This window comes from Antennarius striatus, chromosome 15 (genome assembly GCF_040054535.1).
Source record: "Antennarius striatus isolate MH-2024 chromosome 15, ASM4005453v1, whole genome shotgun sequence".
NCBI lineage: Eukaryota > Metazoa > Chordata > Actinopteri > Lophiiformes > Antennariidae > Antennarius > Antennarius striatus.
This window is the reverse complement of record NC_090790.1, coordinates 11,182,351-11,326,529: the sequence shown is the minus strand read 5'-3', so window position 1 is coordinate 11,326,529 and position 144,179 is coordinate 11,182,351. Positions and strand designations below refer to the sequence as shown.

The 144,179-nt window shown below is 39.4% G+C and overlaps 8 protein-coding genes across 10 annotated transcripts in view; 4 read left to right on the top strand and 4 right to left on the bottom strand.

Moving 5' to 3' along the window:
• Positions 1–5,073, top strand: part of slc5a1 (solute carrier family 5 member 1) — an 8,118-nt gene extending 3,045 nt beyond the window's left edge. The window contains exons 8-15 of the mRNA XM_068334335.1: positions 1–92; positions 493–628; positions 1,419–1,526; positions 1,613–1,763; positions 1,849–2,017; positions 3,712–3,927; positions 4,041–4,149; positions 4,263–5,073. The exon at positions 1–92 is cut by the window's left edge and continues 117 nt beyond it. Coding sequence (XP_068190436.1) covers positions 1–92; positions 493–628; positions 1,419–1,526; positions 1,613–1,763; positions 1,849–2,017; positions 3,712–3,927; positions 4,041–4,149; positions 4,263–4,477 — 1,196 coding nt within the window. The 3' untranslated portion in view covers positions 4,478–5,073. The remainder of the gene's footprint in view (positions 93–492; positions 629–1,418; positions 1,527–1,612; positions 1,764–1,848; positions 2,018–3,711; positions 3,928–4,040; positions 4,150–4,262) is intronic.
• Positions 5,074–7,934: 2,861 nt separating this feature from the next.
• On the top strand, positions 7,935–15,744 carry rnf208 (ring finger protein 208). The gene is made up of 3 exons (XM_068334973.1): positions 7,935–8,071; positions 8,417–8,591; positions 13,797–15,744. The coding sequence occupies exon 3, from the start codon at positions 14,806–14,808 to the stop codon at positions 15,580–15,582; it is 777 nt and encodes a 258-aa protein (XP_068191074.1). The 5' UTR covers positions 7,935–8,071; positions 8,417–8,591; positions 13,797–14,805; the 3' UTR covers positions 15,583–15,744.
• Positions 15,745–16,293: 549 nt separating this feature from the next.
• On the bottom strand, positions 16,294–23,744 carry si:dkey-106l3.7 (uncharacterized). 2 transcript variants are annotated; one of them, XM_068335217.1, is made up of 6 exons: positions 21,420–23,744; positions 19,516–19,677; positions 19,216–19,375; positions 18,652–18,734; positions 17,589–17,683; positions 16,294–17,397 (listed from the first exon to the last, which is right to left on the bottom strand). In XM_068335217.1, exons 1-6 carry the CDS (start codon positions 23,604–23,606, stop codon positions 17,307–17,309), a joined length of 2,778 nt encoding a protein of 925 aa, XP_068191318.1. In that variant the 5' UTR covers positions 23,607–23,744; the 3' UTR covers positions 16,294–17,306. The 2 variants fall into 2 exon arrangements, with proteins under 2 accessions (XP_068191318.1, XP_068191319.1); XM_068335218.1 differs by having other exon boundaries at positions 19,525–19,677.
• Positions 23,745–25,820: 2,076 nt separating this feature from the next.
• Positions 25,821–34,059, bottom strand: LOC137608850 (AP-4 complex accessory subunit RUSC2). The gene is made up of 9 exons (XM_068335440.1): positions 32,749–34,059; positions 32,003–32,060; positions 30,187–31,044; positions 29,069–29,145; positions 28,752–28,926; positions 28,527–28,632; positions 28,390–28,436; positions 27,415–28,072; positions 25,821–27,323 (listed from the first exon to the last, which is right to left on the bottom strand). The coding sequence occupies exons 1-9, from the start codon at positions 34,057–34,059 to the stop codon at positions 27,227–27,229; spliced, it is 3,387 nt and encodes a 1,128-aa protein (XP_068191541.1). The 3' UTR covers positions 25,821–27,226.
• A 4,301-nt stretch (positions 34,060–38,360) lies between these two features.
• On the bottom strand, positions 38,361–39,778 carry LOC137608778 (liver-expressed antimicrobial peptide 2-like). The gene is made up of 3 exons (XM_068335351.1): positions 39,399–39,778; positions 39,178–39,317; positions 38,361–38,866 (listed from the first exon to the last, which is right to left on the bottom strand). The coding sequence occupies exons 1-3, from the start codon at positions 39,462–39,464 to the stop codon at positions 38,839–38,841; spliced, it is 234 nt and encodes a 77-aa protein (XP_068191452.1). The 5' UTR covers positions 39,465–39,778; the 3' UTR covers positions 38,361–38,838.
• A 498-nt stretch (positions 39,779–40,276) lies between these two features.
• On the bottom strand, positions 40,277–49,314 carry scarb2c (scavenger receptor class B, member 2c). Its single transcript, XM_068334385.1, has 12 exons — positions 49,115–49,314; positions 48,594–48,751; positions 47,468–47,612; positions 46,531–46,722; positions 46,147–46,238; positions 45,551–45,670; positions 44,341–44,519; positions 44,123–44,241; positions 43,074–43,147; positions 42,749–42,800; positions 41,980–42,132; positions 40,277–41,633 (listed from the first exon to the last, which is right to left on the bottom strand). Exons 1-12 carry the CDS (start codon positions 49,235–49,237, stop codon positions 41,595–41,597), a joined length of 1,446 nt encoding a protein of 481 aa, XP_068190486.1. The 5' UTR covers positions 49,238–49,314; the 3' UTR covers positions 40,277–41,594.
• A 1,779-nt stretch (positions 49,315–51,093) lies between these two features.
• Positions 51,094–86,595, top strand: rai14 (retinoic acid induced 14). 2 transcript variants are annotated; one of them, XM_068334554.1, is made up of 21 exons: positions 51,094–51,419; positions 52,782–52,855; positions 70,332–70,462; positions 71,504–71,592; positions 71,804–71,868; positions 72,442–72,499; positions 72,953–73,023; positions 76,144–76,250; positions 76,383–76,564; positions 78,078–78,103; positions 78,467–78,553; positions 78,968–79,057; positions 80,176–80,313; positions 80,902–81,003; positions 81,779–82,513; positions 82,925–83,406; positions 83,646–83,814; positions 83,940–84,107; positions 84,243–84,401; positions 84,490–84,555; positions 84,670–86,595. In XM_068334554.1, exons 2-21 carry the CDS (start codon positions 52,820–52,822, stop codon positions 84,754–84,756), a joined length of 3,048 nt encoding a protein of 1,015 aa, XP_068190655.1. In that variant the 5' UTR covers positions 51,094–51,419; positions 52,782–52,819; the 3' UTR covers positions 84,757–86,595. The 2 variants fall into 2 exon arrangements, with proteins under 2 accessions (XP_068190655.1, XP_068190656.1); XM_068334555.1 differs by lacking the exon at positions 78,467–78,553.
• A 36,787-nt stretch (positions 86,596–123,382) lies between these two features.
• Positions 123,383–141,750, top strand: fgf10a (fibroblast growth factor 10a). Its single transcript, XM_068334762.1, has 3 exons — positions 123,383–124,117; positions 138,419–138,522; positions 140,904–141,750. Exons 1-3 carry the CDS (start codon positions 123,685–123,687, stop codon positions 141,102–141,104), a joined length of 738 nt encoding a protein of 245 aa, XP_068190863.1. The 5' UTR covers positions 123,383–123,684; the 3' UTR covers positions 141,105–141,750.
• The last annotated feature ends 2,429 nt before the right edge of the window (positions 141,751–144,179 follow it).

Sequence of the window (144,179 nt, the reverse complement as noted above, 5' to 3'; positions counted from 1 at the left end):
TTTTTAGGAATGCAATCACAGGAGATCTGCCTTGGCCTGGCCTCGTGTTTGGACTCACTATTCAGGCCACCTGGTACTGGTGCACTGATCAGGTCAGATATGAAATGGACACAACTGTTGGATGTGATCACTTGAACACTTTGCTTAATGTAACCTGTAAGGAGAGATGAGCAAATAACACATGCATTAAAAATGGATTCCCTCACATCTGTACACACATTAACACACCTTTATCTTTCCTGTTTTTTCCAGAATCAGTAAAGCGATCTAGTGGACTGTCAAGCTTTTAGTCAGGCTTTAATGTACTGAGAAACCCTGAGATAAGACTAAAAGGCAGAGTAATGCTGATATCAGTGCAGGATTAGATGTCAATTCAAACGTTAACTCTCGTAAACACACGGTCCCTCAATTTCTTTCATGTTTAGTTAAAAATGAAAGTTACAGAACATATATCCAAAGACATGTTTTCTCTCTTTTAATTTTTTTCTGAAGGTGATTGTCCAGCGTTGCCTATCAGGCAAAAATTTATCACATGTTAAGGCAGGGTGCATCTTATGTGGTTACCTGAAGCTGCTGCCCATGTTCCTAATGGTTTTCCCTGGGATGATCAGCCGGATCCTCTACACCAGTGAGCCTGTATTTGTTATACAACATTTTGGTATTATAAATCAAGCGCACCAAACATAGTCAAAAATCAACGTGATGACGTAATAACTTTGTGGTGGCAAATCATTGATTGCGCTGGGCGGACATTGCGAAGCCGTAGATGAATGTTAGCAGGCTAACTGGAGAAAGCAAACTAACTAATGGTGAGATTGGGAAAGGAGCTAACGTTAAAGGAAAAGGCACCTGTCAAAATAACAAATGGAAAATAAATTTTAGAGAAGTGATAGTTCTGTTAGCTGACTACATGAACGGAACTGTACTTAGTAACTTAAAGACCATTTTTTTCAGATGCCAGAGGAGCATTTTAGATACTACGTCGATTGTCCCATTCCAAACAGAATGGGCTGGACAGACTGTTCGTGTCAGCCAGATAGTTTCACTCAGAAATCGTTTCCGTTTTCTGTGTCGTTCCTGCTGTTTGGACTCAAACATGAAAATTGTTTTAACAGTTATGACACTCTAAAATTATGTTAACTGGGAAGTCCATGTATAATTATTGCTTCTCCTAACACAGCCAATGCCTTAGGCGCCGTGATTGGTTGGGGGCTTGATTGACAGGTAGTGGGTGGAGTTAGTGACAGCGTGAGACTTTCAAGTGAGCTTATTCAAATATATAGGTGGGGATATATATGAAATTATTATTATGATTATGATTATTATAATTATTATTGATAAATATATATACTGCTTACATGCAGAGGTGGGTTTGAATGTTTCTTAATCCCCTGCTGAACATATTCCATTTATTCCAGATGAGGTGGCGTGCGTGGAACCAGCAGAATGTGAAAAATATTGTGACACCAGTGTGGGCTGCACCAACATCGCTTATCCCAAACTTGTGGTGGCTCTCATGCCCAATGGTGAGTGACTAAAGATGACTGGTTTGAATGAGAATGCAAACAGCTTTTTCTTCCCCTGAGTGAATCTGTTCAACATTTTATTTCAGGTCTCAGAGGACTTATGTTGTCGGTGATGCTGGCGTCTCTGATGAGTTCACTTACCTCTATCTTTAACAGCGCTAGCACTCTCTTCACAATGGACATCTACACTAAGATCCACCGCTCAGCCAGTGAGAGGGAGCTCATGATTGCTGGCAGGTAAATTCCAGGTTCAGTTTGATGATGAGTATTTCTGACGATGGTTCTAATGTGCTTCACCCTGCTTGTGTCTGAATATGTACAGAGTGTTTATCTTGGTCTTGATTGCTGTGAGCATAGCATGGATCCCCGTGGTGCAGAATGCCCAAAGTGGTCAGCTGTTTGACTACATCCAGTCCATCACCAGTTACCTCACGCCTCCCATTGCAGCTGTCTTTATGCTCGCCATCTTCTGTAAACGTGTCAACGAGAGTGTGAGTTTCTATTACGTTTATTTCTTTATGAACACATGTAAATTCTGTGCAATCTACTATACATGCCAAAGTTATTATCTGACATACTGCCTATGGCCTAATAAATATCCAAAAGGGTAAGCTATCACAGCAGACTGGAGTCTACGTAGACTGGAGTTTGTGTCTCCTTTGTGACAACTGACTACATAATTCTTACAGCTGAGTACCTCTGAAGGAAAGTGTGATTCAATCTCTTTCTTCCACTCAATTTTTTCTCTGATATTGTTTGAACAATAAAATAGGGTTTGAGGGTTATTGTTTGTGGTTAAATCTTTGGGCAAAGATTTAGATTGTTATCATAAAAGAAAAACTGTTTTCACAGTTTTTCTCTCACTTCTTGCGTAATTGGATGTCCTCTTATCTCCAGTCTTATGAAGTGGTTGAATAACATGTAGACCCCATGGTTATAACTCTTGACCTTATTGTCACACTATCTTGGAAAGAATATCCATGAAATCCTACTCTCCTTCTGTTTTGCAATCTGTATTTTGCTTTTTTCCTGTTAATTTGTGACCATTAATGCTGGTTGCTGAATACTTGGGTGAAGGGTAATGTGGCTTCACAGAATTCATTACATGGTGTTTGGATGCAGAGAATTAAACACAACCTTCTTTTCATACTTTTCAAGAACGGATACAATCACCTTTTTATTTTTGGTACCAATGTAGAAGTATGGCCCAACACTAGTCCATAGTCAACTATTTCAACAAATATCAGAAGGACTGCCATCTAGGTCAGTATTTTATCCCTTGAGTGAGAGGTGGACTGATGCTGGGGACTTTTCAGCTTGTGCTGCAGCAGCAGAACACCAACAGATTTGTGGGTTTAATATGAATATTCAAATGATTGTTGAGGAGGACATAAGGGATTTATTTAAGGGAGGAGGATACTGGAGAATAGTGGGTATTGGAAGACAATTGGCTGTGGTAAATCCCTAATGGGAAAATGCCAAAAGGACCAACAAAATTTGAATGGTTATTGAATACTGTAGTTTGTCATCAAATTTGGTGATCCCTCAGCCTTTCATCTACAGCACATAGATAGATAGATAGATAGATAGATAGATAGATAGATAGATAGATAGATAGATAGATAGATAGATAGATAGATAGATAGATAGATAGATAGATAGATAGATAGATAGATAGATAGATAGATAGATAGATAGATAGATAGATAGATAGATAGATAGATAGATAGATAGATAGATAGATAGATAGATAGATAGATAGATAGATAGATAGATTATGCTGATGTGGCCCTTCGTGAAAAGGAGTTTAAGAAACCTCTGTTTTACGGCGTTCAACTCATTGTGTTTTGTACTGTATATGGAAAACTCCTGTCATTCTCATCGGCCTCAGGCCTGCATGAAAATAAACTCCAAGTAGTCTGAATCTACTCCTAATCTACACGTACAAACAGATGCAAGAGAATGCATTTTTGGCACAACATAATTTTTTTGTTGTCATTGTCAATAGGAGCATGACTTCATGCTAGTATTACAATTTTAAGCAATGTTCAGTGTGAACATACAGATGAATCATTGGACCCAACAGCAGCACAGCTCCAATCATCTGGTGCCGAAATGGACCATTAGTCTCGATACAAATGTGATTTCAAACTAAACCAACAATTTGTCTTTTTTCATCCATCAGGGCGCATTCTACGGCCTCATTATTGGTCTGGCTATCGGTCTGTCCAGGATGATTGCTGAGTTTGCTTATGGGACTGGAAGCTGTGTTACCCCCAGTAAATGTCCCACCATCATATGTGGAGTCCACTACCTTTACTTCTCTATCATTCTGTTTGTTGTGTCCTGTATCATCATCCTGGGAGTCTCTCTCATGACCAAACCCATTGCTGACAAGCATGTGAGTAACGTGACTGGAAAGATCATTGCGTTCATAAATGTGGCCGTTCATGGGGAGACACTGCAATAAATAACTCCATAAAAAGTTAGTCTCACAGGTTGTTTCTCTTCTAGTTGTACCGACTGTGTTGGAGCCTGAGGAATCGCACAGAGGAGAGGGAGGACCTTGAACTGGAAGATTGGGTTAATAACCAACAAGATTCTAACCAAATGGACCAACATGGTAATTACCAGAAATACACCATACACAAAAATATACAGGATATTTTTTTTCACATTAATGCAATATACCTATTCACACATAAACAAATCTTTTTAATCATTTTTATTTCACAGAACCCGAGGAGGAGCCAGGATTGTGCAAGAAAGCAGTGATGTGCTTCTGCGGCCTGGAGCAGAATAGAGTCGTGGAGCTGAGTAAAGAGGAGCAGGCAAAGCTGCAGGAGAAGCTTACGGACACCACAGAGGTGCCGCTATGGAGGAACATTGTCAACGCCAACGCCCTCATACTCCTGTGTGTCGCTGTTTTCTGCCATGGTTTTTTTGCTTGAAGAAACCCAGCTGAACCCAAATGCTCTCAGATACCATGATCTGTATTTAAGTGGATTAAGGGAAATTGATTGGTTATGAATTTCTGTTATCATTCTCAACATTCCAAAACAAGTCTGTGTAATGCTTTCCACAAATTCTTTGTACAAATACATACTACTAAACTCATCCAGGGCATAAATTATGTTTATTCAGTGAACCTGAATAAATTGAGGTGCATGGTTTTTCATTTCAAATAGCTTTGTCATTTAGCAGCAGAGGTAAACCATTATATCATCATTTTGTATCCAATTTATATCATAAGTACATTAATAAAAGCATCAAATTTGCAAACCTCATTAATGGAGGCTGCAGGCTGACTCATGCTTGTCTTTCTGTGGAGAGCACCCTCACAATGCACGCAGTAGCAAAACTGAATATTCAGTTTGTGACAACAGCCACAGGTCCATGATTGTGCAAAACTCAGATGCCCTTGATAATTTGATTGCATGTTAACTCTGTGCCTTTTGCTTGATAAGACAGATGATTTTACTATTTTTGTATTTGCTACCTCATTGATTTTGTAATTGTTTGTTTTCATTAGCACTGTCACATCTTAAGTCTGTGACCTTTAGTAGGCTTTATATGATAAATGAAAATGCCTCAGAAAAGGATGTGGTCTGAATTACTCAGAACACTATCTACTTTGCTTCCCTCTGTTGCTTCAAAGTTCAAAGTCAGCTTAATTGTCGGCTCTACATACACATACCAAGGACGGAAATAGCATTTCTCTCAAATCTTAAAACTGTCATGGGGTGCAGGGTTAGGACTCATGCAAATCATTAGTGGAGATGCTTTCAGTCATAGTTTATTAATCAGCCAAAAATTGAGAAAACACAAGAAAACTCAAGAAGACCAACAAAATAGAGACACGAGCAATTGTAGAAAACAATCTGGTACAAAACCAAAGGAGAACCTGGCTTAAGAAGCCAAGAAGAAACCGTGACCAAACCTTCCTGGTGGAAGTAGCTGTCGGCTGGTCGTGGTCCTCAGACTGAATCAGTTATTGTCTCGTCTTCCGCTGCTTATCTGAGTCCAGGTTGCGGGTTTATGCTGGGGCCTATCCCAGCTGACTATGGGTGGAGGCTGGGTGCACCCTGGATAAGATGCCATTTTATTGCTGCTCCACATAGAAAGACAAACACCCATTCACCCTCACAGGCATACCCTATGATAAATTTACCATTCACCTAAGTTCTATGTTTTTGGTAGCGGGAGGAGGTCAAAGAACCCAGGGAGAAACTTCAAACTCTGCACAGAAAAATCCCCTTGGGCAATCGAACCAGTGGGGCAACAGCCCTACCCATTACACCACCATGCTGCCCTACTGGTTGAAATGCATTGAGCCGGAACCTGTCCTTGCACCATGGTGCCTTGGACACTTAGTTGGTTGCTTGGTTGGGTGGTTGGTTGGTTGTTTAGTCAAGAAAAACCCTGCCAACCTTCTAACCTACCACCAGAGGACGCTTGAACACAGAAAACCTTGTCAAACATCTAACTCTGCTCTTAAATTTGAAATTAAATATGGTAATCTGTAATCTGTAATTTTTAAACTGGTAAAATGTCAGATCAGGTGTCAGGTGACATATTTTTAGTTGTTTATTTCTTCTTCTTTTTTTTTAACATTTTGTCCGATTGATTAACCAGTTTCACTGTTAACTATCTTTATGATCCATAACCATCAGGACTTTTTTGCGATATCAAATGTCTCCTAGGATTCTTCTTTCTCTGTAAAATCACAAGGAACAGATGTCGCAGCAGCTCTGCATATCTTCAGCAATACTGGCATAATCACTTTAGCATAAACTGTTGCTAACATGTAAGTACAGTACTTATGAAATTTGGCCAATATGACACCTTTTCAGAAGCACTTGTTTTTTTTCAGAAGCCGCTTCTCCAGTTAATAATTACATCCAACTTCAAACCATTGATGTATTGTAATTGTCATTTGTTCGTGTGTTCGTCTGTTTGTTAGTCCACCAAATATCTTCCCAACCGTTTCAGATAGAAAGATGAAACAAAAAGCAAGTTACTCAGGTGGCAAAGGGGAGGAAAATGAGATGATGACCTTGACCTAGAGAAAACTAGGTCAAGGTCAAATTTCAACCGAGGAGGAGCCAGGATTGTGCAAGAAAGCAGTGATGTGCTTCTGCGGCCTGGAGCAGAATAGAGTCGTGGAGCTGAGTAAAGAGGAGCAGGCAAAGCTGCAGGAGAAGCCAGTTTGTGGAACTTATTAGCCAGTTTGTGGAACTTATTAGCCATTTTGTGGAACTTATTTTGCCTCAGTCATGTGCTAAATACATATACAGTACATACGGTGAATCTTCCTCAAAAGGTGTGACTTCTGAGATAAGTTGGTACACCCCAGCGTGGAAACTTCTTTAACCTCAGGTGTCCTGTTAAACTCTCACTGCTGTTTCATCTCATCACATTATGCATTTCATGCCCATTATTATGTAAGCGTAACCCTCTTACATTGACTGAAAAATCACTTCATGCCCCCCCCCCCACACACACACACTTTGATCCAAGGATTATTTATTGGTCAGCATGCTGAGGCTTTCGCAGATACAGAACTTATTAAAATCCTTGTTATGCAACATGACTCTGCAGCTCAGTGATGGGAGCTTAGGATGATGATTCTGAACATTGGGTGAATTTTATGAAAACTCTGCAAGTTATTCTTTTTAAAAGATCCAAAATTATATTTTTTGATCTTTTAAAAAAGAACAAAGTCCAGCATGCTACTGATTGACTTTTGATGGACCTTTTTTCCCCCAAGGTTTCTAATATGCACCCTTAAGATAGATAGTTTATGTATGACTAAATTTATGCCTTTTTTTGTTCCACAGATACACTGCCCAGATTAGATCTTTCTTGCAACAACTTCCTGTTTTCTGTCTGCCTGGCTGGTGTAAATATGATATGCATTAACCTTGCATTTAAAGTATAATTCATGGCTTTCGGTGGAAAATGTGCATATCTCTGAGATGTGTATGCATATTTCTGTATAAATCGATATTTGTGTCGATGTGTGTATGGTTGTGTAAGCGACTTTATATGGTGGTTGGGAAAAAGTGGGCAATGTTGTTCACGTTCTTCATTGGCTCCTCAAATTCTCTGACAGCTAGAGAACGTGATCCTGCCTGCAGAGGGACTGCAGTGTGTGCTGCAGCAAGAGAGAGCAATGAGAGAGAAAGAGAGGGAGTGTGTGTGAGTGTGTGTGTGTGTGTGTGTGTGTGTGTGTGTGTGTGTGTGTGTGTGTGTGTGTGTGTGTGTGTGTGTGTGTGTGTGTGTGTGTGTGTGTGTGTGTATGTGTGTGTGCACGTGTGTGCGTATGTATGTGGAAGAGAGAGAGAGAGAAAGCGAGAGAGATGGGGGTGGTCAGGCAAAATAAGCCACATGCATAAGGAGAGAGCCAGAGTGAGAGAGCATGTGTGTGTGAAAACTGCGCATGTGTGACTGTGAGGTGCACTGAATGGAGCAGACAGAGAAGGATAAAGAGGAGTAATGAACGGCAGCTGAGACAAGAGGAAGAGATAACAGCAGAGGAGAGGGTGAGAAGGAGAAGTGAGGTTTTTTTTACCTGAACGCCAGACGAAAAGAAAGGAAGGAAAGAGAAAGGGAGGCCCAGCAACGGAAGCTCAGATCAAGAAGGAGCCCAGTGGTATGACAGGAAAAGGTAGAGGGATGGAGAAAGAGAGAGTAGAGGGTGACACTTAGGCACAGCTTAGAGCAGAGAGAGAGAGAGAGCAGAGGTGGAGGAGTGAAGGACAAAAGCACCAGACAGAAGACGAAGACTGGAAAGAGGGATGCAGCGCTTGACAAAAACAACCTGAGACGTGACGCATCCACGCCTCCATCTTACATCTCCTACATATTTCCCTTGTTCATTTTGCTAGAATCAGACAGACAGGAGGGAGCATCCTCCCCTGTGACATCCGCTTGAACAACACGACCGAGATGATCCATTTCAACCTCACACAACCGCATCAGCAGCTTTTGACGGCAAACAACTAGAAACCAACGTGACGAGGCGAGAAAGGACTGGAATGAGAGAAGTGCGTAGGCAGACAGGTGAGGATGAGAGAAAGGTTTTTGTTTGCGTCAAAGAAAAGGTGTTGTGTGTGTGTGTGTGTGCGTGTGTGTGTGTGTGTGTGTGTGTGTGTGTGTGTGTGTGTGTGTTTTTCTGTTGGTTAATCTGAATAGTTTGGAGGTGGTCTCTGCCTTTTTTTGCTTTGTTATGTTAAAATGGGATTTACGTGGATGTTGCATCACGGTCATCCATTTTACGGACGCGCACACAAAATTCATGATGCATGAATGAAGACACACACACACACACACACACACACACACACACACACACACACACACACACACAAACACACAGAAAAAAACCCACACTGATAGGAGTGAATTCTTTAGGATCTGTGATTAAGACAGTGATGATGTTTGAGATTTGGTGAGATGGTGCTATGTCTTTACAGGATATGACATTTAACAGACCTTTGCACAGACAGACTGTGCAGAGGGGGGCAGGAAGAAGGCAGCGTTGGGGGGGGGAGCAATGGGGACAGGGCAGTAACAGCCTGTTCTGTAGCCGTCAGCAGCAATAAGGCATCTCCATATTGGCCGTACATCCGTGCTGCAGTGAGAGAGCTGAGTACAACATGCTGCAATTGCATAACCGCCCCTGATCGCACACCCCTCCCACATGACAAAGCCACATCAAATATTTGGCCACCTTGCCTCCTATGTCAGACCCTCCTCATGATCTGCTCGAGCATCATCAACAAAGCCGACCGCCTTAAGCTCTGCTCTGAGGAGCCTCCTTGAAAGACAAATCAATTGCGCGAATCGATGAAGCGTCTGTTGTTACTCAACATTTCCCTTTAGCACTTCAATGAGGTCTGAATCAGGAACAGCCATGACAATGTTTGCTTTATTATTCCACCTGTGTGCAGCTCTGCCATGTTGATGTTGCAGCTACACACACACAAGAACAAAGAGCACTTCATTGAAATGAATTGCAAAAGCAAAATGGCCGATGTCTGCACGGATGACAGCGGGCTGAATTATTAAAATAACACATCGCCTCATATTCGCCCTGTTTCTGCTCATGCAAAAACACTGACATGTGACTGCCACCATGCTGCAGTGTGTGGAAGGTTTTTGTGTGCTTGATGGAGTGACTGCTCTTGAAGGAATGAGAGCCAAACATCATCTGGATGTGAATCATGGTGACAAAACTAAATCTGTTAGTTACATCTTGGCATTTAAAATATGTTGGCTTTTCATTAAATCGCTGCATGTGTAAATCAGTTCCTCTGATTGTAAGCAATGGCATGCAGTTTAAAGACAATAATGACATAAATCTTGACGTTTTATACATTATACATGTAACACTATGAATAGAAAAATAACGCACCATAAATACATTTATATTTAGATCATCAACAATATTTCCCTGAATCCCTGCAAGCAACATGACGTCTGTTGAGAATCTGTCACCAGAAAGCAAACTGTAAATGTGTGGATTTGTCCACAGATCATGCTAGAGTTACAACATGTCACGCTTTGAAAAAATAACATAATATCCCACCCAGGTTTGAGGAGATATGTGCACTTTTCCCAGTCGAGGCATGAATGTGAATGCACATCTCAACATAGCTGAAATACCTGACATACTACTGGCATGTAGTGCGGGGCACAAAGACCTGGACTGTCCAGGTCCAATGGACAGATGGATGGATGGCGAGAGGGAGAGTTTGCTAGATCGACAGATTTCCATTGAGAGAAGAGGGAGGCAGGGAGACAAGCGAATGCAGGGTCTCTATGACTCATCCAGAACATGCTGCCCTTCTCCTGCTGCTGCCCGATCCACACAGGTCAGACTTGTACTGAGAGATAACATTTTGGGAGTGTGAGAGGATAGGAATGTTCTGGGCGTGTGGAGATCTGTGTGCGTTTCTCTCTCTGAAGTTGTGTTTGTTAAGGTTTAATGATTTCGAGATAAATTTAATAAGACATGCGCATCTCAAAAAATTCCTCTCAGCGACTACGGCTTGTCTGCTTGTTTGTGTGTCGACTGGAATGTAAAGGGTAGTGCCCTGTGCAAGTCAACTGATGGGGAGATTGTTCTTGGATAAGTGTGTGTGTGTGTGTGTGTGTGTGTGTGTGTGTGTGTGTGTGTGTGTGTGTGTGTGTGTGTGTGTGTGTGTGTGTGTGTGTGTGTGTGTGTGTGTGTGTGTGTGTGTGTATTCAGGTCTGTGTGTGTTTAGTGGTCTGAGGAATTTGCTGCTGAGACAGACTCCTCTAATATCTCTGTGGTCGGCTTTCCTCTTCCTCCTCTTACTTGTGATAAGAAGGTCAAATGCCTGCCATGATTTCATTAGTGTTATAATTTCTCTACAGGGAGAACTATGTATGCTTACAGATAAACACACACACACACACACACACACACTCACACACGCACACACACAGCAAATGTCAAGACTGGGACAGAGCTGCGATACTGGGTTAATATGGTGGCCGTTTGGAGATGAACTTCTTACATAACCAGAAAGGTTTTCCTCAATTAGGAGGAGGCTGCGCCAAGACGGCCCATCATCAGGTAGTCTGACTTATTTATCAGCCCATTTCAGAGTGCTCTCACCAAATTAGAGGGTAGTTTCAGATGCTTCATGTCCCCAAGGGTCAAAAGCTCCTAGCTCAATCAGCTTGGATGCTTTATAAAGTCGAGCCTTGCCACCACTAGGCAGACGAATAATCTCTGTTAAAATGTTTAAATCCACAAAACACGTCCAGGTCTCTGAAAAGTGAAGCTGATTGTCATAATTTTGAATAATAGGTTAAATAACCAAAATATTTCTACTGAGATTTTACAGTAATTCTGTATTTATGTGGAGAATAAGATATCTATTCGATAATTTCAATCTATTTTTATATAATGAAAACATCATTTCTATGAGTATTTATCATACTATATTGCTGTTCGTTGTTATTTGTTGATCGATAAATGCACTAATACACGCATGCATATGGAACTGGTTTGATAGAACAACATTAGTTCAAACTATAATTTGCTATAGTGTATTTTGAAAGTAAAACTAACTTTCAGATAGCCATAAATAGAACTGGGAAACAATATAATAATAACCTGTGACTCGTGATGTAGGGCAGGTGCTTCTGAAGTGGGGGTTAGAAACACCAGTGATGGGGGTCAAACATGAAGTCTAATTGATTTTTTTTTAAAAACCATCCAGAATTGTTTAAAAAAAATAGGTAGTTTAATTTAAAATAAAAGCCATGCAACTTGTGTTTGAATGAGCGTGCTTGTGCCAGTCTTTAGTGTCACATCTGATCATATCGTCTTCATGGATTTTCGGTCAAATTCATAAGTTCAGGGAAGTAATAATAGTATTAAAAAATTGTTCTTAAATGGTTTGTTTAAATTTTGAGAAGTTTCTAATATAGTGAAACTCAGTTGACCTGCACACTCTTGCATGGTGTTTAAACTGATTTCCATAATTGTGACTCTCATAAATATTGTGATCATGACTGTGTTTCATTTAGCTCTCAGCATTATATTTGTGAATCATGTTGCCCCAGGAAGGACATAATGTTCCCATTCAGAGTGTTTTTTCTTTAGAAATATCTTCTAAAAGCACAAAGCATCATCACCTTATTTATATTATTTTTATTCTGTGAATAAATGGATTCTGTATTAGAGATGCACTTTCAGAGCTGAAAGGACACATTTTGAAGTATTACGAGTAATTTTGTCCAATATTTTGTATTTGTTGGAAGTAAAGCGCGAAATATATGCAGCTCCAGTCAGAAGGATAAAGGGGAAGAAACAATTTTCTGCCTGCTTGCCCATTGTGGCTTGCTGCATCACATGAAAGTAATGGGCTGAAACACTTCAGCCTGTTCAGTGCATTTCTCTCATTCAGTGTAAATCTTCAACAGGGGTTGGGAGCAGGAAACCACTCAGAGGTAAATAGATAAACCAGAAATAGAAACAAGATTGCTCTCCCTCTCTCTCTCTCTCTCTCTCTCTCTCTCTCTCTCCCTTCCTCTCTTTCTCCATGTAGGTCACCTCCTATGCTGTGTTTTTTTTTCTCCCTCTAATGAATCATCACAGTTGACAGCTGTGCAGACAATGAGAGATGTGTCATCCTCCCTCCTCTGCTGTTCGCCAGCTATTATTCTGTTCAAATTAGAACTTTTCATACATGCATATATTTGCTTTCATAAACCCACACACAGCTGAAACCGGTTCCCACATATGCTTCAGTCTTGGTGACGCAACTCACAAGATGCTGATAGAGAACAGGAAGTGTGTCAATAGCTGGACGACAAGGTGTCACAATCACCTGCCGGGACCAGTGTGGCAGGTTATATTTACACTTTATGTACACAGTTTACAACACAGTTCTACCTTCTGGGGCTGCTTCACTAACACAGCTTTTATAAGATTTGTCATAAATGTGAAGGTTTTTCTGTGTTACATTTTTACATCACATAAAGATCCCTTCAAGCATTTTTTTTTTTAGCTTACAGGAGGGGGTAATAATTGGTGTGGAGGGACTTTGAATCATAATCTCAGTATTTCTAAAATGCTACTTAAAGCAAAAAGAGTTTAGTTATTAGAGCAAACGACCAGCACTGCAAAACACTTCCAGCATGTGTTTAAAAGCTCAGTTTAAAAGTTTTTTTGTTGTTGTTGTATTTTAAAATACATTAATGTACTTTTTTAAATACCTGAGATCACAGTAAAGTGGGGATAGATTACTAGAAGCACCTCTGAATACACAGTAATCTAACAAAATGCACCTCCTGTGACTTTGAAAGTGAACTGATTTACACTCACCACAGATGTTACTCATCTGACATGTTGTGGTAAATGTCTTCTTTGAAATGTCATTACATGTCAACATAATTATCCAGCACATTGTGATTAGTCAAAAACAAACTACAATTTCTTGTGCTGTGCCAAGTTTACAACAGGTTTTCTTTACCTCATGGGTTTTCTTGGTAGCTTCAGTCTTCAGTTCAATACCAACAAAAAAGAGACCTTTACAGGGCACAGAATTAAAATTTTTAGTATTGAAGAATCATTTAATTTGGAATTAAACAATCATTTTCACTCAGTCTGTTGCTTTTCAACTTCTGATTGCATATCAAATGTAAAACTTTTCTCATTTTGTTTATGAATGTGCGCAGCAGACCAGAAATGTGTGTATTTTACAAATCTTTTTCTTGTTTTTACAGGCAGACGGACAAAAGGAAGCAAAGAAAAGACAAGTAACAAACCCGAGATACTGAAAAGTGACACAAGCACAGAGGCATCCGTCTGACTGTTATCATATCATCTCCTCATTTGGGAGGATTGTCTTTAAAATAAAAACTCTTCACTCCAAACTCGGGGGAATTTAGGAGTCTTGGAGTTTCAAAGACTAATTTCAGTAAACGAATGTTGGAGACCTCCTCCTACATTCTTAACACCAATCCAACTCAAGGGTCGTCTGACCTGGATCAAGAACGGAGACAAAGACTCAAAGTTTTTTCCTTTCTGCTCATACGCTTAAGTTGATGCGTAACACACCGCTAGGCTGAAACAGGAAGTTACATTTAAGCAAGAAACACATGCAAGGGCTAGTTTGAGAAGACAAGTTTCCTTGGCAGGCCACAGGATCTACTCAAAAACAAACACTCTTGGACCTTTCTAGACTGCCTGAACTTATTTCCCCCACCTGCTCCCTCGCCCTCTCCATCCTCTATGAATGCAGATATTCACCAACCTTTACTATATGTGTGTATGTGAGCATAAATATTATTTATTGGTGTTATCGCTGTGTGAAACGTTTCTGTGCTGAATTGTCCTTGTATATCAGTCTTGTGCAAATAGCTCTCAGAGGCAGGGACATCAGCGTAAGTGAAGGTTAAACAACAGAATAACTGTCGTATGTAGTCAACACCAGTCTGTAAACTGGACTGTTAAGTCATCTATACATATCAGAAGAATAACTGCTGAGGGTTGTGGTGCTCTGGCTGAACCCTTCTTTCCGTTGATCCCTCATAAAGACTCAGGCTGAAAAAAACACACAGGAGGGGTCGGCTCTGAGGAAACATGGAGGCAACTATCCGTCCCCACGTACCATCGAATGGCTGATTTCTGAGAAACAGTCCGATTATTTCCCCCCCAGCCCAGAAGCAGGCGGACGTGTCTTGCGCTGATAAGAGTCACAGTCCCTGTCGCTTCCACTTTCAAAAAGTGCGAATGTCCTGCCTCAGGCGTCAGCCCATCACCATCCCCATGGACACAGTCAAGATCATTCAGTCGGAGAAGTTCCCCCGAGAGTGCCCTGTGCCTGTCACTCAACCACGCTATGCTCCGCCCCCCAGAGTGGCGTGGGATGGTGGAGGCGAGGGCGAGATCATCGTCAACCAGGCTTGCAGCGACCTCACCCTGGACATGGCAGGTTCCCCCCGACCGATGGTCCCCCCTGTGGCTCCTGTGATTCGCAGGGAGCATAGCTTCTTGTCGCAGCGCAAAACCAGTGCCAACGAAATCTGTTACCACCAGTTCCAATACAAGATGGAAGACGTGATAGTCAACCAGTATGTGCTGCGCTCCTCCTCCACCTCTTCTTCCACTTCCTCCTCATCCTCATCGGGACCCGTCATGCCCTGCGAGCCGCTGGACTGCCCCACTTGTGGTCACACCTACAACTTTGCCGGCAAGCGTCCACGTATCCTCTCCTGCCTGCACTCGGTGTGTGAGGAGTGCCTGCAGATCCTCTATGAATCCTGTCCCAAGTATAAGTTCATCTCCTGCCCTACATGCAGGCGCGAAACGGTGCTGTTCACTGACTACGGCCTTGCTGCTTTGGCCATCAACACCAGCATCTTGAGCCGCTTGCCCTCTGACCCCAACGGGCCCGTGCAATGGGGCGGGGAAGCCGACCGCAGCTGCTACCAGACGGTGCGCCAGTACTGCCAGTCTGCCTGCACCTGTCAGATTGCCAACCCTTTGTCCTCCTGTGGCATCATGTAGATAGGGGGGGGGGGGCAATGCAGGCATGACTCAACGCTGCCCCCAACACTACCACCACCACTCTTATCGTCTATAAGCTATACCCTTCTCTGCCAAGTCTCTCTGTTGCTCACACACATCCAGTAAATAAATAAATCCCTCCACAGATGTTATCTATATATATATTTAATAGCACAGATGGATGCTGTGTGGGTCTAATGGATGCTGATGGTTCGAGATACTTAAAAAAAAAAATGTATGTATGTATGTATGGAGATATATATATATATATATATATATATATATATATATATATATATATATATATATATAAATGTATTTTATGTATGAAGTGCAATCCTATTCACCTTCTTGTTTGGATGTGTTTGTCATTGACATCTCTTTACATGGGAATGCCATGGGAGGTATACCCCCCAACCTAGGTGAATAAAACTGAAATGAAAGTAACTGTGTGTGTTCTGCACTTGTTATGTGTCAAGCAGCAAAGAGATGGCTTTCATTTAAACATTTATAAAATAGTGGGTTAAAATAGTAAGTTATTCTTTTTAAAGTTGAAAGAAGCTTAAATAATTTCCTAAAAGAGTAAAGCTTTATTATGGCTTTTGTTTTTGGAACTTTTCTTGAAATGATTTAAATAATCAGGTACAATGCTATTCATTCATTTTAGGGTGTTTTTATTCCATAGTACCAAATTGTTTGACTTTTGTCAAGCAAGCATATAAAATATTCTGTGGATTTAATGTCTCAAAGTTGAGGATCTGCTATTCTAATCTCTTTATACAGTAATTATACTCAAGAATTGATATATAGAATAATTTATAAAAGATCACAGGATTGATTTGAAATCAATAACATAATCATGTTTGCCTTCTAAGTTCATATTTAAGAGGACAGTCAGCATATGCAGAGTGGTTGTCTATCATTTCAGCTTGTATTACAGGGAGAAGAGATCAAGAAGGTAGAGGATTTTTAGTACTTAGGGTCAACAGCTCAGAGCAATCGAGAGTGTGGAAAAGAGGTGAAGAAGTGTTTACAGGCAGGATGGAATGGGTAAAGAAAAGTGTCAGGTGTGATGTGTGATAGAAGAGTTTCAGCTAGAATGAAATGAAAGGTGTACAAAACTGTGGTGAGACCAGCGATGTTGTTTGGTCTAGAGACAGTGTCACTGAAGAAAAGACAGGAGACAGAGCTGGAGGTAGCAGAGATGAAGATGCTGAGGTTCTCTCTGGGAGTGACCAGGAAGGATAGGATCAGGAATGAGTACATCAGAGGGATAGCACATGTTAGAGGTTTTGGAGATGAAGTCAGAGAGGCCAGACTGGGATGGTTTGGACATGTCCAGAGGAGAGATAGTGAATATATTGGTAGAAGGATGCTGAGTTTTGAACTGCCAGGCAGGAGGCCTAGAGGAAGACCAAAGAGGAGGTTTATGGATGTAGTGAAAGAGGACATGAAGGTAGTTGGTGTGAGAGAAGAGGATGCAGAAGACAGGGTTAGATGGAGACAACTGATTTGCTGTGGCGAGCCCTGAAAGGAAAAGCTGAAAGGAGAAGAAGAAGATTTCAAATGTGCCCACGCAGCAATATTTACTGTTAGAGAAGCAGATGTGGGTGATTGCTGCATCACTCAGACTGAAGGGGAAGTCTGCTTGAAAGCAGCGACGGCGCTCAGACATTTAAATGGAAGTTTTCTCTTGAGAAATGAAACCAAAATGTCCATCATCATTATTCCGACATAGTCTTCCTCCTGCTCCTTTTGAACAGCATGCTCAGCCGTTGGCGGGTAGAGGTTTTCTCAAATGACTGCATCTGTTGGCTGCATAGATAAAAAATTTATGAAACAGAGCTGAAGCAAGTCATTGCAAAGCTGTAAGATATTAAAAAGAGGACAAGATGTTAGAGGAACAGAAGCACAGACTGGAATAGAACATGCCACAATGGCGAAGTGAACATATTTCCTTATTTGAGATTAAGAATACTGGTTAACAGATTAACAGAATAACTCACCTTTTATCTCTGAGAACAGATTCATCTCTTTTCAAGGGCCTTATTCTAAATGTCCAGTTCTTGGCAACTTTGCTCCTCTCCTTTACTTCAGAATCCTGAAAAGATAAAATAAAAATTGACATTTTTTATTTCTATTTCCTCATACAAGCTCACTGGACATTGTATAAAAATGTAGATTTTATAATTTTATACAGCATGCAGGGATTTGCTTAACTCCACATGAAACTGATGACAGCAGGAAAACAACATTTCAAATAATGAAGCAGAAAAGTTTTGGAGTTTTTTAAAATGATGTGCTGACTTAGAAACTGATTAAAGCAATATGCTTCATAGAAATGTGTACTGGGTCAGAATGACCTGCACACTGCACATTCTGCGTACAGCATAACTGAGGAGACTAGTTGTCCTTTTGAAAGTACAAGATTTGTACATTCTTGTCTAATGAAGGATTTCAGCTGTCTTGTTTAGTTTTGCATCTCTTTTGATGTATTTTAGGTTCTAAAATATTCATAAAAGTTTTCCTGTAAATGACTGTCTACATGTCAGCCTATGTTGCTCCAAAACCATTACAATATATACTATTCACCATTAATGGTCTCAGAAATTAGGATGTTACCCACTCACTAATGCACCTCCATACCGCCGTGGGTGCTGGTGTTTTGAACTATGTGCTGATAACAAGCAGGACAGTCCTCCTCCTCTTTAAATTGGAAGACACAGCATTTATGACTTCCAAAAAAATCATTGCAATTTTATTTTGACAAACATCATTCTTAAATTGTTAAACTTTTTGTCAGTACACTCTTTGACAAAGTGATAAACCCCTCCCCATCCTCAATAGGTCATAATATAAAACATTTTCCTCTATATTATCCCACAGTATTAACAGCCTGATGTGTCCTGTATAGTAATTTGCAGGTGTTCTTTATGACCATCGGTGTCCCGGTGCTGATGGTGTGTGTGTGTGTGTGTGTGTGCGTGTGTGTCTGTGTGTGTCTGTGTGTCTGTGTGTGTGTCTGTGTGTCTGTGTGTGTGTGGTAGTGGTGTGGGAGGGGCGCTCTACCTTCTTTGCATGGTCTTCCTCTTCCTTTTCCAGCAGGTCATCCGTACTCCGATACTGCCCTCTGTGGTTTGCATTCAGCTCTCCTGTGCCGATCAGATACCAGACATACAGTCTCAGAACACTTCTCATAAAAGAATGTGCTGAATATACATTTAAAGGGGTAAAAAACATGCTACAAAATAAAAATCTATGAAGCTTTTAGAGAAATAATTTTTTTTCAGCTAATAAACCAATGTCACATTTTATGATAATAAAAATGCAATTTTGTGCCTGCACATTAATTACTTATAATGTAAAAAAAAATGCAGTTGTGTCACTTCATGGTGCTCACAGTTTAACATGTTTGGAGTTTCTTTTTGTCTTTTTTTGCTTTTGTATTAAATGAAGATAATTTTGAAATGATGATCTTGATATGCAAGACATGTAATTAAGGAACAAAACACAGGTTAACAATTTCACTTGTCTTAAACCATTGAAGCAAATTTGCAAGTAATCAAAATTTAGTGGATACCTTTAGTGTACAAGTCACATAAATACAAAAAGAAGCCTTAAAGGCTGACTCACTTAAAGGAAGAGTCGTTATTGCTGGATTTGAAGCTGATCTCTGACGAAAATGTCTCTGATATTCTTTCCGACTTGGAGGTGAGCTTGAATTGTGCTCTGCACGTTCTTTATTTTCAAGACTTTGATAAGACAAAATCTCATACGCAGCTTCTGAGTCAGTCTGTCAGCGAGAAAGAGCCTTTAGTCATTTAAAAGACAATGTGCTTTCATTCAGATTCATCATGAAGCGAATGGGATGTGGAAACCAACACCCTAATACTGTAATTGCTTTTCAAAGTGGTGACGCATGAATGTCATCACCTGATCTACCTCCATCTCATGATGCCTCTGCAGGGTGTCCATCTCCATTCTTAATGCTCGGTTGTGCTTTTTTTGTCTGGCAATTTCTTCCAACATTTGGCACACTTGCTCCAAGTAGTTGAGCCCAGGACTTAGTCCTTCCCCTCTCTCTTCACTGGCATCCTGAATAGATCATTGGACAAGAAAAGCATTAGCTATTTCATTCAAACAGTGGGTTCTTTTGAGGTGCCCATGAAAAATGTTGCGGATTCAACAAATCAAAGCTGACATCCTGCGACACTTTAGAGCTAGTTGATGAGTTTTTAGGTCACTGTTTTTTTCCAAATGTAAGTATCTTGACATTTTCAGGATGGGCTTGATTTATAGTTTAACATTAATGATACCCAGATAGCCTTCCCCCACCCAAGGTACTGTTTGACAGCTACTTGATGGATTGACATGAAAATTATTAGCAATCAATCAACTCCCCGTATAAGTGAATTTTAGGCCAATATAGAGCATTTAATGATCCTACAAGAGCCAGGCCAAAATTCTAATATTTCTAAATATCAGCTTTACCTCTATTGTATTTTTCAATGCAAATACAACAGAGTGAACACCACACCACGTCAGCCGTGACATCAGCATTTAGGTCACTGTTCCTAAATCCAGCTTCAGTTCACTGCTGGCTTAGCGCAAGTACTCCCTCTGTACTCTAATTTACACCGTAGTGTTTTGATAAATAAATTTAGGTCTGTAAAACAAAAAACAAAATTCATACTTTTACGTAATTATTATTCAAACAGCACAGAAAGGCATTGGAGGTAATTAAAGACATGTCTAAAAATGTGACACAATATGATTAAATATGACCATGAAATATATCAAAAATGTAAAATAGATACAGGACATAGATAGATAGATAGATAGATAGATAGATAGATAGATAGATAGATAGATAGATAGATAGATAGATAGATAGATAGATAGATAGATAGATAGATAGATAGATAGATAGATAGATAGATAGATAGATAGATAGATAGATAGATAGATAGATAGATAGATAGATAGATAGATAGATAGATAGATAGATAGATAGATAGAAAGATAGATAGGTAAATAGTCTTGTTTGACTGGTTGATCAGTCATTGTTTTCTTTTCATGTAGAGCTGAAAACGTTTTTTGATTGCGATGATGAAAGCTTGATAATATATAATTATGGAAAGTGTGTAATTGAGTACAGTACCTATTCCAATTTGGCAATCTGTGCGTTTATCAAAGGAAAGGTCATGATATAATCGATGAAGCATGTGTACACACCCAAACACTAACCAGTTCAATGAATACAACCGGTTTCAGGATTCTAGTTGTTTTCATTGTCACCTGATTGTACTCAGTTTTGACAGATTTATAGATGAAAATCCCTCATTGTCTGTCACTTGCTGAATAAAAATAAATTTAAAATGAACTCTATATATTCAGCCATCTGTTTAAAATTTTGCCTTTCATGTTTTTTAAAACATGAAAGGCAGACTGTTTATCCTCTTCCTTTGTGACTATACCCATTCAGGCCTGTGGCAGAAAAATCACCTGGGCAGACTGGTTTATGACTCCTCACAGCAGAGACAGACTTGGGAAAGGTTACAAGAACGAAATAAGTCCTGTCTGCATGTTGACATACATGTCTGTCTTTAATTTGGAAAGCAAAATGTTGTGCTGCAACTCGTTAAAGTATAGGCCTTTTACACCGCATGCACTTTCTTTCATAATTTCTTCTCTAATATATACAAGCCGGTGGTACGATACGTATGCTACTTATGTTCAGGACGCACAGCCAGAAATATTTGTATCTCTTTGCTGTTTTCAAATATTTTCCTGGATATCTGAACAGAATCTGTTCTCTAACATACACAGGGTCTCACCTCTGATCCTGCATGAACTGAATGTTTATCCAATCTCATGTATGGTGGTTGTCTGTCCGTCTGCCTCATGGGCACCCAGGAGTCAGCCAACCATTCTTCTCCGGGCTGTTCAGATCTCATTAGTCCCAGCGGATGCTGTTTGAGTAAAAAAGATGCATGAGGTTGTTGCATGAACACCTCGTTCATACTGAGGGGCTCTGGAAGAGCTGGAGACTGTCTGCTGAATGTCTCCACTGTGTGGGGCTCCAAAAAGGATGGCAAATGTCTGCTGGAGATCTGCACCATGTGAGGCTCTAGAGATGTTGAAGACTGTCTGCTGAATGTCTCTCCTGGGTGGGGCTCCAGAGATGTTGAAGACTGTCTGCTGAATGTCTCTCCTGTGTGGGGCTCCAGAGATGTTGAAGACTGTCTGCTGAATGTCTCTCCTGGGTGGGGCTCCAGAGATGTTGAAGACTGTCTGCTGAATGTCTCTCCTGTGTGGGGCTCCAGAGATGTTGAAGACTGTCTGCTGAATGTCTCTCCTGGGTGGGGCTCCAGAGATGTTGAAGACTGTCTGCTGAATGTCTCTCCTGTGTGGGGCTCCAGAGATGCTAAAGACTGTCTGCTGAATGTCTCTCCTGGGTGGGGCTCCAGAGATGCTAAAGACTGTCTGCTGAATGTCTCTCCTGTGTGGGGCTCCAGAGATGTTGAAGACTGTCTGCTGAATGTCTCTCCTGTGTGGGGCTCCAGAGATGCTAAAGACTGTCTGCTGAATGTCTGTCCTGTGTGGGGCTCCAAAGGTGCTAGAGACTGTCCACTGAATGTCTGTCCTGTGTGGGGCTCCAAAGGTGCTAGAGACTGTCCACTGAATGTCTGTCCTGTGTGGGGCTCCAAAGGTGCTAGAGACTGTCCACTGAATATCTCTCCTGTGTGGGGCTCCAAAGGTCCTGGAGACTGTCCACTGAATGTCTCTCCTGTGTTTGACTCCAAAGGTGCTGGAGACTGTCCTCCGAATGTCTGTCCTGTGTTGGGCTCCAAAGGTGCTGCAGACTGTCCACCGAATGTGTCTCCAGTGTTGGGCTCCAAAGGTGCTGGAGACTGTCCTCCGAATGTCTCTGCTGTGTGGGGCTCCAAAAGTGCTGGAGACTGTCCTCCAAATGACTCTCCTGTATTAGGCTCCAAAGGTGCTGGAGAGAGGCTGTTGAGTGTTTCCACAGTGAGGAGTTCTGAACATGCTAGAGGTTGTCCACAGTGTGTCTCCAATGTGAGGTGCTCTGAAGATGCTGGAGGCTGTCTGCTGAGTGTCTCCTCGACTGTGAGGTGTTTTGAAGATGCTGTATGTTGTCGACTTACCACATCTTCTACTGTGAGGTGCCCAGAAGATGATTGAGGATGTCTCTTGAGTATCTCATCCACTACATGTCGTTCTGAATGGATACGAGAGATTTTCCCGACTCCCTTACTCTCTCTAAGGGGCTCCAAACATGTTCGAGATTTGTTGTTGAGCAGCTCATCCAACATAAGTTGCTCTTTTGAGACTCGAGACTGTTTGTTGAGCGGTATATTTACTGCAAGGTTCTCTGAAAAGGGTTTAGATTGTTGCCTAAGCTGCCCACCCTCTACAGAGTCCTCTAAAGATGCTTGAGACTGCTGCTTGAGCACATTATCCAATGGCAGACAGTCTGAAGATGCTCGGTCTCGTTGCCTGAGCAGCCTATCCCCTGTATGAGCCTTTGAAGACAGTTGAACAAATGGCTTGTACGACCTTTTTACCATGAAAGGCCGTGGAGCATACTTTATTTTTTCAGAATGAGTCCTTTGCAATGCTTGCTCCACTTTTTGATGCAGGTCCTTCTGAGGTTTGGTGGACCAGGAGGAAGACGACATACGTGATAGCGAAGGACAGGAAATAACAGAAGACTGCAGCTTCGAGGCTTGAATGAGTCCATTGTCCTTTCTTTCTGGGGAATATGTGTCGATTTCTATGTTGTCGGTTGAGACAGAGCAGGACGTAGCAGGAAAGGACATGTCAGAGCTGGCTGTCTCCACTCCAGAGTCCACAAATTCTGATTGCAGATTTGTCTCCATGTTAGAAGAAGCTGTAAGAAAGTTGTCACCATATTCTCCCAGGCATTCCGAGTATAAACACTGACCTTTGTCATTTACCCATGCCTCCATTAGGTTTCCAAAACTCCTGTATAGATTCATCACCAAGGGTTTCCCCTTTGTCCTTCAAATCTTTTCAGCACTGAACTGCAACAGGGAAACAGACAGCAGTTTTACAGCCCGCACAGTTCTTCGCTCAGGTGTTGTAGAATTTAAAACATGCCTTCTGATCCACCTCCACTCTTTCACCACACCCTTTCCTGTATCTGGCCTATCACAGCGCAGAGCTTCATGTTCATACCTGCTCATTCTTGTCAATGAGTCCTGGGAAAAGAGTGACTCTCTTACAAAGTTATTTAAAATATTGAATTTGTTTTCTCATCTGTGAGTAATTAAGTCATAGCATGAACAAGCCACGGATGTGACGTGACAACATAGATTGAAAGTTCAGATTCCTCAGTGGAAGCCCAGTGGTGTTACAGTGTGTGTTTGTGAATGTAAACATATAGTCTGTAACAATAAAAGTCTCTTATGTCATGTCAGTGAGATTTATCTGCGAGGAATGTGAAGAAAGGACATGCCTGTGTGTTGATTGGATCTACATTCCATGGGTGAATAGCAACTGTATGTCAAACACTCAGACTCATTCAAGTCCTGGCAAGGAAAAAGAAGTTATTTTGAGTCAGCATGCAGTCAGCTGACAGTTCCTTGTGTTCTTGATGAATGTTGAATGTAATTTAACTGTAGTGAATTTAATTATGGCCAGCGCTGTTGTCACACAGCAAGAAGGTCCTTGGTTCGATTCTACCTAGGTACTTTCTGTGTGGGATCTCTCAGGATTGTCCAGCTTCTTCCCACCACCAAAACACGCAACAGGTTAATTGGTCATTCTAAATTGTCCATGGGCATGACTCAAGTGTTATCATTATATAAGTTAGCCTCTGTACAATGGCCTCTTAGTACATTTTAGGAGGGATTTCCTGATTACCTTCAAATGCTCAAGCTATTTTTGTAACCCCTTGGTGAAAATTATTACCTGGACATATTTATTATTTGCCATTTTAAAAGTAACAATAACAGGAACACCAACAACACCAACAAATACACCAACAACAACAAGAACCATATAGAAAATTTATTCAATTGTATTTTTATCTGTATCTATCTGTCTCACTTTACCATGATTTTAATCTGGACTTCAGTAGGGCTGCCCTTTATCACCGGCTCTGTTCATAATCTTTATGGATAGAATTCCAAGGCTCAGCCAGGATCCGGAGGGAGTCTGGTTTGAGGTTCAAAGCATTTCGTTTCTGCTTTTTGCAGATAATGTTGTCCAGGTGGTCTTATCAAACCTGGACATTTAGCGTCCACTGGGGCGGTTTCCAGCTGAGTGTGATGGGAGTTGGATGAAGATTAGCACCTCCAAATCCAAGGCCATGGTTTTCAACCAGAAAAAGACAGTCTACCCTCTCTGGGTCAGTGGGGAGTCTTTGCCCCAAACGGAGGAGCTTAAGTATCTTGGGGTCTTGTTCACGCGTGAGGGATGGACAGAACATGAGACTGACAGAGGGATCAGTGCAGTGGCTGCAGTGATGTAGTTGTTACATGTCTGTCGGGGTGAAGAAGGAGCTCAGTTGAAAGAAAAAAACCTCACTGCTCATCTGTTTCGGATGCCTCCCAGATGATTTCTTGGAGAGGTGATCTGGGCATGTCGTACCGGGAGGAAGTCCCAGGGAAGACCTAGCACATGCTGGAGGGCCTATGTCTCTCGACTGGCCAGGGAATGCCTGGAAGAGCTAGATGAAGTACTTGGGAGAGGGAAGTAGGCAACCCATCAGGGCAACCCTGATGTGATTGTTGCGGTTGAACATGGATGGATGGATAATATTACTATTACTACTAATAATAATCCATTGCTGAATTATTATTCTTATGAATTATAGCAGGGGTCACTGCTGAGTATATATCAAAATTCTAAAATTTGTAATAATTGTGTTTTTATTGAAGTTATTTATTGAAAACCTTTACAGGTAACAGGTCAGTATTAGTGGAAATAGCAACCCGTGGCATTCTGTTGAAAGGTGTGAGCAAATACTGGTAATAGAATTATTAGTGAATTAATTCATGTGAGAATGTCAGAGGCATTTATTAAACACCATGTGAATATTATTGAGCTTGACCCTTTTCAATTACAAGCAGAAGACGTAAATATGTCAAGACTTTATTGACAGACTTGATTGTCATCCGGCATTACAGAAAGCATTCAGTGGTTCAGGTAATTATTATGGGTTACATAATTTCAAAGAGTCATCTTTATTGAATTTCATCAAAAATTTAAAAAAAAAAATTCAATTCTTTTATCTTTTTCTCTAATGAAGCTTTCAAACTTCACCTGACACACATTTAAGTACCTGAAACCACCACCAGATGGCTCATATCAGCACAATTCAACAACAAACGACATTGGAAGACATGCTAGTGTACATTAGCAGATATTGTCCAAATATTCAAAATCTAATCATACGAAACCACTCTTAAAAACTTCAACAGCAACTCAGGAGACAGACCACATACTAAAACACTGAACTGAGTGTCATGAGTCATGCAGTCAGTAAATGCATGCTGGGAATTTACTCATAAAAATGAAGTTAGTGAAAATAAAGCACCATCGTCAATCCACAGTGCACATATGTAGAATATTTTTCACTAATATTGCTTGTTTTTTTCCCTTCCCTATGCAATGGAAGACAGTGACCTAAAAGAAACATACAACTTTGCAGTACGAAAATGTCCACCATTTTATTGCAGTTGCATTTTGTGACTGATATTCGCTTAACAGAAATGGAAAAAAAGAGAAACAAGTAAGAGGTGTCATTATTCGGAATAATGCCAAAGTAAAGCTGCATTGAGAAGAGTAAGAAGTAACAACTCAGGGCATTTTTAAGGAGTTGGCTGCATCAGTGTTCAAAAGTTCAAACTTGGATCAACTATGTTGAAAGCTAAGTGGATAGTTATGCATCACCAAAATGAAAACGTATTGCACTGCACAAATGTGTTGACAGCATTTACTTGTTACTCCATATTCGCTTAATTATATTGCAGAAATATAAGACTAGTCACCTCAAAAAATAAATGACTAGATAATCATCACATTTTAAGCTTCATTCAACCATGTAAAAACTAACAACTTAAAAGACATTTTTTAGATGTATGTGCACATAAACCAGACACCCATGGCCAGATCCCCTCTGTTTATTGCTCTGTCAGCGCTGGAGGGACATCTTGCTGTTATTATTCTAGCATAATATATATGGATTTAATTATGCTACAGGTTGTGATGTAACTTCCATGTGAAAATTAATGTTTCCTTACACATTACATGTATCGTCATCCTCATTCTGTCTTGCATTTCCTGTTTCTCTCCATTTGGCACAATCACTAGTCAAGGGAAGTGCAACACAAAATCTAATCTTTAAAAGACCTCCCTGAAACTGTAATTTCACTATATTTAATTTTACGTGGGCTAGGAATATATTTAGTGCAACAGAAAGCTTATTGCATTTGGCTAATTGCCAAAGAAGTTAACCCTGTATGTTGTGTTCTGTCTGATCAGATCAATAATGATCCAGTAACGCTCATATCATACACACTACACTTTTTGCAATTGTTGTAAACAACTTCCACTCTGTCCTTCCCTGGAGGGTTTATTCTTCAGGCATCTGTCAGTGAACTCCCCTTAGCTTCATTGACTTGATTGACTGAGCCAACACTCCAAGCTGTGAGCTGTTCAAATGCAGCCAATGTGACGGCGGTTTGTATCTGTCGGAGTAATGGTGAAAAAATATTGATTATGAGTGGAAAGTTGGGAAAGTCATTCAATGATTCTGAAAATCAAACTGCTGGATACTACCTCCGGGTTTGTTCTTCGGTGTGACTCTGAGAAACTCTTTTTGTCCCGGTGAAAGTGTTGCCTGCTCCAAACAGTTTGGCCCAACGAGGCCAACCCTGCCGTGGACTCCCATCCTCCTGAACAAAAGTTGACGCATTTGGCCTCATGTATTTCTCTTCCTTCCTCTCTTCTTGCCTGCTGTGCATGCTTATTTGAGACAAAGTACTTGTGCTGCTCTGGCTGTGATCCTCCCTTTTAAGGTCATCTATAACATCAGATTCCATAGGCCGCCACTCTGGAATAGGAGCTAATAGAGGGCTCCCGCTAACCTGCACAGCATTGCAATCCTCCTTAATGCATTTGTCTTGGTGATGCCGAATTGGCTGGTTTGAAGTCTTAGTTTGCCGACTGCTGTAGTTGCTAGCTAGCTTTTTGTCAGCTTGCAGTAAAGGCCAACTGGTCACTAGGTGAGCTGAGCATGGTGAAGGTGAAAAAGCACTTTCCTCCTCTGAACACAGCTGCTTATTTTCCAGCAATCGTGGCTCCAGAAGCAAGTTGAGGTCAAAGGGCATGACGGAGAGAGGCTGCAACAGAAGTAGCAGCTCCTGAAACATGGACTGGCACTGATCGTGTGACATCCACAGGAACCCCCAAGAATGGTAGCATGCTGACACCACATCTGTGGAAACAGTAATGAGTGTGAATACACGTTTGCAATCAAGGTTAAACTACCATTTTAAAAGGAGTGCTCTGAGGCTCTAGGAAAGTTAAAATCTAACACTTTTACGTAAACCACGCCTGCTGATGCGGCTCATTGCACGATACTGGTTAGAACTGTACTAATAACAAGAAAGCTGCAACCAGCAATAAAGGCAACTGAGATACTTATTTGTATGCCTAATCACTGAACTGTCCAATCTGTGCTGATATTATGATTCCTCATAAAATACAGTGTGGCCACAAAGAAAAAGTTAAGTCCATTGACTGTATGCTCACCTCTTTGACTCTGGAGATGACTGAGCCAGAATTCCAAAGCTCTCAAGCTGAAAGGAAACAAATAACCAACAAAAGATGAATCCTAATTTGTGCTGTAATTTTCTGATACTTTAAATCTAAGTAGTTTCAGAGCTCACTTTAGCAGGCCCATAATGAAGGCTCTCAATCTCATGCAGGGACTGCTGAGCTGGGGAAATAGTGTTATTTTTGAGACCAGGCTATGAAGAACCCTGGTGGATGGACCTGCAGCAAAAAGATTTAATCAACCAACACAAAATTATCTAGTACTGGAAAAACAGGTCAAGCAGCGCATTTACTAAATCAATTGCACTATGATTGATTGGTGAGAGTTATATATTTACCGATCTTAGTTGACACTTCCACCACACTCCAGCAGTGGTTACGTTGCTGCCCAACAATGAGATCCAGTTTGTGATCCTTAAGACCATCTTCAAGAATCTTCTGGATCGCTGGACACAAATGTTCCAGGACCAGACCAGCGATTGTTGGACTGCGAGAACTGTTGCCCAGACGCATCTGTAGCACAATGAGCGACATTTGACAAAATATATTCAAGCTGACTTTGTCTGACACCAACTGTAGAATATGAGTAGTGTCAATTTGTTTATTTTCCAGTTGTGACCTAACTGTCCTTTTGCTTATCTCTGCAACTTCATACCTTTTCTTCAGGGTCCCTGCTGCTGCCAAAATGAGCAGTGATCAAATCCACTGCCCGGCTCACGGACCTCAGTAAACCTTGGAATGAGAAGACAGGTTGGTTAGGGTTCAGTTCTCTTTAATACTTCTGACACTGCATATTTTATTTGGGCAGACAGAAAACACTGAGATCTTAATGTTGTCTGCACATACTATAGTGAGTCAACACCACCTACATTCTCAGTCTAGCTGATTGGTGAATTTCAGCTTGTACTGTGTGGTGGGAGGTGACTTTAACCAACTAGCGCCTTGAATTTTCAATCTACTGCAGTGATGTCTCTCTCATCTGTCTTATTTGAAGATATCAATTCACATGTATTTCAAGAAAAACGTTAAAAAGTGTGATCTGTTTAAGAAAGTGGTTAAAATCAAGTCACTGCACATTAGATTTATTTATATGATCTATTTATTAGATCATTATACATACTTCTTTATATATGTTTTTTATTGAAGGAATCCAAGTATAAATTGGAGCTCAAGATGAAAGAATTCTTTTTTCCTTTCTAACATCAATCCCTGTCTTAAGTTGCTCTGCCTTTCTTCTTTCATAGCATTCTGATTTTGCAAATTTAATCCTAAATTCATTACTCACATTGATGCCGCCTGCAAACGCGCATCACATTTCAAATGTCTCTGTTGTTGATTATCTTTCTCCAAAGGCTAACAGTTGTATAATGCAACTACCACCAAATGATTGGTATGAAAGCATAAAACCAAAAATGTTTAGGTGTAGCATAAATCATTAATGCCCTTCCTACTGCATCATTCTCCCTCCCATCCTCTGCTGGAGCTTGCAGTCACACACACATAGGCTATGGAGCAGGAGGCTTGGCCAATCCTGTGCAGGGAGAGTTAAAAATAGGTCATGTTTGAGAGGAAGCCCCTTCAGGGTATGGAAGGCACTGCTGCAGCGCACTGAGTTTTTAATGCTGCTCCCAACAGCTCATGACAGAACAGACAATCCAATTTAGGAGCGACACAAGCATCACTGCTGCTGGGTCAATATTTGTTCCATTCAGATGTTAATGTTTATGATATACTGCATTTGTTTCCCCACAAACAGTAACACATTGACCTCACCTCTCCTCTGGAGATGGCTGATAGACATAGACTCATAAGATGTATCGGGGGAGAGGCAGAACTCTGTGGGAGGCTTGTCACTCAGGATCAGAGATTCACTGTGTTGGCTCACACTCGCCTTCCCACTGAGTCCAGCAAAGTCCTGTAGATGCTGCGAGCGCAGCCCAGAAGCAGCAGAAGATAACAGAGAACTCAAGGTGGAGAGAGGAGCTACTGAGAAAAGAGCAGCTGTAAAGCTGTTGTGGAAAAAAACCGAGTCAGCCTGGTCCTGGGAGGACTTCTTCTCTGATTGTGTGCTTGTGGGAGGAGGAGACAAAGATGCCTTTAGGTTTGGGAGATGGGTGTCAGTTGTTAGAGTTAAAGTAGGAAGTGTGGGAGAAAATGCAGAATAATGTGAGGTGTCAGTCTCATTTCTGTGCTCGATGTGACTCTGTTCAGGGGTGAGGTCAACAATGTCCTGACAGGTGTTGTTTAAAAAGGTTTTAGCCTGATTTTTGGCTGAGTTTAGGCTCATAGTATCTTGAACCAGTATGGGATTTGGGCTGGTATAAGTTGTAGCCAGGCAACTTTTTGATATCCGTGGACTAGAGTGTGCCTGGCTTCTGTTGCACTGACTCCATGTGTGCCTCCGACTAAAGCACTCTGGACTCGGCGTGCAGGTGGAGCAGGTATCTGAACTTGAAGGAGCTTCAAGAAAGACGGGGTAATGGCTGCCCATTGGTGACACCTGAAGGTTAGAGAAGCACTGACTCCTCTTCCCTTTGAACTTGAAGCCTGGTTGGGAGCTAGCAGCCTTGCTGCTCTTCTGATTCATGTATTGTTCTAGAAGACAACCCAAGTGCTGAGCTTGCGGTTTGCCTGCAGGGACCAGAACAAAGGGCTGGATGGGGAGCGAGGTCGGCCTTTGGGCCTTACTGTAACGTACCACTACATTTTCCAATGAACAGGCTCCTGAGATGGAGACAGAGAATTAGAAATTAGCATAGTCGCAGTAAATGTTTCATAACACATTATGCATGTTTTAATCTCTCACTTATGAACCCAATCCTTAAAATAAATCTTCGATCTTACCTTCATCAGCAGCATCCATATCAACAAGTTCATGGGCCACAACCACTGATGGCTGTATGGCAGTGCCTCTGCCTTTAGTGCTATAGGGGCTGCACTGACCCGGGTATAGTGGAGAGGGGGTGTGGGAGATATTTTGGATGCTGTGTGCAGGTTTTAGACTGCAGCAAGTTTTCTCATCAGAAGAAGTGGCAACTCTTTGGTTAAAGCTGGCAGTGCATTGTGAAGAGAAGCTCTTTTCCAACTTTTTCTCCTGATGAAGATAGAAATGGCTTTTCATTACCAAATTACACATATTCTGAACAGGATTTCAGTGCCGCCATTTTCTTAAGAACCCCTCAACATGGGTGTTAGTCTTTAAGTTGTAACTGATGCTTTATAGATCTACTGTAAACCATGTTATCAATCAATTATAAATTCTGTCTTCAGTAGCAGAAAAGACTGTGAATCAAGGTTTTTGGACAATAATCTATCAATCAGCAAGAAACGTATATAAATTTCCAATAAATCAATTTTGATATATTGGAAATTCTGTGATCCGTTTAATTAATGAAGCTTAAACAGGAAAGCAAGGTTCCTGCTACTGACAAACAGCAGCCAACATAGCTGATTACAGTCATTTCTTCATGAAATGGCCCAAGATGGAAGTATCAATATGGATTCAAACAATTACAGTGCGCACATCAACACTCGCGACTTCGCCTCATCGCGGATTTTTGGTGGGCAGTCGCGCATTCTTTTGTCTGACAGCATCCGGAAGTGTGCTGTGTTCCGTGAGTCTCAGACTTTCGTGAGACACAAAACTGCTTTAAAACAATCGATAAGAATGTGGGAAAAGTTAATACAGATAGAAGGTGGTTTAATATCAGTATGGGGAGGGTAATAAACGTTTAAATTACCGTAAATAATAAGATAAATAGTTAGTCGCTCTATTGCGGAATTCGTTAATCACTCGTGGTTCCTAGAATGCACTAACCGTGAGGAATGAGGGCGAACTGTATTTCTAAATAACACCTAAACAGTGGTAATTGTTATTTTTCATATTTTTTGAATAAACTATGGAACAATATATTTGATGTGCTGATCTGGATTTTATTTTGAAAGACTACTGTTATTTTTTGTCTCTTATATTAGGAGAATTTCTCATTTTAAATCCATGTACTTCATGTATTTCATTTCTGACAACACATTTCCCTGATGAACTAATGCATGTATTATTTCAAACATAGCTCAAAATGTTGAACATAACCCTACATGACCTTCTATTAAAAATATAAATAATTTAGCTTTCACATATCTAATTTTTCCACTGGAAAATTAGAACCTCCATCAATCCATTTTCTTCAAAGAACAACTTATTTATTTGAATTGTTAGGAATTATTTTTGGCCTTTTCCTATATACAGAATGTAGCTGAACAAAAACAAAGATACTACAGTACATTGATACTATCTAACTGAGAAGTAAGACAAGACCTGTCTTACTCCAAATTTACCTTTATGACATCGTTTTGTTGTCCCGTCTTAGCATCAACCAAGAGTTGCTCGGAGTTAGGGAAGGGACTACTTCTGTTCTGACCATCCAAACAGCCGGTGACACTGGAGTGGGCAGGACTTGGCGACTGGGATGAAAGGTCACATGTCACAAGTTTGTAGTACTTCTGATTGGTTCCTATGGCCAAGGTGGCCTGGCTTTGAAGACAAGCAGTCAGGTCTGACACCTCCAGTGAGGACAGACCTGCAGGTAATGGCTCCAGGGAATAGAGATTGCAGTTAGAATCAAGACCATGGGGAGACCAGCAGGAAGCCGAGGGCATGGGGTCAGCTTCCTGCTTTGGGGGAGAGTAAAAAGTCACGCCATCGTGTTGGACGTCTTCAGCTGGAGTTTTGGAAAAAGGTTGGAGGTTGAGATAAACAGATCCCTCCGATGACTGTGAGGGGCGAACTGCTGGACTGCTGAGGTCATGAGGTGTGGCAGGGTTGTTGCTTCTGTTATATATAGTACAGAAGTTCACCAAGACACCATCAGAGCTGTTACAGGAAGAGTCGCTGACATACTCTGTGTGCCTGTTGGAGAACAGCTCCGGGGAATTGTGTTGGCTTTGGATGCAACAAGAAATATTTTCTTTTAGTCCGACCGAGTTTTGTTCGCCGTAGGCTTCGATGCCAGTTCTGCTCCCATTACAGCACAGGCATTCAGATTTCAGGTCCAGGTGGGACCATTCTCCGTCAGCAGCCAACATGGTCCCTTCATTGCCCCAGTCACTCCCCACATCCCCACTGGGCAATGCGTACAATTTGCTATCATTATTTAGAGGCCAATTTGAATTTCCATGCAGCACAAAAGACGAATCCTCATGATACCTGTGTAGATTACCTCCATCACTATCTTCGTCCTCCTCATCCTCATCTAGCTCTGTGTTGGGAAGGAATGAATTGCGTGAGCACAGATTGCCCCCGCTTCCACGGGTCCTCTCCTTGAGATGGGAACTCATTTCCTCCGGTGATGAGGTGGAGTCATACCTCCCGCTGCTGTCGCTGCCTCCTTCCTCCTCCACCCGATCCTCATTCAGACTACTGTAGCTACTGGAGAAATGTCTTCGTCCTCCTACGAAGGGGTGCTCTCGGTTCAGTGAGTCTTTTTCCGGAAGCGACACGGCTCGGGTCAAGCCGGCCGAACATAGCCGGCTGGGCCTCTTTGACGAGCTACACAGGGCTCGGACAGGAAGTTGCCAGGTGGGAAGCTGAACGACAGGAAAGTGGCATGCTATAAGTGTGTCCCCTGAGAGAGTGGATGCTCCTATCATGCTGCTGGATGAGACCGGATGATGGAAGTTGCCTCCATTTCCCTAAAATATAATCATGATAGAGAAGAATAATAGTCAGGGGCAGTGGTATGGAGACATATTCAGTTATTCAAGGGCTGGTAGGGTGTAGGCCTATACATGAGTGCCTCTTCTACTCAGTGTGAACACAGCTTCAAGAATGATAAAATATATATGGAACCTACTCCCTATGTATATACTAAAACGAATGGAAGTAATGCAGCTAAGTCCCAAGTATTATAGCTTTCATGGCCTGTTAGACCATATGTATGGTGAAAATTAAGGCCATAATCTGACTATTTTCTCACACTTATGCAATGTCTGTGAATGTCATCTGCATAAACAGTCATTTGTGTTTGCACAAGAAGTGTTGATGTTGACCTCCCTGTGGAGACTGCATTACACATTACAGTTCCAGCTGCATTGCTGTGACATGCCTAAAACCCCACAGTCCTAATTACAGAGTTTAGGTTAAAAAAAATCTGTTTTGAACATCGCCACAAAAAAGGATGACTCAAAATAAGCACAACTGCAAGCAAAGAGACTCACTCCTGACTTCACACCACGAATAACCAAGTCCTCCTCTGTTGTGTGCTTCTGGCTCTCAGCCAGACCAGCCTACCCATCATACTTCAGTCGACTGTGACAAAACTCCTCCTCGCTCTGCCTGAGCCGTCCACCATTTCTCACGGTTACTCAGCTGCTCTGTATCTAGGGCAGCAGCACTGCAGAGACACTCTACTGCCACAGCCAAGAGTAAATACATTTTCACATCACTTTAGTTAACTCAGGTCCATTGTAGCTTCATTTCACTCCAGGTTAGTCCTGTTAGGGTTCACCACAGCGTTTCATCCTTTTCCACGTCAGCCTACCTTCTGCATCCTCCTCTCTAACACCAACTGCCCTCATGTCTTCCCTCACTACATCCATCCGGCTTCTCTGTGGTCTTCCTCTGGCCCTCTTGCCTAGTAGCTCCATCCTCAACACACTTGAACCAATATGCTAACGAATGAAGTCTGCTCTCTACCTTTGTCTCCAAAACATCTCACCTTGGCTGTTGATGAAGTCTTTTCTAATCCTATCCAACCTGGTCACTCCTAGAAGAGAACCTCAACATCTTCATTTCTTCATCACCACTATTTTCCTTTCACAACATGTTCATTAAAATCTGCACCAATGCATGAATATCCTCATGCTTTAGTCCTCATTTTACTGAAATAATGCTTGAAACAGCGAAACCAATGTTAAAAGTGAATTTAAAATCACTCCCTGTGTTTATTATGCGGCACAAAGAGCCAGTACGTCAATGGTTCATGGTATAAAAATTAGAAACACACAAATAGGTGTTTAATAAAACATGATGTCTTAGCTTCTTCTTGTTGAAAAGGTCTTTACACTGACACAATCTGAAGTGGATGAGGGCAAAGCTCCAGAAGGAATTTATAAAACTACAGCAACTGTGAATAAAAAAATCAAACAATAAACACTCATTTAAATATAACAGTACTAAAAATATAAGCTTTAAGTTACAGCACCCAGAGACACTTTTCATTTGGTTAAACACTCCAAACGGACCACTTCACTGAAATTTTGCTGGCGTACAATTCACCCTGTTCCTGAGACACATTAGATTTTGAGAATAATTCTGATGTTTGTGCAAATTTTCGTAAGGTTTTAAGGATCCTATCTATCAAAAAAGCTATAAAGAAAAAGAATGCATGAATAAATGAATCAGATTATCTATTAGCCTCTGATTGTTTATCAGTCTTCATGTCCATCTCCTTCACCTTCAACAATCATACACAAGCTTTCTGAAAAATTTTAATCAATACGTTGTCCTTTGATTATTGAGATTAAAATCTCTGACGCAACGTGATAAGGAATATGAAGGATGTGTTTTGTTCCTGCTTATATTCATTTCAGTACCACAGGAAAGTAGGCCAGTCTGACAGACGAGTCGTCTGCAAAGAACTGTCAATGTTGCCACAAAGCTACGATTGAAGTCACTTCGCTTAGAGCACCAAAATCTATATTGATAATCTCTGTCATCTGGGCACTGGAGCACAAGGACACGGTTGTGATTAAGTGAAATGTTTCACGGGAAATGTCTGTCAGTTCACATTCGGCCATCCTGCATGATGGATGGAATTGAGGAGATTCTGTGAAGTCGACGAGTCCAAGGTTGTAAACAGATAATGATGCTGCTTGATATCAGTGATAAGACGCTGCCAGACATATTTCTTTAAGGAAAATGTCATGAAGAACTGAATCACAGCGTTTAATAGGATTTTATCGGATATTGTGTTGAGATTTATCTGAGTTACACAGAGGAAAGTCATATAGGTGTTAAAAGGGACTTACAGACGTGTCATTCTATTTTTACCCAATGTAAGTAAACCTTTATGTTTATATATACAGTATAAACACACATAAACACACACACAAATATATATATATATATATATATATATATATATACACACACACACACATATATATATATATATACACACACACACATATATATATATATATACACACACACACACACACATATATATATATATATATATATATATATATATATATATATATATATATATATATATATATATATATATGCCAGGTTTTATGATAATTCTCGTAGCTGGTCACTAAATACTGATATTACAAAATATTCCATAGCGCCTTAGAAATGTTTGAATGCATCTAATGTACAGTTCTGATGTTTTATTTCCTAAGAAAATTTATTTTGCCTTTTCATCAATTGAAGATAATAATTAAGGAATAAGAACTGGGTTTCACGTGACACAAAATCCCCTCAGAGATTTCCACATAAATAAAGGGGTGCGCTTAAAAAATTCAAAGTGCCTGAAGCAGGATCTCACGTTAGACGAGGAGACGGTAAACATAAACAATAACACAAACTAAACCGATAATTATACATAACAAAAGATTAGAATCATGATAAATGGAATAGCTGATTTTAAGGTAAAGTAAATTGAGCATGTACAGATCTGGAACCATGACCAGCAGCTCTTCATCAACACCTACTTGTAAGTAGTCGTCTGTCCAAGCTGATGTCCGTCCTTTTCTCCGGGTGATTTAAATAAAGTTCGGTCCAAAATCATGAAACCAAGTATTTTTTTTTTAAATTCTCATGCACGTTTCTGACGTCAAAGGATGTATTAAGAAATGAGACTTAAATCGTGTCTCATATCTGCGATTCTAATGACGGGGGTGGTGCATTTCACAGGTTAAAATAAAACCGGTCCAACGCTAGAGGTCCGGACGGACTGTCGAACCTGCACGTTGACGCTTCAGCAACGCACAGTTTGGAAGACATATGACGTCACGACGTTTTTAACCAATGAGGAGGGAGAAGTGGGTTTAACAAATCCAAGACACACGGTAGGAAAAGTTCATTGTGGATGATAAAAATAGCCTAAACATTAGGAGCAGGTTCACTACTTACGGTATTTAAAAGATGCCCACAAGACTTCTGGGTGCAAGATAAAAATAAAATGAATTAGGATATCCGTACTTTTATGTTCTTAAATTTTCAGAGTCAAATATTAACAAATTCGGTCATCAATAGCAAATTATGCTGTCAAATTTATAGAAGTATTCAGTGGGATTTGGTTTGTGTCGTCACGATAGAGAAATACTGGATAAAATGAAGATACGTTTTCAAAATAATTTCAGACCCTATTTCAGATTTTTCCAATGATTTTCACACAATTTCCACGGGTTTGTGACAGATGCGGCTGTAGTGTGCTCTTTAAATCAGCGCGCCCTCTAGTGGTGGACAATGAGCAGTCAATGTTCAGGCTTGGTTGCATTTTCAATGGCGGCGGTCGAACAAAATGTAATTGCCCTCTTTGCGCGTACAGTATAACTATTATATCTAAAATATAATAATCTCACGGGATTTCAGTTCAAAATTAGTACTGAGTGTTGTATCTTAAGGATCAAATAAGAAAGGTAGCTAATTTAATTTCAGCAATATGGCGTGAAACAAATCTAATATTACATTTAAATTATGATATAATAAAACATAAACTGACAACTACATACATTTTTAAAGAGAATGACAGTTATACAACCCCCAAATGGCAATTTAGTCTTTAAAAATAATAATACACAGAGCAGAATGCATGCACTTGTCAAGTTAAATAAAATAAAAAAATACAGTTCAGTGGTTCGTTTTTTATTCTTTGTCAACCATTCCACTCGTTTATATTGCACACAAAGTAACTTTAGAAGTTTTCAGACAAAAAAGGGTCAAAAACAGCCCATAATGCAACATTGATAAAACCAGGGGAGGATGTTTTCCACTTTATTGAAAGAGCAGAAGGAAAAACCTTTTGACCTTTTCAGCGAAAAAGACATGAACAGCACAACGTTTAATAAAATAGTATTTATAGTATTTATTGTATACATATTTCACTATATATCTACTGTAAATATATTTAATAATGACATGAACCATTGAAAATATCACAGACTAAAACATGTTCTGATTCTTGTGACCTGTTTGATGTGTTTTAGAAAAACAAAACCTTAAAAAATCCTTATCACTCTACAACCGAAGCATGTCACTGTTTATGTGAACAATGTTTATGGCTTTGTTTTTCTTGACAGGTTACAGATTACATTAACTGAACACGTGGAGTCTGACAAAGTCCTGTCAGAGATCTTCAACAGATTTGATTTTTTTGACAGTTTCCCAGACTGGTGCTGTTTCTGTTTGTCCCTCCCTCAGTTGTGGAAAGAACAGAGATTTTTCCTGAAAACACAGAACAAATTTATAGGTCTGTCATTAAATCTGCCATGCAAAAAGCACAAAGAATTAATGTTGCACCCTGCACTGATGCAGTACAAATATATCAGAACATTCATTCTGTGGAAACTAACAGGAAAATTGTTTTTTTAACACACAAGGAGAGATGTATCTTCATATTCACAACAAATCATCCTATAAATACAGACATTAGGGTTAAACAGGTGAATGAATTTAATTTGAAAAGATTTCACCTGTTTGTTGTGAATGCAAATTAATGTTTGAGTTTTTTGACAGTGTAAAACATCTGTCTCTACCTGCAGTATTTTGTGCCACACTCTGAGTGCTCCCTGCAGCTGGCACCCACCGGCTTCATGCTGTTCCAGCGCCACAGCAGTGACCGTTTGGTCCGCTGCAGCAGAAGCTTCCAGTCCTCGGGGAAAGGCAGTGAACTGACCTATGGAGGCAGATGTAAGATCATTTGAGAACATCCAGGCATTCCATCAGCATGATAATAATAGTAAGTATTTGGACTCACCTGAACGGCACAGATCAGTGAGAGCATGACAGTGATGAGGATGACTCTTTGCTGAAATGTCCTCATGATGTTTGCACAAGAGAGAAGCTGTTCCGTGTGGTTGAAGTTTTGGCTTGCACCACTTGTGTTAAAGGCATGAATTGGAATGGGGAGGAGTCAGACTGACATGTCACTGAATTATTCCGATATGTGACTTTGAAGACCTGGGTTAGCATTTGGCATAATTTGACTTGAAGCCAAGAACAATGAAGCAAGCATATTTGCTCAGCGGTACTTGTCAGTTTTGTAATGACACGTTTATCTGCACGAAACCAAAGTACACATTAACTGGGTAATTAAGGGCAATGCCATATCAGAGACAGCCCAGAGCTGCAGCTATAGACCACTTTAGTCACCTGCAGTTACAGGAAATCTTCACCTGGAATGGCTTAGACTCCCCAGCTACATAAAATGAATTAATGTTAACCCAAAAATGACAAAAGCAACACTTTCAAAATACCAAACAGAAGCATTTTAAAACATTTACCAAAAATTATCTTAATTTTTAAAATCTATCTATAAGAATAACAAAGATAAAAAGCTGTTAATTTAAAGTAGTAACTCTCCATCTGACCTTGTAATTTTGTTGTACCATCTGTATAATGACAAATAAAGATGTCTAATCTTAATCGGCATGGGAATTATGTTTAATTTCATGAAAATTAATCTAGCAGTATTCTACTCAGAAAACATTCAACAGACTTTAAACTACTGGTAATTACCAGTAATTGGTTAGATCTAATAACTTTAGTGTCATCATCTGGTTCCACTCTTGAACTACATGCAAATATACAGACTGAATGATTTTGCAATATCCAATGGGCGACACACCAACACACTTTTAGGGACTGATGTGGTTTTATTGATGCTGTAGTAAATGACAATGTGCAAACGGTTCGATATGTCATCCAAGCCTACAGTATATAAATGTAAACAGTGATTACATATTGACTTTGTATGAGTAATGGGGTAAACAATATTCTCTTTTTCATGCAAAACAACAAAATGAACACACGGCAAACTGTCAGTGCTTTTCTAAACAGCAGGAAATTTACACATTATAATAACATTCTGTTCAATTGATAAAATACTGTAGCCGTTCTATTTTGAGATCTGGTGACCTGATGCAGCCAATACAAACAAACTGAAGCCACAATAAGATAATAAATTGTTGTGCATGGAATTTGATCCTAAAAACAACTTCCAGTGTTTAAATAAAAAAAATTGCAATTTTATACTTGGTAAAATATTTTCATGAGTGCCTGAATGTTCATTTTCTTACATGGAATTTTAGAAAATACAAATTAAACTAAATATCTGATATAAGATTTCTGGCAAAATATGGGAAACAAAATATCCTTCAACATGACATGAAATAACATTATTCTCATACTTAGTGTGAATGAAATACTGACATTAGGATATCAATAACAAGGTATTTATACATATTGTGGTCGTCTGGTTTTTGTTGGAGAGAGTACTTAGTTTTGAATAAAGATTCAGAGCAACAACTCAACAGGCAAAAGTCATGTATGAGCAAAAAACACCAAATATAATATAATCAAAACAACCAACCAATTTTGACAAACTTTTTCTGGGACCTATACAAATAACAATCACTAGTCAAAATTATAATCATGATACCAGTTTCCAACGCTTGCTTTTTTTCATAAATTGTCTGTGACAGTACAGGAATGTGAAATGTCTGTATAATCATCCTAGTGGTTGACACTTCAATGATTTATTTGAAAATGCTGAAACTGAGTATGGGAACATAAAACCACATTACTGTAGTGAATCTGAAGGCATTTGTTTTTCGTTTACACACATACACACACTTTTAATTTATAGATTAAATTTTAATTTTAATCTTCAGTTTAAAGATCATGACATTTGGCTGTGTCAATCCAGTTTCCCTTGCTCAGGCGTAGAAACATAAATGAATTTAAAAGATGAAAAGTTAGAACTGGCTTTAAAGTCACCTTTGCTGTCTTTCCCGAAATATCTGAAATCTTCTATTTTAATTAGAAAATAGATTAAAAAGTGAATTCTGGATGTTAATCATCAATAGTTAAGTGTTACTTTGAGTTCAATGAGATAAACCAGGGATCACGCTGGAAACATGTCAATCCTCCTCATATCCCATCCTCTTCAGGGCTATGATGTGAGCAGCGGCTGGCGTTCTGCAGCAGTGCTCTGAAACAAACCACACACAATAATTATACCACAAGGACACTTCTTCAAATCAAATATTTGTACAAAAATATTTTGATATTTCATCAGAACAAAAAAGATTATCTCAAAATAATTGAAAACTTTATTCAAGAAAAATGAATAAGAGAAAAATAAACCATACTAAAATGTGGCAAAATATTTTCCGTGTTTTTTCTTTTGTTAAAACATAAAAATGGTTTTATGACAGGCAGGTTTCACCATTTTTTGTTTCATAGGCTACAATAAACGAAAACGTAATACAATAGTGTAATGAGATTACTGTAATATTAACAAAACTAGATCTCTAGCAAACCCATTATTGTCTCACCTCAGGGACCTTTTGTCGACATATCAGGATCATGAAGATTGCTCCCAAAATGATACCCAGACCAATCAGAATGAAAGGAATGTTCACCATGACTTCCTGCTCTATAACAACTGTCCGCAACTTCAGGACTGAAGTGTCATCAATCACGACACTCTAAGATGACAGGAAGTGAGGCATTAGAGGTGAAGAAAATTAAAGCAGCTTCAACAATATGTATTTTGCAAGCAACTGAATACTTAGAGCAGCTGTCCCTGCTGGACACTTGATGATGAAATTGTAAATTTCACCAAATTTCTAGATTTTTATTAATATTTCCTGTAGAGTATTTCCTTTCCAAATCAGTTGTGTGAATGTACTGTATATGGTCTGATTTTGCCCATTTGAAAGTTAATGTTTAATAGTTTCACAAATTTAGATTAAAGTTGAGTAAAAATCTGTTATATATCTGAAGAATTAACAAAATTCATACAAAGTTCAAGCTGAGAATGCAAAGAATAAATCTAGAATATCTGGACATCAGTCCATTTGCAACATCATTCTGTCCAACCAGAGTAAGTTCTGGCAGTCACATGACCAGAAAAGTCAAGAATAGTAGAATTCAAACCTCCTATCTCTGTATAGATGCCAATTAAAGCAATATGATTTTTTCCATGATAAGAATGAATAAGGTCAATGAATCACCTTATCATCTGAATGCATCCTAAACATGTTGAGAAATTTATGGCTATGTCAAAACTCTGAGTGTGTGTGTCTGTGTGTGTGTTTGTACCTCATTGAGATAAACCACAGGAAAGACCACAGTCCTCACGTTTCCTGTTTGACTAAAGAAAAAAAAAACATGACTCTGTGGGTCATTGACCTCATCGAAACATGAATATTAGCCTGCAGGAAACATCTCCTTCATTCAGTTAGGGAACATGAAAACTTTTGGTTCATCTATGAAGTGAATGACAAGTGAGCCATGAAACCCGGAAATCCATTCATAATAAAGATGGTGGAATAACTAGTTTATAGAAAACCTTGAAAGAATTTCTTATGGCAAACAGGTTTAGTAACTCAGGCAAAGACACTGATGAAGGAAGTAAAGCAGTTACTTGAATCTGGAAAGTTTCTCAACGTAGACGTTGATCTGGAGCCTCTTTGCTGCCTGTAGGATGATTCCTGTTAGCTGAAAAAGACAATTAAACTGTGTTACAGAACAAAAAACTGGATTACACATACACAATTCAACAGAGACATATTGGTGTGCATCTTTATTTTAGATTTCACCTACTCATGACGCTGTATGGGAAATAGCGAGTCACTGTTTAAGACAGAAGCTGCTGTCTGGAATCAGTTTTGTGGCACAGATTACAGAAGGGGAAGGAGGGAAAACAGATAAAACAATATCGTACTTACTGATTTCAAACACGATTAAGCATGAAATTAATGTTGTGAAATTGGTGTCATATACATGACCAGACAAAAGGTTAATCATTATTTGTATTTCATTACCTTTATGTGCACACCTTAATAAAACTAACTCTGAACGTAATTAGGTACAGATTGTGAAGAAATACTTTTCACACTAATGTACACAAAGTTCCTCTACAAATAACCTTATCTTCAACTCTTCCCCAGTTTAAAATAAATTAGTTCTGCATGTAAGGATGATCAGATTAATCCCAGTTTATCACCGCCTCAGATAAGTCAATAGACTTTTACACAAGCTGAGAGCCAGACACCTCTGATGTAATTTTTAACCACACTTTTTGTGGGGAAGTGCTGGTTGGTTTTCAGAGAGCTTAAACGGTTCACCATCTAGTGGTGGAAACCATCATGCTTAGCCATTTCATTGAAGAAATGTCTGCGCAGGGGGAATAAATGATGGAAACCATGACGGCAGAAAATGAGAAAATAAGGTATTGCTGTTTTATTTTCACAGTGACATCAAGTCTTTTGTAGTTTTGATATTTCCACAAATTTCCACAAATTTCCCCACTGTGGGACAATAAAGGTTTATTATTATTATTATTATTATTTATTATTATTATTATGAAAAACATGAGAATACTCATAGATTATGGATTTTTCCGTTAGGAAGTAGAAGAATTCTTAACCAGTTAATGTCCCTTTTTTTTTCTTTGAAAGCTGAAATTCCTACCGGATGGATGTCTATAATTGTCTGGTGCTGCTCCTTTTTAGGCTTCATGCCAAATACATCCTGAGGAAACTTCTCATCTGCCTGGTAGAAGTGTGGTGAGGACATAATGATGGGAGCTCCTAAATAAACAATAAATCCAGTTAAAATAAGATGATTGCACCTCTCCTCTCCAAACACTGGCTGATGTGACACAATAAAATGTTGAAGACACTTCCCACCTTGTTTACATGAGCTGACGTTCAACAAGCCAGAGGCCATGCAGTTTCCAGCAGGGACACAGAAACCTGCATTGGCTGGATTCACAGACATGTTGGCAAAGACCTTGGAGGGCGGAATGAAGCGATACCCAGGGATCCCCTTCACAGTCACATCATACTCATATAGTCCGTAAATAGACCTTGGAAACAGAGTCAATTATTAGTTAATCTTTGGTAGTTAATCCTTTATCAAAAGATGGAATGTGAGCTCTTTTGGCATCTACAGAAAACCCCAGCAGAACAAATAGGCTGTGCTGGTCTTTGACACATTCCAGCCTCATAAACCCTCTCACAGTCTCCTCAGCTTTAAGTCGACCTCCATAGCCGCACTTTCATTTCTGATGTAAGAACAGTTGGAGGGGGGGTGTTTTAAACACTAAACAAGCCAACGTTGACCTCAATCAGGACTGGCAACTAGCCATGCTAAATTGTTAGTCAATATCCAGACAGGATAAATGTAGATCTTTGTGACAAATGATGGGAGAAACACAAGCAAAGTAAAGAAGATCAGATAACCAGAAAAACTCTGAAAAATAGGACCAATACATCTTAAATTACATTCCATAAAGAATCTCACACTTTAAGCTCCAATGTGCTCAAATGACAACCAAGCAAAATTAATAAAAAAATTCATTTAAGTGTATTTAACTGCTTCCAATTTAAGCAACATCAAACCTTAATTCAACCCTCTAGCCACCATTAGCTTCTTCAGTGTCTTCTATGTCTTGGTTCCATTATGAGAAACAAGAAATAAAAATCAAATGTAAGAAAGTAAGAAAGAATCATGGATCCACTCCTTGACAGAAATGTTCTCCTAATTAATTTCTTCCTTCTGTCACATATGTTTTAGTCTTCCACAAAAGTTCATGAAAATATGTCAAATAGTTTACATGGAATAGATAAAAGTTTTTTGTTTTGTTTTTTTTGCTAATTTTGCTTAATTTTTTTTCCATACAGCATGCCCAACCCTTCTATAAAGTTTCATCAAAACTTGTCATATGGTAAAAAAAAAAAAAAATCAACCCAAGAGATTTTGTACTGGTAGTCCTACTCACAGAAAATCAAACAAGCCAACAAACAAATCTATTATACATAAATATGTACAATATGTTGGTGATCTGTTACAGCTATGACATTTTCAGACTTGTGACGGTGCGGTCCTGTCACTCACCTGCACAGGTCAGAAGAGAATATGTAGAGCACATCAGTCTTTGTGATTACAGGATGGAAAGCCGCACCGTTGGTTCCATTGATCATGTTGCACTCGTCAGATGACCACCAATTCAGCGAGCTACAGACAAGCACAAACACAAAAATATCATTATTATTTTTGTTTCTTGTAAGGCTGTCATTTTTCTATTTAAAACACCCAAGGTTTCAGTTCGAAGACACATCATTTTCTCTGATTTCTTTCTTTCTTTATGTAATTTTCAATCTATTGTTTGTATGATAAGGGAGTGTTATTGACGTACTCATCAAAACCTCAGGCTTAAAAAGGAGACAATGATTAAAGAAGAGCATCATAGTGGTCTTTTGACTTTTAACAAGTAGCTGTGGTGAATTTAAAGATATGTCAACAACAGGATGGAATGAGCCTTGATCATTCTTATCCATTACTGATGCAGTCACGCTCGCTATCTAACTTTTGAAGTTAAGTATTTTAAGGTAATCATTGAGTTTCACTAACAGAAGAGAACAAACTTTATTGAGCATATTGTTTCTGTCATTGCTGTTTTGTACTGGAGGTGAGTGGAAAACTCCAGTTACCTTTTTCCGTTCCATGTATCCACTCTGGCAAAGTCTTTGTAATTTTGTTGGCCTGTGAAAAATACATATTCACCATCATTGGAAGCGTTGCTCTGTGGGAAAAAAAGGAAAGAACAAATAAAAATTTGTGTACAGGAGAGCTGAAGAAGACATATCTGGTCTAAAGAGAGTTTGGATACAGTCTTTCCAATGCATCACATGCTCTTCATTCTATGTGACTTAAAGAAAGTCCTTGTGAATTCATCTAATATCTCATATTAGATGGGGCAGCAGTAGCTCAGTCCGCTAAGTCTTGGACTAGCGGCTCGAAATTACCGGTTCAAGACACACTCCCAAGCTGCACAAAGCATGCAATAACCGAATTATAGGCTGTATATAACAAACCTTATAGAAGAGTCCAAAAACATTGTCTAGGTCAGGCATCATAATTTGGACAAATGTCAGCAATGTGTCTTCATATCCCCACAGGAGCTCTCCAACTGTACGGGTGGTGAAGAGGCCTAGATCGGTGCCGCTCATGTAAGAGGAGATCAGATTGGCCAGAAGAGAATCATCCTTGACTCTCTCCATCACTGTCTACCAAGATAAATAGGGAATGGAATCTTGTAAAACACTCCCTGAAATTGCACAAGCTCCATAAAGACAACTATATAAGAAAAAAATATTTACTTAGCATGCAACAAACTCAAAAAGAGAGAATATGCTAAGAGTGTCGGAACAGCAATGCATTAATTTATAATATAATCTTGTAAAACAATGAATTAAAATATCTTCTGAAAACTTTGCAAAACTGAAAACTTTCATTTCTTTTGAGTTAGGAGCTCTTTATGTAAAAATAATTCTTCATGGTACAGCAGTCCAGCACACTGAGTCTTGGGCTGGGGACCAGAGAGCAACCATGGACCAAAATTTAGAGTATGAGCTCGTAGTTGGAGAGGTGCCAGTTCACCAACTGAGTACTGATGTCGTGCTCTTGTGCAAGGCACCATCCCCAAAAGAAGCTGCTCATTGGGGCGCACCCTAATGAGCAGCTTGGGGTGCTCCCGTCGTCTCCTCTATTTCCTCCTCTATTCCGTGTGTGTGTGTGTGTGTGTGTGCGTGTGTGTGCTAGGGCCTGGATATCCATGTGTGTAAAATATTTATTCAAAAAAGAGTGGAACAGTACCTTCCCTACGGGAATTATGAAAGTATAATTCTTCTTCTTCTTTCTTTATACTAAAACATGTTTTTAAATGGTGCCTGTGTTTGTCCGTTGCTGTCCAGTAAATAAACACACTTGGAAGTGACCTTCAATAATCTACTACAGATTTCTGTGACTCACCATTGCAGGGATGTTGATTGTCCTGATGAGGTCACTTTCTGGACCTCGAGACATGTTGCGCACAAATATGTAGGTCTTAGTGTTGACAGCTGATACTTTAGTGCCATTATCCTGGAAGTTCACCTGCTCCATCGGCCGATACTCTCTGTGGAGAAAATACATGTTAACTTCAATTTATTGGTACACAATTTGTGTAAGTATGATTAAAATTTGTCATTATGTACATGTACAGTATATGAATCTGAGTGTGAATAAAAACCTCTGGTAATGTAACTAAGTATTGGGAATCACATAATTCGCTATAGCATAAAACAGGAAGCAGTTTCACTTTAAAGTTTTTGCTGACTCAACATCACATCATGTGCCACAAGAAAAAAAAAGAAATATATTTGCAGTTGTTGAGCAATGGCAACAGCTAGTGCGATGCCCTCACTGACAATCAGAAATAATAAACTCCTCTCCAAAAAAGCTAGTTTACATACATGATTATAATTAACAATAAATTTCAGACACTTGTGAAATTATAAAATGTGGAATTATACAAAAGAGAAATTCAATATCACATAACACATTAAAATGTCACTGCTTATCATCCTGTGAGTTCGTATTAGTTACTAAAGACAGAACAGCTTTTGAAGTAATAAAAAAACATTACTCATTATTTACAGTTAGTACTACTGTGATTTGGAAAAAATGCAAAAAAAAAATCTACCTAACAGATGTTGGATCTACCCAACATCTGAGTGAAACTCTGGACAAAAATATTTACAAAATAAACAATCATATGTATTTTACTTCAACCCTGTCAGCGCCTGCCAGCCTCCGTTGTTTTGTTGTTTTTTTGTCTGAATCTTGGGGCTTTTCCCACCAAGATACTAAATAATAACATCACTTACAACTCCATGTTATGTTAGCTTAAAATCATTATTATTATATTTATAACCCTTCAGCTTCACCTTCAGCTAATGGTAATTATTTAAATTCACCCCTAAAATTGTAGAATTGGATTCAAGTGACTTCTTTAGTTTATTTTATGTATGTAAAGCCCTACCAGTTTTTGCACTTCTGATTTTTATAAGACATAAAAATACAGACGAGCAAAATCTTCCTTGAGATCATTGCTTACCTGTATGTGTAGGGTCCAATCTCCACCACAGCAGGCTTCTCCCCATCCAGAATCTCCAGGGGATTGGTCACATTAAAAAAGTAAAACTGCATGTAAATTGGGGCTGGTGGCTTCTCCCAGGCTTCAAAAGCCTCTGTGCCATTCTTCAATACTACTTCCTATGGGAGACAAAGCAGGGTGTTGTTGTGCATATCTAAAAATGTGTGTCACTGTGCATGAACGACACGCTATTGACTTAATTCTACTTGCATCGTTTGGATTACCATTTCTATGTCATTCATTCCAGATTACTGTATGTCGATAACATCGATAGCACAACACAGGGAGAGCCGTGTATACATAACAATGCCAGTATTCGATTAGTTAACAGCTGTCAAGCAAACATTTACACAATAAGTCAGTGGGTGAGATTGTCAAGGTCGAAGCTGGCAAACTGTCACTAAAATATCTTATGATAACCATGCTACAGTTATCCAAGGGCGACGCCTTTTACGAAATGTTAGCTTCACTAACATGCTTACCTTTGTAACGAACGACTGCAGAACATGTGGAAACACATGTAACAAGACCAAAGCAATACCCAGAATCAGAAACAGTACAGAAAATACTCCTGTGCTGTAAATGCAACACGACTTCAGCGGCATGATGAGGAGCCTGAACTGGAGTGGCCCTCAGGAACACTAGCGTCTGAGTCTCAGGGCTGCGTTTGTTTTGGTTGACCAGGAACTTGCACAAAGGAGAGAAGTCAACATCCGGAATGAAATACATCCCTCCAGCCACTTCCGCTTTATTCGGCGGTAGTGAAGTTCGTGGAGCAGACAGTCGTGATGGTGAAACTATGGTCATCAATTTAGAAGTTAAAAAAAAATCATAAAATATATATTGAAATATATTCCATTCCATAATACTCTTAACTTAATTGTGTTGCAGACAGAAGTCCGATTTGTCCACATTAGCACGATTGCATGGAAAATATCTCTCTTGTTCAAACACACTCTTTGTTTTTGAACAGTTACGTCATTCTGTCGTTCCGCTCTTTTGGATATACAGTACTGTATACAGTACAATATGTAGTGTAGATATGAATGAAATAATTAGCTTTATTGGATTTCGTTTTTATAACCCTACTACAAAAAATAACCCTACAACGTTAAAGAAGGAAAATGTAACAAAAATAATTGGAGTGTTTGCACTAGTAAAGGAAAATCAGTTTTTACAATGGAGCCGCTGTGAAGATCGTGTGGCTGTGGCTACCCCTGAAGGGAAAAGCCGAAAGGAAAAGAAGAAGAAGAATTTATTTAGCAAATGACAAAATACCCTGTGCTTGTCATTCAGATCATCCCATCACAGTGCAGGAAGGATTGACTCGAGAAAGTATAGCCACATATCCAAGTTATATTTCCGCACGCATACACCTGTCTATGTTATTCTGATCTCTATGTAACTGTGTGGACACATATTTTCGTTTGTTTTCCAAAAAATGTTAGTTTTCATTTCAGTCTACATTTCAGTAGCTTATTTTACCCACTAGATGGTAGTGTCTTGACCTTTAGCAATCCGACGCCAGAGTCTGCGTTCTTCTATTGGCCAAAAACTTTTGAGCGACTGCGCTTGTGGCGTTCAAAAGAAATAAAATGGGACACACCTTGGACAAACAGTCAAAGCGATGACAAGAGGTCTGTGTCTGAGTAAGGACCCACCCCCAAACCCACACACACGAGCTTTACATTAAAAAAAAAAAAATTATTGGTGACAAACAGACACGATGAGGCATCCTGGTTCTGATCTCATCTTTAGCTTCATTATTACATCCTTCCACGCAGACACGTTCTTACCTGTGAAAATAAGTTTCACTGCAGCAGCTGTTGCGACATACACCCATAACATCAACTTGACTCGTCCAACATTGACTCAAAGATCAGCCTTATAGAGAGTAACCGATGATTTTAATATGAAAACTTGTATGTTCGCAGGGCAGAGCACATGTGATGTCATCATGACGACGTCACCACACCAATTTGCACAAAGAAATAGGTCTGATACAGCTTAATTACAAGAAACTACCTTTAGTAATTAGTAACAACATTATCTCAGGTTTGATTATGGATTATCAACAAAATGCGATTTTCCATTATTGTGTCCAAATGTGATGATTTAACTGTCTTTTTTAACTTCTTAGTTTATAAATGTATAAATGAATCACTTTCAGGAACTCTGATCCTAATCTGGAACCAGTTGGTGAGACATGATTTGTCTGTGCTTGCACATTTTTTATTTTCATTCCAGGTATTCATTTGGATGAACATTCTTCTTTTTATCCACTCCTACATAAGATTTAATCAATCCCCGTTGACAACTTTTAGAGATAGCTGGGGAACAAACATTGCACGGGGAGAATTTTTGTTTGTGCAATTTAAAATGACAACAAAACCCGCTGCCAACATATAAGCGTTTCTTCCGTGTTTTAATGCATCTGCCTGAGCGCGTCGTTGTGAGGAATAACTTCTATCCAGAATTTGAATGAGGGACAATGGAGAACAGAAGGAGGCTCGCGGTCACGAGAGCAACAGGGGAGTGACGTCACTCCCCTAAACCGGGCAGCACTCGAGTTGAGTCCTGAGCGAGAGGCAGCAGGCAGGACTCCGTGAACAACTTTTAATTTATTCAGGCCGAGGCGAGCCAGGCTGTTGTTTTCTCCTCCTTGAAGCGTCGCCGGAGCTGAACGGCGGCTCGTTGTTTCTCTCCGCCGCTGGTCTGGGTTCGGTTCTGTGTCAGCTTCTCGTATTGTGTCCAAGCCCCTCCGGCGACTCCGAACACAGAACCGGGGTAAGTGTGTCCGGTAATTTCATATTTTTTTCACTTTACTAGTGTAGTTATTGGTCCAAGTGATGGCTGGTCATTTTAACAAGGAGCTATGAACGGGTTTTTAATTATCCATGGTAAATGGAAGAGGTCGTGAAACAAGGTAGGGCGCAGCTACAAAGCGACCAATCTGATTTTAATGGCTTTTATTGACAAGGATTCACGTCTCGTGCGGAACGGTTTGCAGCTCGAGCCCTGTTTGTACTGCATTCTTTAAAAGCTCGCATTGTTTGAGGAGCGATATGCAAACATGCACAATGCTCTCAACTCTTTGTTGGCAGCAGCTGACGATCTGCTCTAACAGACTGAAGTGAAGTTGACCGTCTGGTAGCGAGAGTACAATTTAATATACGCCTATTAATTATCTTCCGATGTATACAGAGATTTATGTTGTCTGCTGTTGTTAGTATTTTATCTAATGAGGGGTCCATAGAAAACTATTCTTACAGCAAATACAGATGCGTTTTGACTCTTTCTTTGGCCAGAGGAGTCTAGACATGGCTGTCCTTGAGGCACCTACCTAAAGCACACCTCCTCCAACATAATAGCTATCAGAATCAAATGTATAAGACTTTTTCTTTTTTTTTTACATCTTAATGGATGCATGCATTTTTACCTGCATACATAAATACATTTTGTTTATCTATCTGGATCAATAATGGCAGAACCCATAGGATTAAGGCTGACATTACCTACATAGTGATCTTTCTATAAATATATGCAGACACAGGGTGTAGTAATAATGATATGGAGGAAATGGAAGTTCTGTCGCATACATTTGACAGGAATGTTCACAAGGATTTTTAAAAAATGTTTTTTATTTTTTTGGTGGCAAATTAGTTTATACCAAGCCAGAAAACTCCAAAGTTGCACAAGGCAGCCAAGGTACAAAAATTAAATCTGTGGTGATTTAAAACATGCTTTTTGGAATCAGCCCCGAGTCAAATACCATCTAAAGCAACAGGGTCAAATTAGAACTGCATGAGAGTTGAAATCCATTCCCAAAATTACCCAATTACTGTACTTGTAGACATGTTGTCACAGTTATTGCAGAAAGTGTTCAATCTCAGAATTGAAACATTTTCCATTTTTATTGCAATAGCAGTGATTATATATAAATCATGTTTTAATAGGCATCATATTTTAATATCTAAATCGAAAATGTCGACATGATGGTATGGACTATTGCCTCTGTTAATTCATTCTGCTGCACCTCATACTGGTACTAACTCAAACTCACTCTAAATATTGTAGTCTTTTTTTTGAGTTCCTCGTATTTGAGGTAGAAACAAAGATTAAAATTAAGCAACTGTTTTATTTTCACAGCCGTGATTCAGAAAGTGACTGCATGGACCAGACTGAACATGAAGAGCCTTAAAGCCAAGTTTAGAAAAACTGATGTAAGTACTGTAGCATATGCTCCAGACTTTAATGTGTGTGTGAGTGTGTGCGTGTGCGTTTGTGTTTGTGTGTGTGTGTGTGTGTATGCGTGCGTGTGTATAAAACCTCTGGAGTACATGTGTGTGTCTGCAAAGTTGATCCTGTGTGCTTGGCTGCAGCAGTCGCAGATCATTAATGGCAGATTTTCTTGACGTTATAATGCCAGCAGTCCCTCACATGTTATGGATATTTTACTATATGACACAAAAAATGTTTGGAAAATATAATAACTATACTTGACTCATGATATCAGTGTAATCAATTTAAGACTTCCTCCAGACCCTTGGAAACCATTTAAAGGATGTTACGCCCGTTTTCACATGACATCTTGTCTGCTATAATCAAGAGTTTCATGAAATTAGACCAAGAAATGAGGTCATAAGGATGCAAAACCATGATTCAAGAAGTTATTGTTATGACACGGACTTTTACTCAGATGTTTTAAGTTTCTTTAGGTAACCTTTTAATGTGATGTGAAATTGGATTAATCCTATAAAATCACAAATTTCTGAAGTGGGGGATTTGATCCGACTATGAATCAGTCTTTAGGGAAGAATTTCAACATGTTTATTCAGTCATTCATTTTGTCTGTAATACTCCATATTTGCAGGAAGTGAGGCGTCTCCACGGCGACTGACTCATTTGTTGTCACAGTGACCGTAATGACACAGAGCCCTAAGCCAGACAGGAAAAGTCTGGAGGGTTTCTGGATGAATGCGTTTAAGATTTAATGGGTTGAGGGAGTGTCTAAAATACATAAGTTTTCAAATATGGGGAGGAAAGATGACAAAAGGAGACATTAGCATGCTCTGTTGAGAGAGAGACACTGTTCCACAGAGGAAGAATTGGAGAATATATCCCTGATTGTTGCTGAGTAGCATTACATACACAGTATGCTTCAATAAATACTGGCTAGTGGAGATCATAAAGAATCGATTAAATTAAATCAATTAATTAAATCGTACATTTTTGTTCATAAGGAACGAAGAAAACAAAAAAAACACGAAGACAAGTGATTTCCTCGTACCCGATCTTTGACAGTCTGTAATTTCACATCAGCCCACAGCTTAATATAGGAAAATTATTGAAAATGCAGTCAGCTATGTAAGAGAGTATAATGGTGCCCATTGTTCTAGAAAATGTGAGTCCAGTTTTGGGCTAAAAGGTCACTATTCCTTTTCAGTCTGTAAAAGGGATAGAGCTGTTTCACCTTCACTTGGGGTTTTCTTCTAAAAACGTGTTGTTGTAATAAAAGTTGTTTTAGACGGATGCTTCTGAGAATGCTGGTCTACACTGAAATAGTCTGTCGTAGGTGGCATGAATAGCAGAAGAGCGGCTGATGTGAATGTTGCTTAGAAACATAGATGAAGCTGTTTGAAGTCATGCATGCCTCTGCAGACCTCCCACCCACCCACACAGATAGCTTTGGTGTTTGACAATTTTATTTTATTTTTTATAAAATAACAAATAATAACTGTGTAATGGTGTGACGCTGTTTGGAAAGTGGAACAAAAATCTGGACAGCATTTTTGGTTGTCTTTCACACAATGAAATTATCTGCTATTGTTTAGTCATAGAGAATCAGATTTTGTTATGCAAAAGCTGCTCTGTCCTTCAAAATCTTGCTTAATTCTGTACATTTCTTATCTTATGCACACCCTGCTCATCATCCAGGCTACTTGTACCTCCTCAGTGTATGTTATTCTTGTTCATAATAATCGGTATGTTTCCATCACTATTTCTATGTTGCTTTCCCTCATTTGGTGCTTTAGTAGCATTGCTGACATCATCTTCACTCAGAATTATATTTCATTATAGCAATACTACGTAATTGTCTCCTGAGGGGCTTCACTTTTTGATGAGCATCTATAGATCTGAATATCATGGATTTAAGCCGATCACCGTTGCACTCCCATCGCAACACTTGCAGTATTTAAGTCATAATGAAGAAAGGTGAATTTGCATCAAAAAGGAACCAACTAACATAAAAAAGGCAATAATTAATCTATCATCCCACCCAATGAAATTAACTTGAATTAATAGTCAGAGCTGCAGGTCCAAGCAGGCAAATAGGTTTTATTAAAGCTTTCAAATGAGAGTCTGAAAAGATATGTGCCAATTTATTTGTATGAATTGATGATCAGCTATTTCATGGTCTTGGGAGCCCCTGTAGGCAGGTTCATTTTTATACCGTGGACTGGGAAAAAATACTATCAAGTTAGTGAACACATGGTGATTACAATTAATGGACATGATTATGATTTGAAAAGCATGTTTATCCTCTGGGCCAACAGCCAATCCTTTTTTGCTTTGTTTGGTCTGTTTTTTATAGAAATCTGGAAGAGCCTTAATATAAAGAAAATAACTCCTTGTTCTATATTGGGCTCTTTGTCAGTAAGAGATTACCCAGGAATGCTTCCCCCAAACCACCCCCTTTATTTTTTTGAATAAATGTCCCTGTAAATAGCTTTTTGATTAAGTGCAACTATTTCCAGATATTGTGTGTTGAAATCTGTGTTTTAGTGTAAAATCTTAGTGGATACATCACTGTGAGGGTCCTCCTCCAGCCCAACTGGAAGCATCAGGCAGCCAAACTCTTACTCAGACGCCTTCTCAACATGAGGCCTAAATAAGGTAGAAGTATTATTGGAGGGGATAAAATGTATTATTTTTACTGTAATACTATACTGGCAGCATTGAGACAGAATGTCAAGCTGGATGATACAGCCTGAAAGTAAATCCCTGGTTGTGTATTTTTGAATTGTCCAACACTCAACATTAGTTTGTTCCACAATCTTTAGCTGTATGATGAAAACCAATCTCACATAATAATTCCCTATGGAAGTTTAAAAATAAGCTCATGAATGGATATCACATACAGAGATACAGAGAGCCTTGCTTGACGCATTATTTCTTTGTCTTTTTTTTTTTTTTTCAAACATTGTAATTTACAGGAAAAGCATGAGTACTGCCACTAAAATGAATGATTTTATATGCAGTAGTAAAATCATTAGAACACATAATGCCATTAATTGCTTCTGTGACGTTCCTGTTTGGACTTTTTGTTTTCCATGAGACATTCTGAAACTAAAGACTTATATATTTTAATTATACTGTACATGTAGTTATTTCCTCTTAATTATCATGTGGATGTGCAGCGTGTAGTTCAAAAGACTGGAATGAAAATTGAAATGCTTAAATGCTGAAACTTATTTCAATGTCATTAATTTGCACAGCACAAATTATGTCCTGGATATTAAGCTGATTTTATAGTCGTGAAGCTAGGTAAAAGCAGGAGATAAAGAACATCTACAACACCAGATTGTCCTTCACACTATTAGCTCATGAAAGACTCCTTTGATAAACATAAAGACATGCATTGTACTTTGCACTTTGCATCACTTATGAAGCTTAATCCCTAATCTTTTCATTCAGATGATTTGTTTTTCCTCCCGTTTGGGGGGGGGTGTCTTTTTTCTCTTCAGCACTGCACTTTGAGAACTGCTCGAATTTTCTTTTTACATTTAAGAGTAATAGTTGTAGTATGACATGTTTGAGTTCTATTGTTTTTTTGGCTTATTTCACATGGCATGTCCTGCTACATGACTGTCATATTGTGTGCTTGTGTTTTTACACTCCATGATGGTATCTTAATTCCTGGTTGCTTCCTGATAGTTAAATATTTTTTTTTTAATCTATCTTTATATTGACTGGAAGTTAGAGAATATTTAAGCCTTGATGGCGAGTTTATTACCTTGTCTTTGTTACACTTGAGGTGTTGTTATATTGATTTGGCCTTTGTGCCAGACTGTGTGAGCTGCAGAACTGATATTATGGAGGGGAAGGTGGACTTGATTGTCAGTATGGATTTGAGAATGCACACAAAATCTTACAGAAAGACAAAGGTGTGGAGTGGAAAGTTTGTCATCAGTGTGCCATGAAATAAAACAAGCAGTTTGTCGATGCAGCTTTTAAATCTGCTGCATCTCCTCCTTTTAAATATGACAAAATTCTATCTTTTCACATAATATGTAGAGTATAATTGTTGTGTAAAAATATACATGGCTGTAGAAATAACATGCAGACTAGCTTAAAACTGCACAGGTAGGCTCAGCAGAATTTATCATTGGGTTAAGTAGATCGGCTTTCTCAAGCAATGCACGGTCAATGCTCTGTCGGACTAAGCAGTGTGAAAATACTCACTACTTTTAAGGTGCTTTGTCAGACTGTGAGCAGGTGTGTAGCAAGGTGATGATGAATAAGAGGAATTCACATTTGTGAGCGTGTCCTGAAAGTTTTGGACTGTGTCATTCTGTGACTGTCTGATGGGTCTTAGAAAATATCATTGGCATTTTGGGATTCTTTGTGAATCATTTGAGTTCAGCATGCTTAGCCAAAAAGTCAATTTAATGAGGCGGGTTGTGTGTGAGTATTGTTTAAGACAAGCAGACAGTGTAATCTAGATTCTGGGAATTGGGTTGGCGAATAGCCACTGTGAGACTTACAGATCTTCTGCTTCAACCATATCTGAACAATTAGCTGTCAGATATGGTTTGGAGTTGACCTGAACTGATAATGCCAAGAAGAATGTCTTTCTTCATTTTGTTGGATCTGGGTCGTGTTCATTGAAACATCAGTTCAGACTATTCAATCAGTTTCACTTCATTTTGATGCGACTGAAACGTGCACTCAAACTTCACAAAGATGATCAAGGTCCCAAATGACACTGATGGTCTATCAGTGTGTCACCAGTTCTTCCCCTGTTCTACGCTTCAGTAGAATATACATTCAATTATTGTTTGCTGTGTTAACAAAATACCTACTGTATGTATGTTTTTATAAATGATGTAGGATATTATACAAGAATGTTTATCAGAAAAAAATCAGGTTTAAATTGACAAAACATTGACTTGTAGAAGCTGTCCAATCAAAGATTAAACTAAGACGACTACAACAGCAAGTTTTGCTGGTTGCCTCAGCGAGAAACTTGTAGATTCAAATGCTGCATGACATTTACATTAAGCTTTTATACAGAGAATTATCTAGGTATAAAAGCAATACAATCCCAAATTAAACTTTCTACAGGGGCTTATGAATGGCCCTGTGATGAACTGGTGATCTGTCTCAGGTGTCACCAGAGGTAGGCTACTCCCCACCCACGATCCTACAAAGGATTAGCATTTGTAGAAAAAGCAGTCAGGAAAAAGAAATAAAATTAATTCCACAAAGATCGCCATCTATACATCAGGTTCATCGATTTGAAGGCTGCCTTTTACACCATTTGCCATGCCTCGCTCTGGAGTATCCTACAGACCCTTGGAGCACCACTAAAGATCGTTGCCCTGCTCAAGCTGCTCTACAGCAACCCACAGAGCTGTGTCCGTGTCAACGGCAGATACTCTGAGTGGTTTCCTATCTCCAGTGGTGTTTGCCAGGGTTGCATGGCTGCTCCTGACCTTTTTAACTGCATCACTGACCATCTGATCACCAGTTCTGTTCATAATTTTTATTGACACAATGTCGAGGTGCAGCCAGAATCTAGAGGGAGTCCAGTTTGGGGACCACAGGATTTCATCTCTGCTTTTTGCAGACGATGTTGTCCTGTTGACCTCATCAAACCTGGACTTTCAGCGTGTACTGGGATGGTTTGCAACTGAGTGTGACGCGAGTGGGATGAGGATCAGCACCTCTAAATCCGAGGCCATGGTTCTCAACTGGGCGCACCCTTAGAGATAGGGTGAGGAGCTCAGTCACCAGGGAGGAGCTCAGAATAGAGCCGCTGCCCCTCCGCCTCGAGCGGAGCCAGCTGATTTGGCTCGGGCATCTGTTCCGGATGCATCCTGGACGCCTCCCTGGGGAGGTGTGCCAGGCATGTCCTACCGGGAGGAGACCTCGAGGAAGACCTAGAACATGCTGGAGAGACTATGTCTCTCGGCTGGCTTGGGAATGCCTTGGGCTCCCCGCGGAGGAGCTGGAGGAGGTGTCTGGGGAGAGGGAAGTATGGGCATCCCTGCTGAGACTGTTAGCCCCATGACCTGGCCCCAGATAAGCGGTTGAAGATGGATGGATGACCATCTGATGTCCAGGGTCTGTGAGGTGTCCCTCTGCAACTACCACCTGGCTGACCTGGAGTATGCTGATGACACCATCCTGCTCAGCACATCCTACAGCCAGCTGAGAGATGCCTCAGGCAGATACAGAGAATAGGCAGAGAAGCTTGACCTTCAAGTGATCTGGACTAAAACCAAATTCATGCATGTCGGTGACGAACAATGGGGACCTCAAATCAGAGATTCTCTGCAGAAGAGCTCTGGCAGCATCAGCTCTGCAGTCTCTCTGGAAGCCACTTTGGCGGCATCAGACCATCTCATGCAAGACGAAGCTCCGAATTTACAACTCTGCCGTACTCTCCATCCTGCTCTACGGCTCGGAAACGTGGCCCTTAAACAAGACCTTGAATTCCAGTATAGATGGCTTTGATAGCAGGGCTCTCAGAACCATCGAAAACATCAGGTGGCCCCAGTGGGTTTCCAACAAAGTGCTTAGAGCCCGCACGTGCCAGCCCAAAACATGTTGCCAGGATGCACAGCATCGCACCTGCTGGTTTGGTCATGTCCTCCGCCTTACCCCTGATCACCCAACAAGAACCATTCTCCAGTTTGACCCCAAGGCCGCAGGCTGGAGACGACCCCGGGGCAAGTCCCGCACCCGATAGCTGGACGCCATTGCACGCAACAACCGACAACAAGGAGTCGCAGTGGAGGATGCAGAGCAGCTGGCAGTGCTGGAAAATACTGGTTCATCTGGTTGGCTCAAGGCACAGAGACAAGACACCTTCCCCTCACAAAAGCCCTACTGACTGACTGACATATTTTCCCAATACATGAAAAGACCTCCTTTGTAATTAGTCCTAGAAACCTTCATTAAGTGTTATAGTCTGGCAGCCCTTTGAGACCCTGTTTACGACTGCGTCCCTGCTGTTTGAGCTGAGTCTCCATAAATTAGTTCATTTGCTGAAACTGTTGTCTTGCTCTCAGGCCTTACTACCACCCTCAAGCATATTACTGAGAGACTGTTGCTTTGCACACAAGCTCACACAAATATAGTCTCTTAATGGTTGTTTTTAGCTTGTTGGTTTTTATTGTTTGCAGGATTATTGTTGTGGTATTTGGTGTGGATTTAGATAATTTCTTCACCACTTTCTTTAACATTGCAATATTCTGCAAATACTATACAGCACAGTATCAATTTCCACAGAGGTTTGTAGAGGGTTGTTACGTGGTCCAGACTCGTGGGATTGTTCAGCCTTGGTGGGGGTGTGCATCATACTGAGTGCCCTTCCAGTAATGTGTGTATTCATGGTTCTGGTATTAAACACTAGCCCCAGCCTTCCTACTGTCACACTTGGTAACCCTGCTCCCCTTGCTGCTAGGCTAAGCAGGATTACTCAAGGCTTTCTCTCACACACTCACACACACACACACACACACACACACACACACACACACACACACACACACACACACACACACACACACACACACACACACACACACACACACACACACACACACACACACACACACACACACACACTCCCCCTTAATCATTACAGTGTCTCTGTGTCTAATTCATATGTGGATTATCCTGTCTCCTGTGCCTCCACACAGCTACACAGCTGTTTCATAGCTTCAGCTCGACCGACCTGCTCGACACTGGAAACCAAATGCCACATCTACTGTTTGCCGCATTTATTAAAATACATACAATCTGAATTTAGCTGTGTAAATATGGAAAAAATGGAGTCTGTCGTATCTGTGGTTATGGAATGTGTTTGCTGTGATAACTGTACCGTAATGCATTATGCCTTGTGTGTGACTTGTAAACATGGCACCATAAAATTCTCACCTTTGACTACTTTAAGGACAATATAGCCTTCACACCGCAGAAATCAAAAGTAATGGCATGGTAACTCAGTATTGTTGCTGTCATTTAGTTAGGAAAGCTAAAAAACAGAAAATAAAATCGAAAAAACAGTTAAGTTCTCCCGTGTGAGGATTTGCTGTTTCTCTATTTTTTGCATTACATAACATTATAAACTGAACATATATCGCTTGGTAGGAATTGCTGGCTTGAGAAAACAAGAACCAAGAAACCCCGTTTGGCATGAGGGAACTATATTGAGCCATTTCTTTAGTCTTTGAACGTACTTAGTAGTGTTGTCATTCATGAAACTCGACTGATCTGGAGAAGGTGCAACCATTCCTGGGCATCAGTCGGTAATCATTTTGATGGTTGTTTGGTGGTGGTTGATGGTGGTTTCTGTTTGAAAATAAATTTCTGGTTCTGATGCTATTCTGCATCTCTTCTCTGTGGCCCATTCAGAGTCATTAGAGCTATCCAGGTCATGGGTACCATTTGCCTAATGTTATTTTAGCCTCCTGTGTGTAGCTGTCTCTTTTCCCTGTGTTTATACTTTTTTTGCTTGTAGTGTGCAGACGATGCTGTTCATGTATGCTGCTTCATTAGTCGTCGTGGTTAATTGGCTGTTACTGCCACTGTGTCCAATATTTTGAAGGTTCACTAATGATTTTGACCACAAGGACTTTACAATGTTTAAAATCACAGACTTGAACTAATTATGGAACGGAAAGGCAGAGAAACAGACTTGTTTAGAAGTGGATCCAATTAAAGCAGGAACTGCCCAGGGGATCTCTTTATCCCTTATCGTCTGTGTCCATGAACTACAGGCCAGAAAAACTGCTCGTCAGCGAGTGCATGAAGCGCTGTGCCTGGTAAAAGCAGCAGGGTGTGATCTCCTTTGTGTCACTGCATGCGTTTACACGCTCATTGGTGTGTGGGTGAGTGTTTGTGCAATGCCCATGGCCGTGTTTGTTGTTGTCTGGTGTGGGTGTGAGTACTTTTCTTCAGTTGCAGTGCTTTTCTCTTGCTTCACGCATGTTCTTATGTTTGTGTTTATGACACTATTGAATATACATTTGTCTTTTAGAAAAGTGTGGCTGTGCAGCTGGTGAATGAAGAGATGCTCCTTTAATACGTCTGTGTACATGGTTTGCATGATTGCATGTAGATAATTGAACTGTCAGACATGAATAATCACTGATAATGATGGCAACGCTGGAGAGATAGAAAAAAGCTGAAATATTTGATAAGGGGAGATCAGCTGAAAGGTTACAAAAAGTGCTGTAAAGAATAATGAGAGATGATACAAAGATGAAAGAATAATGACAAATGGGCCAGATAAAGAACAAAAGACTGGAGATTATGGCGTACGGCTAACAGAAAAAAAACCTTGGGAAGAGGAACATTCGGGCTCCCCCACCCGCAGTTTGGAGCAGATGGGTTGTTTTGTTTGGCCTCTGTTGAACAACTGGAGCAATATTCATACTAGGAGATAGATGGAGGGAAGGTTAGACTCAGTTCACCTGAAAAATCTTTGAGAACATTCCTTCATCAGAGACGTTTGACATTGACCTGATTGATTTTCGGAGTTCACAAACGTCTGCTGGATGTTCTAACTTCTTTCTCGTGATTTGGAGTTTTTGGGGATCAATGGTTTCATGTGTGTTACTAGACAAGTTTCTTGTTTGATGTTTGCTGTCCAAATGGTTTTGTATTCAGCAGAAATGTCAGACTCTGTTTTAGTCCTTGTGCATTGACTCATGTCTCTGTGTTAATTTGTATTAACCACCCTCCTCTAACTAAAGTTAGGCATTCATTTTTGCTGTGCTCCACTGAATTTACAAGCACCAGTCCTCCATGAAGAGACTGGTTGCTTTCCAAGTCCTGCAGTGTTTATTTATAGGACAGGAAAAGCTATTTGTGTCATAAGGAAGTGTCATGCTAGAGTTTTTTTTTCTCTTCTTGCACCCATACACAACCTATAACGGACTGAAATACTGTAAATGTACATTCTATGAAAGTAATGGTGTCATTACTTGTGTGTCAATCGTCTTGGAAGGTGGCAATCTATGGAAGAAAACACAGTTTACATTATATATGTCGGCATAGGTTCTCAGTTATCCAGGTCATGGTTATCCAAAGCTGTTTAAATCAGTCCACTGGACTTTAAGAAAGTTTCAAGAACTTTCTTAAAGTCCAGTGGGTTGATTTAAAAAGATTTTGATTTACATTATTTACTGGATTTATATTAAATACTGTCACTCATTTTCTATTTTTTTCTTGTGTGTAGTTAGACATTTGTAAAATCTGTCAGTGAGCTTGTGGGTAGAGTTTTATTCAGTTTGGAGAGTCGTGGTGGCCTTGTGTTCCTGTAATTAGAAGAGTTTTTTATGAGAGTACTTGAAAAGTTAATTAGAGAATTATGGAGGTCACAGAAATGTTGACTGTAATAGGTCTTTTAAGATCTGTCAAGTAAACTGAAAAATGGGAAGGGAAGGTGAGGCGGATCAATGCACTGAAGATAAGTTTGATTTAGGCTGGAGCCACAAAGGGCATGTGCTGTGTGGCTGTGTTGTCATCATTTTCAGAGAAATTGTGTTTTTGTTGTTTGCTCTGAGAAGCGGAAGTGGTGTTTTCAAAAGATAACATTTTTTGGCTCTTTTTTTTTTATTTTACATTTTTGGGACCCTGAAATGCTGTTGTTGTGTAAAGGAACTGCCAAAAATGGTTTTACTGAACTTCTGTAGCCCATGGCTCATCTACATTTGTAGGCAGTAACTCAATGCTAGTTTAGCCACTGCTACTATAATGCAACCACAGTCTGACAGATCCATTGTGAATGAGTGACATTGTGGGTCATATTTTTGAGGACAAAGATTGTGCATTGAAAACATCTCTCTGCTGCATTGAATTTGACCATTTAGTAAATTTTTGTGGAGTAAAATGAATGTTGTAGGAGCGTCATAGGAGTTTATTCTATAGCATGATAAACTGCTCTTTTACGTGCACCATTGGTTGATGTTAATACATGTAAATCGATCCTATCTGAGTTCATTTACTCCAAGGAGTTAAAGTCCTACTGGGAGGAGGGTGGTGCTAGCAACATTGCAGTTACCATATTATAAAGTTTCCAACAGAGAAAAAGGCTCTTATAATGAGAATTGCTCTCATTATCTAAACATGTGGTCCAGATTTGGCAGTACTGTATTGTGAAATACATGGCAGCACCTGTCATTAGAGTAACCATCTGGTATTTGTTTACCAGCTCTGTCCACCAACTCTTAGTCTGGGTTGAGTTTCGGGGTCTAGGGACCATTTTTGGTGTGTGTGTGTGTGTGTGTGCGTGCGTGCGTGCGTGCGTGTGTGCAAGCGTGCGCGCACACTTCAAAGTAAGCAGTTTCAGCTGTGGTTCAACAGAAAGATGTATTATTGAGGATATTGGAGCATCTGCTTTGTCAGATAAGGTATTAGATGTTAGTAGCCACTAGTGATCAAAGTGCACAGATATTGTTGCCAGTCTGTCTTTCCTTTTAGTCCATTCTTTTCCTTTCTGTATTGCCCTCTTCTGTCAATCCTCTCTCCAGCAGAGTGATCTATCTGTCTGTATGTGTCTGTCTGCTTGCCTGCCTGTTTGTCTGATTGTCTGTTTGTCTAAGCAGACTCTCAATCAAAATGAATCCTAAAGCTGACTCAATACAGCAATTCAAAATGAATAGTATAACATGCCTCTAAATAAGCCAACTAAATAGCAAGAGGCCAACAGGCCTTTCCTTTAAAAGAGTAAGCTAACGTTCAACTCTGTGTCCTTGACATGTCTTGCATTTAAATGATACGTTAGGCTGGAACTGCTTCGGATATGGCCTTCGGATGTGATATGAAAATTCTCCTTTACAAAAGGTACAAATAATAATAATAATAATAATAAAAATGGTTTAGATTCATATAGCGCTTTTCTCGACACTCAAAGACACTTTCCATCGGATCAATTATTCATTCACTCCTCATTCATACTTGGTGATGGTAAGCTACGTGTGTAGCCACAGCTGCCCTGGGGCAGACTGACGGAGACGTCTACAGCGCAGATTGGCAGCGCAGAATCACTTCGCTTTTGTTGATAGTCCCGTCTTTGTTCTATTTATAAATAAACTTTCCTCCCAAAGGTCCAAGTGGGCTTGCCTCGCTCTCCTGTGTCGCGTCCATCTCTGTTGTCAGTCACTCTGCTTTTGACTAGTGGCGCAGGTAGGAAGTTACTTCACTGCAGCCTACAGGTCTCTCAATGGGCCAAATTTAAAATGCTTGCGCATTGACTTGCCACCCATGATTAATTGCGTTAATTTTTATAGCGCGTTAATTTGCAGCGTAATTAATCAATCTAATTAATACGTTAAAGTGACAGTTTTTTTTTTTTGTTTGTTTGTTTTTTGTTCCTGGGAATGGATTTGTTTAAAAAGTGTCTCCATTTGTTTCGTTTAGAGTCCAGGGGGTCATAAATGCACTTAGTGGTCACGGAAGCCAAAAAACATTAACTGCTATAAATTGTATTTTAAGATTTTGCAGTGTTATGTTTTGAGTTAAAACTTTGGTATTATAATATACCTTATAGTGCGTACAAACATGAATGCAGTATGTGTACTTCAGGCGAAGGCAGATGGCACCCACTCAGAAAGTTCAAGTACAACAAACATTGTTTTATCACATCAACATCTTAAATGTTATTTTAAAAGGGAGTACTCAAGCTGTCCTGAAGTATTTTTTTTTACTCCACTTGTCCTTACTGGTGGAACTCTAAACACAAAATGTGATGGAGGACTTACTGCAACCGATCCTAGTTTGTTTTTCTTGCAGAGAACTGAAGAAGTTCAGACAAGAAGAAAACAGAACTCTCTGAGCAAAAACTACTAGGTTAATAAACAGATCCAAACATTTGATGAGTGTTGGTTTTCTTTTTACTTAAATAAAACAGTAAATTTGAAATAGAAATTAACACGTGGGACATATAAGGAGGGACATAGAAGAAAAGACAGAATTCAGAAGTATAGAGCAACACAGAATCTGAATGAATAACTAAAAGGTTCATATTAAAGCTAGTTCAATATCTCTTTATCTCCTTCTTTCTTTCAGCATGTCCCTACCGATTAATTAATTCCTTTCTCTATTCCTTACCCTTTTGCTCATTCTTGTTCTATTACCCTTGTCCTTGGCAGCCATCTTAAGACCTGGACAAACAGGAAACACTTAGTGTTATCAGCACACTCTTTGTGTGTCTTAATGAATGTCAGGCAAAAGACAGACGGAACAAACAGTACTGTCCACACCCTGATCCCACTGTAAACACACTTAACAGCCGCAGAAGAAACAAGGAGAGGGAAGACCTGAAAGAGCAGCAGATGGATGAACAGATCCTGAGAGGAACGGCAGGACTAAAGGAAACTGAACTGAAAGCAAGAAGGGAAATAAGATGCCTTTCACTTCCTGATGGCAAACACAATACCATGCCGGTCTCACTGGCTTACAAACTCAGAATTAGCAACCCATGACTTTTTGCAAGCGCAGACAAATGTAGGCTAAATGCATGCTTTCCAGTTTGACCCAGTGTTGGTTAATCCTATTTAGGACTCTCAGATACTGTACGGTCTGAAGCCATGTGGCCTTTATATCTGATGGGAACCTTCAGCTGTCTTTGTGGAGTATTCTACATGCACTCTACTCGTAGGGCTGTAACTAATACATTTCACTTAAGCTGCAAAATAATGATTGTTCATAAATATAGCTGCTGATTGATTTCATACTAAACAACTGTGTCAGCTCTGATTTGAAGGTTTGATGCCATTGGCCATGCTGCCTTGTTTTTGCACAGATATTTTCTTAATATTACAAAATAATGTATTTGTTAAATAAATATCCTCAACCTCTGCTGATGCAATCCTTCCTTCCCCTTGAATTACTGGCTTGGCCCACCTCGTGGTTTCTCACGGTAATTGGTACTGTACTAGAATATTGAAAGTCGTTTGAAGACTGTATCAAAAAAATCCCGCCTTGATCTGTCAGAATGCAGAAATTACAGAGCAATCTGAGAATTACAGTTTATTACAAACCTCCTTGAGAGACTGTACGGTCCCTTGAAGTGTTGAGACTAAACATTTATGAAAATATTTAGGTTTTACGCAGCATCACATGATATGGCGCATATCGGAGAATATACTATTAACTACTAATCACCCTGCAATGTTATGCTATTCCAGAGGAATGGAAATTCCTCCTGCATGAAGTCCCGTTATGGTTTTTAAGATGCATTTTTTAAATCTCTTTTGTTGGTGCTGTGGTCATTGCGACTGCATGTGATTATTTCTTTGGCCTCGCTGCAAGACACATTTGTATGTGGCCAAAACTGGAGCAGTGCATTCCGCTCCACTTAAACCTGTCCAATACAATGTAGTGCAACGCTATCAGTGTCATGCTGCTTGCTGGAGATGGCCTTTCATTATTTGTTTGGTCTATGTGAAACAAGGGCCATTAGGCAGGATCATTTGCCAGAGTATATCTGACATTGGATATAATAGCAGATGCAATTTTTAATCAAAATCTACCTGTCATTTCTATAACTAATGGTAGTATAATATCCAGCTGAAAATTGTTTAAAAAACTTTTTGAAAGATACATTGTGCATCTGACAAAGAGTTCCTTGAGTTCATTTCACTTGTTTGTGGAGAGCATCTTACAAAAAAGGCTGCAAACCAAAGATTTCTTGTTATTAGTACGAGTACAATGATCATATGCAATTTAAATGGTAGTTAAGTCCTATTAAGCAAAAACTCTTCAACATGGGGCTGCTCCTGTTATTAAATATGTCACACATAGGTCTAGGTTTGTTTTGCGGCTATTTCCGGATCACAAAGGGTTTCAATTACTGCATGAGTCCCACCCTTCCTTATGTCCACAAAGCATGATAAGAAGAGGCCTGTGCATGCACAAACCACTCGTGTAAAAACTAGCTCAACAGAAACTTAGCATATGTGCATCTGCATGTGTATTTTTCTGCAAAGTTCTTTCAGCTGTGACTGTTATGTACATTCATCCTTTTCTTTTCAGTTCCTTTTCGTTCTCCTGAGAATAACCACTGATGGTTTTGATTGCTTCAGTGTCCTGCATGCTCACTGAACAACACGTGGCTGTATGAAGTCATGAGTCTTTTCATACCGGCATACCAGGAGGTATATCTATTCTTGTGAAAAACCTTGTGAAAACACGTCTTTCCCACTACACCATATGGGATATGCCATTTATAGCCTCAGTTACTGTATCTCCTGCTGTGTTACGTTTCATTGCACACCAGTCATAATGATGAATAGATGCACGTACTTCTCGGTTCTACTTTCGTTTGCCTTCTGTAACCACCAGTCATCACTGGGCCTTTCTAAATGTTTTGACCCAGACACCAGGAAATTGTTTAGCAGAGGTGGTAATGTCCCAGGTCCTGTTTCGTCTCATCTAAAGATCAGCTCTGTTGAGTGAAAGAGCTTCTGAAGTGTGTTTCATGAAATATTTTTGTAAAGATGTGTAGAGAGTTGCCCAACAATGCTGCAAGAACTAAAATTCATTCCTCTGATGGAAATAAAAATCAAACAGCAGTGAACTATTGATAGATTTTGACATTTATGTTGTTTTCTACAAGTTTGTGTGTCTTCATGTGTGTGTTATGGAACATACACATTTTGTGTTTACTGTAATTGGAGTTTCACAAATGTGTTCTCTTCCACACAGAGCGTCTGGAAAACCAATTATTTTAAATCCATATTTTTGTTTTTAGTTTATATTAATTTTTGTAGTTGTCTTTAGTTGGTGTCTGACAGGTAGTTGTCTGACTTAGTTTGCTGAGTTAGAAACTGTACACTTGTTATGGAGGAGGGTTTTGCCTCGAGCTCAGTACCTTTTTATATGTTATCAGTTATTTCTAGTCTGTCAGATCTTTCTCATATTACACCACCTCTTAAATAGTATCTCACCTCCTGCTTCAATGCTTTGAACCCTGAATCACAATGAGTGTGTGTGGGTATCCTTTTACAACAGTTTTCCAAAGCTCCTTGCATGAAAACCAAAAATATTTCCTCAGTCAAGGTCACCATTGACTTCATTTCCAGCTCTCAAAACAGTTTAATAAATTTAATGTCCTCACTGGTCCACATTAATGAGTTTGTGTGTTTGGCTGCAGAGCTCCGTGGTCATCCTGTTCCAGCGACAGAAGGTTTTTTATAGCCTTGCATTTTTCCACCAGCTGTGCAAAATGCATTGGAGTGATTGCATCTGGGTGTTTGCCACAGAGGCTATGTCTACCATGTAACACCATGCCTGGCTGATAACTTTCTTAAAATAGGATACAGTTTGCCACCACAGGTATTCATGGGGTCAAAGAGGTCAGCTCTTTATCATGTAGGTTAGTAGGCTATCAGGTCAAATCTAATACAGTGCTGCATATTCAAATGCTTTGTGTATGTGCTTATTGTAATGCTACCTCTAACATTTCTGTAGATATAGTTATTAAAGTTAGGGTTTTAATATTATTTTATACGAGCTTGTTTTCTTGCAAATGTAAATGCTCTAGAAAACAGCTCTTCAATCCTTCCTTTCTGTATTTATAGACTTCGTTTTAACAGTTTCTGCATGAGATCATGCACCAAAACTTTCCAATAGCCAGCCTCTCTTTATCTGAGCAACTTGTCAGTGATAAAAGTGTGTGGCTCTTTGATTTGTGTGTGCGTGTCAGTGAGCATGCCCATTGTGTGTGTGCGTGTGTGCGTGTGTGTGTGTGTGTGTGTGTGTGTGTGTGTGTGTGTGTCTTAGAACTATTCCAGAGACCCAAGAAACATTCTCTCCCACTGAGAAACATTATTCACATTAATGGCATCTCAGTCATTTCGGCTGAGGTGTAACATTTAGTGATGTGTGTGCGCCAATATCTAATAATGTACACAGTTTTACCTCCACCAACAAGGTCTTGTTTTATCCATTTATCGTTTTGTCAGCAGGAATACACAAAAACTGCACAAGAACTGATCACAGTGAAACTTGGTGGAGGATGGATCTCTAGCCAGAACAGACCTCATCACATTTCAAGAGGTTTTGGATGAGGCTTCATTGAATTAAAGGGGACTATTGAACACTTGTGGAGTCATGCTAGCTTGGATTGTAACATTTTCATGGATTGTAAATCTTAAAATTAAAACCAGTTGGGCATACATACTTGCATTCATCCCAATTATAACAAAATTAATAACTGAGAAAGATTTATATTGTTTTGTCATAAACCTTGAAAGCATGGTCTTAAATGGTTAGTACTGTCATTTCACATAGTGAAGGTTTGAATGCATAGGGAGAGTTTTTTTGTGGTGTTTGTAATGGATGGATGGATGGGTGGATGGATGGATTGCATCTGCCTCCTGGTTTTGTACTGATTGCATTTCAAATTAATGTTCTCTGTCTTATTCACTGTCTGCCTGAATTTCATTCCTCCTTTAGGTCAACGAGTGGAACAAAAACAATGAGCGCCTTCTTGCAGCAGTCGAGCATGGCGAGGCGGAGAAGGTGGCAGTGCTTCTTGCCAAGAAAGGTGCCAGTGCTGTAAAACTTGACAACGAGGGAAAATCAGCGTAAGCATTCTATTATCTACAAAATAAAAGCTTTATAACCAGTTCAACCAATAACCAATCAAGGAAATTATTATCATCACTAAACTCAGTTTTTACAAAGAGTAATGGGAGATTTTTATTGTGATAAAATCTAATCGGGTGCATTTAATGTCTGGCAAACTGTATCCAGTCTTAATTTTATTTTCCCCTTTCATATCTCTGAAGCATACTCTCAGATTTCTGAGTTCTTGAAACTACTTCAGCACATTGTTAAAAATGAATGACCAGTCTAAAAATACAGCTGTTTCTTTTCGTTTGCGTGGGCCGACATTTACAACCATCCCTCCAGCCTCCAGACATTCAGTGTTTCTAAAGCCAGTTCAGGCAGCGGAGCCTCTTGCCTCATTGATTCAGATGTCTGATAACATGGTATTAGTATATGACTGCTCTCCTTTTCTGAAACACACACTTGCTGACCTCAATACCAAAACACAGGCATACGCACTTGTGCAAGTTCTCATTTGCTGAAACAAACACACAAGGTTTTTTGTTTCAGCAGTATTCCACATCCTTGACCTTTCCTCTGTATGTTACTGGGACACAGAAACACATACGGATGTGCAGCCTTTTCAAATCATGATGAATGTGGTGGGCTGGGACTCAATGCTTCAGTCCATTCAGGACCCACAAAGGAGGAGTCTACAGTATCTCTATGGTGATAAAACCTGTTAGAAAGGCATGTGAGTGTGTGGGAGTGTATGTTAGTGTGTGCCCTACACACGTTGGGGATGTTGTGCATATGGACTGGTTTTTTTTCTACTCTGCTTGCTTAGGTGGAAAGTAGTTATGTTGATTGGTGGCTCAGGTAAACACTACGACTTGTGGTTTATGTTCTGTGCTATTTCTTGACCAGGTGCAGCCAGCGAGAAACAACACTTGGTCAAGCAGATAAAAAGAGAACAAAAAAGGAAAACGAAACAAAATAAAAGTCCTTCACTGGAGGTTCTTGACTTTTGAATAAGGCTAGGTTAATTCCTTGATCAATTGTGTGTTTGTATGCAGACTTCATGTGGCAGCTGCACGTGGTCAGACGGACTGTCTATCTGTCATCCTGGCTCATGGACCTGACCTGTCAGTCGCTGATTCTGCGGGTTTGTACTGAGTCATATAGTACTGTATGTAGCAGTCATAAAACATGTGGAAATTGTTTCAGGTCTGCAAGAATTACAGTTTTTTCCTTTTAATAATACTGAAAATCTAAAAGCATTCAAGTACTTTGGAGTTTCCTTTTCATGTAGATCTTTTCTTAGTTCTTTAAATTAATGAAGCTCCCAATTAAAACCTTTCTTGATTTATGTTCAGGTTTCAATCCCTTACACCTGGCTGCCAAAAATAATCACACTGAGTGCTGCAAGAAGCTGATTCAGGTAAAGAGAAGCAACTATCTCTAAAATTATGTGTTGTGTGTAATGTGCTGAAATGACTAATCACAATCAAGCCTTTGAAGCCCTGAGCTTTAGGGAGATAAATGAGAATGAGGACAGTACGTGGTGTTTTAGATTCAGTGAAATGTTTTCAAAATTTGTTTAACATCAAAAAGTAAAATGAATATGAAAGAAATGGTGAATTTAAATGACAGATCATCCAGTCATCCTGCAGGATTTCTTTGTGGATGCTACTTTGTGCTTGGAGAGAAGGAATGTCCAAAAGCAGAATCCTGAACCATGTTAAAGAGACATTCTGAATAATCCCACTTCTGTTAACCACACAGTTTTTTAATTTATTGTTTATTCATAAACAATAATTTTAATTTTCAAAAAATTTTACGAACATAAAAGTAACTTCACAGTACATGTGTAAAGCTGATGGAGAGTCGAAGCTCAGTGTTATCACACCAAGCAATTGCACATCAGACTACAGACTCCAAAAGAGAACTTTTGTTCATGCTCATAATTCAGGTGCAACATTAATAAATTGAATATGTTTCTGTTACCCTCCAGAGTAAATGTCCTATTGATGCTGCCGACAGCTCAGGAAGGACTGCTCTGCATCACGCTGGTGAGTGACTCATGTGGAGAGAGTAAACTGTACAAAAGTGCTTTGTTGACGATTAGTCTGTTCGGACAAGGACCTGGGGGGAAAACCTTGTCGGATTAAGTACAAGCTTGAAATTTATTTGATGAAATTAGGTGATTTCAAATCAGTTTGTATCGGTCAAAACATCTCACAATAATTTCGTATTTTTTACTTTAAAAACAAAAACTTTGTTGTTTCTGAAATGGGTGATTACTTTTATGCCTCTAAAAATTTGCCTATACTGCTAATGCCAAACCATACAGAGACCAAAATCCTTTGATAAAACTTTTTGTTTTGATTGAAAGGAAAGTAAACATTCCAGGTAAGTTCTTATGTTATTTTTGATTAATTAGGACTTCTTCATGAAAAATTCAAGCAATGTGATCCCTGGACACACGTTTTCATTGTCTAACAGCTATTTTACGTTATCCTCAGCTGCCAGTGGGAACATCCAGACCGTCCAGCTGCTCTGTGAACTCAAAAGTCCCACCAACCTGAAGGATGCAGTATGTTTTTCATTTTATTTTCCTGGCAGAATGAAGACCACAGAAATGCTCCATTTGGTTCTCATTCATATCACTTTATACTAGAGAGGAATTTGTCTGCACTTCAGGAAACTTGCATTTATCTGTTGTCAAATATTTGTTGCTCATAACTGCATCTTTGTACAAGCATTAAAAACACAAGGTCAAGTTGAGAATCTTCCTTAACTGACATTTCATAAAGTTTATCTGTTTAAATATTGATGATGTCAAAAGGCACATGCATGTACATGTTAATGTGTGTGATGGACGGGGTCATGGTACTGTGGGAACTCTGCTCTCAAGCCGCAGACATGTGGTCTCCATTGCAGTGACGTTCACTGCCTGTGGTTTTTAAGCAACTTGGGTGTGTGAGCATGATGTGTGTGTGTATGTGTGTGTGTGTGTGTGTGTGTGTGTGTGTGTGTGTGTGTGTGTGTGTGTGTGTGTGTGTGTGTGTGTGTGTGTGTGTGTGTGTGTGTGTGTTTTTAAGAAACAGCAAATAAGGGAAAAGAAGCTGGAGAACAGAGACAGTTTATCTGCATTTTAATAACACACTACAGCTGGCTGTGTTGGAGTAACACACAAACACACAAATGCACCATAATCTGTTTGCCCACATCTAAAGATGGTAAGTTACTATAAATTAGAATTAAATGCTGTCACATGCTTATGACATGTATGTTATGGCTTCAGAAACTGGTTTTTGCTACCACCCTGTGCCACTGCCTTCAGGAATTTTAAAGCTAAAATATAGATTTTGCCTTCTTATATTAGATAAATAAAAGTATCAGCTGTGATTTTATTAGTAGATGTTAAAAAGTGGACTTGAAGCATTAAAGTGACAATTGTTGCTTTAGGTAAATTCTAATCAATGTTAACAAATGATGCATTGGGGTGGATGTGTGAGCAGCAACTTACATTTATGCATCCTCTATAATTGAAGATTTTTGGTTCCATTCATGTAAGATGACAAACCCCACAACGACATGCAAATGTGTGTGTGAGTTGAGAAGCTCTGTTTGGTGTCAGTGGACACGCACACCGCAGTCATCTGGAACATATTTGTCTTCCCGTGCTGTGCACAACTTTCCGGCTCAGACATGCTTCCTGACTGTCACACATATTTATACCTTATCTATATTTGTCTCAAATGAACACACAGTTCAAGAAAGAGAGAAAGAAAGAAAATCAAGTAAATGAAGAGATACGTTTCTTGAGTATTGTTTCTCTGTGTTGCGTCACGCCTGGAGTGTCCCCTGCCTCACGCCACCAGTCGGCTGGGATAGGCTCCAGCTTTCCGCGATCTGCGACGGCGGATGAAGCGGGTATATAGAAAATGAATGAATGAATGAATGTTTCTCTGCTATGTTGTGTTTGCTGACGTTAGCATTTTTCATTTTAACAACTCCTGTGTGTGTTTGTTTGGCGGTTTTAATATTTGTTGCCCTATTAGGAGTGCATTAAGCTTCAGACAGGTTCTCACATGGTATTACACTGAGGTTCAGTGGTACCATTCTCTATGATTTACCTTGTTGCATAACTGTGGTATTCTGACTTAAGGTAAATGATGGCGACACATTTTATAAAGGAGCAATGGTGCGACAGACAGAGCTAATGTTACTCTGCCTTCCGAATTCTATGTTACAGAGGAGAAACAGCCTCAGAAGCAAGCTGGACAGAGAAAACAGGGCTGTTCAGGCTTTTAGCAGACTCACAGGAACCCACAGCATAGTTTTGTTCTCTGTGGCGGGTGGAGACCGCAGCCTTGTAATATAAAACACAAAACTATCCCGACACACTTCACTGCTTCTTCACTTTCGTTTACTCTTTTCCAGTCAGACAGGGGGATTTTATGTCTCTGTGTCACCAAGAGCAGATTTCATTTGCCATGACTCACAAATTCATTGTGCTCATTATAATAAACTTTCACACAAGCCCGCGACAAAGGATAAAGCGGTGACAAAAAAATGGATGGATGGACAAGTAAATATAAGTATAAATATAACTTTATGTATGTTAGTTTATGTCCAAAATATCAAATGTCAACATGCAATAAAGTCTGCCAAATTACTTTCCAGCAGTAGAGAGAAGGCTCTTTGTCACAGCGCTCTCTAATTTGTTTAAAAAGGATGATGACACTAATCTTTTTTGTCCACTTTGTTACTTGTATGGCTCTACTGTGATGCTATGATGAAGATGTGTGTCAATCATTCTACTACCAGAATTTTTAGCTCTATTGTGTTCCATCCCAAGATTATTAAATGAAAAAAAAAAATCTGTTTTTGCTTCTTTCCATGAACTTCACACTAACAGACACACATCAGTCATCCGTCATGAGCTCTTTTGCTTGAGCTAATATTTAACTTCAGTGATTACAGTTGCACCATGTGATGCAACACTCAGTCAGTCCTTTGTATTCTCTGTATACTTAGTGAGGACAGCATACTGTTGTCTTACTACAAATGTGCCATGAGTCGTTACTTTATAGTCTTCCTGACATACAGTATATCTTGAGTTCAGACAGACATTTGCTGATTCAATTTGGCTATCAGTGACCTTTAGTAGTGACTACTTGCATAATATAATATGTGTTCCTTAGTTGTCATCATAATCTCAGTGAGGGTCATGTTTGCAGCAGAATGTGCACCATCCTCCGCAAACTTCATCAGTAACCTGTTTATGTTGCATTTAGTCATGCATGGGTAAGGTTAGGTTAGATGTCACGCTGGAGGCTAGGATATGTCAGTCCTGGAGATGGATATGTCAGATGAAATACTGCTCTGGCTGGCCAGCCAACCTTTTCATTTAGAACTGCAAATATATCATTTTGGGAAATTCCCAAAACCTACTTTCTTTACAAAGTGGAACAACTTCTGGCTTCTTTGTTTTTCTTTCTTCTATGCTCAGAAATTCCTTTAGGAGACTTTTGCTTCTTTTTCACACAGATCTGAGATTTCTCTCACCACACAGACATTCACTATTCTTTACGTCTAGGCCTGAATCCCCACGCCACATAGAATAAGTTATGTAGCTATGGGTTGTGCTTCTCCAACAGAATAACTTCAGACATGTCTAAGGTTTGCAATGTTTTTTTTCCTCAAGGATGGACTCACCCCATTGCTGCTGTCGGCCAAACATGCTCATGCTGATGTGTGCAGAGCTTTGCTGGACTGTGGTGCTGAGATTAACGCCTCTGACAACAGTGGCAGGTAAAATAGTCATAATAATGATGCATTCAATTTATGGCACTCATGGAAGCATAACAAAACACACAGTTAATGGAGGCATTTGTGAGAGAGAATGGCATAATAAATACGTACTTGTACATTATTGTGCTGTAGGACAGGCTTGATGCTCGCCAGTGAATCCAATGCGATTCCTGTTATTGAAATCTTGGTTCAGCGAGGAGCAGATCTGCCTGCTGTAGATTCACAAGGCCATGATGTCGGACACTATGCCAAGCTGTCGGGCAACTCTGAAGTCAAAACTGCCCTCACTGCTGCCCTGAACAGACAAATGTCAGGTAAAGTTCATCTAAATCCACATTAAGAAACGAGAGTAAGTCAGCTGAACGTATTGTTACCTGAATTTAAATGTTTCAGTTGCACTCAAACACACTTCACCCTCCATTCCACAACTAAACACTCTTGGCTTCGTCTGTTTTAGTTAGAGAGCCAATGGTGGCCATTAAAAATGAAAAACACCCCTTTCTTTTGTGTTCATGCAATAGAAACATGGCAGCACAACGTAGTATCTCTCTAGAAGATCCACTCCCTCTGCATGTACAAAGGGCTCATTGTCAGGTTACAAAAATACAATTTTCATATGCTAATAAAAATATTACCATGCATAAGTAAACACCTAAATTCTACACACTGAACCTTTTAAGATGTTTCAGTGACTGACATCATTAAATATGTTTAAACCTAATCCAGTTATAACCTTAAGGAAGGGTTGTGCTTTAATGGTGAAAAGCCATGAGAAACTGGTTTCGGATCATGATCACTACTAATAGACACACAGAGCATGATCACTACTAATAGACACACAGATGTGTCATTCCACTGTGGTCATTTAGTCCTGACATGTTTTCAAATTCAACACTGCCACCTGGAGGAGTTCTCACTTCACATGATCTCATCTTATCACTTCTGCTCTCTATCTTTATCCCTACTTAAAAGTTATTACATATTCTGCCTATTAGTACCTGAAGAATTAAGGGTTTTCTGTCTCACCAAGACACAGAAAAACTTGTTTATGCTTTCATTTTTAGTAGGATAAATTACTGTAATAGTGTCCTTATAGGTCTACATTAAAAATCAATTAGGCAGCTGCAGCAGATCCAAAATGCTGACGACAGAGTCCTTATTTACACCAGAAAACTGGACAACATCACACTAGTCCTTAAATCCCTACACTGACTTCCTGTGAGCCAAAGGATAGATTTACTGCTGGTCTACAAATCTCTAAATGGTCTTAGACCAAAATACATGCAAGATTTATGAGTTCCCTTTGAAGCATCCAGACCCCTCAGGTCATCTGGGATGGGTCTACTGTGTGTTCCCAGAACCAGAACCAAACAAAGTGAAGTAGCATTTCGTTATTATGCTCCTCACCTGTGGAACAAACTGCCTGACTAACTGAGGTCTGCTCAAACTTTCACTTCATTTAAATCAGGGCTAAAAAGATTTTTGTTTACTGCAGCATTTTCCTGAATCTGTTCTTTAATCATCTGCACTATTGTAATCATTAGTTTCAGTTTAAATATTGTATTCTCCTGTTTAATTGCATTTTGCTTTTAAATGCTCTTTTATTGATATTTTATTGTCTTGTTTTAATCCCCTCTCGTCTTCTAAATGTTCTTGTATTTTGTTGTCTATGTAAAGCACTTTGAATTGCCTGTGTATGAATTGTGCCATACAAATAAACTTGCCTTGCCTATGTTGTAAAAGAAAAATAAGGCAAGATACTTAGAGAAACGAAAAGACTACTGTGTGATTTTGTTTTCATTGTCTCCTCCTTTCTCCTTAAAACAGATGCGAAGTCTCCTAGAAGTCTTCAGGTAAGAAAAGTGTCATTTTTCTAAAAAAATAAATAAAGTGATGAAAGTTAGTCAAACCACCTGAGCGTGCAACAACTAATCAACTATTAATGAGTCAAAAAGTGCTATTAGTTTTTAGTGATATAATGTGATTCACAGTGACAAAAAGCTAAAAATTATGTAGTCTAATGTTTGTTGTGTAGTTACATCTCATGGACAATAGTTTAGTATCAGCTTTTCTAATGTCTTGATATCACATTTCTTCTTTTAGTTGCTGTTTTTGAAAAACAAACCTAGCACTCACCATTGACTCAGCTTTTACTAACCAGCACCCAACTCCCTTTTTCTTTTCGTTGCCTTTATTCTCTTTTGCTGGCTCCTCAGCATGATCAAGTAGCTAAGCTAAATGATGAACGGATCACAACTCCCAAAAAACGAAAAGCACCTCCACCTCCTATTAGCCCACTGCAGGTAAATGCATGTCTCTCTATGTATCTGTCAGCTTGTATTAGTTTGCCACTCTTTGTATGAATGCACGTCTACGGTATTTACATAAAATGGACAGACCTCCGGTTTTTTTTTAAATTTGTGAACTTTTCCCTGTTTTGATGTTATATTACTGTTCTGTCAATCGGTCTTTTCATTGGTTTAACAGATTCTGACAGCACTTTTTTAATTTATTAATTTATTTTAGTTTTTATCTACTATTGGATGTTGCTAGTCAAACTTGCTAGTCAAGTTTGCTTGACTAGCAATAATAACTAATTATGTCTTATTATGTTTCTCTTAAAAGTACATGTTGTTTTAAAGGTGTTTTAGTTCAGCACAACAAATCCAAAAAACGACTGAAACCAAAAATTAAATCTAAGCGTATTCTTTCTTCAGAGCTCTGGACCTTCCTCTCCTTCAGCCACTATCTCCACTGGGAACTCTGCATCCGACAAAAGTGAAACTCCCAAAAGCTTTAACCACAAGGTACAATAACAATCAGCCAAAGTAGTTACAAATTTCCCAACTGTGGGACAATAAAGGATTATTACTTTTGTCTAAGTAAAAAATACAGACTCAATGGAGGAACTGTTATTCCACCAGCTGATGCTTCATCAACATCATGCCTTCGAAGCAAGTGGGGGTTAAATATAGTGCATATATTTGCATTATTTGTATTGAATTTGTATTGTATATTTGTATTGTATTTGTATTGTATACTTTTGATTGGTCCAACCACTTTCACAAAACTAATAAATGAAAGTTAAAAATGTAAAGTTAGACAACAATCAAAAAGTGCAAACCTCAGTTCTCCTTGCAGCTTCACTGTGACTCTCACTTCTTAATTTAATTGTTTTAGCACTTAAATCTTTCCTTTTCTCGATAACTATAATAAAGATAATAATAATAGTAATCTGTTATGGAGCTCAACTCTGTAGGTTCTTACATCCCTCTCCTGTTAAGAAAATCCCCGCTACTGTAAGGCAGCTGCAGATTGAGACAACTCTAATGTAATTTACACATCTGTCATGTTCTTGAAGAAGCGTAATTGACCTTTCTTTTTTGACTGATTTTTTTTTTCGTGGTGAGGTGCCCAGGCAAGTTTCTGCCTGTCCCCTCAACACTCTGTGATCACCACTGGAAGCATATACGTATAGTAGAGACCAAATCCCGAAATGCGCATCTGAGCTTCTAATAGCCCAAATCACCGACAAAATCTGATGTTTGTTAGACCTTACCTAATTCTCCAAAAACATTGATAAAATGCATTCAAGACTTTTTCATTACTCCTGTGATCAGTCGAAGAAAACAAAACAACAGATGCACAAACACAACATTGATGCAATCATACAGTAGATGCCTTTCTGTCTCACTGGTAGTGTCAGATATTAAATAATAACGTATTTAAGGAGAAACATCAAACACATTTGTCACTTAATGTATCGTGCTCTTCATCACATCTCATGCAGCTTTTCTCGTTTTTTTTCTTTGCTTTTCTGTTCTGCCTCTCAAATTTACACTCTTTTCTCTCCTTGTCCATCTTTTTGCCCCTTTCCCCTCCCATCCTTTTTTCCCTGCTACTCCTCCCCTCTCCCATTTTAAAGAATGATGAAGTTCGCGGAACAGCACTGAGAGAGGAGGTCGAGAAGCTCCATGAGGAGAGAAACATGTTGCTGGAGACCATTGAAGACCTGAAGCAGACTGTGGAGCAGATGGTGACTTTGCCTGAATTGGATACAAAGGTGATTAACAACTAAGCAATGCTATGAAGAAGGGTTTACGTATGAGCAAGTTGGAAAACAGATGTGGTGACTGGAACAGTAGGCTAGATGACATCAGATTTAAGTTTCAGTAGTAGTAGATCACAGTGCAGCAGATCCAGAGAATATTTTTTATATATACTGTATATATATAAACATATTGTAAATCGATTAGCAGTCCAGTTCAATCCAAATGTTTTTCCTAATTGCATGAAGAGAGTTCTGTGGTTTGGTTGGGCTCGACTTTCAACTGTTTTGACCATAGCTTCATTCTCAACATTAAAATCTTAACAAGTTCAATAAATACTAGTTTTTTGTTAGTTAAAATTGTACATCAGGACTACTTAACCAAAGTTCGATAATACTCTGTACTAACTGCAGACAGCTGCGTACTGCTGAACTTTTTCACCTTGGGCATTCTTGAAGGAGGTCTAACCAAAGCTTCAGACGAGTCCCAACTTGTTTTGTTTTTCAGCAGATAGCTAGTGGTCCTTAGCTTTGCTGTCTATGCGCCTGTTCATGTAAATGTATGTGCGTTGAATGTGTGTCTGTGTGTGTGTGTATTTACAGGTGGAGCATAGTTTAACGGCGTCTGCTGCTCTGGTTTCCACTCTTCAAGCCAAGATTACTGCTCTTACTTTAGAGAACCAGCAACTCACTGGAAGCCTTAAGGTGTGTAATCCATCCATTCATGCATTTGGATAAAAGCAGTGAAAGAATATTTACAGCGTTAAGTTGGTGCAAATCACATTCCTCATGAAATGATGGATAAACTTCAATTACATTAAAAGCACTTTCAGAACTTTTGTCGAAATGCTGTTTCTATTTTGATATATTTTGTTTTTCAAAAATATCACAGCAGTAATATTTTTATGGACCCTGAAATTAATATATTTATATGCACTTGAAAGTATTTATGTGTATGTCCTATGAAAGACAAATCCAGAACTGTGTTCATTAAATACAGTAATACCAAATTATAGAATAAATAATTTGTCAAAACACTAGTTTCAAAGAAAAAAAAATCCAATTAAAAACAATAATAAAAAAATATTCATCCACACTAAAAATTATTTCCTCTCCACAGGAAAACAAATAGCAAGTCCTTTCAAAACAAGGGGTTCACCCAAAAAACACCACAATATCAAACTTAATCCAGAATGAATCCATCCACGTAAATTATTAGGACTCTATTTTTGATAACTGATAAATTCTGATAATTGTTATTAAACACTATAGTGACAGTCAAAGTATAAACCTGTTTTTGACAGAAATGTGTAAAACCTGTAACCCTAATATTGTAGTATTTGTGGATGGAATTATTCTGACATTTTGCAGGATCCTCCCCTAGGATCAAAAGATGGCTCTGAATGTAATAATATTTATTTTTCAATCCCTTACATGGACTATAAACTCTAGACTGCCTATCCTATGTCCTTGCTCACAGAAACATCCATCCATCCAAGGAAACGAGGACCAGAAGGATACTAGCCGTCCAAATAGCATGGCCTCCAACTCCTCCTTCCACTCTACCCAGGATGAGTTTGACTCGCACATCCATCCCTCCAGCCATGTAGAAAAGCAAGATGGTCCAGGCAGTGTTTCTCTAAAGCAGGAGGAAGACGATGGTAGAGGAGGAAACATAGAGGAGATCAGACTGTTGAGACAGGCATTAGAAAGTGTACAAGTTAAACTGTTAGAAACTAGGAAGGAAAACCGCTCGCTTCAAGCACAGCTAAGACCTGAGCGAAGCAGAGAGAGAAAGGGAGAAAGAGAGGAGTATGAAAGTATGAGGGAGAAAGGAAGAGAGGAAGAGTTGATGGAGAGTCTGGCAGAGCTCCAGGCAAAGCTCACAGACACTCAGGAGAGATACCACCAAGCAGTGGAGGAGGTGGAAGACCTGAGAGCACAGGTGGGAAAGGGTGGAGGTGAGTTGATGGAGAAGCAGGAGGTCCAGAGGAGTGCAACAACCAGACTTGAACATGAGATCAAACAGCTGAAAGCACAGCTTGTCCAATCAGAATCTGAGCAGGAGAGGGAAGCTGAAAGACTCAGAGAGCTAGAAGAGATGCTGAAGAGGAGAGAGGAGGAAAGACAAAGTGGAAAGGAGAAAGAGGAACAGAGGACCTTACAGATTGAAGTGCTGTACAAAGAGGCACAGGAGGAGATAAGAATGCTCCAGGTACACATGTCCTTTGTCTTCTCTCTGAATTTCTGAGTCTTGAGGACTTCAAATTCCGGCAGCACTATTACATATGAAGAAACCTCAAATGTCATTTGCTGCCATTATTTGAACTTCTATGACTTTACATTCTGAATTAGAATTTTGAGTATTGTGTGAACCAGGTTTTTTGGATTATAAGGAATCTGTTATTTTGTTAATGCCACAGTAATTATAATCTCAAATTTTCCATGTGACCTTTGCACAAAAGTATTAACTCAGTATAAATTGACGTATATTGTTCATTCCTGTTCTGTAAGATATAATTATTTTTAAAACTGCTTTATTTACTTCCTTGACATTTATTCATTTCAAATCATCATTTTCTTTTTGTCATAGTCCTTCTTTCCTTTGTTCCTTGTCATTTTACAGGAAGCTCTGAGGGGAACGGTTCCTGTCGAAGCTGCAGCCAAAGACTTCGAAGAAATGAAGGCTGAGCTGAACGAGGTAATCGCGGGGCTGCAGCGCCGCCTGCTGGAACTCTCACACTCCTACAGTGACACTAAGAGTCAGCTGAGCACTGTGCAGAAACAACTGGCTGAAGCCCGATCTGAGAGCAGAGCAGCCTCGTCTTCCTCTTCAGAACAACAGCAGGTGCAGGTGCTGAACCTCAAGGTGGAGGAGCTGAAGGCCTTGCTGGCTGAGATGGAGAAGAAGCACTCGGCGGCACTTGAGGAGGTTTCTTTGCTTAGGAAGGAGGCGGAGGCGCAGGCACAGAGCTCTGTGGCCCTTGCAGACCACACACAAGTGATGTCATCTCTTGGAAATGCCATAAAAGAATTGGAAAGTCAGTCAGAGGATCTTAAAGATCAGCTGTACCAGAAAGCCTTGGAGCTGGAGACACTACAATGCAGGTCAGAAAGAATTATGGTGTCCTGTGTTTGTTTGATGCCTCTTTTTCTGTGTAAAACTACAGAAGGAAAGCTGGAGGTGGTGGAGTGTATCAACTAATACAAAAGAAATTGTTAAAGCACTGAATGAATGAATGAATGCTCCTGATTACATTTTATAAACAACTTCTTAACATGTAAAACTGTTTGTGCATGCACCACTAGGTGTCACTGTGTTGTTCTTATGTCTATTTGGCCAACAGGCTGACAGATGTGAAAGACGACACTCCAGATGATTCTGTGTCCCGTGTGGAACATGAGATGACACGTGAGCGACTGGAGGGCGAGGTGACCCACCTGACGCAGCTCCTCCAAGGGGCCCTCAGGAAGCAGGACGAGATGGCTCTGGAGGCAGCAGATGCATGGCAGAAGGTATGCAGGAGGAGGAGGAACACAAACATAACAAGATGTTTGGAGAAGAGTATGTAACGACTTTCAAATGTTGAATATAAACAGTCTTTCTCTGTATAATTTTCAACCCCTCATCCCCATATCAGGCACGAGACAATTGTGCAGAGCGGGAGGCCCTGCAGGAGCTGGTTATGTCAAAGGAGAAGGAGAACCAGACGCTGACCTCGAGGCTGGCTGAATCCCAGGATGCTGTGAGTCAGCTCAAGCAGCTGGTGGAGAATCATGTTGCCTCAGAGAGAGAGAAGAACAAGAGGGTGAGTAGTAAACTGTAATCCACTACAGAAGAACCATCATTAATTTAGTACCAACCGTATAATAATCAACCTGAATTGAACTGGTTTTCCTTTTGATCAAAATGAAACCACAGGCCTTGTGTTTTTCCATCTCAGATAGATGATTTATCACGAGAGGTGGGAAAGCTGAAAGATGCCTTAAACAGCCTATCACAGCTCTCCTACAGCTCTGGATCTCCTTCCAAAAGACTGCAGCAGAATCAGCAGCTGGAAACAATGCAGCAACAAGTCAAACAGCTACAGTACCAGCTGGCTGTAAGAGTTGTCCAACATGCTATTAGACAGAACACACAGAGGGTGTTTACATGATTTACCTCATATTTACCTCACCTTTTCTTTGCAGGAGTCAAAGAAGCAGCACCATGAGATTGTGTCCGTCTACAGGATGCACCTGCTGTATGCTGTCCAGGTAGATTCATCCCTTAACCTAAACATTTTCTTGGCAGGAAGTAGTTGTACTAAAGACAAAAGTTTCATTTGGGTTTTCGTGCGTTTTAAATAACAAAGTAATTGTTGCCTTCAGGGTCAGATGGACGAGGATGTGCAGAAAGCCTTAAAGCAGATCCTCATGATGTGCAAGATGCCAAGCCAAACCAAGGAGGCCTGTTGAGACATACTGGACTCCATTTTCTCAAAAGCATGTTGTGACAAAAACTGAACTGGTGCCAACAGTTGCATCCACTACTACGTTTCATCACGTCCAAATTGACAAAATGCTTGTACTGCTCTTGAGGCAGGAAACAGCACGGTGCCTCTGGATAAACGTTAAGTATTAGTGAAAAATTGGTTTAACATACTGTGTTTATTTCATTCAGTGTCAACCTGACTGTGTCAGATCGAAAGGTCATCAATATTAGGATGGAAAATGTTTTTTGGGAACAACTGACCATTAAAATGAGTGGAAAAACAAGTTGTTTTCCACCAAATGTGAATTTTCTGTGTGTGTGCAGTAATGTAAAATCCCTCGCACTTTGACATGTGTGGCCATAGAATGGAAAGTGGATTTTGTTGTGTTTCTGTTACAATGCACGCTTAGAGAAACAAACGCCTCGGTTAGCGCTGCTGTTAATAGCATCTGTTTTATGTGTTTTTTACTTGTGAACTGTTCCACCATTGTCAACTCTAATTATTTGTGCCATCTTAACAATGCATGTTACTTTGTTCAAGCCTGAAAATCCTATGTAAATCCAGCCTGAAAATCACAGAAATATTTTTGGCTGCACTTCTATGAAGAAATTGCATGATAGTCTTTGTAATGCTATTTTCCTATTAGAACAAAAATGTATAAAAAAAATATTTTACTGTATTGAATTACCATTTCATGTTTTCTAATTGAGGACTTTGAATTTTTCTATGGGAGGTGTTCTCCACCACTAAAACTATGCAACGCTGATGCATTGGTGACGCTAAATTGACCGAAGGTGTGAATTTGAGTGTGAATGATTGTTGCTTTCTAAGTTGCTGCAACAGTGGCCTTGTGTGTGTAACCATGCACTATATGGTCTAGTGACACCTCAATCGGCTTATGGGCTTGTTAGTATTCATATTTACACATAGTGGTTTAATATAATGTTTACTTAAAAAGAAACTCAACTTTTCACAGCTCAATATGTTAGTATGTTTGACTCAGAGGATATTTAGGAGATATTTAGCTCTAACATTTCCTCTTCCTCTTCTCAACTCTTTGGACTTCTGTTCTTACTTGAAATGCTGAATATGTTGTCTGAATGCAAGGAGTTGAGTCCTGTCTGTTGTCTTGTGCTTGTATTCAGACCTGTTTCAGTCTCTGTTTTGATTGGAAATTACAGTAAATATTAGTAATTCTTCATCACCATTGATGCCATTTTCACCTTGTACCATTGTATTAAGTTATTTAAATCAACAGGAATGTTTTCTTTTCCCGTTTGAGATACTTGTGTTTCTTTGTAGGTACGGATGCACACTGTACATTTGAGAAAACATTTCAGATGCATTTCTCAGACCTTCTAGAGTCTTGTGATGTCACACTCCTTTGCCTTAGTACTGTACTTAGAGCTATACACCCTTAGATATTGCCTTTTTTGTTAATAGTGTTTAGATTCATGAGTATGCACCAACACTAAGGCCATTTAATGGTAGTCACATTAAGTGATTTTTTTTTTTAAATCTGACTGACTGAAAATCGTTTCTCTCAGGAACCTTTGGTTTTGTACTGAACAAGATATACCTGTCTTTGAGTAAAGGTAAAGCTTTTTCTTTACTCCACAGGTGATAGAATCTCATGAACACCATCTCTCTTTCTCTATAGATCTTGACTGAAATGTTTTATGACAAGAAAGGGAAAAGAAGGAAACGACTTTCCTGTTGGTTTTTTTTTTAATCACTAACAGTTTTTGTAGTGACATGAAAAAACATGCACGTTTGCCAATTGTCTTTTTTTGCCAACAAATAAATTTCCAAGATAACCTTCCACTTTTGGTCTATTCCATTTTCCTCTTTAATATCAAAGTATGTGAAAATCACAGATATAATTACTGCATTTGGCATAATTACTCAGTGCCTTTTATCATGTCATTCCATCCCCAGTCGACGTGGATTCCAAGGCAACCACAGTTAATATGACCATCCAGGAAAAATGGAACACACTTCTTATCCCAAAACAAACAGCTCACACATGTTGATATTCTTCCAGAATGATCTTATTCAGCCAACCTCACTGATATGAGAAAAGACACCAGAACCAAATATGCAACTTAAGATCAAGCAAAGAATTAAAGTATGACTGAGTGCTATGAGTTATTGAGGGCCAATTTCATTAAGCTATTTCTAGCAAAAGATCAAAGTGAACTGTTTCTCCAGTGATCCTTAGAGATGAAAATGTGTCTTTGCTGTTTCAAGAGTTTTAAAAAAAAAATTTCTAAAATGGTTGTGGAAAAAGTTTAGTAAATTGACAACTGGTTATGACCGACCAGTTGATTTAAAACCACTAGATGGCATCATTTGCCAAACGTAAGTAATTTATTTCCCTATATAATCCCTCTCAATTAACACAAGTAAAAATTCGATGAAAGGCCGAACAAATAAATGGCTTAATGATGCACATGATGTTTTTTTTATTTGCCTTTGTAGTGCAGACACCATTATCAGTACAAGAAAATACATATCAGACCTGCAAGTGTCAGTAGAAGCTAAAGTACAGCAAATGAAATTCAATGGCTGATATTAGTGAAATGCAAATAAAAGGCCTTGTGGTCACAGGTCATGTATAAGCTAAAAAAAAGCTTAATCATTGTCATGTCCTTGATGTCCATGATGACATCACTTTTTCAGATCTGCCTCAAATCAAAATGATGAATTTTTTTTTGAAGAAACTAATAAATTATTTTTTTTGAAGTCCACCCTATACATCTCAGTGCCAAAGAAAGAGATCCAAAATCCACGTCTGTACCAGCTCGACCTGAAAATATAATCAGTTTGTTTTCAATCCCTGAACAAAATTTTATTAAGTTCTAGTTATTGTTGGTGGAGGAAAATGTATTTTCATTTCTTTCATTGCCACAAATTGTGTCTATTTTCAGTTGGTAATACACACACACACACACACACACACACACACACACACACACACACACACACACACACACACACACACACACACACACACACACACACACACACACATTGGTAAAAGTCATGATACAAACATGAATGTACTGTAGGTGAATTTAGCCTTTTTTTAAAATAATCTATTGCTCCCTACTGTTCCTTTAAGAATGGAATCAAGTTTTCAACAATGACAAGTAGTTTTCCTTTCCTTTCAATACTTTCCTTTCATTTTTCCGTTTCTATACCTATACCTGTATGCATATATGTGTAATTAATGTCGCAGTGCTTTTCTATTCATCCTTTTCCAGAGTCAGAGAAAGATACACACTGGAGTTTTGCAGTACAGAAAAGCAATCGTTATGTTGGTCAGACACACCATCCTGCATGTCGACACGCTGTCCTCCCTCAATGTCCACTCAACATTGGCTCTCAGAAGTCCAGCCAGCCCAACCGTGGGTAATTTATCTGCTGTTCTGTTTCCTCAAACTGGTGGCACAACCACTTCGTTTCCTGCCCTGGCCCTGTGTTCTGCCCGCTGGTCAAACACACACACGTACGCAAATGACCATGAGAAATGCACACACACGTCTGCTTTTACACGACAACTTCCTGTCAATCTTGCTCTCCCACACGTTCTGCCCTCAGGCCTCGGGAGGTTAGTGCTGTGATCTGAATCCAGCCATGCCCCATATTTGTCAAGCGTCCCAGGCTGCAGTAAATTCTGAAACTCTGGAGTTTGTGTATGACAGGATGAACTCTGCTTGAATAAACTGAAATGTTCAGTTCGATGTCATTTCACGAGGATGTTCAAACATTGGAACATTTTCATTATCATTCCTGAGTCTATTTGGTTATTTAGCTGCAATTAAATTACCTGGGTTTAATGTCAGTAGTTTTGTCATATGCCATATGTTTGTCTCTATCTGCACGTCCCAGTTGAAGAAATGACACAACTAATCAGTGATGGACAGCAAGACAGTGAGCAACATGGGTTTGACAAAACAAGAAAAATGAATCCAACACTTGTGGCTCTGGAAAATACCAGAAAATGTCATTTCTGACATTTGTAGGCTAAACAGATATATTTACAGAGAAAATATTCATGATGAAAGTAATTACTTGTTCCTTTGTTCAAACATACAAACTCCACAAAGAAAGGAATCACACAGAACCCTCTAGCTGGAGGTAACAGCGCCACACATCTGCTGATTCATTCATTCATTCATTCATTCATTCATTTTCTTGAAGACAAGATAATTAGTAATTGTCTTGTTTCCAGCTTCTTATTTAGATCTGGGTCACCGGTATACTCTGGAGCCTTTCCCAGCTGTTTCCGGGGACGGTATCTTGTGGTTTTTTTCACATACGTAACCAAAAAAAAAAGAGTCCTTCTGATAGAAGTGAAAAAAAGTGAATTATGAAATATTTTGTAGAGACAAAAAAAAAATCAAAGCTGACACGGACTCTGACCGCTTGTCATAACAGAAGGTCAGATCCCAGGAGAGGAAGGCTGAGGCTGCAGGAGCCCATTGAGGGAGGAAATGAGAAGAGTTTGTGGCCAAGAGAAAAACATGAAGAAGCAAAGGTAGCAGATCGGGAGAGAGGGACAAGTGTATATGTTGAATCACTGCAGGGATGACTAATTTGCGGTCACAAGACTTCTGAAGTACCTTATAAATGTGCATCATAAGAATGATGGGAACATGCTGGGGAGGAGACTGCCATCCATTGCTCACTAATGATTAAGAAATGCAGTCAACTCACCACTTTTAGGACATTTAAAAATGTCAACTCTTTTATTTTTTTGTTTATAATGTGCATTTCTTAGTAATCAAGAAGTGTGTTCTCTGTAAATATTCTTCATTGGCTCCTGACTAATGTGCGTCATGCTTGCTCTAAGGGAACGCGCCTGAATTATCAACTCAAGTGTTAGTACTTACACTGTGCTCAAGCGATGATTCAGTTGTTATTTCAATGAAGGATTTCTTAAATTCTTGCTTGATTTTAAACATAGCAAGACTGGGAATTATCAGAAATATTCACAAAAATATTTAGAGTTGACGTCCAACCAGCTGCTTGAACTTCCATGCAAAAGCTAAGATGGTCTCAGAAGCAGCGCTGACTATTTAGGATGTAGCAGAAATCTTTCCTGTAATCCTGATTAGATATACTCACAATGAAATGCAGTATCAAAGGCATTTAAAGCTCCTCGTGTTCTCAACCCACCGTGGTAAATCGGCATGTGTGCGTAAAATGATGCATTTAGCAGAGCAATGAATGTTGTTGACAACATCGACAACCATGAAACACTTAACAAATACAGTGGGGTTCACATCTGCAACGTAATGGGAGGTCCGATGTCATGGAAATCGAGTAACGATACCAGAAAATGAAACCAGTTTGGTGCTTTTCTGGATTAAAATGTCACTGCCGCCTCTCTCTTCTTTTCTCTTATTCTCCTCTTCCTCTCTTTCTTTTCATTTACTTCTCCGTCTGCACATCTCTATAGTCAGTTAACAATATTAATGTGCTTATATTGCATCTTCTACACGTTGCTGTGTTCTCATAGCCTCTGTCACCAAGTCATCAAATGTTCTTCTGGGCTTCATGGCCTTGAAACAAGACCCTGCAGTAGATGAATGGAGGGGCGTAAGAGACGCATGCAGCTTAATTGCTGCAAGATGTAACCTCGCCTGCAGCCTACTATGGCCCACAAACACACACACACACACACACACACACACACACACACACACACACACACACACACACACACACACACACACACACACACACACACACACACACACACACACACACACTCAAGTACATGAAAGCAAGCTCATGCACACACACAAAAAAGCATGAAACACACAAACAAACATGCGCACATGGCAGTAAAGGCTACACAAATTGTTTGAAATGTGTTACAAAATTACAACGTGGTTGTCTCACGGCAATGGTCCAAACATCATAGTCACATTTTTTTGTTTGTTTGCTGGTGAAAAACAAATTAATTCTACTACAATGGTGCCCTTTGATGGAGAATGTTCAAAAGGCCTCCTCTGGGAGGCAAACCAATATCAAATGATTCAAAATCTGTGTCATTACCAAACTTTGAGATCTCAGAATCTGAATCTTATGGGAAAAAAAGACAAGATGTAGGTGATTGATTTACATTCAAGTTTTAGTGGAACAGAAAACTTAAAAATGATCATGTACTAAAATGATTAGCACAATCAGACAGTAGAAAAATACTGCTGAATGTGAACTTTTAATACAGTCCCTTGCAGTCAGAAGTACTATAACTACCTGTGACCATACAGGTCCATAAACAATCAATTGGAAAAGTTAGAAAAGGTGACTGTAACAGTATATCCTGGGAAAAGTCGTATCTAACATCACAGAAAGATCAAATAAAATAAAACAAGCAAAACAAAAAATACACAAAATTAGTTTTGTTTTGGGCAGCGCACCAGGATGACTTCACAGAACAGAGTCTTGGCTCAGTGGCTCGGGGTCCCAAATGAAAAAAAAAAAAATTTGACAAAGCTGTGCAGCTGTGTTGATGGCAGATGTGATTTCTTCTACTGAGTGGTATTTCCCTACAACCCCACCACTATTTCGGGGCATGCTGATGCTTTCCCCTGACATCACTGACTGCAGATCTGCTGGCAGCAGTGACCCGGACTTCACATACAGTTGCATGACTCTTAACCCTGGGAGACCACAGGACATCAGCCCACATCGATATTAATGGTGAACTCCGGCACAGAAACACTTCAGGTGTTGAACTGTGAATAGTCATAATGGTTATGATAATATAATTTAAAGTAATGTGTTCATTTGTCGTTAGAGACGAGTATTCAGGAAGCAATTTTAGCCTAATGTTTTCCTCTTGTTCCTGAACATCATGCAGAACGACAGGTTCGTGATGATTCCACTTCCAAGTTTTACATGTGTGGATGACATTTAATAATTCATTATCATGTGCTGCATCCCGGGTCATAAGTGCTTCTTTCCTCTGTGTAGATGTGTGACATTTGGATGAGAGCCTTCATCCAAAAGTGTTTTGGCTACAGATCTAAACCCCAGAGATGTTTATTTCTGCATCTGATTTAGTACAGAATGATTGCAGCAGTATTGTCTGGAGGTGGAGTAATAGCAGCGAGCTATACCAGGCCTTTGATCAGGATATTTTTTTGTTTGTGTTTTGCATTATGACATCCTACAAACATGTTAACTGTAATGTCGACCCCCTAGGAGACCCAGGGCAGCTAAACACTCTAAAAAAATAATAAAACACGTAATAAATGCATGATCACTCGTATACTGTGAGAAATATGTGCATGTAAACAATTGGTATGGAGCCATGTAACAAAAACTTGGGAGGGGAAACATTTTGCGCAATGTCAGATCATTTGTGGAGGTCGAGAAAACAACTTCTTTGGCCTAAGTGTTGTGCTGATGTGCCCATGACTTTCTGCAGGTCACGCTGTCTATCCTTTTTATTCCAAACAGACTTTGTGAGCTTTTATATATCACTGAAGTCAACTGAAAAAGCTGAGACCCTCTGATTTAATTACCTTGCCCTGTTGCCGACGTTCCCACTCTAGGCCGAGCTTCCCAGTTGCAGTCCCTCTCATTTGCTTCGGCCTCCCCACATCAGGTTCTGATGAGCCTAACTGGAAACACGTGCTCCACGCTGGCTCCCCCGACAGATGGGACAATATCATATTATTAATGACAGAAAAAGAGAGATGAAGGGAGGGAGTATGGGAAGCGGGGAAGCAAAATCCTCCCTCCTCAAAGGACTTGCTGGTCTTAAATAGCTCAACACTGAGCTGTTGTTGCTTCTGAGGAAGTTATTATAGGAAGGCAGCACGTCTGTGTTTGCATATGGAATATCCTCAAAATCCACCTCAATACTCCTCAGGCTTAGCCCCTCGTCACTCCTCTTGGAGTCACTTGACTCTGGTTCCCATTCACAGTGATGAAAACGCTCTTCTCAGTTTCCAGTGACATTTTAACAGTAGACTGATTCCAACTGTGTAGTTGCATGTTAAAGTCGGAGATCCTTATAAAATGTTGAATTTGCTTTGATGAGAAAGAATTTAGCTGGGCCAAATCCCTACTCAACATCTGAAACGCAAACTGCAAGTCAGAAACAGGCTGAACAAGATCGTTTAAACTAATTTGAAGTGTTAGGGAACTTTATATTTTGAGCTCTGAGATCAGTCTAATGCAAGTTGGATAGTTTCCTCCACTGCCCCTCCCTCACCCAGCAAAGAGAGTATATTCACATCATCCTGGGAAATGAGCAGAACACAGTAGATATCTAAAAAGACAGGACTAAAGGTTCGAAATAACCAGAACTGATGTCAGTATGAGGGGAATTTTATCAGCCTATGTCAGCATGTAGATACAGGTAACAACAATAACTGCTACTACTAATTATAATCATAATAATCATAATCATAATCACAATCATAGTAACAATAAAAGAAGGAAGTTGTTCAAAGACCAGGGAGCAGCTGGAGGAACTGAATTTACTCTAAGTACTTTAGTCAAGAACAAAAAAACAAACATTTTGAACAATATTAGATGTTCAATACATTTATTGTGCTTAATTATCAGAAGAATATTTAATGAATGACACTAACTTTACTTCAGTGCACCATCTAAATCAGATTCATCCAAAGAAGAATAAACACAGGCTATTACAGTAAAGTTTTCTTGGACTCTCATGAAAAGTGCACTACTAACGCCATTTAAGGTAAAACAAACAAACAAACAAACAACCGAATTGTCTCCAAAAACAATACATCTGTCCAGATGATTTCACAAATGATTATGTCAGCGAAGTTGTCGATGTTTTGAAAACATGAAAACATGTTCTTGTTCTTCATGAAGGGATCGGCTGTCCAGCATCAACCACAGCGCTGGCTGCAGGCATGCTGACGCTGACTGCGGTAGCTGCTGAGGAACTAGCCGTCTTTAACACAACACAGCTTTGAGACATATTTTGTCTGTCCAGGTGTTTCCTTGACTTAGATGTATCATCCCGACTGCATTTGCATTCATTACAGATTCAAATGCATCTGAAGCAAACTTGGAAATATTATGTTTAAAATAATAATTCATGCATTTGAAATACAGTCAAGCTGCCTTATGGTATCGCAGATAAATGTATACCTGCTTAAGGAACGCTACTGTACAGAGCAAAATTACAAGGTTAGGATTTTGAAATTGTGAGATTATTTGTTTTATTAATTCGCTTGAGTAAAACAGTCATGTTTTAACTTCAAAGACCAGATGAATCAGTTTTTGTTTGGACTAACTATATTGGGAAGTCATTAATAAGTTAAAAGAAGCACTGAAGTCACTGTCTCAGATTGCAGGCTGTATGCACATCAATTTTATGGAAAGTCATTTATTTTTATTGTCCTGAATAATCCCAACTCATGTACTATAAATTCAGAAATTCATGAAATTCTTACAGAAGATGAACATGTTATTCATACTGAGTGAGGAGAGATCAGTATGAGTAAGTTAGTCTTAGAAAGATTCAGCTTTATCCAAACCAAAGTCGAAGCATAAAAAAAAGTTTCAAACACCCAGAATGCCCAGACTTTGTCAGCTTGACCACAACTAAGTCCAAACTGTAGATATCAGTAACATTTTCAAGTTCATCTCCTGACATACACTTATCAAGTGAGGAGTCCCGTTCATTATTAGTTCATTATGTTCACAGCAATAAGGGAAGACTCATCAGCACTCTGACTCTGGAGACAAACATCCTTATTACAGGTTGACTCACAAAGGCTTTGTTCACCTGAACCAAATTACTCCCGGAGCTCAGGGCGATGCATCCCGCCAGCACAGGAAGCACTGAGCATCTACAGTGGAATGAAGGCAAATTACAAAAGAATGGATGTAACCTGTTCCCTTTCAATTTAAACTATTGTGGCTGAATTGAAGCAAACTGCTGCAGCGACACTTGGTCCAGAAATGTAGAGATAAGACTTTCTCTATATGACTGGAAAAAACCTACAAATCATTTCTCTTGGACCAAAACAGAAATTTTTCAAAAACAGCACATGACGAGTGACTTATAGGTGGTCTGCTGGCTTTTTTTCATCTCACCCTCCCACCCCTGGCCCTCAAGTAGTGATTCATTTTATATCAAAGTACTGCAAACAACGTTATCACTGAGTCAAACCACCAGAAAAACCACATCTCTCTTTCATTTGCTCTCTCTCTCTCTCTCTCTCTCTCTCTCTCTCTCTCTCTCTCTCTCTCTCTCTCTCTCTCTCTCTCTCTCTCTCTCTCTCTCACACACACACACACACACGCACGCACGCACGCACGCACACACACACACACACACACAGTGCAGTGCCATAGCATTCATAGGAAGGGGTCTCTGAGTTTGCAGGCAAGTGACAAAGAATTTACAGGCGTGTTATTAGGACCTCTGGACCCGAGAGCGCATGTGAGAGAAAGAAAGAAAAAAGGCCTGACACTTGTCTATGAGTGCCTTATTAAAAAGGTGAGAAGTGAGTGCAGTGTCTGGAGGAGGGGGTTAATTGTGCTCTTAAAAGAAGACTTCAAAGCGAGACTGGTGACAGGGCTGAGGGGCATGGGAGTGAGAAAGGATGAAGAGGAAGAGGATGAAGTGAAGATACTGTAACTGATGTTTGGGGCTCAGAGGGATAGTTGGGAAAGGGTAGAACATAGACGAAGGTAGTGTTGGGGCAATAACGACCTTTTTTTGAGAGTGAAAGGAAAATTCACAATGCAGACATTTTTTTCTGATTATGCTAAAAAAAATAAAATTTTTCAATGTGATGCTGGTAGAACATTCTGTGCCAGCAGTAGAAACCCTGGAGATTTCCAGCAGTGCATGAACTCCAAGGTCAAGCTACGCTAAAGGCAATGAAAAATACTGACTGAATCTCTCATTAACAATTTGAGTGCTTGAGTGCCGAGGTCAGACACCGTGTGCGACACAAGAGAAAGATGTCGAGACAGCACAACCTCACAAAGGAACATGAAGCATCCCAATGAAAAGGAAAGTTCTGGCAGGTTATGTTGACCATGCAACATCAGACACAGCACTGATATTGTGGACAAAGAGGCATATAAGGCTGTCTTGCACTGAGCAAACAAGCAAGCAAGCAAGCAAGCAAACAAACTGCCAATGAAGTGAAACAATTTTATTCAGCTAGAATTCATAAAACTAGCTCAATGCCTGTCATAAGATCAAACCTTATTGTGAGTGTTAATGAACTCACTCAAAATGGTTATTTTAACATCGGATAGAGCTGACAGTAGGAATTTATCATTTAATTTAAGAAATATAGTTTTGTAAATGAAGAAAAAAAAAACTGCAATCACTCTTTCAATGACTCCATCATTCCAATCAAGACCTTTTTAAAATAGAAATACTGTAACCGGTAATGTATTAGTTGTGTTAGTGGACAGTAAGTGAAACAATTCCATTCATTTGCAATTATTAGTTTTATTCCTTTTGCACAGAGTAGGTTTTTGGTTACTAATTTCCCATGTAGTTTAAACATTGATTTTCAACGCAGCTGAACAGACAGACAATGTCATGTATGAGCATAACACATTAAACGAACAGAATAAAGAATCTTCTAGTTTATTAGCAGACACCACTCTGTATTATTACAAGCACAACTTTGGTTAAAGGGAAACATTAGCAATGCTATAAACCTTAACCAATGGTTCACTGAAACTCTCTGACAGTAATAGCTCCTCTCATGAGCTTTGAGCCCTCATGCTCCCTGACCCCCTGATTGGCTGTGTTAGATGTTAGCTCAATGTAGCATAGATGATTAGACATTATCATTGTTCTAATTGGACCAGCTAACAGCATCTGTGAAGCAGATGGGGGAGTGCAGCTCTCAGACTAAACACTCCAGAGCCGGAGGAGACATGCTCACATATCACTCCTGTCGGGCAAAATACTCACATCTCTAATACCTTACTTTTTTAGTGAGTTTGATTTTTGGCCTGACACCCTCTGTCCACCAGGTTTGGAACCAAACCCATTAAAGATGGTGTAAATGTTAAACAAAACAAAAAAGGAGAGCTGATAATAATTCCAAATCAAAATTTAGATCAGTGAATAAACAATTAAATATAATGAGTTTTAACAAATTTGACCCACGACCACAACTGTTTTACAAATTCAAAGAACACCAAGATCTCCCAAAGCAGATCTGAAATGGAGTGTAAACACTAGAGAACAAACAAATTAAATCATTGACCAAATAAACATCACTCGTGCATGTACAATGCAGCAAATGAGCACATTTCCAATCTCATGGTTGAACAGTGAAAGATGTAGTTAAGTCATTGCAATAAACATCCCCAGAACGACATGTGTTGGGAGTCCATCGTGCCTTTCCAGCAGAACCTACAGTGACTCACCCTGTGTAACATACATTTTTGCACTGCATGTTTCCATGGTGCCAAATTTTTTCTATTATAAAACATGAATAAAAGTGGCACCCAATATTTCTGAGCACAAAAGGCAATGCTTGAGCTTCCTTTAGTGTTGCTTAAGATTTCCAATACCAATTTTTAATCAATATTCAAAGCTTTCCAGTAATTCATTGTTCTTCCACAATAAAACACCCGAAGCCATGATTGGTCTCCTGGTGGACAGATGGTTTTGCAGCAGTTTTGCTGAGGAAGCATAGCAAAAAATAAATAAAATGAAAATGGAAAATATAATCTTCAGTTGAATTAATCTGTCTGCATTTATGTTTATTTTTTATTCTTTGAAATTACTCCATTTCAGGTTAACTCTTATGTGATGATGTTTGCAGGTATGCAATCACATAAAATATCATTATGTGAAGATAATTTCAGATCAGATTACGTAATATTATTACTGACTATTTGCTCGACACCTGTTTTTAGACTGCAGACATGCAAACATACACAGAGCTAGACAGAGTTTTAAAATTTAAGTCATATCTATGCCTATGTGACATATCATTGGCCTCCACGATATTCCCTCCCAGCCCCCGTCTGACAATAATTACAATGATTCATTTTGTTTTATAATACAACAGACATTTTTTCTTTGTGTGTGTCTTGGCCTGGGGAGGACTAGTGTGTCTAAGTGACAGGTCTTTAATTACAAGAACAAACAAATGACACCACATACATATGTTCTGGTTTACTGTAATGAGGAGACACCATTGTGAAAATAATGCTGTCATCACAAAAAGGATTACTGAGAAAGACATATCAAGTTCTCCCTTCATCCTTCCAGTGCCTCTCCCCCTATAAAAAGCAATCACCATTACTATAAGTTCAGTAATCCAACCTGCTGATGCTGCTTTGATGCACTGATGCTGCTGAGGCAATGAATCTACATGTACTTACAGTAACAAATTGGATCTGTAATTCCTGGCCCTCTGATCCACTTCTAATCAGGGCCCTACAGCGGTTTAACCATGTGTTTCTGATCAGTTGAATTAATGACAGTTTATCTGGCTCAAGATAATTTCTCAGGACAAAAAAAAAACAAAAAAGAACAAAAAAAACAAATGTGTCATGTGCTCTGTCTCTAGCACACGCTGGAATTTTCCTTATCAAATGTTCACACGAGACAGAGGTTGAATTACAAAGCAAATTCAGCCTGTGAGCTCCAGTCAGGTAAGGAAGCTTGAGAAAGGCATGCACAACATGTATGAGTTCTAAGAGTTCCTCTTGTGTTTGTATGCGACCAGATAACACCAGGTGGTGGTGTGAGTAATGCCTTAGCCTTTGGATGTGTCTCGGACGAAGCAACGTCAGTGACTTAGTAAATGATTAATCAAGGCCTGTATTTTGGGCCAATGCTGGCTTGTAGCATTTTTCCTGGAAGCCCTAGAATTTGTCTTCACAGCTGGACTTTTACAAGATCCCTGTGTTCTGCACAGGAAGTAAAGTGACAACAAAAGAAATGCGGTTGAAATGTGAAACAAAAGTGTTACAACATTTCACTAAACCTTCAGCAAATGTAGCGCATTTCATGTCAAAGACAATGGACATTCTTGAACTCAGCTGCTAAACTACAGGAAAGTGGATGGCAACTATAATACTAACCCTAACCTTAACACAATTCTAATAATATAGCAACAACAACAACAACAACAATAATGATAAAATAGCAGTAATAAAATAATAAAAGTAGTGTGTTAGAAAAACATTAAAAAGTTTTTTTTAATTTTCTTTTGTTATTATTGCTTTAACAACATGTTTTGTGTCTTAACTGAAACTGACTTCACATTATCTTATAATTTATCTCTTTGTTAACATATTTTGTTGCATTTAGCTTCCCTCCATCTTTCTCTCTTCACCTTTGCCAGATAATGAGTCCAGCACTCGTTTTTATCTCCCAGACAAATTGCCTTAATGACATCATTGGTTGTTACATACATCACAGCCCACCCAGTCTTTCAATACTCCCCCTCCTTATGCATATGCCTAAAAGCTTCAGCTCTCAGCTTAGTTTATCACCGGCCATCATTTTTCATGCTGCTTTTTTTTTTTTTTTCATGTTGTTGGGTTTTTTTTAAGTTCATAACACCAGAGCAAACTTACAGTCTGGATCAATTTTAGTTAAGCTAATGATCAGAAATTGGAAATCAGTGGAGTAATCCATTCCAGCTTGTCTGTTCAAAGCTACGGCTATGACCAAGAAACAACATTTTACTGCGTCACAAGCAGGAAAACCCGTTTTTGACCTCCTAACATGAAGCGGATTCCTCTTGATTTCACGCTAGAGCCTGAATATACTAGATGTAAGGAGCACACATATATAACGTCAGACATATTGACAGATTTATCACTGAAAGGACCTCTTGATCTGCTGGGTCAACAGTGGAACAGATGAGCATGCTGGGAACTGGAGTTTTGGGTAAATCTATGCACAGAACAACTTAACAAAATTAAGATTGTCACAACTATTTAAAGATCATTTTAAATAGTTTTATTATTGTGTAGTTTTTGAAAAAGACATCAGATTTAAAACAATAATTATGAACAATTTCTGGGCTTTCTAGTATTTACAGAACTTGTTCATGGGTGTCATTTATATAAAATCTTTGTTCTATTAAAATTATTTACATATGTTAGGCTTCTTCTGAACTTTTTTGGTAAATCACTTTTCCAGCAACTAATGGCAAAAGAAGCAGTAACAGCAATAATGTGGTTTGATGTAAGCGTCCAAAAAAAGACCTTTCACTGTGACGCTCCTGTCACATCTGTTGCAAACGATCAAAAAAATGCTCTGGAGACAGAAGAGACTTGTTGACATTTATGAAGACAGACAGACAGAATGTGGGTCAACCTTTGCTACTGAGCTGACCGGGGGCCAGAATGACCCCCTGCTGAATGACTCCATGTTGAAATAACTGTTGGTTGGTTTTAAAAAAACCACCCAGGTTGAATAAAATTATTATTTTTAAATAACATTTTTTTATACAATCTCAAAATGTGCTCCAAAAGTATGTTTCAGTAAGGAAGACCACATATAAAGTTCAGAAAGGGCAACTGTCTGACATCAACTATGTTTTTGTCAAACAATACAAGTTGAAGAGGAAGCTAAATATTTTATTCCAACAACAATATAAGTTAATGCTGCGTGGAAATTGTACATGGATATTGTCATGGTATGCAAAACTTATCAAAAACTAGGGGATAAAATCTAGCTGATTTCAAAACCTGGTTGCATTTATCAATTAATTTTAGAAAGATCAATAGAAAGCATCTTTCTGTGAGAGTTTTTGCTATGACTAACACGAAGCAAAGTATGATGGCTGAGAGAACTCGATGTATAAGAAAATTGATGGAGATAGTTAAACAATAGTTTAAAAAAAATACACAAATGTGCAGCAAATGCAGACATTTCACACACACAAAACCACCATAGATACAGAAAAACTGAACATGAATCAATAATATAAAATAATCCGAAAATGCCAAAAACAACTATTGAATGACCAAATGAAGCATTGGAAGCTGTATGCAGATCTGGTTCAACCCCAACATGGTTAAAGTTTGCAGATATTTAGTAAAAAAAAAAAAAAAAAAGACATGGTTTGAGTAAAAGAGACATTATGAGTTTATTATTGAGGTTGGGAGTGCTGTGTTGGCATAGTTGGAATAATACACAGATCGTTAAGGAATCAAATGTTGATTAATGAAGTTTGATGTTTGACCCATCCATCCATCCATTGACTTGATTTTGTCACACCCTAATAAAAGTTAAGTGTATAAGAAAATATATACTTTCAAAGGCCAATAGGGAGTTTTTGAACACTTTAGTATAGATGTCGTTTTATATCATTTCTTGACATAACTCATGCAGTTGTTCTTCTGTTGTTGTTTTTCCTGATCAGTATTGTCAAATAAAGTCCAGTTGACAGGATATTCCGGAGAACTTTTCAGGATTTTTAACATTTAGTTATGGTGTGAGGGAGTGTGATTTCATCTGCAATGTAAAGTCAAAAATCATGGTTTGGTAATGTACATGAATTCTTATGTTATTCAATATATTGTGTTCAAATTGAATTTTCAAATTTACCAATGATGCATTTAGGTTCACTACAACCCCCCGTAAGGTTACATGTGTTCTAAAAGCAGTTATTGAATCACTTGCTACAGTACGTTTGGTAGGTAGAAGTGAATTGTCTTGTATACTTTGAGAAATCTGAGTGCAGCATCTAAAGAATTACTATCCATTAGTTACGGATATATTTTGTGTGTGATCCCCAAATGAATGAAACTGATTTATTACTGACAAGAACTTCATATATCGCTAAGTAGAAATCAAGGCTTTTATTTAATAGAAGCAGTATCAACTATTTTCACATCCAAAACATTCAGATTTTCCTGAATTTATTTCTAATAACCACACCAAAAAAATGTTCATAAGACAAAAAGCATCCAAAGAATCACATTTTTCCACTCCTGCCTTATGTGTACAATTATTGGAAATCCTCCCTTTACTATAGGTCGTTAGACTTGAATTCTAACGTACAGAATTCATGGTTTCCTCTGTTGAGGCTTTCAAGTCTTTAAGTATTGAAGAAAAGACTGGTCCTCAGTGGCAGCAGGTGGTTAATGTGTTTCTGATGAGTTTAATTTTGTATCCTGCTCAGCTGTTTCAGTGTGTCACTCCTCATACCCCAGCTAAATGCTAAGCTAATGCAGGCTTGTTCTTCTGCTAATGATAGTCCATATCTTACTTACACCAGATGCTTGACAGATCACATCAAAGATAGACTGCTGACTGAGTTCATGTCCTGCCACATCCTAACAAAATGCAGCTTTCCATTATTGTTCTGTAGCTGTGGTTTTCAAATTGAGGCACAGGGACCCACTGGGGTCCTTGAGGTGGTTCGAGAGGCCCCCTAGCGAATAGGGGAACAATGTAATGTAATGTAACACAATGACTGGGTGATTATGAATGTGTGACTGTTTGTCATGGGCTTCAAACTTTTTCTAAAGGCCAAATTCTAATCAGATGGGGGACCCTTGGAAGACAAAACCCATCAAATTAGGTCTGTGTGTGAGCTGAGTCCTTGACTTGAAAAAATTTGGGAAGTCTTCATTCGAGTCAGACACCACCCAGAAATAAGCAAAGGGAAGTCAAAGGGGTCTGAGTGTTTGAAGAAGGCATGAGAATGGTCAGGAAATTCAGAGGAAAATGAAGAGAAGATGAGAGCAGATGGATGGTGAACAACAAATAAATCAAATTACAATTTGTTACTCATCTTGTTATTGTCTTCTATTACATTTATTTGACAGTTCAGAGATCTTATACAGATGGTGGCGAAACACCAACCAGCCCGGATACAAGATATCAAAAGGCACTGCAACATTTTGCAGTGAAATCTATAGTCTGAAATCATACCGGTAGTCAGGCCAAACACATCCTAACATAATAACAGTATGGGGGTCTGCGTAGGTGGGGACACGCTGTTTAGTGTGGTGGTGGTGAGATAATGAAATATGATCCAGGAAGTCCAGTTGTTGTTGGAGTAGAAAGTTGATTCATTTAAATATTTTACAGATGCCAAAATACTACACAATATTCTGCAAAACTCACAGACAGGACTCTCCGAAGTTTTTACAGCACCAAATAGGTCTGCTTTATTTTAAATATTAGAAATGTACAATCACAAGATGAATAATAGTAACGCATGGTTCACATGACTAAATAATGATATGCTTGTAAGCCATGTTCCCTCTGGGCAAACACAAGCTTCCTGAGCACACTGAGGACCACTGTGAGCAACATCAGATTTGCACGCTGTGGCCACACTAAAGTATCACACTTGTTCAAAACCTTGGATCATAGCAAGTTACATGGCTTATTAAAAGAATCAAATTACAGTAGCAATTGTCATTAGTTTACTTTTAATTTAAGTGATTTGGCCCACTTGAAATGAAAAAAACAAATATCTTGTTCTTTATGAGATGTGTGGTGTGTTATATGTAAGCGTGCTACTTTGACCGGTGAGGTCTAGTTGTGGGTCCCGTTCTGGAAGAAATGACACATATACACCTTTCAGACATAATATTTTGTTCACATTAAAGTATTAACATTTTGCACAGTGACGTGTGCTGTTGTAAATGCCTGTAATACTTTGTAAAATATCTAATTAGTCCTTTTTTAATTAGCATTTTTACTACCCAAAATTATCTAGTAGTAACAGCATTTAATGATTAATATCCATAAATTAAAAAAATGTTAATGAATGTAATTAGAATATGCACAAATCTGACTTAAATTATACCTTATTTGTCACACTGTTGTACACTTTGTCCAGGTTAATGGCTTCGTCTGCTTCTTGCTTTGAACTTTCTCTTCTATTTGCATATACACTTGTTCTCCGATAGTCATTCCATCTCAAAAGAAGCGCATTTCTTTTTTACTTTGGCTTGGTGAGTTGATGTGTCGCTGCCCGTTTGTCTCCAGTCATTAATTAACTTACCTGCAAGGCATGAATAGCAGGCAGCACATGCACCACTGTTAATGCTATGATTGGCGGCCTAGTGCAAGTCAACCTTATTGTGTCATTGCCTGGACACCTGTCACTGAGTTACAATACAAAATGGTACACTAAACAATAGTGCAGTATTGATCTAACTAATTAAATTACATCTAATATTAGATATTACTGTATTTAATAATGTGACACCCCCGGTGTCGTGTAATGTGGGCAAGGATGACAACCGCTGACTTCTTCTGGCAAACTTCATGTTGGCATCCAGCCACGGATCGGTGTTCTGCATTTGGGTCCAAAACTTTGCTGTCATGACAGAACAACCTGGCCAACACTGGACCCAACTGGACCCCAGTTTTCTCCAGGATTTTGCTGCCCTGGCCAGCAGCGAGCTCTGGGATCCAGAACTGGCTGACGAGACAGCAGGAAATGGCAGCCATGGCATGGCTGACGGCCAACACTGGTAATCCAGCTCCATTTTTCTTTGCCTGTCCCTGAGCTTGTTCCAGTGCCAGCTTTCCACGCCTGCTCCCGAGTCTTTTCCTCAGCCTGCTCTCGAGTCCGAGCCACAGCCTGCATCCGAGTCTGAGTCACAGCCTGCACCCCAGCTTCCACCACAGCCTGCCTCTGCGCCCGGACCCCAGTTGGTTCCCGCGCCTGGATTGCAGCTGGGATCCTGAAACTGTTCCCAACCCTGGGCCTGAAAGCTCAGTTTTTTTGTTAACTCTTGTGTTTTTGCAGGAAAGCCTTTGGTTTTGGATATCTACGGCACCAGTGGACCAGCTCCTAAAAAATAACTAAGAAGACTAGGTTTATCAAGAAAGACATGTAAGTATGAATGCAACTGTATTAAGCGAAAAGTAGCTAATTTTGAGAACAAACCACTTCCACCATGGCCGTAGTCAGAGACTCGACAATCTGTTCCTGTTTTTACAGAGTATCTTTCTCTAATTCGGTCAGGTGTTCGACAAACAGGTACACATAATTATTTCGAAACGCATGAGGAATCAAAAAAAGGATTTGCAGATTCTTCTGAAACTTTTTTCTGGGCCAAGCAAACATTGTGATTTATCTAAGCAGGAAGAAAAAGTTTGAAGGTTCATCTGACTGCAGTGCAGAAGCCATTTTAGGAAGAATGTGTCAAGCAAGAATCCAAATCAATTTTAACTATTTCAGAGCTATGAAAGATTTAAATCTTTTTACAAACCTACGGTGTATCAAAGGTGTCTAATGTTCCGTGTTGAGTGAGGAACTTGTGTTCAGTCAGTGGTTGGTTTAATTAACATATATTTTGCCTATGGTCTTGCATATTATTTGTTTTTGAAATGTGCGTTCCTGTTTGTGTGAATCTCATTTGGATTTTGTGTCAACGTGACTATCTTGTATTTCTTCTTCTTCCTCTTCCCCTTCTTCTTCTTGTTACTATTATTATTGTTATTGGGGTTTTTTTCAGGGGTTTAGTTAGAAATTGTGAAAATTAAAGCATTTTTTTCATGTCTTTATGTAGTTGCAAACAAGCTCTTAAATGAATCCAAATTCAAAAACTGTACTTTGTGTGCAGTAAACAGTTTAACAGGAACAAAATCCTTACAATTGGAATAGTTGTTTCTTGTACTAAATGAGGAACTGATTTTTAAAATATAAAAACAATTGAAATTTGTGACATTTGGCATTTTGACTGAAGCCTTTCATCCACTCTAACCCCACTCCTAAATCACTTGAACTGCTGTATTTCATTAAAATGGATTGTAAGGTGTAAATGTGAGCTGTACAGCAATCAGTAAAGTCTAGCACTAATATCAAAATGCCTTTACTTCATAAAATTTTGTTGCTGTCAAATGTACAAGAAAAGACGAAGGTAGTCACAGATTTGACTATAATATCTATGTACCGTACATTTTTGAGTTACCTAACTTTGCTGATGTAGTATACACATATGTGAACTCTCCTGTAAAAACATTTTTCTCTCTCTGGAAGCTCCCATGTTGCCTCGTCATTCATCAAAATGTCACACAAGATCGACAGTCAAAACAACTGTACAATCAAATGTGACGTGACATGCTTGTTTGTGGTGTATGGAGTTCATGAATGAATGATCTAACAGCCATTAATCATGTCTTGTGTACTCAGTTGGGTTGGTCATACAAATCATCAAAGACACTTGTGTATTGCTACCTCTGTGTGAGGGAGTTGACTTCTTTTGCACACAATGAAACGTCAAAAGCGGACAGGGAGAGACATCCTACTTAGACAAGATGTCTGTAGTTGAAAACATCTCCATATGAGTGACTTGGCAAAACTTGACACAGGCTGACAGTGATTAAAAAAAAAATCAAAATGTTGATTACACTGGTCGCTGTATAAGAAAGAGCCTTTGAAAGTCACAAAGAGTCAGCGCTCCAAATTCTGTGTCATTATGTTATCTGTTAGAAGTCGTGCAAATTGGCCAACAGTCTTCGCATTATTCTGATTTCATGCAGTCCATGTATCAAATTAATATTAGCAGAAAAATGAATAAAAATGGAAGAAATATCCCTTTGTGTCATAGCTCTACAGCGATAGCAATGTTTATTTACCAATGTGTTCTAAAAATTCTACAAATCTGTGACATAGATTGAAATTTCACACATTATTATTATTATTATGCATTCATCTTCTATACCGCTTTATCCGCTGTAGGAGATGGAGCCTATTCCAGCTGACTCAGGGCGTGAGGCGGGGGAAACTACGGACACGATGCCAGTGCACCGCAGAGCCACACAGAGAGACAGACAAACATGCACACACACTCATTATTATTATTATTATTATTATTATTATTATTATTAGTAGTAGTAGTAGTAGTAGTAGTAGTAGTAGTAGTAGTAGTAGTAGTATTATTAGTTTTGTTATTTGTGTCATTTTGATCATGCTGCAAGTCATATACAATCTCATGCATGAAAAGCATGGCTGGATAATGTTTGAATATATTTTAAAAATGTTAAGTCATGACTGAATAATGGACTTTCTGGTTAATAGTACTCATATATTGGAAAACCGTAGAAGTCATCACTCTCTGGAAAGGTTTGTAAATCAGCAAAAATCCACCAAGTGAAGCAGATTATCGCTTTAGTGGGATCAAAACATAACTGATTACATTTTTTCCACAGGATTTTGTTGAAAGAAGTCAACAAAACCTTTACATTAAAAACTAAAAACTGAACTCTGATATGACAAGATCTGTTTAGATCAATGTTAAAACCAAGCTACCTTAGCATTAGCAGTGGTTAGCCTTTTCATTCTAATTGGCACCGAAACATATTAGTGTCTCTTTGAGGATTCTCATCTATGTTCTTGTAAAGCGCTTGTCTGCCATTTCTGACTAGCTCAGAAGAATGATGTATGTACAATATTAGTTTTTTGTGAATAATCAAATAAAGATTAAAACTGAAAAAATAAAGATAATTATGTATAGAATGATGTTATTTCTGCTATCACTTTTAATCTTTCTGATATATACTTTTGCTCTTGGCGGACTTACTGAACCTGTGCTTGAGAAACATATCGGATATTGTGATTCTCTGTCACTCAAGACATGGAATGGACAGTGTCTGCGGTAACATTAGCAACTAAACACAAGGAAAAACAACAGATGATGAAGCTTGATAACCCCTTTTATGTGAGACCAAGTCTCTCGTCTAATGGCTCCATAGAAAGTCTAAACAAGAGAAAACATATACAGTACAGACAGGAGATTAGTCCTTTAGTGTTTGTTGTGGTTCTGAAAACCACAAGGTGGTGTGTATTTTATGTGTCTGTGCAAGTGCGTGCCGTCTCTGGTAGCAGATCCCCTTCCAACCCTGTAAATGTGTTTGTTGTTGTGAGGCCCTGTGTGGAATCAAAGCATTTGAGCACATGATTGCAGGTGTTCATGCTGGTCTTGTAAAAACGTGCAACAGTTATTACATTCTCATTCATATAATATAATGGCCTGTATCATCACTCAAATTTTACAAAACAAACAGAAGAGAGCTTTACAGGCATGCACATTAATAGGTAAAGCATTTCTCCTCTACAGAAGAACCTGCAGGCTGTCAGCATTTAGCTGACAGCCTGCCTTGTGTGTCGTAGGGCTCATAATGTCGAACATGTTTTCACCCATGTCTGTCTGTTTGCGTATCTGTTGGGGATAACACAAACAATAAGGAAGTGATTTCAACATAGCTTTGGGGAGGGGTGGGGCTTAGACCCAGAAAGAATGCATCAAATTTTATTACAGGTCAGATAAAAAGGCAGCTCCAGGAATTCTTTTTAATAACATTCCCTCACATTGTGAGTTTTTTGGAAATCTTTTACATATTTTCGGTGTTCTCAGAAAGCTATTGCTAAATCACGATGTAAAGAAATCACAGTTGCTTATAGACATTGAGATGCAGATCCAGACAATAATGTTGATTTTTTTTTTAAATCGAATCATGAATACATTTATATATATAACATATATAATATGTTTATATGTAAGAGTCAGAGCTAAACATGAACAAGACTGTTTCCCTTAGTACAAATATATGCTCTGCTGGGAACCATTCCAGTAAACAATGCACATAAAATTCGTGAAAAATTGTAATTTTCAGTGCAAATTTAATATTTTCACTGCAAATTTATACATGGAACTTGCTGAACCTGACACTTGAGGGTTGGACATGAGGCATAGAAGAAGTCCGGGTGGACCAGGGAGGGATAAAAGCTTCAAAATTCAAAAAGAATTTTTTATGATTTTGTACATAAAGCCCTCCGCCAGTTGAAGTTGACTTTGGCATTATCATCTCTATCCACCTCTGTTTGAGCGTCCTTACTGATAGCTGAAAAAACAAATCTTGGAATGGCAGTCAAGACTCCTAACATAACAAGGATGCCAGCACAAGACATGACCTCTGTTTCTCACCTTGTCTTGCCAGGAGATGTGCAGAATGCAACAAAAGCAGTGTAGTTGGAAGGTATGGATTCTCCCAGATAGGTGAAATGAGGCAAGCAAGGGTTACTGCTACGTTTCCAATACGTTTGCTGATTTCTTTATCCAAGTAGAGGTTGCCAGTGATGATAAGTAGAGGTTACCTTGAGGTCTACCCCCAGGTGGGGGTAGACCTCAAGGTCCTTACAAGCCTGGACAAAGCTAGTTTTCAAGGTCTGGAGTTGTTCGTGTGATGAATGGGTGGCAAACTGGTTTAAACCCATGTAGACCAAAACTTTTGGAGTGTGAACAGGCAGTGAGGAGCCATTACCAGTTCCTCCCTTAGATTTGTGTTGCTACTGTATGGTGGTGCACAAATAAGACCTTACCTAAAACACTCAAGATGCCCTGTAGTGTGAAGTTTTACCTGCCTCTCGCCTGTAAGTCCACTGGGGTAGACTCTAGCAAGCCCCATGAAAGCGGAAGAAGGTCGGAAAACGCATGAATGAATGAGTACTTCCCTTTATCCAGTGATTTAAACTCTTTGTATATTTTGCATAAAGTGTTTCACCGATTTCACAGAAAAAAATGTTGTTCTATAAATTTACAGAACTTAAGTTGAAGTCGGCACTGTATTGAACTGTATTTTTACATTTTCTGACTGTACAGTAAATTATAATTTCTGCATGTCTTTAAAAAGATACTGTTCTTTACCGTATTCTAACAGAACAATTATGGTCATATTTTTTTGTATTTGTAAAAGGTTAACTTTATTTCTTTTAATTTGAAACTATGGTGTGTATCCTGTAACTAAGACTCCTAAAATGAATATACTGTCCTCATGTTACACTTTTCTACTTTAATGAACAGTACACGCAACAATACTCTAGCAGAATATCAACAGACTTACATGAACAATTCCCGAATACAAATTGTCTACACGTAAGTTTATAGTACATGAAATATGCTCTAGTTTCAACACAATGATTTTTGATGAGTTGTTTGCCCTATGATTAAATGAATTATGTATATGAATTGTTTGTATGAGAGCTTATCTGAAAGAGATTTAAAAAAAATATGTCTCCATCATCTCGTTGGATACAAGAAGAATTGAGCAGTGAACGCTCACAATTTGCAAAAGCTACCAGCGTGAGATGGTAACATTAGTGGTTTGTGAGAGCAGTTTGAGCTCATGTAACCCAGATGAATGTCTTGAAAAATCCACTTAGGGTTTCTTTGGATTTAACAGGGAAAAGAACAAATAGTGTCAAATACCTGCTTGAAACATGAAAAAACCTTGTACAAAAAAATCTGATGAATGATCTTTAAAGAGTGCCCACTACAGAGACAAGTACTTAGCAGGTTGATTCAACCACATTTCAAGCACTTCAAAGTACCTGCAGAGTATTTTCATCTCAACAGTATTTTGTATCTGTCTCACCTACAAACGAGCGTCTTCATCCCTTCTGGACGGATTCTTTTCGCTTCGCTTTGTTCGCATGTCTAGACAGAATGCATTTTGCGTGGCTTTCAGTCGGCTGCCTATTGTCTACCTGTGTACCAGGGTATGGTTGGATGGCTTCACCACATCACAGGGCTTTGTCTGAGTTTGTTCTCTCATCAGAGACCAGACATAATTGCCTTTTAACTCCTGCTGCCCTCTCTTCTCCAGAAAAATGAGGGGTGCAAGGGATTTGGAACATCCCTACTTGCCGTGCATTAGCCTACATTCAGAACAAAGCTAATAAAGCTATGAAAACCAGGTACACCAATAACCTCCTTCACTGAGCACGTGCAGAGGTCAGGAAAGGGGAGGGCGTCTGTGCCCCATTTAAACCCGACACTTGAAATAGGACCTCAGGACATGGAACAGGAGAGGTATCTACTTCAACTATCGTCAAAGTAATTCATTTGACAGGTTGGGGTGTGCTAGGTGGTGACTACAAAATCCTCTGTAACATTAGAAAGGAGATAACAGAGCCACCTATGTCTCACTCTTTCCTCTGACCTCTCACCCTGAACTGACCCTCATGCGAATGTGCAGGAACGATCGCGTGTTAATGCTTTTATCGCTCAGGGTGTAAAGCTGGAGCAGCAGGAAGAAGAGGATGCTGAAAGCTATCTGTAAAATCTTTCTAAATGAAACAATCCCACACTGTGATGTCTAAAGTGGGATGTTCTTCATGCTCGAAAGATCTGGGAGCATTTTGGCCAAACAACTCTCCAGCCACACAAACACCTGGTCTCCATTTTACCTCCAGTTTGATGCAATTCTGACCATCGTAGCAGCTGTGCCAAGTGAACTTTGTTATTGTCAAACATGATGGCATGGATCAGACATGAGTTAACATAGTAGAGGTCTGGCCGTGTTTTTTTAAAGGTAGTGCTGAAAAATGAATATATAAATACCAACCTGCTGAGGTTTGCATGATAGTAAACTGAATATCTTCTGATTCTGGATATTTGCTTGATTAAAGCATGAAAGTGACAAACATACCTTAAGAATATGAGAATATGAATACGAATCTAATAATCGAGCATTCATTGCTTATGAAAACAATGAAATATAAATTCAGATTTATGTAATAAAATAAGAGTAAATGATAACTTCCAGATTCACATGAGCGCAGGAGGAAGGGAAGTGGCAAGTAAGAAATAACAGAATCCAGGTGAAGACCTTCTGCACTCTTTATTGTTAGTCACCACCCCAGAAGAAGCATTAGTTTGTCTGTCTGTCCTATAGCAGGATTACCCAAACCTTGGTGGGTGGCTTTGCAAATGGCCCATTACATCCTGGAGTGGTTCTGGATCAAGTGTACGGTTTAAAAAAGCAACACTGCTGCTGTTTAGCAGTGTTTACTGCATTCACTGTTTTAGTTGTGTTAGCATGCTCACACTTTCTTGTTAACTGTAAACCCAAAGCACAGCTGAAGCAGGTGGGAGTAGTATGGTTTATTATAAGCTCGTAAGTCTTATTATTGGACAAACAGCCACAGTGCAAGATGATTCTGAATTAGAATGGAAATATTTACAATAATAATAATAATGGAGTAGTAATCAGATAATACAGACTGATAAACCATGAATGTGTTGGTCCCATAATGAACTCCTGATCTGTCCGGGATGTATCTAGCCTCTTCCCCATTTCCAGCTGGGATTGACTTTGCAACTTTTGCCGTGATAGATTCTGCTAATAAACAAACGGTTGGCTCGATGGGAATGACACCGATCTAACCAGATTGCTCGGCAACAGTGTTATTCTAAAAAAGATGTATTTTTGTCTCATGAGGGTGTGTCATTATTAGTGCCATTTTTGCATTGTAATTGAATGGTTTAATTATTACCATGGTTATTAATTATTACCATCTTGTTTTCAAGCTATTACACCACTTTTACAATATTATAACCAAGCTGTAATATAAAGTATAAATAATCCTTTTAGATATGTGATTCCTAGAACATTACTATTGTACTAAAGACACTCAGGAAACCTACATTAATATGGCAACATGAAAAGACACAGGTAACTCAGAGCATGAGTCATTTTTACAAACTTACCAAGCATGTTTCATCTGTTTGCCTTCAGACAATATGACTGCCTCGCACTCACCCCGCCTTCTAATGAAGCAGTGTTTGATTGGTTCTGGAATTCATCCCACCTTTAATGATGACCACTGATTGGTCACAGACCGACTCTGCTTTCAACCTCCTGCCTGGTGAAATAAACAAGAAAGCCACAAGAATCATCAGTCATCAAAGACAATTATCTCTCTCTCTCTCTCTCTCTCTCTCTCTCTCTCTCTCTCTCTCTCTCTCTCTCTCTCTCTCTCTCTCTCTCTATCTCTCTCTCACTCTCTCTCTCTCTCTCTCTCTCTCTCTCTCTCTCTCTCTCTCTCTCTCTCTCTCTCCTTTGTACCTCATCCCCCCTTTCTCACTCATGCTGTATATATTCATTTAGGCTTTCTTTAACTACATTCATGTTTGGACTGTGACAAATGTGGCAGTATGTGCTGAATTTGTCATAAAATGTTCCTACTTATCTGTGTTTAATGGAATGTTGCAAATTATCACTGTGTGTTAGAGGACACCAGATTTAAGAACAGAATACCTACATAACATTCATGGTTCACTTAGCATACAGAGTGCATGAGAGTGAGTTTGTTACATATGCTTTCAAAATGAAGCTCCATGGATCCAACATTATATTTGCAGAAAATCTGACATAAATAGATCAAACATGACGAAAAAGAACAAATTCAGAGGTCGAACGTGACCTGCAAACCCATCTAATCATTTCACATGAGCTGTGTATAGTGATGAAGTGCCTACTGTATCTACCCATTTGCCAAACTACTTTAGGTTTTCTTTCCAAGAATGGCAGAAAATCGTTTCATGTTAACATAGGAGTTTGACAGCTTTCAGCAGGAACAATAATAATCACCATCGGCTGCTAATGAAGTAACCTTAGACTGAACCACATATCCACAGAAACAAACTGCTGAAACTGGCAGCCTTTCCAGAATGAGACATGTTCTTAATGGCTGTATCGCGTTTGTTTGAATGATTGTGGGTGTAGTGAACATGCTGCTCACACTCACTCTGCTGGCTGGAGCTAAGTGGGATTCAGTGCAGTCAGTGTTCACTCATGTGTAGTGAAGGGGTGTCTCTGGAGGTGGTCCTGAATGGGAGAGGATTCTCTGATACCTTTAAAGACCAGGGTGTAACCAACTCCCTCTAGTTGTGCGTCAGATCTAGAATGTAAATTTAAATCTGTGTTTTTTTTGTGGTTTTTAATTCATTGGATTAAATAACAACTTAAACAACATCCCCAAAACTTTCTGGAACTTTGAGGCATGGATCTCCATATTGAACTCAAGCATAAGACTGTTTTAGTGTAGATGCACATTCTACTTTTTGCATATCATTATTTCTGGGATGTTTTTACATAAATGCAGATTCTTCTCATCATCTCCTCTTGTCCTCATTTATCGTTTACTTCTTTCAAAAGGGTTGGTGTAAAGATCGATAATAATTAATTTAACCGTCTGCTCGCTTTCTCTGAAACCAGAACGAATCCACCTGTTGCATTATTCACCCGGAACCAACACCCCAAGTTCCAACATCAATATTTCAGTGACGACCAGTGCACTTCTACCAAACAGGGTGATGGCATGTGGATATCGCTACTGTGTATAGTGCAAATTATAACTCACAGGCATATTCGTTGCACATTGAAATCACCTCCCTATAAGCACATTCACATTTAATTAATGCATAGTATTTACCAGCTATTTTAACTTTTCCTATTAAGACATATTGTATGTCAATATTGAATCTGTGGTTTACAAATCATGTTTCAGAATCATCAATCCGTCATCTGACTGTCCTTCAATCCAAATTTGTTAACGTTTTTTCATCCAAGTTTACAGAATCTTCTTGTCAACCAATATCGCATAGCCCTGAGTACGTACCTTGTCCAAGGCCGGCCCAAGCACTCCCTTTTAGTCTAATTAGACCTTCATTCAGAATCCAACAACACACGGATGCCATCAGACTGTTAATTATATGAAAGAGAAAAATAAAATATCATGGATCCACCAATTTTGTCTGTATGTCCGTCAAAATTGATTTCTTCCTTCTTGAGCCCATCCTCCACTCTACCACCAAGTTTCATGTAAATTCATCCATTGATGTGTCATTTGATAAATATAATGAAAATGTTGAAGAAAGTGAAAATCAACAAATCTGTGCATGTATCAGGATTCACTACAAAACAGAGTAGGTTCTGAGCTACCAGGGTCACAACACCCCCACTGAGTTCTATACAGACACAGAACATTTAGCTGGTTAAACTGATACTTTTTATATTTCTATGTATTCAGATGCTTCCCTTAAGAAAAGGAGATTTGTAAGACGATGAAGCAGTCCTTAAATGGGGAATACTGCAGTCATTAATATACGTACCTGGAAAGAGCACTCTAGTGGATTTGCTTCCCAGAGTTGGCCGCCATTACGTGAACAACCAAGTTATGGAAATGATCATCACGGTGGTGAAATGTTAATTGTTACCACTGAAGTGCATCATGAGAATTAGCATTCCAGTGGCAATCGTGTTTAATGTTTAAACATTTCAAGTCTCCTGCTTCGCCCACACTTAAATTACTTCCATGAAGGTAACATTATTAAGAAGAAGTTGTGTGTGTGACTATGTTACAAAACATTTTAAGATGGAAACTCAGTTGTAGAATTGACACCATCTGGTGTGGGGAATAGCAGCTGAATAATTAAATAATTCAAGCTTGCTGAACAAATTAAACTGGCTGCTGACTTTGGACTTTGATTAAATATCAATGCCACTTTACCAACATGACTCTCACCACTTCTTCACTTGCACCATGAAGGTTTTTCTATTAGTAGCTAAGATTTCCACCCATTTAAATCCACGTGGCGGCTGACGACTCCAGTGAACCTGGTGAATTCTTCAAAGAAGTTTTGACATTTCAGCGAAAAAAACAAAACAAAACAAACAGCAGAGATGAGTAACCCATCAAAAAAGACAGATTCAAGATGATTGTCTCAGAATGATGGTGTGTTGCTGTGCTATTGGATGGATACTTATTTGGCTTGAGAGAATGGAATGAAAATGCCTGAGAGATGTGAATAAGGAGACAACATGAGAAATAAACAATAGCATAATAGTGATTTAGATTTCCTGACTGAATGTTGGCTGAAGCTTCATTTTATAATGACCATATTGAGTCATTACATAGAAGAAGCAAAAAATAATAATACTACAACCATTAATGAGGTCCAAACTTGCTTCACACACTTCCTGCTCTGAGGAGTTAGTGTTTGCCTGTTGTTTGTTTGACTCTAGGGTGATACAGCATCAGCTGTTGGTCTATGGATATATCTGTAAGGCAGATGTCAAAGAGTTATGTCTTCCACAGATGCAAGGTTTGGTTTCTAGAAATCAAAACATGGCAGTGCTTTCTCTCAAATGTATTAAATTAGCTCCGTTATGACTTCATATTGAGTCATGATTTTAGGCCATGGATACAAGAAATAAATGTTTCGCTCTCTGTTTAAAATTCAGAGGACAGTTGTGGATAAAGAAGAGCAGCACGCCTGGATCAGATCTCCCTGTGCTGCATGTTTTCATAGATAATGACACTAATTTGAAGGATCAGACTACGCATTTCAAGAATTCATTCGAGAAAACTTTTTTATTGATGTCCTCATTCCACAAACATCAAGTTCAGAACTTAGAGGCCATGTCACCCAACCCAGAAAAAAAAAGACTTGTGTGACTCATGTGATATTACATAATTTACTTTCTAAATGGCAGAATATTTCTTCAAAAGAAACCAGATCTACAAGACTCAAAAAATCTGACCATCGTGAACATGTGATGATAACTGAAATATATTGCTTGAAGACAGTACCTTAATAGTATGATTTATTTGCAGCTTTACGAAATGTGTTTTTGATTGTAATTCTTCTTTGAAATAAATCGACATGAAAGGATCATAAAAAAGGCTGTGGTGTGTGGATCATAAATGACCAAAGCAGCAGTCGTATTGTTCGACATCACCCAAGAACATCTTTGTTTATATGATATGAAGGTTTTTGTCTCTCCTCTCAGGACTTTGGCGGGGCTTCTGAGGCGGCAGGACAAAGAGGTGTTTGCTCGTGTTTCTCTTATTGCTGTAGCTATCATGCTAGCTGGTTCTTATTGCACTCAGCACATTTCAATGGAATGATGTAATTAATGTCAGGAGGACAACAAAACAAATCTTTAAAAAGAATCCAAGCTGATAAAATAAAAGCAAATACATTTTTCATGCTTTGATAATCAAAGCAATTTGGATAATTAAGACACTGAGAATGATCAATTCAGCATCTTGATCATAACTGCAGTGTACAGTATTTGCAGATTTTTTGTAAGACCTCCTTTTGTCTATAAGTGCTTTAATGTGTCTGTAATTTAAGTTAACTGCCAGGGCCATTTCTGCAAAGCTGGTTTGAGAACAATAATGTATTCAAAGCCACCAGCTCAACCGCAATGAAACAATTAGAATCACTGAGGCAAACTCACGGTTCTCCTCCCAGGCATGAGCAATCAAGACTTATCCAAGGCATGACCAAGGGACTCAGAGGGGACCTGTGTCAACTCATCTGGGATGGAATCCGAAAAGCCGCTCATGTTCTCTGATAAGAAGTTTGCAGCATTCTTTGGGGATGCATGAAGAGACTTCTTGTACTGAAATCTGATCATCATTTCTACTCTTCTCAGTTAAAAGAAAAAAACTTTAGCCACAGTTTTGAACAGTTTTATGCCAAAACCATGAGGCAATGATGGTTTTTAAAAAATTTTTTTAAAATTTTTTTACAAAAATAATTTGTCTTACTCATTGTGATTCAATTACAGGGTCTCACATTTCTGCACATTACGTGTCATTTATTGTGTCATAGACTTTTTTTTTCATCTTGCAAATAGACTATGTTGGATGTTATGTAAGTCACTTTTGAAAAGTATCTTAAGTTTTAACATTTAATGACAGCCATCCCTATGTAACGACACCACCGCTGCAGCCTTTTTGAGCATTTTAAGTGAAAAGGGCAGAATATGTGGAGCTCCCCTACATCAAACAAATTGTTTTCTGGATGTGACGAAACATTTTTTTCCCTTCACAGACGACTGATTTCCAACATCTGAGTCTTGTTAGAGCTGCTGCACTGAACAACAAGAGCATGGGGTGAAGCACTGAGGAGCTCAGTCAGTAATTGATCAGTAACTGATAATTATCTCAGAAGTCAAACATCATTATTACAGCGCAATAATTAATAAACATTTAGTAGATTTCAGTGCAAAAAAAAAAAAAAGAAGCATCACAGATTTACGGTCTGCTTGTGTTTGTACAAGTGTGTGTCTGTGTGTGTGTGTGTGTGTGTGTGTGTGTGTGTGTGTGTGTGTGTGTGTGTGTGTGTGTGTGTGTGTGTGTGTGTGTGTGTGTGTGTGTGTCTGTGTGTCTGTGTGTCGTCATTCTACACCCCAAATTCAGGCCACAGACCCATTGACCAGATGTTTTTTTTTCTCTCTTTTCCTCTCACGCAGTTGTTATCTACTATATCCAACAGACTGAGATAAAAAATATTAAGACAGGAGGACTGCAGTGAAAAAGTGCTTTTATCATTGATTCATCTGCTAATTATATTGATTTGTAAATGAAATAATAGGAAACGAAATGCTTCCTAACATTGGGCTTCATTATCAGACTAGTGATTTCCAACTTGAGCTGCCATTGACACTACAATCTGTCCATGTATAATAATGTATAATAGAGACTGCGTTGACACTCAAGGCACAAAAATCTCAGGTTCAGATTTTTTAGAAATGGTAGATCCAGTAAATCTGACTCCTCTCCACCTGACACTTCCCATTTTTCCCATCATGCTTGTGTCAAAGTCAAACACATGAAACCGAACATTGAGGGGTAGCAGAGGACCAAATGTCACTGAGGTCTTGGATAGTTTTACAGAGTGACTGAAATTATGAGTATTAACTGTACTGAGTAACTCTGGTAAAATTTATGTATCATTGAAAAAAAAAAAGATTTTCCAAGTATTGTTAAGCCCTGCCTTATAATGAATGATGGGGTATTTTTCCACTAATGCCATAAAAGTAATAAGGCACCAGCATGACTATGAAATGGAACTACATCAGACATCACACACGGCTGGAATTGTGGATTCTGTAGCGTCTTCTTCAGAGAAGCACATGTCTGCCTCAGAGGAATGCCTTGAACGTCTAATAGAGGATATTCAATGTGGCGTACATAGTGCATGTTGGAGAACCGTGCCATAAAGTGCTGTCCGTGGTGCTGAGTTTGTCTTCGGGTGTTGACATGTTTATGGTCCAGTGGCATCCAAAAGTGAGGGCATGTGTCAATATCATAGAACAGATCACCAGCTGGACAGTTCTTGATTGATAGGGCTGTGACTAACTAATTGTAACTAAATATTGTTCTCAAATACATTTAAATGTGTATGGAGGCTCTTATTTTGCTTGTTGGTGAAACTAGTGCACTAATATTCAAATATATCAACACAAATTCATATGTGAAAGAGATTTTCATAACAGAAACTGGAACAAGGGAAATATTTGGGGCTTTCCTAACTTGAAATTTACTCCAAGGGGTATCTAGTAATCAAAATGGTTGCAGACGGAGGTCACCCTGGTGGCCTAAGGGTTAAGGCACCAACCATTAGCTCTAACATCTGTGAGCATGAGGACTCCTGCTGCATGTCTTTCCCAATGTTTCTCTCTGTTCCCTCATTTCCTGCCATCTCTATTCTGTCAACTCAGTAGGAAGAGCTTAAAATACCTTTGAAAACAACAACTCGAGCCCCAGCAAACATGTTCATTCATAGCTGCAACGCTTGTCAGTGTTTTGCACTCTGTAATCCATTACACAAGATGCACTTCACGTGAGGAAATGACAACATAGATCACTCATGACGATTAGACAACCTGTAAAATTCTGCGCAGTAGTTGGTCCTCCATCAATTCCTCCCATTAAATCAATCTGTGTCATCTGTAAAGTCAGGACCTCACTGAGAATGATTATTTCCAGCAATGAACATCTGTATAATCCCAGAGTTAATCACTTATTAGGGAAAAGCTGCCTCACTGTCAGCGCACAGGCATTTCATTTTACATTGATAGGGTGCATGTGCAACATTAAGTCAAATTAATTATTCGAATAGACTGAAGGATGAAATGCAGGGAGAAAACACAGAATGAATTAAAAAGAAGTGATAGATCAAATCTATCCCTTGCATACCTTGGACAGGAGTCAGTAGTTCCAGTAACAATACAGACTCTTATAAAAGAGGAAAAGAGGGGAGGAGAGCCACGGGCGGAGGTATGGATGTTGTCTGACAATGTGAAAGGGAAATTAAATAATACTGAAACCAGACAGTAGACTGAGATTCTTGAAAAGTAAATCACCGCAACACATGTAAGATACAACATTCACCCAAACATGGAGAGATGCTTATCTGAAGATTAAACTCCCAGAAGTGGTGCAGGGAGACAAGAAGCTGTGCTGGAGCACAGGGCTCACATTAGTCCATTTTTTGGCAATTTAATGCATGTTTGTGAGATGCTCTAAAGAAGCAGACCTCCCTTCAGAATGATTTCCATGGCAATGACAAAAATATAATATAGCAAATTAAATATTTTGAAATACAAAACTGCATACCATGGTTATGATATGTGTAAAGTTTGGTCAACTGAGTACAAAACATGCGCCATATAAAACATATTTATCGTCAGGCAATTCTTTATCTTGGTAGATATCAGATTGTCAGTATTTAAAAACCTTTTCATTCATTCATTCATTCATTCATTCATTCATTCATTCATTCATTCATTCATTCATTCATTCATTCATTCATTCATTCATTCATTCATTCTATAGACTGCTTCTGCTTTTGCAGGTCAGGGGAATTGCTGGACTCTCTCCCAGCTGGGGAGACACTCTGGACATGCTGCCAGTGCATGGCAGAGTCACACGAAAGACAAACCACCACACGCACACACACACACACACACACACACACACACACACACACACACACACACACACACACACACACACACACACACACACACACACACACACACACACACACACACACACACACACACACACACACACACACACACCTATAAGAACCAACTAGTTCACCTGAAGTCTGTTTTTGGAGAAAAGGAGAAGGAGAACCCGGAAAAAACCAGACACGGGGAGGACATACAAACTCTGCACAGAAAGAACACAATCCTGACTCAAGTTTTTGACCTATTTGTATTTTTTTTGCATTAAAGTCTGTAAAACAATTTGACAACATTTGACATTTCAAGCAAACAAAAATGATATTTGTATTGAAAAGTCTAAAATGACTTGGTTTGTTTTGTGAATTAAACTTTAGGGATTACAAAAATTATTTTTTTTCCATTGTTGAGGTAATAAATTGAGAACTTCCAAAGATTTTTTAAGATCAAATGTGACATTTAAATGAGAGACAACAAGCTAATGACAGCAGATTTATTAATTAATGACAATCATGATTTATTGAGAGCAGTTTGTAGCATTTAGCTCCAACAAAAATGCAGCTTTAGGTCATTTTCCCATAAACATGTGTTGAACTTGAATAAATCTTAAGCAGTAAAATTAGCACACGACTTCAAAATACAGGCAAGTCAGTGAGCTAACCATTTGAAGGGAAAATGTCAATAAAACACATTTAGTAAGAAATTCTTTCAATTCTGAAAAAAGAGCAGCAGCAACCCATCTGTTGACTAGAAAAAGAATGAGCACATCCATGGCAAGTCTTAGTTAAGGAGTAGAGGTTTGAGTTCTGGAGGTGTCAGGTTATCGTGGCTGAGCAGTTCAGCTGCATGAATATGATTGGTTGTGACAAGTCAGCCGGTGGCCACACAGCTGTAACAGAGTGATGGCGAAGCAAGAGGGAAGCAGCTGATGCCAATCAGCTAGTGTGTGCAGTGTCCGGGCTCCGCCATGCCTCATCTTGTATCCATCCATCCATTTTATTTCTCTTCTCCGGTAGTGGGATCCCAACGGCAGCAGACCAAGCAGGGAATTCCAAGCATCCCTCACCAGAGCATCACATCCCAGAGGCATTCCCAGGCCAGATGAGTAAAGTGATCCCTACAGCAATTTCTGGCATCTTGATGCACTTTATGTTCCTATACTTTGATGAATTCATATTTACAAAGCAAAAGAGATTAAAAAAAAAAAGACAACAAGAAAATTCCTCACTCATTTCACAATAAATGGGGTGGTTTAATATTATTTCATGCTTGAAAAAAAATAAAATAAAATTCATTCATCTTCTTAATCACTGTTTCTGCAGGTTGCGGCGTTGCTGGAGCCTATCCCAGCAGATTTGCCAGCAAGATGCGGGGGAAACTCCAGGAACAACGCCGGTGCACCGTAGAGCCACATGAAAGATAAAGAATCACTCATGCACACACTCACACCTACGGGCAATTTGAGACCAACTAATTCAACAGAAGTTTTTTGGAGGAGAGAGGAAGCTGGAGAACCCAGAGAAAATCCACGCAGACATGGGGAGAACTCCACACATAACGGTGCTGCCACTTGAAAAGAATATCCTTGTTATATTCTGTTTAATAAGTAATGATTTTTTTTTTTGTCATTCTAATTTCATGCACTTGGATCAAATTTAACATTTCATAACTTTGGATAGTTTTGTTTAAACATTTCTAAAGCTAGAAATAAAATTTAAAAAAACAAGCAGGTTTGGACTCAAAACTACAAAAATGTAACAATCTTATCAGCACGAATGTGTAAGAAAAAGCAGAAGGATATGAAGGAAAGATTTTCTTTTGGACCTGCTCAGCTCAACTGGTGGGGTTTTGTCTGGGAAGGGGAGGAGAAACAGAAAGGGGGAGAGGGAAAGGGAGGGAAAGAGAAAACAGGGTGGGACAGATCCCCCCCACCCACACACACACGCACACACACACACACGCACACACACACACACGCACACACACACACACGCACACACACACACACACACACACACACACACACACACGCACACACACACATACATGCAGACACACACAGACTCTTCAGCTCTTCAAAGCCAAGTGGTTTTCATAGACATCCAATTATGCTAAGAGATGACATCTGGAGAGTTGCAACAGATAAATAAGGTGAAAGGAAAGACAAAATTCAGTCACCTCAGAGAAACTTCAGATAACCAGAGAGAGCATCACTGATAGAGATAGGAGAGAGGGAGAGGCAGCAGAAAGAGGGAGGGGGCCGAAAAAGAGAGGGAGCCACACACGGGAGGAAAGAAGAGAGGGAACGCACTGCTCCAGCGCTCAGACTCCAAGAGGCAAGGACAGAGGGGAGATAGGAGCCCAGCTCACTAACAAGACGCTCAACAGGAGAGGGGAGAAAGACGAGAGCTCCTGGGCTCAGTTACTCACTCAAGTAACTTCAAACCAGCTCTGACAGAACAGGAGAAACAAAGAGAGAAAAGAAGAGAGGAAAGTCTGGCTTCTGTGACTTTTTCATGACCCATCTTGCTTGGATTTCTTTGGACATTTTCTGAGCTGCTTTCATCCTTTTTTTTTTTTTTTTTAAATTCTTGTTTTTATTTATTCAATTAGTTCTGAGTGATTTGACATCTTTTATCCAGAACTCGTTGGCCCATCTGTTATCAACCTCACTGGGCTGGAGAAAATAAATGGTTTGGGACGCGTGTGTGTGTGTGTGTGTGGAATGAACCAATCATTCGGAAGTGAGTATGTGTAGGCGTGCATTCAAACTTTAAAAAAGGATTCTGTGTGTGTGTGTGTGTGTGTGTGTGTGTGTGTGTGTGTGTGTGTGTGTGTGTGTGTGTGTGTGTGTGTGTGTGTGTGTGTGTGTGTGCGTGTGTGTCTGTGTGTGTGTGTCTGTGTGTGTGTGTCATCAACCGCAAGCAAAGGGCAGAGGTCTCGGGAGGAGAGGGTGGAGGTGGTGAGAGGTCTTTACGGGCGAATCCCCCCACTTGTTCCCACAACAAGGTGATCTGAGTTATGGATGTTGATACATTCCTGCTGTGCTGCTGAAGAAGAAACAGGCCGGGGGCTACAGCAGAGTCACTGCAGGCTTCACCAGTACCCCCCACCAGCAGACGTATCGCCAACACCAACGCCATCACCCTATATCCTCTCACACAGTCAGTTCCGTATTCACCCCATCCACTCTACAGATTTTTAAAAAAACCTACAGTCCCGGTGAGGTTGGGGGTCCCCAGACAGAGGAGGTGTAGTTGTTCAGTCAGGGGGGAGTTCTCCCGCTCTCATTCTCTCTTCCTGCACCCAGCTCAGCATGCCCCAGCCCCTGAGCACCTCCACGGCTCTCCCAGCTCCACTACCATGTGTAGATGGACAGTGACACAAGGTGCACCGGTCGCCTGGTTCTCCTCCTGCCGCTGCTGCAGACCTCCTTCACTCCTCCTTTCCCTCGCCTTCCTCTTCTTGCTCCTCCTGCTCGGACCCTCCGCGTCCTCGCCCCTGTCCACTTCATCGGTACACGATGCCCCAGGAGGGAAGCCTCCGAACATCTTCGTCTCACACCCGCCACCTCCCTCTTGGTCACCCCCTCCGCTGCACGCATCCTCTGCCAGGTTGCCACGGGCGACTAACGTGTCATCGTCCTCAACGGTTGTCGGCCGGCATGTACGGAGCAGCTACAACCATCTACAGGGAGACGTGCGTCGTAGGAAACTATTCTCCTACCAGAAGTTCTTCCTTCGCATTGACAAGAAAGGGAAAGTCAACGGAACCAAAACTGAGGATGATCCACACAGTAAGTCAACAGTTTTAAATGTGTTTCATCCCAGCATCCTATGTGTTTGTCTGAAGAGAGATGTTTGCTTCCTGGCAACCATTAAAATAGGCAACTTAGTAGAAGTACAAATACACTGATGTCGGTCATTTCTAACGTGCTCAGGCGGGCATATCTGCCACACAACAGGGTTGATGAAGAGAGAACATGACAGTAGCAGAGGAAGAGAAAAAAGCAAAAGGAGTTTGCCATGCAGTTAAAAAAAGAAATAATCCACTGGAACCTATTAAAGATAGCCCAGAGAAAGTTCTTCTACTTTAATATCTAAAATACAGTTATTACCAAAGCTTTGGAGACAATAGATAGGGCACCGCTGCCATTGTACCGCAGCCAGAATAGCAGTGGGTGCAAACTAGACGTGAGGCTTTACGGATTCAAATGTTTAGTAAGAACAACTCCTGCTCCTTTTTTTGGTTGTGCATTATTAGTCCTGCAAAATATCATTTTTGACCTCATCTTGAGAATGGTTACTGATGATCACATGCTCTTTTTGTCAGTGCCACTCATCCTCCCATTCACACAGTTACACTCACTTCAGGCAGATGCTCAGCCTTTGGTTGTCCGCTATAGGGCACTGGGAAACTTCACCGGTTCACTCAGGGCAACGTCAGATGTATTAATTGCATGAAAATTATTATAATCTCAAAAATGAAAGCCAAATGTACGCATTCTGTCAAAATTTAAGATAATGTGGCTACATATGCTGGGTAAAATGTGCTTTTATTAAAAAAAAGTTTTACTTTTAGCCAAACCTTCTTACAAGCCAAACAACAAATAACAAGCAAACCACAACTGTACACGACTATTACACTTCTAATGACCACCATCATTTGTGATGAAGTCTCTTTTTACTACTCAGAAGTTTGAGTCTCTATCTTGTATTACACACATCTGGAAGTTCTCCCGGTGTCACACAGCCTTCTGGTCTCAGAATAGCTGCATTGCCTGAAGGCGTATTGACAGTATTGAGGGGGAAGAGCCCATCACCCCCACATCTACCTGCCTAAGAGCATTAAGGCTGAAGGACTGAGTGATGTCCAAAACACATGATTCTTGTTTAAAATCTTTTCTACAACTGGTAAAATCTGTCTCAGAAAGTAACCTTCATAAATTGATTTTCATGTATGCACTACGTCATACATATCATACGTCTGCATATGTCTGTCTGTGGGTCTGTGGAGCTGTACGAGCCTCTCCCGCAAAGAGGTTACACTCTCGCTTAAGCACAGAGAGGCCAGTCCTGCACATGGCCTCCATATGGCAAAGCCCACTTTTATTAGGGCCAGGTCCTTGGTGAATATGTGTGTGCTGAACGTATATGTGACATTCAGACACCAGCGCTCTGCCAGACATGGCTGAAGGAATTTCAATTAGTGTCTTTTCCCCGCGTCTCTTGCTTGAAGTTGCCTGACGCACGTGCACGCACATGTTTTTTTTTTTTTACACACGTGCACATAACAACTGCAACCATTCGGAAGCAATACATCGCTAATGATAATGGTATAAGGTCACACTGTTAGATCTCAACAGCGCTTCCTGTGTAGTTTGTGACTAGGAATGGGGAAGAACTTTCAAGACACGGAAAAGAAAAATCATAAATATGAAGACTTGGCCACAGAAGTCAAAAACATTTTGAGTCATATTTGCCTTGGCTGCATTTCGTGAACATTTCAGCAACTATTTACCTGATGCAGATGTTTAACATAATTCAGATTAAAAGATGATGGATGGAAATAAACCGTCTGCAATGAAATAATGACATAATAATGTGCGTGTCTGCCCTCTAAAATCATGAGAGAAGCCTTTTCAAACTAAATCAAACTTAACATCATAAAATTCCACTCCGCTAACAGAGAACATGGATGTGGTGACTATTGTGGTAATATTATACATGTATACAGTGCAGTTTAGAGCTGAGTACTTTCTTCAAAGTTGCACTCTTAGAAAAATTAGTCATCTGACATATGTTTTGTATCCTTTCAGATAATGCAAAGCTAGCTTGAAAAATTATTTGAATTTTTTAATGTGTTAGAGGATACTCAGGTTTTGAACATCCACTTTTTAATGGATGCCATTTCTCAAGGAAAGAATCTATTTAAAGTCCATTGACTGGGCGGTTGTTAGCGTTGCTATGGTCTAGTAGCCTGGTAATGTTCAGGAGGTCAGATTGCAAATGAGCGTCATTAGATGGTGTCAGAGGTGATGAAAACGTTTCAGCGCCGGCTCCGGGGTCGAGGCTCTCCTCCTCCGCAGAGCCCTCCTAATCATCTTGTCAAAGATGAGGGCGGTACATCATTCAGGGATTAGGGCCTTTATTGTGAGTGTGTGCTCACTGGTGCATGTCAGTGTTTGTAGATTTGTGTTCCTGCGATCATCCACATTGCTCCGCTTTCATGTTGCAGTTCCTTTACAATGGGGATGGGTATTGGAACCCTGTTGTTCTGCTCTGCAGTTAGTACTTAGCATGCTGCCTCGAGCAAAGGTACCAGCCTCGATACGTCCATCGTCTTTCACATCGCTCCATGCAAACAAATCAATGAAACTAATGTGTTTGCACTCAAACTGTGGACTTGTGGTATCACATATGTGAATTAATATTAATTGGTGCTGACTTGACTACAATTCCAACTGTAGCCACTATGATTTCTAAAGCTGGGACACACACATAACTTTAATCATTCTGATTTTTTAAAGGTTTTCAATGTCCAGAGCAATTACTCAAGCCTACCCTCTCTGGTTTGACCTCTACCCGTTGACCCAAGTCAGGAAGCTTCGTTAATGCAGAGGTCACTGCTGCACACAGCGCATCACTCTCAACTGTTTTGTTATTCTTCCACTGTTAATGTGCATTACAAGGAGGATGCAAATGTCTCATTCTAAACTGACATCAGCATTCATATGTAAAAAAGACCTCCTGTGCATTATCAATTTATTTATTATCAGCCAAAAGGTCTTTCGGAAAAAAAGAAAGTTTGTAAAGACTGAAAAATTTGTTTCAGTCTTTACAAATGTTGTTATTTTGAAGACACGACCACTTTAACATAAAGAAAACTAGTTTGTAGTGAAAATGCTGAAATTATTTTACACTAGTTCTGTGATTTGGACATATTCGTAAGCATAAAGCAAAATTGTTACTCAAAACACAAAGTAAACAAGTGCTTTTCTTTCATGAATATTTTTTAACATCTTCTTGAAATTAGTCTCAGTCCTTTCCCTTCTCAGTTTCCACTGCCTTTACTTCGCTGCCTTTCTCCCAGCTCCCTGTATGACAAGTATTTAGTGTTCTCGCGGGAAAAGGTAACAGTGTGGCCTATTAAAGAGAGTTATGAGGAGGCACTGGATGCGCCAGAGGTTAGTGTCAGTGTTACTTTTCATTCAAAGTTACTTTGACATCTTCATAGACTTCTCTATGAAGACACTGAAGTGATCAATGAATACTGCTCAAGCTTCCAGGGAGGACACCAACAATGAGACTCAGCTGTCCTCTGAAAACATACAATAAACATATAACGCTGATGCGCAGCCTTGATTCCTCCTCTAATATTTTGCCTGTGGTTGAAACGGAAATGCTCCTGACAGGTTTTAAAAAAACAACCATAGAAAACCATCAAAGATAACAAGTGAAATTATGCAGTCATATGAGCAGTATTCCATTTTTTTTTTACATCAATACAATTTTTATAGTGCTTTCATTGCAGCTATGCTTTATATTAAACAATTTTGATCCACGACTCATGATCTTCATTTTAAATTATTTCACCAAAGAAAAAGCCGAGCCAAAGTATTATAATTAATATATCCTGTACTATATACTGTAAGCTTTGATGTCTGGACTGAAGTATTCAAGCGTCATGTGTGGTCAGCAAGGAAAACTTCAATTCAATTTAATTTTTCACAGAGTGCCACGTCAAAATATAAGTTACTGTATATCAAGGATAAAAATAACAGGTCTTAAAGATTTGAATCTACGGACCCAGCAACCCCCCGTTATTAAAGTGATAGTGACGAGAAAACAAAGGCATTTTACAAATCTTCTGCAGAGTTTTGTCCAATAAGCAAGGAAAATTCACTTTCTAGGTAAATTAGGGTACTGTATATATGGTGAATCAAAGACTATATGGTTTGTCACCAAAAAGGGATGTAAATGCCATAATGACACAGTTATCATTTAGTCAGTGAATACACTGATGAAAACTCAAAGCGGTTCTTTATTGAAAACTGTCCTTTTTTGATGAATATTATTCAAAACTTTTACAGCGTCTTCAGCAACTCAGAGTCAGAGCAGGTTGTGCAAGAAATTTTCTGACCTTCATGAAGAGATCAAGGCATAGGTATCATTAAGATTACAGTATACTGATACTGATACTTTTACCTGACACCTATCATTACTTTAGTGATACTTCTTGCCATCATTTGATCAAATGTAAAGACATTTAATGAAATATGATGACTGATTGTTCGGAAGACTCTTGTGTGTCATCATCAAGCAACCACATCAGCAATAGTGAAAAATACAAAATTAATATTGTTGCTCCTAAGACACCTCATGCAAAGTTCAAGCCACAAACTTCCCGGAGCTGTGAAAAAAGTTGAGTTTGGCCAACTTGGCAAGATGTGGATGGGGAGCTGCAGAGTTCATCATGGCAAGAATTCTTTGCCTGCTTCAAATGACCGAGTATACGCCCAAAATAATGCCTGTGTATAATAATTGTTGCACATGACGGCATTTTTGGTAAACATCAGTTAATAGCCCATATTGCATTAACAACCTACAGGCACTGGAAGGGACAACAGTCAGAAACAAAACCACATTCTTATTATTGAGATAAACAGACACAGGTGTAACTGTGGATCATGATCCAACAATGTTCTTGAATACACTGAGACTTTTACTCTGATGTGCATAGATAACTAAGCTACTGTATACATTGTACTGTTAACATTAGTGGCTAGGACAATGATGATAATTATGCACAGATTTATTTTACACATACCTACCATGGATTTGTTGTATGTGTTTGAGAGTTGTCTTGACTTCATTCTGACGAGGCAAAGAAAGACCCGTTTTCATCGAGGACATGACACCAAGTGCAGCTGACACTTTGCTTAAGATGTAAAACTATTGCTGTTTGCAAGAGAATCTAGTTTTTCTGCTCTTAGATCCTTTATACAAAACATATTTACATATTGTATTTTATTTTGTTTTGTTCATTTTTGTTGAACATCCTAAAAATTTCACCCTGTCCTCTCTGTCTGGAGTGGAGAGCTCATGTACCTTTGTCACTTGAAACACCAATTTAACACCAAACAATTTTAAATACCAGCTATTGTCGAGAAACTCAACATTATGTTATTATCAATAGCAGCACAGTTTGTCAGAGCTAGAACCAGAACTTACTGATTATTGGTTCTCGGTACCCATCTCCAAGTGATATATGAAAACACGTCCTATGCCTTCCAATGGTGATGAGTAAGTGATTATGAAATATCAATCCATTCAGTGATTGCGATCATTTCATCTACGAGAAGATGGATCTTCTTGTAGATGAAATGATCGCAATCATCTCGTCTACAGCAGCTTATGCCTTGCGGGTCATGGGTCCACTGGAGCCTATCCCGGCTTGCTACAGACAAAAGACGGCGTAGTTCCTTGATAAGACGCCGGTTCATCGCAGGGCCACATGAGAGACAAACGACCACTCACACTCATATATGGACAATTTGGAGTGATCAATTCATCTAAGCTGAATGGTTTTGAGGGTGGGAGGAAGCCATAGAACCCGGAGACAACCCACGCAGACACGGGGAGAACATGCAAACTCCGTACAGAAAGGAATCAAACCCGGAACCTTCTTGCTGTGAAGCAACAGTGCTACCCGCTGCGCCATTGTTTTGGCCCATTTCAAAACATTCCACTCAAAATAAGAGCGATTGCTGGTCGTACCATTTCTGACTTCTCCGTTTTCATGTTCGTCACACGGGTGAATGTGGACATTCAGATGTAACAGGCCCCATATGAAAGGGTTGGCATGAAATATTTGCATTTTGCGATATTTCTGCAATATTTAAGTGCAGTTTTTCTACTTCTGAAGACTCGATGTTTTTGCCAAATGTCTCCCAGGACAATGACAGGATCTGTCTCATTTTTCCATTACTGTTTACATATTTTCTATCATCGCCGCCTGATATTTTGCCATCCATTTACTCCCCTGTCCATTAAAGTGTCAGCTACAACAGGGTTGAAATAAGAGCCAGATTTCTGTAGACAGATCAAGGCAGCCCTGCCACAAACCCCACTAGTCAGGCACCACCTTAAACAAAAGTCTTTCAGCAACAAATCACGTTCCTGTAAGATCTTCTGCTGCGTTGGAGCACTCTGCCTCTCCGAACTGAAAATGGCTCCAAACATCAAGAGTCAATTACCGTTCACAAAGAATTTTAAGTTGGATATCATTGTTTTTGATGGATGGCCTTTTTCATTGTTTATGTTATGTGGGGAATTCTCACAGAGTACAATCATAAATATTCAGTGGGAGGGCAGAGAAGGAGGGAGGAACAGGAGGAGATACTCAGACTTACAAATAGAGCTCAGTAATTAAACTGATTTCCAACTAAATCTGGTGTGAATCAGCTTTTTAGCTTGTCGAAGCTGGTATGTAGCTCACAAATCTGGAAGATGATCAAACACACACTATTAACTTATCTAAAGGTTACGTAAATGTTTGATCCATCTGGTAGTACGCCAGTATTCCTGTAGAGCCCTCACGGTTCTTGTTATCAATATGAAGAGGCATTTATCATATGAATGTGAGTTGACTGCCCATCCAACTCCATGTTGGCTGATGTTTAGCAATAATCTAAGTTTGTTGTTGCTTAGATAGCAAATAATTACATTTGACAACACAATGAAAATCAGAATCCCTTTGGAGGAGACACTTATGGTAAAATGGTTTGCATCATTTACAGTTAAGACCTGGAAATTGCAGCATTTGCTTGATCAGTGAGACATTTGACTTCATGGCTTAATGTTGAAAGCTTACATAATCTTAGCGAAGTTGGAGCCAGCACTATTCTGTGGCAAACACCAGAACTAAATAATAAAATTTGTTAAGGTTCACCTGCAGCACAATTAAAAGCTCTCCTGGGTTTTCTTTTTGAATTCTTTATGTTCATTCCAAGCATGAATTGACACTTTGTGATGCAATGTATGCTGAGCAGTGACCTGTTACATATGAAAAAATAAACTGAATATCTGGCGTGTTGAGGCCTGTCGAGTTCTTTTTATAAATTGGAGTCATGAGAAGATTTATTGATCGGGTAAAAAGTTCTTCTGAAGCGATTTGTTTTGTTCCATCCTCCAAGTTCTACATGAAATGATATTTCTAGTATTTCCTGTAAAAACGTCTGCTGGGAAACTGAACTTGGTTGTGTTTGCCTTTTATTATCAAATCAGTGACCGAGCTGAACCAATGTACTGGAAGCTTAATACTGAATTTGTCGTTTGGTGGTGGTGTGGTTCATGTGAACAGGCAGGATTCATGGCCAGTAAAGCAGTGGGTGGTGAGGAACAGCATCTGTGACAGATAACATCCAGGGCTGCTGCCATGCAGACACCACGTGCTTCAGGGAAAGCCCCCCCATCAACCGTGCACACATACTCACACACCTCGTCTAACTGCTCCTTCCCACTCACTCCGAAACCTACTACGCACACACACACACACGCAGGCACGCACACACACACACACACACACACACACACACACACACACATACAAACACACATACAAAAACACACACACTGCATGAAAGTGAGGCTCTTAATGGAGTCATCAAAGGTAAAGCTCAGAGTTGAGTCCAGAGAAGCATCTGGACAGCCTGCTCGTTTGAACAGAGCAGCCAGGAATGCCAGCTAATTACCGTATGAATGTGTGTGTGTGTGTGTGTGTGCTTGTGTGTGTGTGGGTGTGTGTGTGCGTGTGCGTGTGCGTGTGCGTGTGCATGTGCTCGCAATACGTTCAAGAGCATAAATGCTTGCGTAGAGTGCAAACAGTAACAATGAAACTGAAATGTTAACATGCACAAACTGAACAATGTCTTTCCATGTTAATGATTTTGTGGTGTCAAAAGACACATTTCCAAGGTTTAAAGTCGGTGCCAACAGCTCAAACCACAACAGCGAGACAACTTTACACTGGTAGTGAACTGTGAATGAAAAATGTGTGAAATGCAGACACACGTGACAGCGCTTTGCCTTGAAAACAACTTTTCCAATGGGTTTCTGAAATTTTTTGACACAAAGTGGCAGCTTTGGAACTTTATTGTGTTATAAAGCAGCAGACTGTAAAAACAATCACAGTTTTTGGTTTCCTCTTTCAGTGAAATTACCATTAACATCACCATGAATATTTTTTGGTACCCTCCCATTTGCTCTTAAACATTTATGACATAACCTGTTGTAGTCTCACTGTGCACAGTTAGATGATCTCAGTTTATGCAGCCTGCAGGTCAGAGCAGCACAGATGGAAAAGTTAACACTATCTGTTGGCTGGGCTTAAGATATTTATAAGTGAGGCTTTCACGTGGGCGATCCCTTTTCTGTTTGATTCCTTTAGATAATCTGTATTTATTTTTCTTTTTGTACTTCATCAGGTTGTGAAATTGCATACAGCCTTAGCAATCTGTGGTTTTGGCCGTTTCTGTTCAATAGGAGAGGGTGATGTGTGACTGTGTGAGTGTTTCTTGTCAAGAAAGGAAATGAAACTAGTAATGGAGGAAGAATAAAAATAATTACATTTTTTAAAAATGTAGAGTGAATTAGAACAAAAAAATACGATTTTATAAAATATAAAAAAACATAACTTTCCCAAAACTTAAAAAGGTACCTCAGAACAAGTCTTAATTCCACTTGCAGCCATGGAAACAAGAAATACTAACAACAAAAACGTTTTTAAGTTATGCTCCAGAAATCAAATATGACGGACGGATGTGATGGCCGGAGGTGACATCCAGTACCCGTCTCCCTACCCCCTCCTCACTTTGTTGTAGGGGGTATAAAAATTCTGTTAGGTGAAAAAAAAAAAGCATTTGAAAATCAGAAACAGGCCTCAGTTTTGTATGCTACAGTCTAAACTGTTGGCAAGGCAGGCACTGATGTGGCCGCTCACTGCTGGATGATACCACATCAGTCCAAACCACTACCTCAGCTTGCCTTTAAACATATAGTAACCAGCAGTTTCTCCTCCAGTACAATATCTTCACCAGTGGTCACCAAGCAAACTTCACAGGCAAGAAGTGTGTGTTTGAATTCCAAGAACAAATGGTACAAAGGAAGTAGATCAAGTCTGCTAAAGCCACAGGTTTCTGGAAACACAGCACTGGCCAAAACGACTTGTTTGCAAGCTTTTCACTTTGGTTTTGTTCCAATATGGCAAATACAGCTGAAAAGTTTCATATTTTCAGCTGTTATCTGATTTAAGCACTTCAGCAGACCTCTTTTTTTTCATTTTGAATTTCTCCTTTCTGTTTTACATTTTATATTTTTAACTGTTGGAGTGGACTTTCTTGCATTTGGAATCTCCTATGGTAGTATGGCTTTAAGCTGTCATAATGAATATGCCATCATCAGTCACTCTACTACCATACATTCAAATACAAAATGATCTAATTATTATTCAGGCCTCTACTGATATAATCAGACAATAAAAAGAAGCTCTTTTGTCTCTTTTGTTTCCTGAAAATATTTTGTTACTAGGATGTCACACTTGTGACGAGCCTCTGCAGAACAACAACAGGGTTCAGTTGAATATTGGGGTAATGATAGAATAAACGAGCTAAGCTGTTTCAAATCTTCTCACTGTTGTGAGTTCACTAGTCTGGAAGTGAAAATATCTCACCATAGAGGGAAAGACCTGGCAGATGAGGCTGCATGAATACAGTACGCCTGCTTACAGCTGGTCACCATGTTCAGGTCAACTGTCAATAACAACACAAAAAATCTCCTGGATGTACAGTGTAAATGTTTTATTAAGTCCTCCTGCTTCGTTCTGTGAGTCTCGGAAAGCATCGCACTTCAATGAGACACAAAACTGCTTCAAAAAGTCAATAAGAGTGTGGGAAAAGGTAATACAGATAGAAGGTGGTTTAATGTCAGTATGGGGAGGGTTCATAAATGTTTAAATTACCGTAAATAATAACATAAATAGTTTGTTGCTATATCGTAGAATTCGTTATTTGCCTGTGATTTGTTGAATGCATTAATCTTGAGTAACAAGGGCACACTGTACAGTTATACTGTATATATATAGATTTATATATATATATATATATATAGTTTTTGAAATATATATAAATTAACTGATAAATTTGCTGATAATGTCCCTGAAAAATACCGAGCTAAAAATGTCAATCTTTCAATGTAAAAACAAAAAATCCTAATTCTGCACATTGTTCCAGATCCACTCTAAAATACACAGACTTCCTTGCTGTCATAAGCGTAACCACACTGCCAAGCTTCATGAAAATCTGTCAGGCAGTAATCCTGCTAATGAACACCACATAAAAACATTCACAGCAAAAACAAAGATGCCAAACCATAACCAAGACGGTCAACCATGACTAAAGATTCATGTTCAGGAAAAAAAACCCACTAGTGGTATAGTGAGAAGATTAAATGAGGTTGAGGAATTATTCTGGTGTGGTCGAGGTTTGAAAGTCTGAGGGAACCAGACTACCTTTCATAAAATGTAGATGCAAATATGACCAGTAATGTCTTAGGTACAGGTGTATGGATGGATGGATGGATGTATAGATGGATGGATGGAACAAATGTGTATAGCCTGTGTATACATATGTATAAAGTCTATTGTGTCTAACCTCAATTGCATTATAAAATGTCAATTCACATTAATATTTATGAATTAGGCACCGAGTGTAGTTCCAGCTGAAGTATCAAACGCTGCAGTGGTCTTCATGGTAAATGAACACGTTCCTTCTGTTGGAGGGCCAGGTAGTGTCTGTTTGTGCTTGCAGCTCCATCAGTGTTAGTTTGAGTGGGTTTACTTGGCAATGACTGGTTTTGGCTTGTTTTTATGAAATTTGTGGTGCTGGCCCATTTTTTACACAGGTGTTTGCCCTTGGTAGTTTCTTAAAATTTGTTTATAGTGGATGATGTCCATGCCTTTCACATTAAGAGGACCCTTTGCTCTTTCCTCTTTGGGTCATTAAACATTTTTTTTCTCTACATTTTAGAAATTAATTCATAATGAAAAAAAAATGGTTTGAGGACCAAGAGGCACAGGAAGGGATAATAACTATCTTCCTCACCAGAAGAAACAAAAGACACCAGTTGTTGCAGATGGAAGTGTTGAATGAGGAAGATCAGAGCAAAACACCAGGATCGGAACTATTTGTGGAATTACAGTACAGTATATGCATGGCTGCGTCTGTGTGTCTGTTCATCACAATGACCTGATGTATGGGGTTACTCCATCTTGGTGCCATCAACTCTGATGCAAATCAAGCCTCCATTGCCTTTTAACTCACAGCCAGTCAGACTGCTTTGGTAAAAGGACCATAAAAGAGGTCTGTGCTTTGGTTTTTGACAAACCACATCAAACAAGAGTAGGGAATCAGGGTTTGAACAGGTGGACTGCTCTTAATGCAGCACACAGACATCTTATTTTGAAAGATTCCAGCTCTGATGTCAGCTGTGCTACAGCGAGAACATTTTGACCTGAATAGCTCACTGTTATTTTGCAGCACATGTCGTGTGTGAATAATGAACTTGACAAAATAACCATGATGATACACTGAGGTTGAAGGTGACAAAAGGCAGCATTACAAGGAAAAATAATTTATCTCTTGAGAAGATTTTTTTTCCCATTTCATGCATTTCCAAACTGTTAACTCGTTGCTGTTCATCATGATTGATGCATTCCACAAAAAGAAAAATCCAAGTGTTAAAAAAAATATGTATATATATATTTTGTATATACTGTATATACTGTATTATATATGTGTGTGTGTGTGTGTGTGTGTGTGTGTGTGTGTGTGTGTGTGTGTGTGTGTGTGTGTGTGTGTGTGCGTGCGTGCGTGCGTGCGTGTGTGTGTATATGTATATGTATATATAAATATATATAAGGTTCTACATTCACATTAATCCTCTTCATTCTCTCATCTCTCTGACCATCATGGAATCAAATCAAGGGTTACGAGAGGAGAGTATGAGAGAAGGATTAAGACTGACAAGGGCAGTATTTAAACAAGATCTGAAGTGCATCTGAAGTTGTTTGCTTGCCATTTGACTCTTCCTCTTGTCCGATCATCTATTGATATTTGCTTTAATCATGAATTGAAAGATCAATTCTCATTTTAAGGTAGAAGCACTGCCACACAGTTTAACCTTACCACTTGCATCAAATTCAGATTCCCTTATTATAGAACAAGCAGACAGATAAAGTAGTATTTTTGGCAATGAAACATGGCAAACCTCAAATAAATGGAATGCGTCAATCTAAAAACAGCACAGGGCTGCTATAGCCCGTTAGCCCCCACCTGCGTTAACGTGTTGGTATGATCTCCATAATGACATTCTATTGGCGATGCATCCATTTAGCCAGCGCATGGATTGTCTGTGGACAAGCGGAGTAGGAAAAAAAAACGCTGGCAGAGGCCAAAGAGAGAGAAGTGACAAAAGAAAAGAAGTACAGGAGGAAAATGATGATTAATTTGTCAACACAAGCAAAGGGCAGATACAAAACATCGTATCTCATTTGACTTATTAACTTGTTAAATTAACCATGCTCTGAAAGAAAGCTGGGAATATGTACACTATGCATGGGAAATTTTTGAAAACTTTTTACTCTTTAAACCTGTGTCGGTAAGGTGAAGGTCAACCAGAATTTCATGAAGATGTCCAGTCAGCTTTGATGAAATGAAAAATGGTCTCAACAATATCTCAAAAAAGATTTTAAGAAATATCTGCTGAATCAATTATGTGAGTGTAAATGACTCACTGAAGATATAGGGCTGTATTTAACATTTTTATTTAACCTTTTTAAATCTTTATCTTGAGCTGAAGGTGATAGATATGTTGCATTCATAGCTGGTGAACAGAAAACTATTTTCAACAAAATGCTTACAGAATGTGGTGGATTGTGAATGAGTGAATGTTGGCCCAGACCAAAGTTATAGTCCTGACCTGGATAATTCGAGCCCGCCTCAACAAGGAGCTGTCCATAAAACATACAAAAAGGAAACTAATTACCAACACTTTAAAATCTTAAAATGACAATAAGAGACAGCCTGAGACAGTCTAGGCTCTTCCTAGAACCAGGCTCCACTTCCTACTGGCCCCTTTAACTAATCCTCTCAAACCCTTGATCATTTTATGGCTTGGTGTAACTGACTTCAGGATGAGAGAAGAAAGGGCAAGCAACCACAGCTTTAACCAGTAAATGATTCAGGCTTGAAAACCGATACAGACACCTTGACCTCTTGCCAGTCTGGCAGCCACTGAAAATCTCTCCGTCCTGTTCGTGTGCTCGACTGACTGCATGAGCTCCCCTGGTCAGAAAAACAAACATAGAGCGGAGAAATGTTTTTTCCTGGCTTACACCTCAGTCCCAGGGCATGCAACCCACAAGTTAACTTGCAAAATGAACAGGGGGCAAGAGGCTGGTCTGAGGTCTGCCTGTCACATTCTGAGGAAACAAGACTGGGGTTCACTTGTGCAAAAGAAGCCGAGTTGAATTAAGTTTGTCTTGCAGTAAATTTAAGACATTTTGCATAATTAAAAGAACTCTGATCAACAGTGACACAAGCACACATAAAGCCTCACATTTCATGGAGTTTCCACTTTTTTAATGTTTTTTTTTAATTATTATTATTGGAGCAGTTTTGTCTCTGAAGCTGTCCACATGGGAATGCCAGTTATGCTAGTGAGAAACATCAAAAGCCATTAAATTATTGAAATAATCAGTCATAGCAGAGATAGTAACAATAAGCCGACAAGTTGAAGTGATTTTTGATTTGTTGCGGCTTTATTTGCCTACTGCTGGTTTGCCATTGCTTGTTTGGGTTTTGGAACTGGTAGTCAAATCGTTATAAGATGTCATCTCTGCTACTTTTGTTGTGGAAATATCTGATGTCAGCACGTGTTAGTGAACAGCACATGAATGAAATATGGATGTAATAATAATGGATACTAACTCAATCTCAACTCAACTTTTGATACCTTTGTCTCTGTCCTTGCTGCACCAGGTATTCTGGAGATCAAGTCCGTGGATGTGGGAGTGGTGGCCATCAGGGGCATCAGCAGTAACTACTACCTAGCAATCAACAGGAGGGGAGACTTGTATGGAGCGGTGAGTAGTAGTTTCACACTGACAAGATAGAACACATTCTGTTTTCAGTGTTTAGTATTGCACAGTTGTTTCATAATGATTCAGTTTTATTAGCATTGCGGTGTAAAAGACATTGCTCTCCCTAAACTGTTGACTCTGCAACTTTGACTTTCCTTTGAATGCTTCTTGCAACAATGGACAAAGCTGCAAGTCTCTCTGTTCCAGAAATAAGAACCATGGTTCAGTTGATGCAAGCTCTCCTCTCTCCTCTACCTACTTCTGCTCTCCACTCCATTCAGAAACAGGAAATACAATCCTTTAGTTTCTCTATTCAGCTTCAGTCCCTCTAGGTAGTGCACCGCGTGTTTCATCTGTTCTCTCTTTCTTCTGCTCATTCTCTCCCTCCTTTTTTTGGTCTTTGTCTTACTTTGAAAGACCCGACTTTCAGTGTGTCTCTCTGGAGTCACACTGCAGATGAAATGACACACGGTAGAAAAGAAAGAGAGGGATTCTGTTGCATGGCCTGAAACTGAATTCCCATGACGTCTTCTGCCCGGTGCAACACAAGCTGTAGTCGCGCAGCGGTGAGGGGCTGGCATTCGATTTCACTTGATGGGGTTGAGACAGTAACTTCTTTATGCAGTGGTAATGAAATGAAATCATTGTTACATTACGCCGCCGGCAAAATACATGTTAATTACATAAAATATTATGTTTACCAGTCGCTTTAACATGGCTGCATTTAGTTTACAATCCTCGGAGAAAAGAAGGAATATTGTTTGACACAAGCAACATGTGCTCTGGGGGAGACTATTACATATATTTGAAGTACTTCTGCAATGTGATTACAATTTAATTTAACTTGAGAGGCAGTCGGAACATGTTTGTGGTTCGGTCACATAGAGCACCAAGCTGCAAGTGTCTGTGTAATATTCTCTTTCTGCTTTGGGAACATTCAGTTTTACTCCTGGAACCAATCTGAACAGCTGTAGCCAGAAACAGAGAGGGAGAGAGAAACGGAGAGAAAGAAAGAGATTGCGCGCATATGTGTGTGTGTGTGTGTGTGTGTGTGTGTGTGTGTGTGTGTGTGTGTGTGTGTGTGTGTGTGTGTGTGTGTGTGTGTGTGTGTGTGTGTGTGTGTGTGTGTGTGTGTGTGTGTGAGGCAAATGCATTTTTGCTCGTGAATATCAACCGCATCCAGTCGACTAGCTGCTTAAGCGACGTTAGCCTTGAGCACAAGGGCAGCTTCCAGTAAACTGACAAACGTTACTCTCTCAGATCATTTTCTCTTTATTTGCCAGTGGGTGGTCACCGCGGTAACTTAAAGCACAAACATTAGGTCACAACGCTCTACGCTGGCCAAGTCTGGAGACATCATATCACAAGCTAACCTCTCTGCCCCCTGTCTCCTGCAGACACTCCCCCTGAGTCCCTGCAGTCAAATGACGCACAAACAACATCTTCAACTATTTGTTTCATGTCCAGCTTTTCAGCAAATGACCCTGATTACAGTTTTGGGTTCATTTTGGGGGAAATGGCTTTCCAATTTTTTTTTTAGAGCATGTTGTCGAATTAGAATGTCAACATGTTGTAGCTGCTCTACGAACAGCAGTCATAGCCTGAAAGCAGCAACAATATGAAGGGCCAAACATTCCCTTTTAATTAAATATAACCTCCTAAGAAAGCTATCTATGTGATAACCAACTGAAATATTATTCAAGTACAGTATTTTCCACACTATAAGGCACACCTAAAAGTCTTTAATTTTTTCAAAAACTGACAGTGCGCCTAATGATCCAGTGTCCCTCATATATGAAAATTTTTTCAGAAATGTCTTTCATTGAAGGTGCGCCTTATAGCCTAGTGTGCTTTATAGTGCAGAAAATTCTGTAGTATAAACACATGTCCCATGATTGATAGAAATTAGGATTTGATAAAAGTATGGATCCACCTCTCATCTGTGTGTCTAAAGTCCAAATGTAAATTGTAATCAGGTGGCTAAAGCGTTAAAGAAAGTTTGAAGGGCTAAATACTTACTTGTGCTGTCAGATTTTTCATTGGTCATTCCATCAAACTCTGTGAGGTAGATTATATGTTAAAGACCAATAAAGCAACAGATTTTTGTCTAAAAAAATGTGATAAGTGGCTATGCTATGAATTAAGCCTCTATTAGGGGAGCAAATAATAGATACGACCAGTAAGCAACCAGTGCTCTACAAGTGTGCTCATATTGGTTTTTTTGTGAAAGCAACAGGCCAAAGGATAGTTTATAATTGCTATAAATAGGCTGTCGCAGAGGTGAACGTACGCTCAATCTGTTTTATGTTCTTTTATATCATCTTTACACCGGGATTTATTTCTGAATGAATGACATGTTCCTTCATCATCTCTCTCTCCTGCAGAGGGACTACGGTCCTGACTGTCGTCTGATTGAACGCATCGAAGAGAACAAGTACAACACCTACGCTTCTGCAGAGTGGCGCAACAAGAAGAAGCACATGTTTGTGGGACTGAATGCCAATGGCAGGCCAATGAAAGGGAGGAAGACACGGAGGAAAAACACAGCCACGCACTTCCTGCCCATTATGGTACAACCACGATGATTGGACACATGAGCCACGGCGGAGCTCTGCAGACTGCATGGAATCAGACTGCTTACTACATCGAGGGCTACATTGGACAGATCTGAATCAGATCTGCATGATGCACTGATGAAAAAAATGGAAACCTATGGACATAGTATCTCTTTTGGACAAAGACATTCCTATTTTTAAAGAAAGAAATAAGATATATTGCTAAACAATGTATATATTATTTTCAGTTTTAAGTTATCAAGTACATTGGCACTGTAGATAATGAAAGGAAAAATGAAAACAAATGACTTCTGTGCCAAAATGCAATCAGTAACTAACATTTCTAGATTTGTGTACATTAGCAAAGAGAAGAAAAGAAAAAGAAAGAAAGAAATGAAAAGGAAAAGAAGTGGTACTGATGAAATGTGTGCTAAAAAAGAGAAAAAGACAAAAAGCAGGAGATGAAAAAGATGAGAAATAGTCAAGAAGCACCAACAAAACAGCAAGTCGAACATTACGACATTCTATCATGTTTTTTTCCTTTAAATTTATTTATTTTGTGAAATATTTAACAAGAACCAACAAAATACAAAAAGGACAAATTCTTGTCTTTTTACCATTTATGCTTCTCTTTTTGAATACTAATCATTTAAACCTAAATAAATATAAAAATATATATATTTGTCTTTATGTTTTTTGACTTTGAATCCTTTTATATATTTCATTGTTCCATTAACGGTTTTTCATATTGTAAATACACAGCAAAGAGATGAAAATAAATAAATATATGAATGAAAAGATAAAGCAGTCTCCAATAGTTGAGAATACAGTAGTTGATTCACTGTATTCTATTTGTCTTACCTTGCAATTTGCTGGATACAAGAATTAGAAAGTAAAAGATAGTGTGATGATGCTTTGGTTCTGAATGGCATACATCTGCAGAAGAAGATGAGCTGTCATGAAACTGCTGAGTTCATAAGTTAAGGGAATATTTTAGCATGGAAGGTTCATTCTTGACGTTTAAAGTACAGTATTTTCCGCACTATAAGGCACAGCTAAAAGCCTTTCATTTTCTCAAAAAGTGACAGTGCGCCTTACAGTCCAAGTGCGCCTTAAATATAAAAAAGTTTTAAAATAGGCCATTCATTGAAGTTCATTGAGTTCTCAGATGAGTTCTCAGCTTTAACCTCAACCCCCAAGCTGTTGCCTATCTGGTCAGCAGCCCAGATGGAATTGGAAAGTCTAACCTGCACTACCCCCCCCCCCCCCCCCCCCCCCAGGTACCTGCTGTTTCAGGTGTCAACCACATTTGCAAATCAATTGTAGCATGCCAGGCACCTTTGACTAGCAGTGACTTGGCCCTTGAAATTTCAGAAAAGGCTACAGATTCATGAATGCAACCCCTTTAGCGCATCTCACTTTAGTGGATGCATAATGTAACTACAGCCACTACTGTAGTTTCTATTCTATGCGCCTTGTAATGTGGTGCTGCCTATTCTCTTAAAAACAGTTTTAAAATAGGCCATTCATTACCGGTGCGCTTTATATTTAGATTTGCCCTCTAATCCAGTGTGCTTTATAATCCAGTGTGCCTTATATATGAAACATTTTTAAATAGGCCATTCATTGAAGGTGCGCCTTATAATCCAGTTTGGCTTATAGTGTGGAAAATACTGTAATACACTGGCAAAACAACTGCAGCTCATGGTCTTCATTGGTGTCTTAATTTCCTGGATTGAGCTAATTCAAGAGTCACTTTTCAGGCTCAAATCAAGATCAAAATGAGTGCAAACATCTTTATGTATGAAGTCAGTGTGAATAATGTGAATAAAGAATCTGTAAGCGATTAGACTTTTACAACAAGACCAGCAAACAAACTGGTTCATGAATTCAGTGTTTTTCATTTCTTGCAAAAAAAAAAATCATCAGGACACATGGCAAATGTGACTTTTTGAAGGATAAACACTGCCTTTAGTATGTCAACAACAAAGACGAAACAGGCATCAGAGAAGGATCACACATACACACACACACACACACGCGCGCACGCACGCGCACGCACGCACGCACACACACACACACACACACACACACACACACTCGCGGTCCATCATCATAATCATCATCCTCCTTGACCTTACTTGTCTGAAACCTGTTGCTGCACACCCCCACCACCCCACCCCCAAACTCAGAGACAGAAAGACACATGGAGCAGAGCTTGTGGTGTAACATAAATATCACTCCCTTGTTTATCACCTGATTTTAATTAACTATGATGTCATGTTTTCTTTATTCTCCTCATGCTCTCCCTCTCATCCACTTAAGTTCCTTCTCTGCCGAGTCCTGCGCTGCGTTCTGTTCACTTTTTTTTTGTTGTTGTTCAAGACCTTTGTCATCTCTTGGTAAAGTCCAGATAATATGGAGCAATTAGTGGGATCAGACCTAGAGCAAGGTTAGGATTCAAACACACACACACACACACACACACATGCACACGCGCACACACACATGCACACTTCCTCTGCCCAGGGCTGCAGCAGTTGTAATTTGTTCACTGCATCCATCACTTTCAACTCTGTTTCCCTCTTTCTCCTGCTCTGTCTGTGTGTGATGGAATCCACCGGAGTTGGTCCATCCTGCTGTGTTTATGCTAAAAAGGATCTAGATCCTCTTTTGGTGTGCAGGAATCTTCAGCGCCAAACACTCATGTCAAAACGTGAGTAAGTATGATGCATCAGAGGGCGATTCGAGTTTCCTTTTATCCTCCTAGGGCATCTAGCCCTTTGTTTATATGATTACTTGGGTGTTCTCTAAACGACATATCAAGAACAATTACTTTGAAATGTGTTCAAGACACTGATCCCCCCATCTCCACCCCCACCCCCTCGTTCCTTCCCTCTCTCACCCTTTTCCCTCCCCTCATAAAGTTCAAGGGCTGGCATTCCTAAGCTAAGATGTCTTTATTATTTGGTGGTACAACTTCTATATATGTAAAAAACCCATTGAAAGTCCTTATTAGAACATAGAAATCTGGACTTTCATATTTAAGCCCACATCATCCATTTCGAGATCAAATGTGCACCTATGTCATGTGTACCTCTTTTC

Coding starts and splice junctions, on each gene's coding strand:
- scarb2c (XM_068334385.1), bottom strand. CDS start 49,237: ATGCCGCTGAAGTCGTGTTGCATTTACAGCACAGGAGTATTTTCTGTA. Junction 48,752..49,114: donor TGCAGTCGTTCGTTACAAAG/GTAAGCATGTTA, acceptor TGTCTCCCATAG/GAAGTAGTATTGAAGAATGG. Junction 46,723..47,467: donor CAATCAACATCCCTGCAATG/GTGAGTCACAGA, acceptor TTATCTTGGTAG/ACAGTGATGGAGAGAGTCAA.
- fgf10a (XM_068334762.1), top strand. CDS start 123,685: ATGTGTAGATGGACAGTGACACAAGGTGCACCGGTCGCCTGGTTCTCC. Junction 124,118..138,418: donor AACTGAGGATGATCCACACA/GTAAGTCAACAG, acceptor TTGCTGCACCAG/GTATTCTGGAGATCAAGTCC. Junction 138,523..140,903: donor GGGGAGACTTGTATGGAGCG/GTGAGTAGTAGT, acceptor TCTCTCCTGCAG/AGGGACTACGGTCCTGACTG.
- rnf208 (XM_068334973.1), top strand. CDS start 14,806: ATGTCCTGCCTCAGGCGTCAGCCCATCACCATCCCCATGGACACAGTC.
- rai14 (XM_068334554.1), top strand. CDS start 52,820: ATGAAGAGCCTTAAAGCCAAGTTTAGAAAAACTGAT. Junction 52,856..70,331: donor CCAAGTTTAGAAAAACTGAT/GTAAGTACTGTA, acceptor TTCCTCCTTTAG/GTCAACGAGTGGAACAAAAA. Junction 78,554..78,967: donor CTCCTATTAGCCCACTGCAG/GTAAATGCATGT, acceptor TTCTTTCTTCAG/AGCTCTGGACCTTCCTCTCC.
- si:dkey-106l3.7 (XM_068335217.1), bottom strand. CDS start 23,606: ATGAATCTATACAGGAGTTTTGGAAACCTAATGGAGGCATGGGTAAAT. Junction 19,376..19,515: donor ATGAGATGGAGGTAGATCAG/GTGATGACATTC, acceptor TCTCGCTGACAG/ACTGACTCAGAAGCTGCGTA. Junction 18,735..19,215: donor AATAACGACTCTTCCTTTAA/GTGAGTCAGCCT, acceptor TGATCGGCACAG/GAGAGCTGAATGCAAACCAC.
- LOC137608778 (XM_068335351.1), bottom strand. CDS start 39,464: ATGAGGACATTTCAGCAAAGAGTCATCCTCATCACTGTCATGCTCTCA. Junction 39,318..39,398: donor CACTGATCTGTGCCGTTCAG/GTGAGTCCAAAT, acceptor CTGCCTCCATAG/GTCAGTTCACTGCCTTTCCC. Junction 38,867..39,177: donor TGTGGCACAAAATACTGCAG/GTAGAGACAGAT, acceptor CTGTGTTTTCAG/GAAAAATCTCTGTTCTTTCC.
- LOC137608850 (XM_068335440.1), bottom strand. CDS start 34,059: ATGATAGGAGCATCCACTCTCTCAGGGGACACACTTATAGCATGCCAC. Junction 28,633..28,751: donor GGAAGTGTCAACTAAGATCG/GTAAATATATAA, acceptor TTTTTGCTGCAG/GTCCATCCACCAGGGTTCTT. Junction 27,324..27,414: donor ACCGAAGAACAAACCCGGAG/GTAGTATCCAGC, acceptor TTACTCCGACAG/ATACAAACCGCCGTCACATT.